Source organism: Chenopodium album, chromosome 13 (assembly GCF_948465745.1).
Source record: "Chenopodium album chromosome 13, dcCheAlbu1.1, whole genome shotgun sequence".
NCBI classification, from domain to species: domain Eukaryota; kingdom Viridiplantae; phylum Streptophyta; class Magnoliopsida; order Caryophyllales; family Amaranthaceae; genus Chenopodium; species Chenopodium album.
The window spans coordinates 34982671-35126849 of record NC_137846.1 but is presented as its reverse complement, the minus strand read 5'-3'; the positions used below and the strand labels follow the sequence as shown (position 1 = coordinate 35126849).

General features: G+C 37.3%; 4 protein-coding genes, 1 non-coding gene and 2 pseudogenes across 7 annotated transcripts; 4 read left to right on the top strand and 3 right to left on the bottom strand.

Moving 5' to 3' along the window:
* Positions 1 to 38110: 38110 nt before the first annotated feature.
* On the top strand, positions 38111 to 44553 carry LOC145574739 (pentatricopeptide repeat-containing protein At2g30780-like). Of its 2 annotated transcripts, XR_014098161.1 has the most exons (3): positions 38111 to 38582; positions 39327 to 41254; positions 41805 to 44550. XR_014098161.1 is itself a non-coding variant. In XM_081632592.1 (2 exons), the coding sequence occupies exons 1-2, from the start codon at positions 38154 to 38156 to the stop codon at positions 40431 to 40433; spliced, it is 1536 nt and encodes a 511-aa protein (XP_081488718.1). In that variant the 5' UTR covers positions 38111 to 38153; the 3' UTR covers positions 40434 to 44553. The 2 variants fall into 2 exon arrangements, 1 of the variants encoding a protein (XP_081488718.1); XM_081632592.1 differs by having other exon boundaries at positions 39327 to 44553.
* A 12073-nt stretch (positions 44554 to 56626) lies between these two features.
* Positions 56627 to 56698, bottom strand: TRNAN-GUU (transfer RNA asparagine (anticodon GUU)). Its single transcript has one exon. It is a non-coding gene; the product is annotated as a tRNA-Asn (tRNA).
* Positions 56699 to 57060: 362 nt separating this feature from the next.
* On the top strand, positions 57061 to 57915 carry LOC145575453 (putative mitochondrial protein AtMg00370). The gene is made up of 4 exons (XM_081633324.1): positions 57061 to 57408; positions 57534 to 57576; positions 57614 to 57673; positions 57710 to 57915. Exons 1-4 carry the CDS (start codon positions 57061 to 57063, stop codon positions 57913 to 57915), a joined length of 657 nt encoding a protein of 218 aa, XP_081489450.1.
* A 1422-nt stretch (positions 57916 to 59337) lies between these two features.
* LOC145574738 (protein TIC 214 pseudogene) lies at positions 59338 to 62663 on the top strand (annotated as a pseudogene).
* Positions 62664 to 69841: 7178 nt separating this feature from the next.
* On the top strand, positions 69842 to 75211 carry LOC145576591 (kinesin-like protein KIN-14Q). 2 transcript variants are annotated; one of them, XM_081634318.1, is made up of 16 exons: positions 69842 to 70067; positions 70267 to 70320; positions 70461 to 70541; positions 70627 to 70832; positions 70925 to 71135; positions 71214 to 71290; positions 71368 to 71467; positions 71569 to 71667; positions 71773 to 71949; positions 72059 to 72344; positions 73017 to 73178; positions 73268 to 73483; positions 73584 to 73621; positions 73786 to 73949; positions 74032 to 74157; positions 74290 to 75211. In XM_081634318.1, exons 1-16 carry the CDS (start codon positions 69986 to 69988, stop codon positions 75070 to 75072), a joined length of 2862 nt encoding a protein of 953 aa, XP_081490444.1. In that variant the 5' UTR covers positions 69842 to 69985; the 3' UTR covers positions 75073 to 75211. The 2 variants fall into 2 exon arrangements, with proteins under 2 accessions (XP_081490444.1, XP_081490443.1); XM_081634317.1 differs by having other exon boundaries at positions 70440 to 70541.
* Positions 75212 to 81486: 6275 nt separating this feature from the next.
* On the bottom strand, positions 81487 to 82605 carry LOC145575452 (uncharacterized). Its single transcript, XM_081633323.1, has one exon. The coding sequence runs from the start codon at positions 82603 to 82605 to the stop codon at positions 81487 to 81489; it is 1119 nt and encodes a 372-aa protein (XP_081489449.1).
* Positions 82606 to 89288: 6683 nt separating this feature from the next.
* Positions 89289 to 92735, bottom strand: LOC145576590 (putative glutathione S-transferase; annotated as a pseudogene).
* Between the last annotated feature and the right edge of the window lie 51444 nt (positions 92736 to 144179).

Genomic DNA, 144179 nt, shown 5'->3' with positions numbered 1-144179 from the left:
CCTCGCTAAACAAAAAGCTGCTAATAGTAACTCAAGTAGTGGCTGGAAAAATAAGAAGAACGACAATCCTTCTTCATCCAAATCTACCCTCTCAAATAATGTTAGCACCTTTAATCTAAATAAAGTTTTGGCAATGAACAAAAATCAAGGACAAAAGAAACCATTTAGGAAGAATTATACTCCTATCGGTATGAGTTATGACACCGCATTTGACCGCTTACACGCAAAAGGTCTCATAACTCCCATTGGACCATTTGGGGACCCACCTGTCGATAGAAGAACGGCTAGCTGGAACCCAAATGCACATTGCAAATATCACCAAGGTAGGGGTCATCCTACGGAAAATTGTTGGAGGCTAAAGGAAGCCATTCAAGACTTAATCGATAGTAATAAACTCCCATTGCCTCCTGCAAGCAAGAAACCAAGTATCAATACCGCACCGCTGTCGGATTCCTTGGCTATTTTCGACGAAGAAAATCAAGTGGACCCATCTAGCCTCATAGAACCTATCGAGACCATTGAAGAAGAAATCTTCGAAGATGCTCTCGAATTCCATGGCCAGGAACCTGCAACCAAGCAAGAAGTATTGGCGTTGACATCAATATTGACAGGATTGAAAAAATTGATCTCACAAACCTTTGAGGCTATAAGAGAGAAAAATGAGTTACTTAAAAGTAGACCTCCACCCAAACAAAAGAAACCTTTTTATCTCCAAGTAATTGACACTCCCAAAAAGAATAATAGAAAATATACTCCAATTGGGACGTCGTATGCAAACATGTTCAAAATGCTCTCCGAGAATGGTAAAATTCAACCTCTCGAACCGAGACCATTTGAATCACTAAAAAGAATGGACAAATACTATTGTTCATATCATCAATCAGGGGGACATACAATAGAGCACTGCTTCAAGTTCAAGGACTTGGTTCAACGTTTGATTAATGAAAAGAAATTAGTTCAACTTCCACAAGACGCCACGATTAACGGAGTATGGGGCAGTGTCCAAACGGTTCTCCAAAGTGAAGGCTTTGATCCCTCGGAATTTATCACCCCAATAGAAGATCAAGAGCATGGATGGCGCAAGACGGTAAAGATAACCACTACAAATGGAAAGAAGATTTCAGTAATACAGGACAAGGACCAATGTTCGAAGAATCGTCTGAGTCAGAGTCTGAGTTAGAGTCTTCCCCTATCGAGTCTTCTAAACCTTTAGTTGTAGCACCCTCGCCTTCTATTTCTACTCCTAAGATAGTTAGCAATCAAGTCCCAACGGACATTCCTTTATTTGATGTAATGATTTCTGAATTCAGTAATATGTCTTCTTCCTCGTATTCTTCTTGTTTTTCTTTATCTAAAGATGACGAGCATTGCTTAACTAATGATGAAAATGATAAAGAAATAATTAAAGCAATGGAAACACTTGAAAACAAGACACCAATAATTGAGGATACAGAAACGGTTGATATCTCAAAAGATCCAACCATTAAAAGAGAAGTTAAAATCGGACTAACACTAAGTAAAGAAGAAAGAACCGATTTAATTAATCTACTTAAAGAATTTATTGATGTATTCGCTTGGTCATACGAAGATATGCCAGGAATTAATAGAGAGATAGCTCAACACACAATACCATTAATCCCAAGAATGAAACCTGTAAAACAAAAGTTACGTCGAATGAAACCCGACGTAGCTCTTAAAATAAAAGAAGAAGTACAAAAACAAATAACTGCAGGTTTTATCAGGGTATCCAAATACCCCGAATGGTTCGCCAATGTTGTCCCGGTTCCGAAAAAAGATGGTAGAGTTCGAATGTGTGTCGACTATCGAGATCTAAATAAGGCAAGTCCAAAGGACGACTTCCCTTTACCACACATCGATATTTTGGTAGATAACACAGCAAATCATGCACTTCTCTCGTTTATGGATGGGTACGCAGGATACAATCAAATCCTCATGGCTGAAGAAGACATGGAAAAGACAACATTCATAACACCTTGGGGTACTTATTGCTACAAGGTAATGCCATTCGAGTTGAAAAACGCGGGTGCTACTTACCAACGAGCAGCAACTGCCCTACTCCATGATATGATGCATAAAGAAGTGGAAGTCTATGTGGATGACATGATTGTAAAATCAAAAGACCGCCAAGGACACCCAATAGCCTTAAAAAAAGTTCTTTGAAAGGCTAAGAAAATACAACATGAGATTAAACCCCTCCAAATGTGCTTTCGGAGTTACCTCAGGAAAACTCTTGGGATATGTCATAAGCTCTAGAGGAATAGAGATAGACCCCACCAAAATCAAAGCAATCATGTCCATGCCACCGCTCAAAACCGAAAAGCAAATTCGAGGATTCATTGGCTGATTGCAACACATAAGTAGGTTCATATCCAAGCTAACCACGATATGCGAACCAATATTCAAGAAGCTTAAGAAAAATGTACCAATTATATGGGACGATGAGTGTCAAAAAGCCTTTGAAAAGATCAAAGCCTATCTCTCGAATCCTCCTGTATTAGCTCCAGCACTCCCTGGAATACCCCTAAGATTATACTTAACCGTCACAAAGGAAACAATGGGAGCTATGCTTGCACAAGAGGTAGAAAATAAAGAAAATGCTATTTACTACCTAATTAAGAAAATGCTCGAGTATGAGACACGCTACACACCATTGGAAAAGCTGTGCCTCGCATTGGTGTGGGCCACAACTAAATTAAGACATTACATGCTCGTGCATACCGTTTACGTAGTCTCATGAATGGACCCCCTTAAATACCTATTCGAAAGATCTACACTTAACGGGCGTATCTCAAGGTGGATAGTGAATTTGGCCCAATTTGATATAAGGTTTATGCCTCAAAAGGCAATTAAAGGATCAGTGGTCTTGGATTTTCTAGCAGATTTCCCAATAGAAGATTCGACACCCTTAGAAGAGAATGAATTCCCAGATGAAAGTTTAATGATGACGGAGGACGATACATGGACTCTATATTTCGATGGAGCCTCAAATCAAAAGAGATGCGGCATAGGAGTCTTACTAGTATCACCTAAAGAAAAACATGTTCCTATATCCATTAAATTAGACTTCGACGTCACCAACAACGCAGCCGAATATGAAGCATGTGTGGTAGGCCTCGAAACCGCTTTAGCCTTAGGCGTAAAGAAACTCCGAATATTTGGAGATTCTTCCTTAATCATTAATCAAATCTCCAAAAGATGGAAGGTTAGGAGTGAAAGCTTAGCTCCCTACCAAACATATTTGGAAACTCTCACCGATCAGCTGGAAAAAGTGGAATACACTTACCTACCTAGAGAGGAAAATCAATTCGCTGATGCCTTAGCAAGACTAGCCTCAATGGTTAGAATTCCTAAGGAAATTGAGCAAATGCCTTTAACCATAGAAAAAAGGCATAAACCAGCATATATTCAAGCTATAGAAGATGATGAAGTGATTCAAGAAGAAGAACATGAAGAAGAACCATGGTTCATAGATATATTAAATTGCGTCACCAAAGGAGAATATCCTCCTCATGCTGACAAAAGAGCAAAAAGAGCACTAAGACTTTTAGCTTCCCAGTTTGTACTCATAGGAAATGAACTACACAAAAGGGTGCCTAAGGGTCGAGCTCTATTATGTGTAGGCAAAAAGGATGCTCAAAGAGCTATAAGAGTAGTCCACGAAGGTATATGTGGAACACATGTTAATGGCAAAATGCTAGTCCAAAAGATAATGCGAGAAGGATATTACTGGACTACCATGAATAAAGATTGTCATCAATATGTAAAAAGATGCCTAAAATGTCAAATTTACGCAAATTTACAACATATCCCACCATCTCTCCTCTACACCTACACTTCACCATGGCCTTTCTCTACATGGGGAATAGACATAATTGGAAAGATCAGACCTCCCGGAACAGGAGGTCACGAATACATCTTAGTTGCAATAGATTACTTCACAAAGTGGGTGGAAGCACAATCATATGCCAAACTCACTGCCAAACATGTAGCACTCTTTATCGAAAGAAACATAATTTGTCGATACGGAGTCCCACATGAAATAATAAGTGACAATGGAACTCACTTTCAAGCCGAATGTGAAGAATTGCTACAAAAGTATGGTATTCAACATCACCATTCTTCCCCTTATAGACCTCAAGCAAATGGAGCAGTTGAGGCCGCTAATAAAAATTTAAAAACAATCATTGAGAAAATGACTGAAAATTATAAGGATTGGCCTGACAAACTTCACTTCGCACTGTGGGGTTATCGCACGTCAATCCGAACATCAACAGGAAATGCGTCATTCAACTTAGTATATGGAATGGATGCCGTACAACCTCTGTCTGCAAAATTTCAAGACTGGCGCCAGAAGATAGCCTCTGTCGCCAGACGACAATTTTGTCGCCAGGCAACAGAGCCAAATTGACAGCGACAGCTAATTGGATAGCAGCGCCAGGTTTCTGCGAGTGTCTGGGCAAGTTTCGTATATTCTGGAAATTTATTCGACTTCTGTACTCGAATTAATTCTCCGAAAAATAAATATTGTAATTGTTTCTCATTGCTTTAATTAAAAGTTAATTAAAATAAAAGCTGAAAAAATTAACTAAAACAAATTAACTTTGTCTAATAAATCAAAAGTAAAGCAATGCTCTATTCTTTTTTCTCTTTCTCAATTCTCTTCCAATTTTTGTCTTCGTTCTCTTCCTCTCGATCCATAACCTTTGCTAGGAGACAACCATTAGAAGACCTACACTCTATTTTAGTATAGATAGTTTCCCCCTCCGCTAAAACCCCATGTTTCTTCTTTACCCAAACTTCCTTTTTCGTAGAATCAACCTTTCTTTTCCCTTTATCTTTCTTAGAACTTTTCTTTTTTGGCATAATAGGAGTTTTGAATTCACTCCTTTCCCCTAGGCGTTCCTTAGCAGGGACCTTTTTGTCACCTAGACGATCCTTCACATTGGTCTTCTCAATCTTGACTTGAGATTTCTGGAATCTTCCATCAAGCCATTGTTTCACTTTGCTTGACAGACAAGGTGGATCCTTATGGGTAATCACCTCCCACAAGGGCCTACCACTCCAATATCTGTCAAAACGCTCAATTTCTTGTGACACAGGAAATTCATAAGGACGACGGAGATCTCCTGTAGGAATGGTTTGTGCGAGACCATATTGTCTCATAACTCTACAAGGAAAATAAAAAGTTAATCTTGACAGGCTCGGGAGACGACAGTATGCTTGGTTACTACAACCAACCATCGCCTCAATCTTCCACCAAGGAACGATCCAGCTTATGGTAAAATCACCAGCAGCAAACACCTTGCTCCATTCACGGCGACCTATCTTCAAAAATCGTTTCTTTCGCCGGACTATGCAATTTAGGACATATGTGTGTATATCGTCAGGAGGATTAATAAGCTTTAACCTCTCCATAAGCCATATCTGTAAAATATGCATTTAATTAGTATTACAGTGTAAAAATATTTTTGGTTTTCTGTAAATTAAAAATAGTATTATTTTATACCTGTAATAAAATTGGAGAACCTCGAAAGGGTGCTCTTGGATTCTTCCTTAACGCATCCAACCATAGCATAGTCTCTCCAACAATTAGCGGCATTGGATTTCTCCTAGACTCAACTTGTTCTATAACAGATATAATCATTGATTGGCCTTCATTATCTTTACCACTAACTAAAAGTAATTGGTTAAACATGCAAAAAAGAAAAGCCCTTCTCTTATGGACACGAAAATCAGGATTAGGATTGTCATAAAAATAATGTGCAAATTCTGACAAATCAACTACATTCCCATGCACTATATGTTTTAAGGCTGTACCTCTTAGATCAAAAAAGCATTCAAAATCTTTATAATAATATTCACTAATTCTAGGCATTACCGCAAGATCTGTAGAATAATAACCTATAATGGCTCCAAATTCTTCCGGTAAAGGGCATATTTCATCATGGAAAAATCTAAAACAGTGAGTATCAATATCCCAATACTCTATAGCAGAATGAATAAAATCAATGTCAAGACTCACCCCCTTGATTCCAAACATACCCCCCATGTGAGAAGTATCTAATGCTTTTTTATCTTTAGCAGCTAAAAGACGACACCACTCATTCATGTACCCACAGAAAGTTCTTTTAGCTAAAGGCATGATTCCTAGTTAATTAGTTAATTAATAAACTGGTTAAATTATGCAGTAAACGGATGATTCGGGGGCTATTTATAAGTTTTTCTTCACAACAGACTTCAATTTCTGAAGGAAATAGGAAAGTGAGTCTGTCGCCAAGCGACAAAGGCTGTCGCGTGGCGACAGACCCTGTCACGCGGCAACAGGTTGAATTGTGTGGCGCTAGCATATTTCTTCGCAGCGACACCTATTACGCGTAGGAAACCGTGTTTTTACGTGCTTGATTTCGACTTTGACTTGACTTATTATTATTTTTCTATTCCTATTCATACACCCTTATTATTATCATTATTATTATTATTATTATTATTATTATTATAATATTAAGCTTAATTAATTTTAGGCTTATTTTTGATAATTATACCTTTTTTCCTTCTTTTTTCATTCCTTTTTTGGGGGAGAGAGTCGGTACCCTCCACTAATATTAAAAAATGACGGAAATTTTGCGCAAAAATTACACTTTCTCACACACTCACATGCACAATACACTTGTTATAAAATAATAAGTCGGGTAAATAAGATGTTAATAAATAATAAAGTGCATATATATACAAGTGTCTAGTACATAAGTCATATGAATAAAATAGACAAAGTCCTACAAAAGTCAAAAATAAATAAACACAGGTACAACTATGGTGCCGGAGGTCGCAAGTCGCGAGGGATGCCAAATGTATCGAAAAATGTCCTACTCCGTGGAGTATGTCCATCATCGTCCCCTGAACCACCAGGCGGCGCGAACTGCAACTCAGGGCCAGGCCACCTAACCTCACCCTGAAACCCGACAGAAAGAGGCTGGGGCTGCAAAGGCTTCTGCAACGACGAGCCAACCTCGTATGTCCCACCACCCATCCCACCTCAAACGGTCGGCCCGATCGGAACATCCTCAAGTGATGACGTCGTGTCCTCTACAGCGGCGGCCTCAGAACGACCACCTCGGCCACCGGAAGTAGTCCGACGACGCCTCGAATTGGACCTAGTAGTCTCTCTCCTAGGCTCGGGTCTCGACCGAGTGCGTGGAGAAGGAATAGGCTGCCCCTGAAAAAGTAAATCAAAGTTAGCAAATGCAAACGAAAAAATAAAGTCAAGAATGATAAAAGCAAAAAGTAATACCTGCTCAGCATCATTGCTACGACAAGTAGCGCGGTTCCGCAACCTCACAAGTTGGCTGCGAAAAGCGTCTATGCACCTAACCATAGCCGTCACCACCTCGCGAGAAAACTGTCAAAGTAACTAAGTCAGTAACAATTACGAAGCAAACATGAAGATAATATGTAAGAAATCACTTACTCGAGTCTGGTGAATTGGCGACAGATGCAAATGCTCGCGACAGGTGTCTCCGGCCAACGCTGGAGCGGCGACAGAATACTGAGCCCCTCCTTATGGTTTTGTGGGCCTATTTTAGTAATTTGGGTTCCTTGGTACGCCAGTTAGCCCCTTTAAGCAAAATTGACATGATTCAGTCAGCTTGATTGCAATGCATTAAGTGATCGACTTGATGAAAGATCGTCTCACTTAGCTTAAAGCGCCTAAGTATTGGCTCATAGCAAGGCACCGAAATAATGGTTCAATAGAGGCACCGAAATAATGGTTTACAAAGGCAAAAAGCACCGAAGTATTGGCACAAATATAAAATAACAATAATAACAGTATATTAAGGGTCAATAAGCAAAATGATTCTTTGGCAATGTCCCAACGTAGAGAGGAGTTGTCTCGTGGCGAAGCACGGCCGTGGCGAGGTAGTGTCACAAATCTTGGAGATGGCGAAGCAAGGTCACCTTCGACGGTCCCTCAAGGTAAAGAAGAGATTGTCTATAGTGGCGACGTACTGCCGTGGCGACATACTGCCACAACCTGGAAGATGACGACATACAGTTATTTTCGACGATATTCCCGAAATACTGTGGAGGATTGTCACCAAGAATATTGAAGGCGACGACATACGGTTATCTGCAATGATGGCGTTCACGAGGCACTGTGGAGGTTGTCACAAACAACAAATGAAGCAACAGCAAAACGGTTACTCCAGAGACGTGTGCTCGACGGTGCAAGATACGCGTTTCTTAACTCTTTTATCTGTTTAACTAATGATTGTTTTACAGGTATCGGCATTATAAGAATGATTTGGAATCGCAGAACGTTTTGAATCATTCTCCGTCCCTATCGATACTTTGACTCTCGTTTTTCGAAACATAAGTTTCTTCAAACTCACTCAAAGTGGGGGCTTCTGTAGACACCCATTTGTGTCTCCCCAAAACCAAACCCAGTGATGAATGCCTTTCACGTTGAACCATTATCGAATTAGGTGAAAGTGGTTGAAAGTCAAGTGTTGCGGTTTAGTTTTATTAAAATTCTCTTCTCTCTGTTTTTGAAAATAACTCTATTTATTTGAAAATAGCCAAAACAGTTTAGTTTGGTCCATAATTAAGGTCCAATAATAGTGTAGATGGATGGGGCTCGAAAAGACCTTTCCAACGATATATTATAAGCCCAATTCCGATGAATATTGAGGAAGTTATGGCCAAAATACTAAACTGGGCCTGGTTAATTATTTAAATACGACCCAATGATCTAGAGGAGGGCCCAATGTTAATTATTATTCCTAAAATTATTAGGATTAATTATAATTTTCTGGAAGTTTCTAGAAGATTCTTTTTGATTCTAATATTATTAGATTTAATAATTAATTATTTTAAATAGACTTTTATTTGGAGTAAAATATCGTTTTATTATCTTAAAAATACATATTTTATCTTCTGTACGGATTCCGTAGATCAAGTTGTTAAAGATCGGATTCCGCGTGAAGAAAACGCGCTAATACAGGTTGTCGCCAAACGACAAGTCTGTCGCCGCGCGACAGACCCTGTCGCCACGCGACAGAGTCGATTCCTGGCGACAGCGTGTAGTTTTATTCCTTATCAAATTATATGTTTTTCCGGACTATTTTCATTATAAATAGGGTCCGAATTCCTGTTTTCAAAATCAACAATTCTCTATCAATTCTCATTAACTCTTCCTTAATTCTTTCTATTCTCTCTCTAAGCAATATAGCTTTTTCTTTTCTCTCTCTCTCTTTCTAAACTAGCTTTTACAAACAATATTCCGCATTCACAAGATCTTGAAACACCTAGCCAAGTTCGAAGTTGCCTTCGCCCTAGACGTGCAAGGTTGATAATTTCTGAGGGTTTGGTCCAAAACTAGTCTAAACTTTATTTAATTTGATTTCTTTTTAATTCTTTAATTCTTTAATTATTGTTTATTTATTTTTATTGAAGTTTACTAACTTGTGTATTTTGTTATTAGAAAGAGGTACGAGGCTTCAAAGTAAGTAGATTAGCTTACTCTCTATTCTCTTTCAATGTAGATTGCATGCTTATTATTGTTTATAATTCCTAGTATCATGTTAGGATGTTTTTAATGCTTTCTAGTATCATGTTTAGGGTGCCTTTACTCTTTCTAATATCATGTTAGTACCATGTTAGGTTTAAAGCTTTGATCTTTATTGCTTAGTGACATGCTAGGGCTTGTTATTAATCTTGTTAGTATCATGCCTAGGATCTTGCTATTATATTTAAGCTTTATTATGCCTTATCATGCTATCGTTATTATTGTTTATTGCTTATTATTATGTTGCTTGATATATTTTTTATTGTTATTGCTTGATTACACCTTTTATGATCGCTAAAGGGAATTTGTACTTGAAATCACGCTTAATAAGATAATTATTAATTTGGTTTAGGCTAATGTGATTTTAATTCAAGTGATCGCCAATAATAGTATTATTTGTGCATTAATATTCAACTAACATAGATAAACAGGGTAGGTTCAATATAATATTTGTATGTTATTCGAAAAGCGCACATGAATACGAGCAGAACAAAGTAGAGGCCTATTTTATAGGGCGGGTCCTTTCTTTTGTAGATTGGATTCGTACCCTCATCCCCGGACCCTATTTGGTTCAAGACCTTATGGAGTAGTTGATGGTCCTTTTGGATTGTCTTTTGGGTTTACAAGTTCCTAAAACTTGTTGGCGACTCTTTTTTCTCTTTGTCTTTCCCTTTGGAACGCCACCGTACTTTAGTGTATGATCACAGTGGGGTTCAAGTTTGGGATCGTAATGCTTGAAATATTCCCTACAGGTACCTACCGGCTGGAAACCCCAGACGGCAGGCGGCTGCCTAGAACTTGGAATGTAAACAACTTGAAAAATTACTACTTCTGAGATTTGTAAGTTTTTGTAAATAAAAAGCCCATGAATGAAAAGTTGCTTTTTGTTTCCAATTGCTTTGTATATACATGCGCAACAATCTACTACCGACTGTGGAAATCACATATGGTCTATTGAATAAATAGCTAGGATAAATATCTACTCCAATATGAGTATGGCATCCGGCGACGCCCCTCCGGGTGTTATCGTCGCAGAGGGCATTTTATCATTTGCTCTACCAGCATATGCAAACGGCAAATATTGAACGACCTAATTGGTTAACTCATAATTGTCTGACCAAAATAGTCTAAAAGAATGATTAAGCTTAAAACCGGGTGTCAAGCAACATCAGCCGGTTAATTACTGAAGTTCTCTTTTGGACTATTCAATGAAGTTGTACAGGTCACCCCAATGAGGCAGACGAACCAGGTGCAATGGATTGCAGGCACCCTTGACGGCCTTTAAGCCGTCTGAGAACCATTAAAAAGGCGAACAATATGTTCCCTTTCCATTAACTGTCAGGCGGAAAGTTCCCGTCTGGCTCACAAAGAAATGATACGAATGCAACAAAATGGGAAAATAAGGCTTTGATCCAGCCTACTCCCCGGTTGGGTAAAACGGCTAATTATTGCTTCTGTGGACAGCTGTGTATATGGTTTGGGGCAATCACTACTATGATTGATTGACTTAGGAACATTCCATACTCTTTAAAGTATCAAACATTCCAAAGCTAATCAATCTAAGAAATACTGAAACCAATCACACAGCCGCCAGGGGCAAGAATAGCTGGTACACTACTTGAATTGCTGAATTGTCTCGTGCTCTAAAAAGTTAGGAAAAAATTTGCAGAATTCAGGCCGACTCAGTCGGCAAACTTCATTCAAGCCGGTAAAAACCGGATAGTAGTGTTAACCGGATAACATCCAGGACAGAAAATAAAAATTGTCACCCGACTCCTCAGTCGGTAAAAATATACAAATACTCGGCACGCAGGCCGGAAAAGCTAAAATTTGGCATACTGCCGCAGAAAATTCAAGGCTAGGCCGCCTGGTCCTCCTTATGTTGGGCCGCCTAGTTCTCCTCTTTGGGATTCTCCCCATCAAATTGGAGTTCAATGGCTTCTCCTTCTTTGGGGAGCTCCTTGGCAGGCTCCTCAAACTCTCTATTTGCCTAGGCCTCAAAGTACTCGGGCTCCGGCTCTCCTTTCTCTCTTAAATACACCACATTTTCAGCATATTGAAAAGCCAGAGCCCACATACCATAGTCCTTGTTGGGGTAGAGAGCATTCTAGGCGATCTTCATCCGGGCGTCGGAGTCCGTTTCATTTTCAGCAATCAGGTGGTCTTGCTCCGCCTCGATTGTTGCCTTAATATTCATTTGGACTCGCTCCGCATCCTTCTTCAGCTTCTCAACCTCCGCCTTGAGATTTACATTCTCCCGGGAGGCACCCTGCAAGGCCTTGAGGTCTTCCTCCGCCTTCTTGAGTTTGGTTTCAGCCATGTTAGCCTTCTCCTTGGCCTCATCCAGGGCTTTTTGAAGACCCCTGATCTGATCCGCCTGTTGCATCAATTCGGCTTTAGTTTCAAGTTCATTAATTGTACATTGATATTCTGTAACATCTTGAGAATCCCTAGCTGATCTAATGGCTCTCTTTACCTCCTCTCTCTTCCGAGCATATGGCCGTTTGAGTCCATCAATCTTGAGCATGGCCTACAGACACAAATGGTGTCAATCATGCGGGATATATTATACTTAGTTCTAGAAAAGGGGAATTAGGTATACCTCAGATAGGAGTGCAGTGATCCGTTCAACATTGAACGTCTCAATGCTCGGGATGGCATCCTTCTCCTTCTTAGGGACGGCCGCCAGCATGGACGGGGCATGCGCCTGGACGTCCGGCCATCGGGGGGATTGATCTGCACCATATGTCAAAAGGGGGTGAGTGAGCTATATAGACGGCACCAGCTTGATGCCGGCTGTCGGACGAAGAAGTCTGTTGAGAGTGAGATTTCACTTGCAACGGCCATCCCAGCTCAGGCGGAGATTCGAAGGGATTGTATTTACCTTCAGGAGCTTGTGGGATTGCACCACCCACGGGCGTAGAGAGGCTAGATGGGATCATATCAAATCCCACTCCAAAGCCTCCGATGGTAACATTTCTCCCCCCGATGCGGAGGCGGTTCCTTTCACAAGAGCCTTCCGGGCCTGTCTTACCTGAAGCCGCTTTGGCGGACTTCGCAGGCTTGGTTGGGGTGGAGGCGGTCTCATCCCGTCCCCGTTTGAATAGGTTCTTAGTAAAGGACCTAGGTGCCTCTCCACCCTGCAATTAAAGAAGTATTAAATATACAACCGGCGATGCCTGTTGGAAAAACAGTGCAAGGAGCTAGACGGTTCTTTACCTCAGCCTTAAGCTTGGCGGCCCTAGCCTCCGCCAGGTCTCTCCGGATTTGTGCAGAGGACCACTTGGGAGTCTTCTCGTCAGCTACCATGTTCAAAGCTTCTTCTGCAAAAATAATGAACACATGATTAGTGCAAGATCAGAATTGGCTAACAATAGTACAAGCGGAATTAAACCGGATGTATATCAAACATACGCTTTGGAAACATCGTGCTAAGCCCACAGGCGGATAAGAACGTCTCATCTCTAAACCATGCGCACATGGGAATCCAATTATTAGGGACCTTTATTACGTCCCCGGTTGAGAGTGTCTCCGGATGGAGCTCAAAAATTTTTGTTTCCATGATAGCGTCATAGTCATCCCCTAGGATCCGGGGAAGGGCACATTTGCGACCTAGTAGGTCGGGCTTTTTGTTATACCGGTGCAGCTCCTGGTTCACTTGATGGGTTGGGGCAGACAGCATGTAGAAACGGGTCTTCCAACCGTCATATTTGGACACCTTGTCCAATGTCATTTGATACTAAGGGAGGGTGGTCAAGGTGTACCACGCCCTCCAACCGCCTGGGTTACGACTGAGATAGTGCATGTGTGAAAAAGCCTCCCAGCTGGGATTCAAGTTTTGCATCTCACAAGCGGCAACATATCCCAGAATGTTAGCCTATGAATTTGGGGAAAGTTGTCAGACGCCCAGGCCATGACCCATGAGTATGGCTCTCACAGCATGGTGAAGTGGGAACCGGAGGCCTGCCAGGAATGCCGCCTCATAGCATCCAAAGTAGGCATTAGCATTCTCCTGGTCATCTTTCCAAGAGATGGTGCCTAGCTCAGGTGGCACCTGGATAGTATATCCATTCCCCAGGGGCCACTTCTTTACAAAGCTCTCAATGCTCTTTAGCATTGCCCGCCTGTCTTTGGCGGAGATATGGATCTAAAAGGGGTCATCCTTTGCTTCCCATTTTTTCCTCTCTTCGGCCTCACTATCCTCAAGCGAGGAAAGAGGGGCATCACTATCATCCTCAGGGCTAGACCCTGAGGCGGAGCTTTCACCCTCTCCCTTCGTCGGCTGACCCCGACGCAGACTCTTCCCCGTCTCTATCTTCGGGGCCAGCTTCATCAAGTTCCATCTAGGAGATGGCTCCCTCTCCGTCTCTACCCTCATCGTATAAGATTGTGTCACTTGGGGTTCTAGGAATCCCAGACGGGGAATATTCCCCTAAACCTTCATTGCTCTCTGACCCCTCAACCGGGGTTACCTCATCAGACGACACTTCCAAAGTACCGTCTCTTCGACGCCGTCTGGTGGCTGTCTGTTTAGTTCTAGCCATCGTGTCCTGCACAGACACATAGATGGTCGGTTGAGGAGTACAAAATTTCTCCGTACACCTAGAGCCGGCACTCCCAGTCCTAGACTCAGCCGTACCAGGAGACCGGCTGACTACTGACCTAGGCCGTGCCGTGTGTGTTGGTGATGAGTCCATTTATTGAATGAATTGAAGCAAATGTAAATGAGCTGAAGGGGGTAGAGACGGTACCTTACGTTTGTCTCTGAAAGGGGGGGAAACGGTGATGACTGACAGATGCTGCTGGAGTTGACTTTGCTTGCTTGGGGCACAGGCGGTTGTAAACCGGCTGAGGCAAGCGAAAAATGAGCAGAGCTTGTGTTCACACACGGACAGATGGCAGACTCTCTCTTTAGAATGGGTGATTTTCTCTCTCTAGAATGTTTTGAAAACGTCCAAAATGAGGGGGGGTAAATCGTGTATTTATAGAGGGGTAAAAAACAGGGGCATCCTGGTAATCCCCGGAATGTGAAAGGTTAAACTTTCACAATAAAAAAAATAAAAAAAAAAAACTTTATTACTATTTCCTATGGCTGAGTGACATGTGTCACAGAAATCGCGCCACGTCACATCTGTGAGGGGCAAATGTTTTGGGTAATTTTACCCATGCCACGTGGGCCAATCATGTCCTGACACGTGTCATACTCTGGTTGGTCCGAATTGGACCAATCTCCATTTGACACGTGTCCTTCCTAGAACTCGAGAGAAAAAAGGCGGCCTTCAAGGGCCCAAATCCCGAGAAAGCCGTAATACGGCACAACTCAGCAGAATTAGGTCAGAGTGACCTAATCAGGGGTATGTTTCCCAATGACCCTATAAATAGGGAGATTCCCCCATTTTCAGGGCATCTACAATTTATTACAGCATACCCTACATTCTCTTACATCAGAGAAACACCTGATCTCGGAATCCGAGAAGATTTCATTTTCCGCACCTTCTCCTACTCATATTCAAGTACTAACTTGACCATCGGAGGCGGAGCTCCCATCACCCGGAGTCTCCGTTGTTTTGCAGTTACAGGCCACGTGCAACAAGTCTTCGAGCCGTCACTCTCCTGAGGGACAAAAACACCCAAAACATATATATTAAACAATAATTCTTACATTAAAATATAATTTAAACAACAATTTAAATTATTTGGGTGAACCAATTCTCACCCCTAAATATTTTCTTACATCTATATATATTTTTCACCTCTACAGAATTGCTCATACCTAAGGAACTACACTAATTTTTCGCATTTAAGAAACCATATACAATGTTCACACCCAAAAAATCAATATTATTTAACTGATTTCTTACATTTAAATAAAAGATTACATATATCATACCATAAATGTTACATTAAAATAACTTAATGTAAAGTCAAAAATCTACTTTTTCTGTTACGAGAAAGTCAAATTACTTATCATAACATAATTCTTACATTTAATAATTTAAATTATTGTGGCCTATGAATAATGTATTGAAGCTCCATGAATTGAGTTGGTCTTACAACTAGAGATTAGACATGTGTAATTTAACGACATGCATGATCTCTCAAGGGACCATGTAATTTTCTACAGTGATGCTTCCTCGAAGATGGTTTCCTATTGACTACTTTAGTTCACAATTTCTATTATGTACTCGTTCTCCAGTGAACATGAATAAATAACTTGTTCCTCTTGGATGTAAAGGGAAGCAACAATTAAATGATGATTAAACGTAATGCTAATTTATTGTCTCCTAATGGAAAATCTTGAAAATTTCTACCATCGGAACCTTTATTATAACATCATGCACAAATGCAAAGACTTTAACACTACATCATGTAAACACTTTACCACTATCATCAGCCACAATTAGTTTCACATGAAAAGGACGTCTAGTTTTCATCTCACAGCTGTAGCAACAAGATTCACATTTCACATAACCACTTACAGTTGTCTTAACAAAATTATCAAAAGAACATGTGGAAATATACTCCATATTGACAGCGGAAAGAAAAATATGGTAAGATCAGAATTATGAACATCCTAACTTAGTATAAGATTTAGTTTGTGATTCACGAAAAATAAGGTATATTCTCATTCAGAAATTAATTAAACCTCATCACACAGTGAGATACCCTTGCCCCCTCTCCTTCTTATTGTTGTGGTTAAATCTTACCTGGGTTTATATTTTTTTACAACCTATTCTAATTCTATAAGATAGGTTGCAGCAAAAAAAAAAAAAAAAAAAAAAAAAAAAAAAAAAAAAAACTGAATTAAAGCTTTCAGATGTATTCTTCAAAGATTTATCACATTTAATAATGTACGTAGTGTAAAATAATTAAGAACATTTAATTAAGATACGTAATGTTCCTAGTTTAGGAACAACGTAAAGCACCATGAAATGAGTAAAGCATTTATCACAATTACAACACAAAAACTATGTATTATATGAAACAATGTAAACATGAACAACTTTATTAACGTCAATAAAAGCAAACACGCTAAAAAGACCAGTAAACAAACTAAGAATCTAGGACAATAAACACCTCAAGAAACAAACAAAAGCAAGATTACCAATATCACAAGCAAGCATTCTCACTATTCTCAAAAGACATCAAGCTTTGTTTAATCAAACTTATGCTTACATTGATGATATTGAAAAATAATCATTCTTTTCTTTCAAATTGCAGGATTTTTAACATCCATACCCGAAATGAAATTAATAGTCTTAATCATACAAAATAAACATATGTTATTTCAGCATAAATCAATCTGTTTAATCAACTCGTAGTCAAACTAAGAGGAATCCACCTAACCTTTCTTTAAGTTCCTTCATCATCTTTTTCTTGTACTCTTCTTGGCCCCTCATTAGAATATGATTCTTCTAAAAAAAGAAGAAAGAGGCAGGGATGTTAAGCTATGGATAAACTATCTATTCTTAGTATTTAAAAACACAAACTCGCATCGCCAAGTGTCACCTTCTCCCTATACTTATATTTTTTACCATTTATTTTAGTGTCATTATGAATTCATGCTTTTACAGAAACCATTCAGTGTCTTCATGTCTTTCACTCTTCTCCATATTAATTTGTCCCTCACCACCTTCCCTTTTAGTATACATACGACTCCCCAGGGGCGGAATCGGGGGGGGGCTAAGGTAGGCCATAGCCACCCCTTGATGTTTTCAGTAACAATACTCAGTGGATAAATAACTGGCCAAACTTGCAAATGAGGTTATTTCTTTGCATGCGTACATGACATTAGTTCAATCTTGTTGCATTTTTTTAAAAACTATTCCTTGTTGTATTTTGCTAGCTATTAGGCTTAACGAAGACTCCATTGCTCCATTTTTTGTTCTTTTAATTAATTGTTCTCCTAAATTTCACATTTATATTACATCTTAAGCTAAATGACTTATTAAATTATGGTGGTTGAACTTATATATTTTTTTCAAACCCTTCTTGTCAAACACTTCACTGTTTCTATTTTTTGTAGTTGGTCAAAATTTTATATATTCCCCGATTAGAAACTAAAAAAAAAAAAAAAAAAAAATTAAGAGATTTGTTAGAATAAAAAAAGATTTTATGTAGAGATTAAAATAAGTATAATTGATTTAGCCCCTCTGATGTATAATTTTTGGTTTCGCCACAATGACTCCCCTTTTAAGTACACAAATGAATTCCTATAATCTTCTCACCTTCCCTCTCCAACCTATAATTTCAATTTAATTGAATTTGTCATTCATTTAATTGTAGGCGTCGTTTGAAGCGTGCCTACGTTAAGAATGTTGTGAATATGTTTGGCACTCATAGGAAGTGAGAATTCACATATACGATTAGGGACAACAATTAGGGACAAGGAAAGTAGGGAGCCACTAACAAGTTTTTAAGGAACTTGTAAACCGTTCACGGATCATTAAAAGGAAACCACGATAAAGGGACAGCGATAGGCAACAACGATTGACCCGTGAAGGTTACACCCCATTCATAATCCATGTGATTACTCACTCCATATGGTTCGGAGCCACGAAAAGAGGATCGGGGATGATAGTACTAAGTGAGTCATTGAGTCACCTTCGCCCGTATTGGCCTCTACTCGATTCTCATTACAAAAAGTATTCCCTGCAATCTCAAAGGCATGGAAACAAAGATTCAATTTGCTCTAAACTATAATTATGCTAAATTAGTTGAATTTTAATGCAACATATAATTCTAAAATATTGGTGACCACTTGATTAAAAAACAAGATTAAAAAAGAACCTAAACCGGCTGTCCAAATTATCTTATTAGTCGTGATTTTCAATAACATATTCCCTTGAAACATGCAATATGGTGATCAATAATAACAATAAAATCAACATTAATATTGAAAGCAATTTAACAATAATATCGTTAGTCAAATCAAAGCATAATAATAACCCTAATCATGACACTAACAATAAAGAATAAAAATAAGGGTAATTAATTAAGAGAATTAATTACTCACGTTCCGCATTTCTTTGAATTGCTACATCATGAATAAATTGTTAGTAACTTCAATAAAAATATAAATCAAATTGAAATTAAATTAAATGAAAAGTAGAGTTGAGTTGGTCCAAACCATAATTCTACCTTTCATGCCTTGGTTTAAGTATAAAACTTTGGGCCAAGTATGGACTCCTTATATTGCTTAGGGAAAGTATTAATTATGAGAAAATAGGGTAGGCTAGTATTTAGGCTAGAGCATAAGAGAGAAAGAGAATGATTTTTGGTCCCCGAAACTGAGGAAATCAGTCTCGTATTTATAGAGAAAATATGAGGTGTAAGGTACGGAATCCTAGAATTGAAGCGCCGCAAAAATAAAACCCTAGAAAAATGTCGTGTCATGGTGCAAAATACCGTGACACGGTACAAAATTCCGCGACACGTCACAATTTGCCGCGGCCGGCAATTTTGCCGTAAAGTAGTAAATTCCAGTTTTTACGTGTTTTTAAAAGATGATAACTTTTCCGTAACTCATACTAAGGCATATAATATATTATTTTAAATCTTATCAAGTCTACTTTCTAACCCAATTCGAAGCAGGTCAAATCTTTTGTAGATTTTAAGATATGGTCGTTTTAGTGAAAGAGTGTCGGTTTTGGGCCGAGTTTAGTGTTTTGCTCATATCTTCTTCGTTTTAAATAAGAATTGAGATTATGATATACTGTTGGAAATCTTATTTAAAGGCCTATCCAACTAACTAATATTTGGATCAAAATTATAGGGCCGCAAATTAGCTCGGTTTTATAATGTGGACACGAAAAGTCGAAATAGGTTATGGTTTGGAGAAATGGTCTGGGCTAAGAATTGGGTTGGTTTATGAAATGTATTGGATGAAATACAGATTTAAGCACTCCAAAAATTAAATACTCAACCCAACCAATAATGGCGGTGAAAGGTTGTTCATCATCGGGTTTGGTTTTGGGAAGACATTTTTAGGTGTCTACATTAATATATCCCTCGATTATGACATATGTTACATTAACATTATTTATAATCTACACTCATAATCATTCATTGGGATTCTCCAAAGATATATTCTCATGCTCTACCCCTGGAGGTTGTTGAAGCCCTTCTCCAATATATATTCACAAGTTTGAATCAATTTAGGAGAGTTTCTTTTTTTCTTTTTGTCTAATGCAAAATTTGATAGGTTCTGATGGAGAGACCTAGATGACTGTATACTAATTAAAATTTAGGGTGATAGAGAGATGATGCATGCTAGGGAGCTATCGACAAGTGCTTCAATTATTTGGATAAAAGAAGATATATATATATAGTGGCGTATCAAGGAATTTGGAACAATGGGTTCGGAATTGTGTGAAAAAAATAACAAAATAAAAACAGATAACTCAAGTTCAGATCACAACGGGTATTTTGAAAATTAGTAATCAAATACATAAGTTCAAATTCGGATTACAAGTTTACAACAAACATTTAAAAAATTTAATCCAATAATATTCGAGTTCATTGTGTATACTAAAATAAATAAAACTTTTAATTGTGAAAATTCCACAATCTACATTAAGCAAGAAACAATGCAAAATCCACGAGTCCAACACACCATGAAGGCACAAACTCACAAAAGGCACAAATATCTAAATAGTAATAAAATAAATAACACTAATAAATTTTAGGATATCTTAGTTATTCAAATAAATACTTTATTTAAAATTAAATATATATATATATGGATCAAGAAAAAAAAGGTTCAACAGATCTTTCTTATAAACAGGTCATATAAATAAATTTACTAAAATCGTGCATCGCACAAGAACTAATCTAGTGCAAGTATATAATATTACAATTAACAAGAACACAACTATACAAGATTACAAGTCAAATACTCAACAATTCAACAAATCATGAATTCAAACATTTAATTACTTCAACAATTCAACAAAACAACAAAGGAAAGAATAAAGCCCCAAAAAAATAGAAAAAAAGAGGTAAGGGGGGAGTCGAACTCCTAATCAGTCGAACAGAGTGAGGCAGGGACCGCATCTTGTGGAGCAATAAGGCTGACAATAGACCTGGCAATCCTAACCCGACCCGAATAACCCGACCCGTAACCTGAAGTTGACCCGAAATCATTGACCCGAAAATGACCCAAACTCGAACTAACCCGACCTGACCTGAACCCGACCCGAAATGGAGTTGACCCGAGCATGACCCGATGACCCGAAGTGACCCGACTCGAATGACCTGACCCGAAATTGACCCGAAACCCGAACTTGACCCGACCCGAAATGACCCGAAATCCGAAGTGGCCCGACCCAATGTTAACCCGAATTGATTGATCCCAATCAACCCGACCCGAATTGACCCGAATAATAAGAGAATAGGATGAAATTGTTAATTGCTTGTTTTAAGGCTTCTTTATTTTCTAAGTAATAGGTACTCACGATTTTTTTTTTTTTAACGATTTTACTTTATTTTCCAACTATTTTTTTTAAGTGAATTTATATTGGTGACCCAACACAAACTTGACCCGAATAGACCCGACCCGAGTTGACTCGATCGAAATTGACCCGACTTGAAATTGGCCCGAAAATTGATCCTAAATATTGACCCGACCCGAAAAGACTCGACCCGAATTGACCCGACCCGAACTTAACCCGACCCGAACTTGACCTGACCCGAACTTGACCTGAAGTGCTGACCTAAATTTGACCCGAAACCCGAGGCGACCCGACTCGACCCGAACCCGACCCGAACATTTGTTGACCCGAACTTGACCCGACCTGAATTAACCCGACCCGAATGACCTGTTTGCCAGGTCTAGCTGACAACCATTGTCCACTGAGCTAGCTTGCATCATATTGTTTTCTCTTAAGCGCATTATTGTGTTTAACCCATTTAATTTTCATTTTTTTTTGTAATAAAAAACTATATTATTAGGATATACATGGTATGACTCTCTCCATTTCACAATGTTCTACCCATTTTATTTTGGCATGTTTGTGAATATCTGTTTTTTTTTTTTTTTCTATACTTTGTGTATAAAAACACAAACTATCATGTCATACATTACTTTTTTTTTTCAAACAACTAGGGTGACTAACGCGGACGATGCGTGCGCATAGCTAGCCATATCCGAGAATCTCCTTTGGTTTGGTTTTATGTCACAACTTTAGTTGTTGGGAACTTGGGAACATTAATGAGAGATAACGTGTAAACAGATTATTTTAGGGGTACAAATATCCGCACACAATTTTTAAGAGTTCAATGAAAGAGTCAACTAACACTAATGAGAGCAGATAATGACATTTAAAGGGTATAATTGTTCAAATATTGTTCATAAGAAGTATCTCAATTAACTTTTTAAAAGGCAGAGAAGAAAAGACCAAAAAAAAAAGTTATGCATGTGCTAAAATAAAAAGGAAAAGAATTCCACACATGTGATTTGCATGCATATATATATATATATATATATATATATATATATATATATATATATATATATATATATATATATATATATATATAAGAGAGAGAGAGAGAGAGAGAGAGAGAGTTACTTTGAACTAGGAACCAATCTCAGCCTTTAATCGCGCTATATCCGACGGCTCACATTTCACCCGCATTCATTAATGGCATTTTTGTAATTTCGCGAATTTTAAAACTTTTTTCCAATTTTTTAACTTTTAAGACAATCATTTATTTTATGACTGATTTCATTTACTTTTACTAACTTTTCATTTACTTTTTAGAAATAAAATTGGAAATCACTTTGTAAAGTTAAAATATTACGAAAATGCCATTAATGACACGGGAAGCATGTTGACCGTCCGATTAAGATGATCTAAGAGCCTAGATTAGTTCCTAGTTCTTATTATAGTCTTGGTTCTCATTATAACTTGGTTCTATATATATTATAAATTAACATTTTTAGGAATATATTTGGCATAACACTATTCATAAGAGCTTGGTTAAACTTTTAATAAGGTAGGGATATATTTGGCATAACACTATTCATAAGCGCTTTGTTAAAATTTTAATAAGGTAGGGATGCCATGTGTCACCTCATTTAACCTTAAAAAAAACCTCTTTTGGCCTAAACTCGGTTCATGTATGAAAGGTTTTAGTTAATTTGTCCAACTTCATATCCTCTACAAGTATATTCAATTTCCACTCCTTCTCCTTTATAAACTATTCATTTTCCAATAAAATAAATTATAAATTTAAAGATTATATTATGTACCTATAAACAACCCGTGCAGTATTGCATAGGCTAGAATGCTAGTTACTCTATAAAAGAATCAAATAGATAACATGCAAGTCTTTTTTATTAGATTTTATTAACATGCTTACTCACATGAGTCACATCCAACAATGCCTTTCTTCTTCGTATTATTCCAAGTCTGCATTGTAGGTCTAGCATCTTTGTTGTTAGAGCATTCACATCAGTGAGCAAAAAATGAGTTGCTCATTCTCTCTCTAGCCACTTTCTCTCTCTTCTAACTCATGAGCATTTTTGTGATCATATTTTATCCCACCAATGATCAAAAATAATTTCTTCCCCATTCTCTCTCTAGTACATCTTCTCTCTTACTTTTACTAATACCATCTTATAAAATTCTCTCTACTATATTATTTTTAATTTTTTTTTTTACTTGCCTTGTGGACCCCACATGATTACTATTCATCTTTAAAAATGCTCATCCTATGAGCAATTTTCATTTTGCTCATGAGCATTTTTGCTTTTGCTCATTGATGTAAGTCATTTTTGTTTTAATTTTACCCAAAGTTTTGCTCATGAGCATTTTTTTGCTCATTGTTGGGAATGCTCTTACAGCCTTTTCAACAGCAAGGACTATTTTGTGTTTCGTATCAAAAAAAAAAAAATTTAGGTGAGCTCTTAACTGTAGAAACCGATAAATACTTCCAAAGATGCCGGTCGTTCGTCATACCAACAATTGTCCAAAAACTCGAACTACAGTAAAATTTACAGTAATTCTGACAAATTCTAAACCCAAAAACAATGTAAGTATGAGATTAAATATAAATTAAATTTTTTTTATCTAAGGGCCTGTTCTCTTCAGCTTATTTTCAGTTCAGTTCAATTTAATTCTTAATTTCCTTCTCTCATAAAATACTCAGTTCAGTTCAGTTCAGTTCAACTTCAATAAGTTCAGTTCAATTCATTTTAGTTTAGTTCAGCTCAGTTCAGTTAATCAGAGCAGACCCTAATTGTCAATATGGTCAATTTAGGGTTCAATACAAGGCCGACTTTGTAATTCGAGATCATTGAGCTCAATTTGTGCATTGGTGAAAAGAAATAATTTGTATCCAAATAAAGTTTCTACAATAATTATTGGGTGACAGGAATTGAATGTACCTAATTAAAATTTTTAATAATATACTGAAAACTAAAACACACAAATACCCTAATAAAAATCATATTGCAGCTAGAAGAGAAATGACAAATGAGTTTGACCTTAAAATTGTAGGTAATCTATATAAGATGATCTCGCAGAAGAGGAAGAATTATATCATGGAATTAAGCTCAAAAAAGAAAAAAAAAAACACCTACAATCCAAAATTGTAATTGAAAAATATTTTACCTTTACACCCGTATCTGTGCAGAGTCTCGCAGTTTCATACCAGATTCTACACAAGCATATAAGAAGTAGACAATAACATTAAGGGAATTTAGAATATAAATCTTTTTTTTTTTTTTCCAAAATCATAAGCCCAATTCAATAAATTTAAATCAACTTATTAAAGACAACGAATGTAATCGTGCCGATGGTAATTAGATCGAAGTTAGAAATTAGCAACTTAAACGAGAAGACAGCGAGTAAATGTGTAAATAAATAGAGTTCAGATAAATTACTCGCATGAAATTCTCAAATTCGCGATCTAAATTCTTTAAAGCATAGATCTAATTATCCATTTTGAAGTAACTTTCAACCCCAAATTTCATAAATCTTTTATATAATTTAAGATCTGTTTTTCAACATTCAACCACTGCCAAACCCCAAACTCTTAAAATCTAAGCACTTTTTTTTTTTTTCCTTTTTATTAATTTTTTTTTCAAATAACTTATACCTCTCCAAAAAAAACAAAAAACAAACAAAAAAAAAAAAAAAAAAAAACGAAAAATTGCCCGGAATAATCCACCGTTGGGGCGTCTGCGAAAAATAATCCCACCTTTGGGATATTTTTAAATAATCCAACCTATGTATTCAATCCGCTCCAAATGGTCCTAAGTGACCTGTAACTGGTTGAATAGGTAATTTTTTTTATTAAATTTAATGTACACGTGTCACAATTTGATCTGTCCAAAATCAAAAAAAAAAATTTAAAAAAAAGTAAAATCAAATTAAGAAAAAACAACCACCACCTATGTTTCAGCCACAACCATCCTCACCCACCACCCAAACCCAGACCCCAAAACCACCACCCCACCCAGCCCCGAAACCACTGCCACCTAGAAACCACCGCGCCGACGACTAGGATCCCACTCCAACCAGCCCAACCCCAAAACCCAAAGGTGGGATTATACCCCCTTTGAAAAATCGAAACCTGATAGGAATGGTGTCCTTCAAACAAGTGTATTATTCCGATAGAGGGTTCGGAATTTAAAGAAAGCTAATTATTCAGTAAGGTCAAGTGATCGGAACGCTTAGTTGGAGGCCGCTTCCGATCAGTATTATTAATCCATAATTAATATTACAGCTTAATCTTGACTGAACCCTTCGCGTCACAACCAAGCAACTAACGATCTAACACGACGAATTAATTCGGAAGGAATTAAAGAGTCGCTCGAGTATTAAATATTTAGACGTCGGAAATCGAGCTAGGAGCGTCGAAATCGAACGTCGCAAGTCGAGTCGAATTAATAATAGACGAGACGGTAAAATCAATAATTTATCAATAATTTACCAAAATACCCCTAGCATCAGAATGCCCCGAACAAACTGAATGCTAGGGGCAAAAGGTGCTATAGCGCGCCACGCCCAGCAGCAAGAAGCAAGCAAGCTTGTTGGGCTGGCGCGCAAGCGTGTTAGCGACAACACCCAGCAGCCTGCATAAATGTGAGGCTTGTTGGGGCTCGCTACTGGGCCGCGCAACCAGCTGGCAGGCCCAGCTAAGGGGCCAGGCAGCCGGTTGGGCTGGCTTGGCACCCAAGGCTGGCAGCGCCAGCTGGCGTGGGCTGGTTGGCTTGTTTGCCATGTGGGAGCCGGTTTTGGGGAAGCTTGGGGAGGAAGGATTTTGGTCCCCTCCTTGTGGTCCTTTTGTAATTGCCACTTGTTTGTTAATTAGTTGTTTGCTATTTTCTTTTATTTTTGATTTAAAAATAAAAAGGGAAAATTGATTTTACCAACTCTCCCACATTGATGGGAGAGTGGAATTCTCTCGTGACATTCTCTATAAATACCCACCTTGAGATTTGGAGAAAGTCACTTGAGTAGGAACTCAATAAGGCATCTCCACTTGAGAGAAAACTTTTAAGTTCATATAATACTCGAGTAGTGTTTTGGTCCAACTTGGCTAAACTCCAAGTAAGAGACCGGTCAGGGTCGAGTTGCGGGTGGATATTGTTTTGGGTGTTTCTGTCCCTCGGGAGAGTTACAGCTCGAAGACTAGTCCGGGGCAGCTTATACCTGGAAAACAATGGAGACTCCGGGGGGTTGGAGCTCCGCCTCCGACAATCAAGTTAGAACGCGTTGGAGAAAGTCAGAAGTGCGGAAAGGTAAAAGTGATATCTTCTCGGATTCCAATATCAGGTGTTTTCTCTAATGTGAGAGAATGTAGGGTATGCTGTAATAAATTGTAGATATCCCCAAAATGGGGGGAATCTCCTTATTTATAGGGTCATCGGTAAATGTGCTCCTGATTAGGTCACTCTAACCTAATTTAGATGGGCTGCGCCGAATTGTGGCTTTCTCGGGATTTTGGCCCTAAAGGCCGCCTTTTCTCCCAAATTCTAGGAACGACACGTGTTAAATGGGGATTGGTCCAATTTGGACTAATCTTGGTCTGATACGTGTCACCACCTGGTTGGCCCACGTGGCTTGGGTAAAAATTACCCAAAACATTTGCCCCTCACAGATGTGACGTGGCACGCCACGTAGCATCTGTGACACGTGGCACTCAGCCACCATTTTTTTTACTGTGCAGTATTAACTTTTCACATTTCGGGGAAATTACAAAAATACCCCTGTATTTACTCCTCTATAAATACAGGTTTTACCTCCCTCTTTTTGGACGTTTTCAAAAATTTCTTAGAGAGAGAAAGTCAAAGAGTTCTAAAGAGAGAAGCTCTGACCACCGTCTATTTTAAAACACAAACTTCTTTTACCCTGCCTGCCCCAGCCGGTTTAGCAACCATTTGTGCTATAAACAAGCAAGATCACCTTCAACCAGCCTGTTGCAGCCGGTCAACGCTTGACCCCCTTCAGAGTCAGATTTAAAGGTATCGTCTCTACCCCCTTCAGCTTATCCTTACTTTTTCCGTTTGTATACTTTCATTCCATAAATGGATTCATCACCAACACACACGGCACAGCCTACGTTAGTAGTCAGCCGGTCTCCTAGTACGGCTGAGTCTAGGACTTGGGGTGCCGGCTCTAGGTGCATGGAGCAGTTTTATACATCCCCCCAACCGACCGTCTCTGTGTCTGTGTAGGACACAATGGCTAGAACCAAACAAACAGCCATCAGACGGCGAAAAAGAGATGGTACATTGAAAGTGTCGTCTGATGAAGTGACCCCGGTTGAGGGGGAAGAAATGCAAGTTGACTCGGGGGAGTATTCCCCGTCTGGGATCCCTAGGACCCCAAGTGACGGGATCTTGAATGAGATTGAGGGTAGAGACAGCGAGGAGGCCGTCTCCAATACTAGATTTGAAGAAATTGATCCCGAAGATGGAGGCGGGCAGAGAACCGCGTCTGCCTCGGGGTCAGACGGTGGGCAGAGGCTATTAGTCAAGCGGGGGATTCCCTTAGGAATTTAGTGAATATGGTGAAGAGGTCTCTTAGGAGAGAGACGGAAGGAACACCACCTTAGGGTCTAGCTCTAAGGATAGTAACGATTCCCCTCTATCCCCGCTTGAGGATAGTGAAGTTAAGGAGAGGAGAAAATGGAGCGAGAAGGCAGATCCCTTCAAAATCCACGTCTCTGCTAAAGAGAGAGAAAGTATGGAGAAGAGGCTTGAGGATTTTAAACTCAAACGGTCTCTTGAGGAGGGATACAAGATCCGAGTGCCGCCTGAGTTGGGCACCATTTCTTGGAAGGACGACCAAGAGAACGCCAACGCCTATTTCGGCTGCTATGAGGCGACATTTTTAGCTGGCCTCCGGTTCTCCCTCCACGATGCCATGAAAGCCATCTTGCGGGGTTATCACCTAGGCGCCTGGCAATTGACCCCAAACTCTTGGGTTAACATTCTGGGTTACGTTGTCGCCTACGAGATGCAGGGTTTGCATCTCGGCTGGGAGGCATTCGCACACATGCACTATCTTAGCCGCAGCCCAGGCGGCCGGAGGGCATGGTACACTTTGACCACTTTCCCCAAATATCAGATGACCTTGGACAAAGTGTCCAAGTATGACAACTGGAAACACCGGTTCTATCTGCTGTATGCCCTTACTCGGCGTGAAAATTGGGAATTTCACCGATATAATAAGAAGCCTGACCTTCTAGGTCAGAAGTGTGCCCTCCCCCGGATTCTAGAGGATGACTATGAGAAAATAATAGAATCAAAGTTCTTTGAACTTGAAACAGATACTCTCTTAACCGGGGAAGTAATAAAGGTTGCAAAGACTTGGATACCCATGAGTGCATGGTTGAGAGACGAGGCATTCTTGTCCGCCTGCGGGTTGAGCACGATGTTTTCAAAGCGTAGGTTTATTACTCATCTGGTTTTTTGCCGTCTGTATTATTGCACTGTCCATCTTGTTATTCTATTAAACTGATTGTTTCTTGATTTCTTGTAGAGGACGCTTTGGAAATGCTTTCAGAAGACAAGACCCCCAGACGGTCCTCCGCCCAAATTCGCAAGGATCTGGCGGAGGATAAAGCAGCCGAAATAAAGGCCAAGGTAAGAACCTGTCTGACACTCTGCTGCATTATATTTACTGTAGAGAAAATTTGCCGGTTGTATGATTGATAAGCAACTTCATTTGCAGGGTGGGGAGGTTCCCAAATCCTTCAACAAGCTGCTCAAACGGGGACGAGACAACAGCGCCTCCACCCTTGCTAAGTCTCAGAAGGCTTCGTCCGTCCAGACGGCTTCAGACGCTTTGTTTGGGAAAAATCGCCTACGCATCGGGGGGAAAAGCATCACATTGGGAGGCTTCGGCCTTGGCCTAGACTTGGCCAAAGGTGCTCTGACTCCGGCCGGCCTCACTGCGCTTGTAGGTGATGCTAACCTACAGGTTACCGAAAGTATAGATAAACCTTTCGAAACCCCGCCTGAGCTTGGCTGGCCTTTGCGAGTGAAATCTCACTCTCAACAGACCTCTTCGTCGGACAGCCGACAACAAGCTGGTGTCGCCTATATAGTTCACTCACTCACTATTACATATGGTGCAGATCAATCCCCCCGATGGCCGGACGTGCAGGCGCATGCCAAGGCTATGCTTTGGGCCTTCCCCAAAAGGGAGAAGGACGCCATCCCGGGCATAGAGACGTTCAACCTGGAATGCATCTTGGCCCTCCTATCTGAGGTATAACTTCTTTTTGCAAAATGGCAAGTACACTTTCGCCTGTATTTTTCACACCGTTTGTGTCTACAGGCTATGATGAGGGTTGATGGTCTCAAGCGGCCATACACTCGGAAGAGAGAGGAGGTAAAAAGAGCCAATAAATGGGGTTTCCAAGTCTAAGCAACCGCCTGACGTCTAGAGTTTCTAGGCGGTAGGTGCCATCTCTTACTTCCTCATAGATCTGGTAGCGGTCTTCCCAATTAGGAGTTAGCTTTCCATGCTCATTCGCGCTACTGGTTGCCTCCATTTTCCGTAACACAAAGTCCCCAACTTTCAGGGGTCGTTTGTGTACTCGTTTGTTATAGGCACGAGTCATTCTAAGACGGTAAATCTCACGACGCAAGGCAGCATTGCCCCTGCGTTTCGGGACCGAGTCCAATGCTAGCCGCATGGCCTCCCAGTTTGCATCTTCATCGTATAGCATGACTCGGAGAGTCGGCTCATAATACTCGATGGGAAAGACGGCTTCAGCACCATAAACCATGAGAAATGGGGTTTCACCGGTTGCCCTTTTTTCGGTTGTCCGGATGGCCCATAGGACATGAATTAATTGGCCCATAAACCACTGGCTCTTTCTTTTTGATGCCGTCTAAGATGAGTTTGTTGAAGGCTTCAACCTGGCCGTTTGCTTGGGGTCGGCCGACTGATGCAAAAAAAATGTGAGATCCCTTAATCTTCCAACCAAGTCTTGAGCTAAGGCGTTTCGAACTGAGGGCCATTAAACACCATAGACATAGGTACCCCAAACTGGGTGATGATGTTCTTCCAAATGAAAGAGATGACATCCTTTATCTTGATGCTCTTAACAGCCTCTGCCTCCACTCACTTTGTGAAGTAATCCACAGCCACCTGAATATATCGCTTTCCGCCTGGTGCAAGCGTGTAAGGACCTAGAATGTCCATGCCCCATTTAGCAAACGGGACTGGGCTGTGGATTACTATCAGGTCAGTTGCCGGCTGATGGATGAGCTTGCCAAATCTTTGGCACTTGTCACATTTTGTTACCATCTCCATGGCATATGAATCAAGGGTGGGCCAGAAGTAGCCTTGCCGCCTGGTCCTGACAGCCAGAGATCTGTCGCCTAGGTGAGAGGCGTAGTATCCCGCGTGCAGCTCTTCGAGAACTTCATTCCCCTTTTCCGGGGTAACACACTTCAATAGAGGTTTTAGGAAACTCGCCCTGAAGAGCTCTCTGTTTCTCATCACGAAGTTTGCTGCTCGTTTCTTTAGGACAACCGCTTCCTGTGGTGAGTCAGGTAGCGTGCCGTCTTGAAGATACGCCCGAATTCCATCCATCCAGGTAGAGCTTTGGTCAAGTACTCCAATGGGATATTCTTTAGTAATACTTCGTTTTTCATAACTTTCCAAAAGACTAACCGAGGCATATCACAGGAACCGGAGGATGCCAATTTCGATAGTGTATCCGCTTGATTATTTTCAGACCTAGGCACTTGACCCAGATGGATCTTCAAGTGTCCCAGCTTCATCTTTGACCGCCTGAAGGTATTTGATCATTGTCGGATGGGTGGCTTTATAGTCACCATGGTATTGGCTAACGACCAATTGAGAGTCAGAGCAGGCGTCAATTTTTGTTGCCCTTGCCGCCTTGCACATGCGTATGCCGGCTAGCAGGGCTTCATATTCTGCCTCATTGTTTGAGGCCTAGAACTTGAACCGTAGTGCATACTCATATTTGTCCCCTTTAGCAGACTGACAGATTATACCTGCACCACAGCCGTTCATAGTAGAGCTCCCATCTACATACACTTTCCAAACCTGATTAGGATTGTCCGAAGCAACCGGCCTTGTCATTTCCACAATGAAATCGGCAAACGCCTGACCCTTCACTGCCTTTCTTAGTTCAAAAGTGATTTCAAGACTTTGTATTTCAATAGCCCACTTGACCATTCTACCGGATGACTCCAAAGTTGTCATTGGGCACTTGAGAGGTTGGTTTGTGTAGACCACGACCGGATGTGCCAAGAAGTAAGGTTTCAACTTCTTAACAACCATGTAAAGGGCGAGGCCAAATTTTTCAACCATGGGGTACCGTACTTCAGCATTTCTGAGTACATGGCTAATGAAATAGACCGGGACCTGAATGCCGTCTCTCTCAGCAAGGAGAACGGCACTGAGGGCATGATCTAAGACGGCTAAGTACATGTAAAGCGTCTCCTTGGGCAGAGGGCTAACAAGCCTTGGCAAAGAGTGTAAATGTTCTTTCAATTTTTGAAAGGCCGCCTCAGCATCATCTCCCCATACAAATCTAGTCTTCTTCCTGATTGCTTGGAAGAAGTAAAGGCATTTGTCACCTGACCGGCTAAGGAATCTCCCCAACGTAGCCAGGCAACCGGTGAGCTTCTAAACTTCATTGATAGTGCGGGGTGACTTCATGTAAATTACCGCCTGTATCTTTTTGAGGTTAGCCTCTATCCACCTTTAATCAAACAGGAATCCGAGAAACTTCCCATACTCAACACCAAAAACACTTTTTAGGATTTAACATGACCTTATGTCGTTTGAGTGTGGTGAAGGTTTCTCGGAGATTAGCAAGGTGGTCCGTCTATAGCTTGGATTTGACTATCATGTCATCAATGTACACCTCTACATTCCTCCCAATCTAATTAATGAAGGTAGTATTAATCATCCGTTGGAAAGTAGCTGGCGCATTCTTTAAGCCAAACGGCATCATCGTATAACAGAATAACCCCTGATCAGTGACGAAGACCATCTTCTCTTGATCTTTTTTCCAGAGGGGTATCTGGTGGAAACCTGAGTAGGCATCCATAAAACTCATCAAGGTATGCCCGACTGTAGAGTCGACCAGGCTGTCGATCTTTGGAAGCGGGTAACTGTCCTTTGGACATGCCTTGTTTAAGTCAGTGTAATCTACACACATGCGCCAGGAACCATTCGGCTTCTTTACAAGCACAACATTCGCAACCCAATCAGGAAGTTACATGGCCAAATGAACCCAGCGTCTAACAGCTTTTTAACCTCGGCAGCTGCCGCCTGACTTCTCTCCTCGCTGTGATTTCTTTTCTTTTGCCGGATGGGCTTCTTTTTAGGATTCACGGCGAGTTTATGGACAGCAAGATCCAGGCTGATGTTTGGCATCCCTTCCACTTCAAAGGCAAAGACGTCTTTAAATTCTTTTAGCAGGAGATGCAAGTCTGCACCCAACCTTTCAAAGGCAGCCGTCTCCACCTTAACAGTTCGCTCTGGACGGCTGTCGTCTAGAGGAATATCAACATGATCACCACGGAGCTCATCTGACCGTTCCCCGGTCAGTGATTACTATTTCTTCTCTTTCTTCACCTCCATCGGTTGATCAGCTTTTCTTTTCTTTCCGGCTGCTGGTAGGGCTGGGTCAGGGTCCTTGACATCATCAAGGTCTATTGGCTCCTTCGGCTGACCAGCTGCAGCAGCCGTTAGCTTGACGTTTGAGAGGTAACACTCCCTTGCCGTCTTTTGATCCCCGTTCAGGGAGCCAATAGAGCCATCATCTTTTTCATATTTTAACAACATGAGAGCTGGGATGATGAGGACCTTGCACTCGTTAAGAGTGGGTCGGCCCAGAATGATGTTGTAGGCGGTCAGCTCTTCAACCACCAAAAACCGGACGATCATATGTCGCCCTTTGCCTTCTGCCTCAGCCAGATGGGTAGGTCAATTCATCCGACTGGGTGCACGACCCCTCCTCCAAAACCAACAAGGGGATGGGAGACGTCACTTAGATTGTCCAACTTGTAGTTCAGCTTGGACAGACACTTATAGCTAATGAGGTTAGAGGAGCTACCAGTGTCGATAAGTATCCGACCAACCAGCTGGTTGGCGACCTTACATTCAATGACGACCGGGTCGTCATACGGTCGGTGGACTTTGCCTCGATCCTTCTCAGTTATGAGGACATCTGGAAAAGTACTACTAATGGACGCCTGTCCATCATCAACTGAGTGGATCATCTTCTTCAGATGATCCTTGGTGCCCAAGATGGTCGGGCCACCACTGGCGAATCCGCCTGCTATGGTGTAGACCGGATCCTTATCGGTGTCCGAACTATTAGTAGGTTGGACAGTCTTAGACGACTGCCCCGAATTCGTCTTGACAGTCGCTTTGGACTTCAAGACATAGGACTTCAGCACCCCCTTGTTAGCTAGACGGTCCAATGTTCGCTTGAGACGATAGCAGTCGTTGGTGTCATGGCCGACTTCCTCATGGAAGTGACAATATTTATTTTTGTTCTTTGACTGGACAAAACTCTTCATTGGATTCGGCTTCTCAATGGTCAGCCGGTCCTTTATCTCCATGAGGATGGAGTGGCAGTCTTTATAAAACTCGTACCTCAGGACGTACGGTTTGAATTCTTTCTTATTTTTTTAGACGGCTGATCAGGCTCACCAACTGCCTAGACTTCTTTTCTCTTTTTGCTCTCTTCAGCTTTCTGAGCCAGCTGAGCTGAGCAGACCGACCCTCTTTTTGTTTGTCAGACTTCTTGGAGTCTGACTGATGGCTAGACGAGCAGAGGTCGATAGCTTGAATAAAGCTCTCCGCCTCTATCAACGCCTCCTGGAGGGTGAAGACCCTTTTTCGGACGAGGTCAAACTTAAAAAATTACCCATCCTTCAGACCCTTGAAGAAGTCTGTATAAGCTAGCCTCGTTAGACAGACCTTGAATCTGGATTCTCACCAGATTGAACCGTCTGACATAGGAGCGAAGTCCTTCTCTCTCTCCCTGCCTTATGGTGCTCAAGTCGAGACTTGTTTTCTTGGTATGGATGTTCATCGAGAAGTTAGAGGCAAAAAGGAAGGCAAGCCTCCTAAAGCTATCAATGCACCCGGCGGGCAGGTTGCCGAACCATTGCTGGGCTATGCCTTTCAAGGTAGCCGGGAAACATCGGCACCACATAGCATCCTCCCACCCCTGCATGTGCATAAGGTTGGAGTAGGCCATGAGGTGGTCCTCAGGGTTAGAGGTACCATCATAGGCACCAACCAAAACATTCTTAACCTTGACCGGCTGTGCCGCCTCGGTTATCTCCTTGGTGAACCCAGAGGTCTGTTCACCAAGTTTGAGCAGACGGAGCTGCCAATCCAAGGGTTGGACATTATATGTCGCCTGTCCTCCAAAGAGGGCTGGCTACATGAAATGAGGGGTGTACTGCTGTAGACACCCATTTGTGTCTCCCCAAAACCAAACCCAGTGATGAATACCTTTTGCGTCGAATCATAATCGAATGAGGTAAGAGTGCGAAAGGTCTAGTGTTGCAGTTAGTTTTTATTAAAATTCTTTCTTTCTGTTTTCGAAAACAACTCTATTTTATGAAAATAGCCAATCCAGTTTAGTTTGGTCCACGACAAGGGTCCAATAATAGTGTAGTTGGATGGGGTTTGCAAAGAGCTTTCCAACGATATATTATAAGCCCAATTCCGATGAATAATGAGGAAGTTATGGCCAAAATACTAAACTGGTCCAGGTTTGATCTTTACATGCGGCCCAATGATCTAGGGGAGGGCTCAATGTTAATTATTATTCCTAAAGTTATTAGAATTAATTATAGTCTTCTAGAATTCTCTAGAAGGTTCTCTTTAATCCTAATAGAATTAGAATTAATAATTATATTTTGATAAGTTTTATTTGGAATAAAATATTATTTTATGAAAAATACGATTTCAGTTTTCATACGGACTTTACAAATCGATTTTAATTCATAAGTGGACTCCGTGTTTGAAAGCGCGTAGGAATCTAGGCTGTCGTCAAACGACAGGCCTGTCGCCACGCGACAAGCCATGTCGCCTGGCGACAAGGTCGGTTTTGCGGCGACAGAGTGGAGTTTTATTCCTTATCAAATTCTACCTATTTCCGGACTGTTTTCTTATAAATAGGGTCCTGAACCTCCGTTTTTATTCATCTACAATTCACAATCATCATCTCTCTCTAAAGCTAGAAGCTTTTCTTCTCTCTCTATTCTTTTTTCTAAACCTTCCTTCTTACAAAATTCCGCATTCACGAGATCTAGACACACCTAGCCGAGTTCGAAGTTGCCTTCGCCCTAGACGTGAAAGGTTATAATTTCTAAGGGTTTGGTCCCAAATCTCTATTTCAATTATTTAATTTAATTGTTTGATTTTACATTTTCCTTGAAGTTACTAACGCGTGTATTTTGTTATTAGAAAGAGGTACGAGGCATCAAAGTATGTAATCTTATTGCTCTATTCTTGTAGAAAGCATGTTTATTATTTATTAATTCCTAGTATCATGTTAGGATGTTATTATTGCTTTCTAGTATCATGTTTAGGGTGCCTTTTACTCTTTCCTAATATCATGTTAGTATCATGTTAGGGCTAAAGCTTTGATTTTTATTGCTTAGTGACATGCTAGGGTTTGTTATTAATCTTGTTAGTATCATGCCTAGGATCTTGCTATTAATATTATGCTTTAACATGATTATGATAATTATAATTATTATGATTGTTATTATGATTGTAATTATCATGATGATTGTTATTACGTTGCTTGATGTTTATTCATTGTTATTGCTCGATCATGCCTTTTATGCATGTTTAAAGGGAATTTGTACTTGTAATCACGCTTAATAAGATAATTAATAATCTTGTTTAGGGCTAATATGATTATAATTCAAGTGATCACCAATAATAGTTTTATTTGTGCATTAAATTCAACCAACATAGATAAACAGGTTTAGGGTTAACCTATTGATTGCATGTTAGTCAGAAAGCGCACATGAATACGAGAAGAATGAAGTAGAGGCCTATTATTAGGGCAGGTTCAATCTCTTTTAGGTTGGATTTGTACCTTCATCCCCGAACCCTATTTGGTTCAAGACCTTTTGGAGTTGACGATCTCCTGGATCGTTAAGGGGTGTAATCTTCACCTTGTGAACAGTTTACAAGTTCCTAAAACTTGTTGGCGACTCTTTTGCTCTAGCTTCCTTCCCTTTGGATGCCACCATACTTAAGTGTATGATCACAGTGGGGTTCAAGCTTGGGGTAATGCTTGAAATATTCCCTACAACTGCCCATATGGTATTTGTGGCACATACGGGGCATTCCCAATCATCTGAGGGCCAATATGGACGGACTTGCCGCCTGTATAGCTCTCATGCAAGGAATGGGAATTCCTTGCAGATGTATTTTTGAAGCTGTCTGGAAAGCTTGAGTTAGAGGCTGACTTAGACAGCTGCTGGCTCCGGTTGTGCTCGATGATGTGTAGAGCATCGGAGAAGGTTTTCTTGCTGCCATCCGGCTGAACAGCTCAGATGACCTTTCTTAGTCCAGTCAATGGCAGGCGTAGCCTTCTCCTTTGGATGTGGAGTAGGCTGCCTGTCTCTGACTGACTTCCTTCTCTCAGCTTGAGGAGTCTTCTTGGTCGACTGACCCTTGTTAGAGCCAACCGTTCGGTTGTTGATCAGGTCATTGATTTCACCCTTTAAACTTGTCATGAATTTCATGAGTTCGTCTCGGGTTACTGGAGCCTGACCTCCTGCCGCCTTGCTGTTACCAGACGGTGGTCCAGCAGGCTTGTTGGTACCAGCTTCATTGTTAACTCGTTCCAACTTGTCTCTGGAACGGATGTGTTTAGCAATTAGTGACCCGTTAGTGGCCACATATGTTTCGACGTCCACATCGTGGTCGTCTTCATAGTCTGAAAAGACCTCCCCATCAACCGTAGGACGGTTGGGGTCTGGCGATGGTACAGACTCTTAAACCATCTTTGAGGTACTCTCCCCACAGACGACGCCAAATGTTTTGGGTGTTTCTGTCCCTCGGGAGAGTTACAGCTCGAATACTAGTCCGGGGCGACCTATACTTGCAAAACAACGGAGACTTCGGGTGGTTGGAGCTCCGCCTCCGACGATCAAGTTAGAACGCGTTGGAGAAAGTCAAAAGTGCGGAAAGGCAAAAGTGAGATCTTCTCGGATTCCGAGATCAGGTGTTTTCTCTGATGTGAGAGAATGTAGGGTATGCTGTAATAAATTGTAGATGTCCCCAAAATGGGGGGAATTTCCTATTTATAAGGTCATCGGTAAATGTGCCCTAATTAGGTCACTCTGACCTAATTCTGATGGGCTGCGCCGAATTATGGATTTCTCGGGATTTGGGCCCTGAAGGCCGCCTTTTCTCCCAAATTCTAGGAACGACACGTGTCAAACGGGGATTGGTCCAATTTGGACTAATCTTGGTCTAACACGTGTCACCACCTGGTTGGCCCAGGTGGCTTAGGTAAAAATTACCCAACAGATAACGTAGGAGGCCTCTGCGCTTGCAAGACTTGGCTTTGAAGTAAGAGCTCCGATTGAAAGCGAAGCACGCGGCAAGGGTAAGAACATCTTTTCTCTCTTTCGTGTTGTTTATGTCGTTTTAGTTATATTAATTGTGAGCGGGTCATGGGGTCGGGTTTTGTTCCGCGGTGAGTTTGACTCATCGAAACCCAACAAAACCCACCAAACCCTAGGAAACGGCGTGAATCGAGGTCGGGGGACGACGGCGCGATTGAAGTGAGGGACGGGGAAGGTCAGCATGGTCGGGAGTGTCTTTTTTGGGTATCTCCTGCACACTGATTGTAAAATTCTTAAGGTTCCTCGAAAATGGGTATCTCCTGAAGGCTCGTGCTCATGAGTGTCTTTTTTGGTCTTTTTAAATTTTTGCTTGTGCTTTTCTTTCTTTGCTCTCACTGTCAAAAAAAAAAAAAAAAAAAAAAAAAAAAAAAAAAAAAAAAAAAACCTTTCATATTCACTCTCCTCCCTTGGAAAAACACTGGTTACTATCTCTCCAAAGCAATGAGGCTTCAATGGCAGCTCCTCCTCCGCCATCACCGTCACAAAATCTTCCCCTCACCACCATCCACTTCTCCCTCACATTCTCTCTCCTCCCCACCTAATTCCACCTCATCAATTCACCATTCTTATTCCTCCTCTTCTTCTTCCTCATCTTCGTCTTTGACGCCATCTGCATCGACCGGAACCGGCGGCGTGCTTCAATCCTGGTTATTCACTTCATCCGATCGCCATATCTCGACTGCCAAAGCTAAATTAACCCATAAAGTTTCAATCTTGAGAGATGAGTTGGTTAAGGTTAAGGATGATTCTGAAGCTACTAATGAATTGCTCGAACAAATGGGTGTTTCTTTGTTTTCTTCTTACTATGATGGTTCTGCTTTGGTTGAGCTTTTGGGTCAACTTCGTGATTTTCCCTATTTAGCTCTTCAGGTGGGTCTTCTTTATTTGCTTTTAATTTTAATTAATTTCTAGGTTTTTCTATGTTAATTTGCTTGTTAATTGTTTGGTTTAATGTATATTTTTTGCTAGAGAATTAAATTTGTTTATGTTTGAGACCCTAGAATTGAATTTGTTTATGTTTACATGAACTTACTTTGTATTATAATTGACATGATGTATGTTTCTGATGGTGCATTATACCAGGAACTTATTAATTTTGTATAAATTTCCATGTTATGCTTAATTATGAGAATCTGGAGCTTTAAGAAAAAGAAATGATATATTCGAGGAAGATCTTGCTGTATTATTTGGTATGGTGTGGTTTTAGGATCCAAAATTAATAAAGAAAAGCTATGCTTCATTTAGAATCTAGTTGTACTTCCTCCGTCCTATATTGTAGCTCGTAGTGTTTCATGCATTATCGTGCAATACTTATGATATTAAAGTCTTTGGTCCTATAAGTACAAATTGTAGGATGTTGACTATTTAAAAGCATATCAATCAAAGCTTTAGTCCCATAAGTGGGATCGGTTACATGAACCAAAAGTGATTATTCTGTGTAGTCATCAACATGATTTTTAAACTTAAAATATTTAGAGAACAGAGGAAATTATTATTTGTAAAAGCTTTAGATTTAAAGCATATCAGGTGCACATTTGTGATAAAAGTTTGTTTCTTATGTTAAAGGATGTTGGCTTTGCTTAGTGGCTTGGTGGTTTCAATTTTTGATTATAGGTTTTAAATTGGAGGAGAAAACATGCTGGCTTAAGCTTTCCAGTAACTAGTGAAGAGTATGCCAAGGGTATTATGGTTGCTGGTAGAGCTAGGAATGTTGAACTTGCTGTGGAGCTATACAACGAATCTACAAACAACGGTGTTAAGACATCTACTATTTATAACGCATTGATGAGTGTTTATATGATCAATGGTTTGCCAGATAAATGTCAATCACTTTTTCGGGAGTTCAAGATGGAAGAATTGTGTAGTCCTACAATTGTTACATACAACATTCTTATTTCTGTTTTTGGTCGATTGATGTTGATAGATCATATGGAAGCCACACTTCAAGAAATATATGACTCAGACCTCTTCCCTACTGTGGGTACATATAATAATCTGATTGCTGGATATGTAACAGCTTGGATGTGGGATCAGATGGAGGACACCTATTGTATGATGAAAACTAGGAACATTAATCCAGATAATAACACGTACATGTTAATGCTAAGAGGCTATGCACATTCTGGCAATTTAGAGAAAATGGAAGAGATGTATGAACTGGGGGAACAACATGTGGTTAAGGATGATCTGTCTGTAATAAGAACCATGATATGCGCCTATTGTAAATGTCCTTCTGCTGATCGAGTTAGAAGAATTGATGAATTGATCAGGCTGATTCCCAAGGATGAATACAGACCATGGTTGAATGTTTTGCTTATTAATGTTTATGCTGAAGAAAGGCTGGTTGAGAAGATGGAGAATTTTATCAATGTTGCTTTTGATCAACACACTGCAGTCAATACCGTGCGTGTGATGCGTGCAATTATCACTGCTTATTATCATTCTAACGCTGTTGACAAGCTTACTAACTTTGTCAAGCGTTCAGAGTCTGCAGGATGGAGAATTTGTAGGTCCCTCTATCATTGCAAAATGGTAATGTTCGGATCACAAAACCGCCTGGAGGAAATGGAAAATGTACTCTCTGAAATGGAGAATATCAACATAGACCCAAGTAAGAAAACATGGGCTATTATGATCAAAGCTTATTCAAAATGGGATTCTAGATATAAGCTTGATCAAGTAAAAGGATTGATGTGCAAGTATGGATATGGTATTGCTTAAAATGACTGGTCTTCATGAGTGGCTATCATGTACCTTGCTTACTTGAGGAGGGGTCTAAGTTGTAAACTTAAATTGGGATTAATATGGCATTTTGAAACTTGAGCATTACCTTGCCATTGTATGCAACAAGCCAACACTTCTCCAAATGTACAACTTGAAGCTAGATTTTTATATTTGACAGCATGATATACTGTCATATGCGCTATTACTTGGTTTGTATGGGTTTTTTAAGTTTGCTTGCATTCACTAATCAGACATTAAAATTCTTTAAAACATATGTTTTTCATTAAAAGTTTGACTGTTGCTTTATTGGTTCAAACTATCTTATCTTGGTGACAATGATTTTTTGTACAGTTGAAGTGATAGCTATAGCAAGTTTTCCCAGTCATAAAACCAAGAAAGTTGTTATTAAAGACACTGATCCAAAGTTCTGTCAGAAGCCTGTTGAAGACTTAAAGAATTAGTCAATCAGTAAAATTGCTGAACATTTATTGTTCTAGTTACTTCTTTAGACAATCCACAATCTCAACAATAAATTTGTACTGACCATTTAAAAGCAATATTGAATCACCCTTATCTGTAGGTTTAATTTGCATCTACTACGGTATTAATATAACAGTTGCATGGGTTTACATTGGATTTAGTTTTCTGGGTTGTAAATATTTGATGGTTATGAGTTTTGTATTGGCTTGTGAGAATAGACAGGATGCGTTGACATCGGATGTGTTAGAGGTTCTCCAGGGGTCTGGATCAGGCTTTATTTGGGATACAGAAGGTCACATAGTCACAAATTATCTGATCTGTGGTGCTTCTGATCTCAGGTTTGTTGTTCAATTCTGTTGCGAAATGTTTCACATTATGTCACAGGCCTACTTACCTTTTTTGAATTCTTTTGTCTTCTATCATTTGAATGTACTATTTCATTTTCTAAAGTTGATGCTGCTATGAGTGCTACCTCTCCATCCCAGTAGCAATCCTGAATTTTCTATTTCTTTTTTACAAATATCAAATTTCTGATCCTGCATAATTATTGTGAGCGAGAGGGAGTATATTCTTTGGATGTACTATGTATATGTAGGTGTTACCCTTTTATATATCGAAGTGGAGAATATTGAAATCTTTATTAATATAGCGACGTTGAGAGAATGAGGGTTAAGCAACCCCCAATACCTCAGCCCACAGACACTCCCCGCAAACTAAAGTTGAGTGAAGGGTCACATGTCACATTCTCATTGGCTACTTTGTATGACAACATCCCTTCGATTGGTTCCCTCATTCCATACATTAATATTTTAGCTTGTTGTGCAATACTTTGAGTATCATTTTCTTGTGAGATACTGAGTATAATATTTTGACTTCAAATGCTGTTAGTGATTTACAGGGTCACTCTTGCTGACCAATCTACTTACGAGGCCAAAGTTGTTGGGTATGACCAAGACAAAGATGTTGCTGTTTTGCACATTGAAGTACCTAAAGGTAAATTGAGACCAGTACCTATTGGTGTCTCTGCAGATTTGCTTGTTGGTCAAAAAGTCTTTGCTATTGAGAACCCAGTAACTTTTGTTTTTCCTTCTTATAATACAGGGGAACTCAGTAAGTTATATGACCTATTATGCAGCAAAAAGCCAAAAATTGATGGTCTTTCCATTTTGGTTGTTAATATTTTTTTTCATGATTTCTTTGTGAGGGTTTTGATGACATGTACTCATCTCTTTTTTTGCTAGATAGTTTGGTTTCAAACTTCTTGCCATATATTGAATTGGTGATAGGCTTTTAAGTATTCTGCAATCTTGTACTTCCTCTGTTTTTTTTATGCTTGCAACACACCTTTTATCACGCTTTTTGAGGAGGTGATTAAACTAGGTAAATGAATGAATTAAGCTATGTAATTTAAACCGTAGTAACTTATACCTTTCTTCTTATAGGTGGTAAAATTTTGTGAATTAATTTATCCGTTTACCTTGTCTAATATCTCCCTTAAAATGCGTGCCAAAGGGGTGTGTTGCAAGTAAATAAAAACGGAGGAAGTATATTTTACCATGTTTTTGTGGAGTAATTCCCAGCTATACTGTAAATTATACTTCTACTAAAGTTGAGATGTCACTCATCAGATACTTCTATTAGTGACCAAACATAAATTTTAATGATGTTTATTATGTGAATGTCTTGTATAGGATTATTGTCTTCATGTGAAAAGAAAACCTCTAAGATGGGACAACACCTAGTAACATGTGTTTTGAAATACGTACTTTTTTCAAAGCCTATTTAAATTGAGACTATTGTTGTTATTTTGTAAGAAATAATTATATCCGTACTTTGGGCACTTCTAGTGTTTTAACCCTTATTTTCTTACACAAGAACTATGAAAGGTCCCAATACTATCTTCAACTTTGCTTTAGCATGGCATTTTGAAACTTAAGCATTACCTTGCCATTGTATGCAACAAGCCAACACTTCTCCAAATGTACAACTTAAAGCTAGATTTTATATTTGACAGCATGATATACTGTCATATGCGCTATTACTTGGTCTGTATGGGTTTTTTAAGTTTGCTTGCATCCACTAATCAGACATTAAAATTCTTTAAAACATGTTTTTCATTAAAAGTTTGACTGTTGCTTTATTGGTTCAAACTATCTTATCTTGGTGACAGTGATTTTTTGTACAGTTGAAAGTGATAGCTATATCAAGTTTTCCGTGTCATAAAACCAAGAAAGCTGTTATTAAAGACACTGATCCAAAATCCTGTCAGAAGCCCGTTGAAGACGTAAAGAATTAGTCAATCAGTGAAATTGCTGAACATTTATTGTTCTAGTTACTTCTTTAGACAGTCCACAATCTCAATAATAAATTTGTTCTGACCATTTAAAAGCAATATTGAATCACCCTTATCCGTAGGTTTAATTTGCATCTACTACGGTATTAATATAACAGTTGCATGGGTTTACATTGGATTTAGTTTTCTGGGTTGTAAATATTTGATGGTCATGAATTTTGTATTGGCTTGTGAGAATAGACAGGATGCGTTGACATCGGATGTGTTAGAGGTTCCCCAGGGGTCTGGATCAGGCTTTATTTGGGATACAGGTCACATAGTCATCAATTATCTGATTTGTGGTGCTTCTGATCTCAGGTTTGTTGTTCAATTTTGTTGTGCAATGTTTCACATTATGTCACAGGCCCGCTTACCTTTTTTGAATTCTTTTGTCTTCTATCATTTGAATGTACTATTTCATTTTCTAAAGTTGATGCTGCTATGAGTGCTACCTCTCCGTCCCAGTAGCAATCCTGAGTTTTCTATTTCTTTTTTACAAATATCAAATTTCTGATCCTGCATAATTATTGTGAGCGAGAGGGAGTATATTCTTTGGATGTACTATGTATATGTAGGTGTTACCCTTTTATATATCGAAGTGGAGAATATTGAAATCTTTATTAATATAGCGACGTTGAGAGAATGAGGGTTAAGCAACCCCCAATACCTCAGCCCACAGACACTCCCCGCAAACTAAAGTTGAGTGAAGGGTCACATGTCACATTCTCATTGGCTACTTTGTATGACAACCCCCCTTCGATTGGTTCCCTCATTCCATACATTAATATTTTAGCTTGTTGTGCAGTACTTTGAATATCATTTTCTTGTGAGATACTGAGTATAATATTTTGACTTCAAATGTTGTTAGTGATTTACAGGGTCACTCTTGCTGACCAATCTAATTACGAGGCCAAAGTTGTTTGGTATGACCAAGACAATGATGTTGCTGTTTTGCGCATTGAAGTACCTAAAGGTAAATTGAGACCAGTACCTATTGGTGTCTCTGCAGATTTGCTTGTTGGTCAAAAAGTCTTTGCTATTGGGAACCCAGTATGTTTTGTTTTTCCTTCGTATAATACGGGGGAGCTCTGTAAGTTATATGACCTATTATGCAGCAAAAGGCCAAAAATTGATGGTCTTGCCATTTTGGTGGTTAATATTTCTTTCATGATTTTTTTGAGAGGGTTTTTGATGACATGTACTCATCTCTTATTTTGCTAGATAGTTTGGTTTCAAACTTCTTGCCATATATTGAATTGGTGATAGGCTTTTAAGTATTCTGTAATCTTGTAGTTCCTCTGTTTTTTTATACTTACAACACACCTTTTATCAAGATTTTTGAGGAGGTGATTAAATTAGGTAAACGAATGAATTAAACTATGTAATTTAAACCGTAGTAACTTATCCCTTCCTTCTTATAAGTGGTAAAATTTTGTGAATTAATTTATCCGTTTACCTAGTCTAATTTCTCTCTTAGAGTGCGTGCCAAAGGGGTGTGTTGTAAGTAAATAAAAACAGAGGAAGTATGTTTTACCATGATTTTGTGGAGTAATGATTTTGTGGAAGTATAGTGTAAATTATACTTCTATTAAAGTTGAGATGTCACTCATCAGATACTTCTATTAGTGACCAAGCATAAATTTTAACGATGTTTATTACGTGAATGCTGTTTTGTATAGGATTATTGTCTTCATGTGAGAAGAAAACCTCTAAGATGGGACAACACCTAATGGCATGTGTTTTGAAATACGTACTTTTTTTTAAAGCCTATTCAAATTGAGACTATTGTTGTTATTTTGTAAGAAATAATTATATCCGTACTTCTAGTGTTTTAACCCTTATTTTCTTACACAATAACTATGAAAGGTCCCAATTCTATTTTCAACTTTGCTTTAGCATGCATATTAAAAAAAAAATGAAAAAAAGTAGCTATAATAGGGGTAGGGGTAGGGCAAAAGTGGTTAAATGTGAATGAAATTCTGAACGTAAACAAAGAGAGAACAAGGAGTAAGACTAGGAAATTAACACGACAATTGTAAATCTGATGTGAAATAACCCGAAAATAAGGGGGGAAAAACTCAATTCATATTTCTTAAGCTTAACGCCTTAACTACTCCCCAGAGACCTCTTAGGTTTCCAAAGGATTGTGGTGCAACTGTTGGACTCGAAATCTTCGTGAAAAGTGTGTATTTTTTCCCCTTTATTTATTTATTTAATTTATGAGTTACCCTTGTGGTTTTAAAAAATTGTCAAGCTAGCCTTACAGATACAATAATTCACCTAGTAACATTTGAGACTTGAATAAAATTTTGTGGTTTTAAAGGTATGGATAATCAGGTAGTATATTTGCCATTATTGAAAGCATATATTCCAAAACTCAAGAATCGTAGTGATGAAGTGATAGTGTAAAACTTATCAATTCTAGCTGCCAAAAAAGTGTGCTTCCATTGTATTTCCATTGTATTTCAACTGTTATCTTGATTGCAACCTCAGCTACTACTTAAGCTATCTGGCCAAGTAAAACTGCAATTCAGTGAACCTGGAATTATCTCTCTTTCTTAGCTAAAATCACAAGTTTATATGCTATCACTAAAAACCTGTAAGTTAAAGTATTTTGATGCCCTTTAATGATAGCATTTTGGAAGCTAAAAAAGCTACTTGTGTGACCACTTTCAATGTTTTAAATGTAGTGGGCTCAGAAGGGAAATCAGCTCTGCTGCAACAGGACGTCCGATTCATGATGTTATACAGACTGACGCTGCTATAAATCCTGGTAACAGTAGAGGTCCACTTCTAGATAGTTCTGGCAATCTCATCGGTATAAGTACTGCTATATACTCTCCTTCTGGTGCTTCTTCTGGTGTTGGTTTCAATCCCTGTTGATACTGTAGGTAATCAATTCTGCCTTTGTCATGATCCGAAGGGTTTTTATTGGGGGCGGGAGTCATTGCTTGAAATCTCATAACCTGTGTTAATATATTCTCTCAATTTATCTTTTCTCCCTTTATTTATTATTTACCTTTTCTCTCTAGGTGAGGTAGAAAAGGATGACATATATTTTGTTATTTAATTTTTAGGTTGGTGGCATCGTAGATCAGCTTGTGAAATATGGGAAACAAGACCGATCATGGGGATTAATTTGCCCCAGATCAATCAGTGGAGTGCTTGTGCTATATGCTCCATCCAAAGGTCCTGCTGGCAAAAGCGGTATACTTCTGATAATTGTTAATGTACACTGATAATACTGTTGTGCTTCAAGGATTCCACTTGAGCTGCTGAAAGACGATTGCATTTTATTGATGGAATTTGACTAAGGTTGTTCATACGTTACTACAAGGTCTTCTATCTACAAAAACTTGATGCCTATGGATGACTTAATACTAGGGGATATTATAACATCAGTGAATGGCAAGAAAGTTACTAATGGTAGCGATTTGGACAGAATTCTGGACAGCTGCAAAGTAGGGGATAAGGTATGCTTCTAATATGGTCGCCCTATATTGAATCGGTGAATCCTCGTCTATACTATTCTAGCAGGGACTTATCCTCGAACCAAAACCCAATGAGTCATAGTTAATCTTAGAATTTCCTTATATAATGTATGCCATGTAAATTTGGGAAATGGCTATTTGGTGGTAATCACCATGTATAATGTATGCCATGAAAATTGGGAACTGGCCGTTGGTGGTAATTGTCCCTTAATGATGCTTATTTGATTGATATGCAGGAGTGGAAAGCCAAGCAATTCTTGTACTAATATAAAATTTTAGTATTAAAAAAATAATAATAAAATAAAATAAAAATATTTGAACGATTTGCTAAATTGGTGCTAAAAAATAAAGAAATTACTAAAATAGTGTTCACTTTAAAATATTTCTCAAAGTAGTGTTCACTTAGGATTGGAAAACTCTAAACCTAATTTTTATCACTTCGTATTTAAAGTCTAAATAAAAAAATCATTGGAGTCTCAATACTATTCTCTAAGGGTTTTAATTAACCATTGTTCCAAACATTGATATTTCATGTTACATATTTTTTTGACAATTTATATCCATAACAAGTATGCTACAAACGGACTGCAGTAATCAATTTACTTATTTGAAGCAGGGGAAGCATGAAATGTCTAGCTTTGGTCATATCATTCCTTAAGCTAGTTGTTTTGTGCAGTTATGCTCCTTTATTGATTACTCGCAAGTCAGCAGATGCTAGAGAATTTTTAAATATTTATATTACTACATATTCATACTCCATAGTGCATATATCCATTTTTACTATTAATAAAATACAAAAGCATTAATGATGAGGCTCAATGCTAAATAAAGATATCGTAAGCATTATTTAAGATAAAAAATTTGATGTTTGACTTTATAAAGATATATCTTATATGCATAAATGAAAGTTTGACTTGAAGAAATCCTACATACTGTAATCTCTGATGTTCTCCTTGATTAAGATTTGAGTAAGTAATAGAAAAAAACCTCTTTGTGTAAAAATAATAATAATAATAATAATAATTTGATGATATACATGTTTATTAGGATTTTATTAGAAAAAAGTTAGGTTCGTAATTTCCGAATCTACATGGACACTAAATTGAGAAATATTTTTAGGTGAACACTATTCTAGTAATTTCTTTATTTTTCAACACCACATTGGCAAATCGTTCGTATTTATGTCCATATTTATTTTTTTCCCTTTAATTTAAAACAATTTTCATGTTATGAAATGAAGGGTAATTAAGTACTTTTAGGTTGACAGCACTACCTTCTCCCTTTCCTTATGTAATAGAAATAAATCAATCGAATGAAACAAGTAGGATGATAGATAAAGCAGGTGGTGGAACAACTTAAGTCTTTCACTAGAAATTTTACCTGTTTTTCAATTAAGAAATTAAAGAGATGTAAAATAGCAGAGGTCCATAACCTTGTCATTGCAGTAAGGAAGGGTAACTAGTTTGTATCTTCCCTGTTTTGCTTATTTGATTGTCAAAAAAAAAAAAAAAAAAAAAAATGTTGCAAAAATTAACGTGAGTATAAAGTACCATTAAATAAGGAAATTGTAACATTAAATGATGTAGTGGTATAAATATTTTTCTAATAGTATAATTAATATGTACATTGTACCTCAAATATTGTGTCACTGTGAGGTATAATACTTTGTAGTATTACTAAGATATTCTATACTCTAATGGTATAAGATAAAAGTTATAATAGTGCTAGACTATTACTTTCTCCGTTCTACTAATATTGCAACAATGATATTTTTGTACTATTCATCTCTCTTGTTTAACCATAAAATATGATTTATACGTTAAACAAAATATAGTCATGTGGGATCTTATTGGATTCATCTCATAAAATACTTTCACAATATCAACTTTTTATAGTTTTTACTCTTATGCAATTATAGATATTTAGCATATAAAATGTGCTTTGGGATGCGTAATGTCATCCTTGTAATATTAATAGAATGGAGTAAGTATTGGATTAGAAAATATAATTTCAGATCAAATCATCGTTCTATGTGCAGTTTTTTTTTCACTAAATATCTTTAATTTCGTAATGAAACAAATCATGAAAGTTATATACTCCCTTCATGTTTTAATAAGTGTTACACTTTAACTGACACATATGCAATTTAATTGACTTAAATAAAATAAGATGTTAGTGGGTAGTTGGGGTATTAAAAAATTATTATAAAAAAAAAAGATAGCAGGTTTAATTGATTATTGAAAAGTAATGAATGTGAGAGGAAAGACATAAGAATATCCTAATTCATGAACCAAAAAAAAATGTTCTTGTAAATATTTACATAAATATATTTTCACTCTCACATACATCAACCAAACAAATAATTTTCAACATCCTCCTCTTAACAATGAACCAAAAAAAAATGTTCAAGTTACTATTCACCTACCCCACCTCAATTTATCTTTTACTAAAAATTAAAATACGTACATAATTTACAATATAATAATCTCATATGACATGTAATTGATCATTATTACCGAAATTAGTTATAATTAGTATTAGATAATTACGATTATCGTTATTTTCCAGTAAAATTAGCTACAACTATCGTAATTAGCGTTGTTAATTGTTTACGATTAGCATAATTAATGTTATTAATTAATTCGTTAATATAAATTTGTTTATTAATTGCAAATTAAAAAAAAAAACCCACCTAACAGTAGTTTGTATTTATATAAAAAAGATTGATGATATGAATGTACTAGTGCATCACATGAAAATTAAACAAAATTTTATGCAGATTTGACAACTCAATGGATTCTGAAAAGTCATCACATGTAATAAATGAATTTTGAAAAATTATCAAATTGAGTCTGAAAAGTATTAATAAACTTTGAAAAAGTATACAAATAGAGTCATCAAATAAAGTGAATTATGAAAATTACTTACTATTGGATTTTGTCAAGTTAGTAGTATGGTAAGATTCTAAAAAGGACTTTACAAATCACAAGAACAATGTTTCACACATAAAATGACAAATATTTAAAATTTATTACATGGTTGCAATACTATTCATTACACAAACATTATCGATTAGAGCATTACACAAAATAAACTAAACATAACACAACTAAAACCCAACATGAAACTGCAAACATTGAATGAAAAAATACTTAAAACACGGTTCAACCCTAACACAATGCAACCTATTCCATAACATAACATAAATGCCCTAAATTTACTACTAAGGTTAAGGTATTCTTGGAGTTTGATGATCGTTTGATCTTCCCACAGTGCACGAACTTCTTTGGCAAGCAATTGTTGGAGCATGTCCCAATTCATTTCATATTGCTGCATCTATATGTTTCTCTCCTCCAGTTCGATTTGCTTTTGCTTTCTAGCTTCTTTCTTCTTCTCCAATTCCAGCCTCTCCAAATCTCTATCAACGTTCTTATCCCTCATCTCGCCGTACAGTTTTAAGTGTGCCTGAGTTGTTACTTCTTACCCTTCAACCTTGACTTAGCCTTCTTCGCCCATCAGGACGTGGTAAAAACTCATCAACAATAATGTCTCCACTTGTTGGTGTATTTGGTACGGTGTTGATCCACCATCTTCATCACTTGATCTCTTACCGCTGCTATCTCTCCTTTGGGTGTCAATCGTTGTGGGCTTCTTTGATGGACTACCATGTCCTAACAAATGAACTTTTTGCTCTAGAATAGAGTGATATATGTCCAACTTCTTAAGTTGGAGCCATTCTTTATAAAACTGGAATTTCCCAAAGGAGTTCTTATGGATCTAAGCATCCTTGCCTTGTCGACGCTACCACACCACTTGACAAACGCGGGAGCAATTCTTAACCACCGTACCTTTAGACTATTAACGGTTCTAATGGCGATTTCCTCTGAGTTTGCTTTTCTTGCTTCGTCGTAGGACGCTAGAAGGCCTAGAACCTTCTGCTAGAATACATTCGACTTCTGGTTTGTTCCGATAATTTGATAGTTGGTTGTGTTCATGTACGATGAGATTAAAAAGGTTGTCTATGCATCATCCCATATGTGGATGAGGTGCAGATTGGAAGGTCAGCTGTGTTAATAGTTCGGTAAAGTTAGCTCCTTTGGGTGCATGGAACATCCAATTCCTCCTCCTCCTCATCGTCTTCTTCCTCATCATCAACTGTATACTTTTCGTCTATGCTCTCGCCTCCTCTGGGTGTTGACGGACGAGAAATATTGAAACCAATCCCTATACCATATTCACCATAATTTTGTTGGTAAATTGATTCAGTTGAGAAGTTTAATTGACTTGGTTAAGCATATTTGAATCTTGGTGGGTAATTTTGATAATTCTCAAAATTCAGGCTGAAACTTTAGGGGATTACTTGTCAATAATTTTGTGGGTGACTAGAGGGAGTTTGAAGACAACTTTCTTGTGTACAGGATAATTGGGTGGATTTTGTTGTGGACTTTTTTTATTCTTGTGTGTGTGTTTTTGCGCTTTGTTTGAGGATTTGGATTATTAAAAGCATAATTAGGAATATATTTGGATCCATAATTTTTAATTTTTTGGCTAGATTGTGGAAGAAATTTAATTAAGACTCTAACTGTTTTTTTTTTCAAGAAAAATATGGTATCAAAAAGAGGTAATTTTTGAGGTTTTCGAAAGTATATCAACATGGGTGTCTATTTATAGAGAATTAAAAAATATGACCGTTGGTAATTTTTTTTATATAAATTTGTAACATTAATAACTTAATTGTTAATGATCCAAGGGCATGCATCATGACACTTAATTGGCGAGCTGATGCATGTTGCGTCAGCAAAAACCTTACCCCTCCCCCCTTTTTTTTGCAGACAAAAGTGCATGTTTGGCCTAGCTTCTACAAGTGCTTCTCAGCCAAAGGATCTAAAATTGGGCCAAAAAGGGGTTCAAAGACAACTAATTTCTATTTCTCTATAGCCCAAAACAGCTCTTAAAAAGCTTAGAAACAGAAGCTCCAAATCCAAGCTTCTGCTTTCAGTTTCTCGGGGAGCTGTTATACCCATTTAATGAAACTTTTATTGACGATAATGCCCTAAAAAAAACTTAAAAGGACCTTATATCCTCTCTAAAAATCAGGCCCTCTGGACTCTTTCTCTCTTCCCCCTCTCTTTCCTCCATCTTTTGTCTTCATAGATTTATCCACATGTACCTTCTCTATATCTGCAGCTAAAACCCCGAAGCATTACTGTTCTTCGACCAGAAATTGGTGGTAGGTGGCGAAATTGGAGATTGTGGTGGCGAAATTGGTGCACAAGCATAGGATTGGAGGGAGAGAGGAAGGATTGATGAATCAGATGAAACTCATTAAAGTTTAGATATCCTTAGGATGGATTTTTAACTTATGAGTTGAACTTTAACACGTGACAGACTTAAAACTACATTAGGGATCTCCATTAGTAATGGTGTCGTGGTGGAGGGAGGTATTAATGGCATAAAGTAGCATAGCACTAGCAGGGCTAACGTAGATAAATGTGAAAAAAAGGGTCTTTTATAATTTTTTTTAAAAAAAAGATTAACATGAGTACTTATTTCATTTACCAACTAAAATTAATCTTTAATTGTTATTAATTTTCATTTATTAGATAAATAATAATTTTTTTATTAAATAAACATTATTCTTCTTTTATAAAATAAACATTACTCTTCATTTGCTTGGCCATGCTATGACATTTTTCAGCAAGCGAAACAATGTAAAATTGTTTCTATTTCTCAAAAAGTCAAAAGCACTTCTAAAATTTTGTGGCAAAACAAGTATGTTTCCCACAAGTGTTTCTTTAGAAACAGTTTCTAGAAAACTACTTCTAAGAAACAAAAATTGTTTTATAGAAGCTTGGCCAAATACCACAAATAAATCTACAAAAGTGAGTTTTGCCAGACAAATAAATTTCACAAATGTTCATTACACTGTTCATCATTCCCTCATTTATTTTAAACATTATTTTATTCAAATAGTAACACAAATAATTTTAATTGTTCATTGTTAAAGTTGCTTTAATGAAAAAGAGTAGTATTGAGTTTTGGTGGGAACCATAAAAGCAGAAAGATATAATGATTTTTTTTTTTACTTTTACCACAAAAAAAAAAAATCAAGAAATTGTTTTTTACCACCAAACAAAATTCTAAAAATTATTTTATACCACCTACCGTTAAAAAAACCGTTAAATCTAACGGTTTAAATTTTTTTTTTGATTTTCGTGCGCAAAACATGTTATTCATAGGTTTTGAGGGGCATTTTGGCCCTATGAGCCCAATTTGAGGTTAGAATTGACAAAAAATGATCGAAAATGCCTTGTTTTGCGTGTTTCGCGCAAATTGAGGTATTTTTAAACACACAACACGAGGCATTTCCAATCATTTTTTGTAAATTCTGACCTCAAATTGGAGTAAAAGAGCCAAAATGCCCCCCAAATAAAGACCATGTGTTTGGCACGAAAATCAAAGAATTTTTTTAAAAAAATCCGTTAGATTTTTTACGGCAGGTGGTAAAAAACAATTTTAAATTTGTTATTTGGTAGTAAAATAAAACTTTTAAAAGTTTTGGTGGTAAAAAACAATTTCTTGATTTTTTTTTGTGGTAAAAGTAAAAAAATCCAAGATATAATATTGAAATGTAGTTTTTTGCCAAAAAAGGAAGAATAACACTTATTAAAACACGGCTGCATTTAGTAAGTTTAACACTTATTAAAACATGGAGACAGTATTGATAAAATACACCTTATTACAAATCTAACAAGACCCCACTTAATATATTTTTTCTTTATAGATTATCGTACACATAAGGTCAAAGTTTGGTCAAATTCGACAATTAGATCATGATCAGACCAGATCATATCAGATTAGATAAGCAAAAATAAGGTGAACTAAACAAGCCCTAAGACAACCTATACTCTAATGGTATAATATACATATATAATATTACACAAAATATACCACTATAACCATAAAAAGTACGTTTATAAATGTCAAATGACTATCTTACCCTTTTATGTGTTTTATGCAGCTATTCGCGAGTTACGGTAATAATTAGGGATTAAACTTTTTTTTCACCTTTTAGGACCTGAACTTTTTTCTTTCACCTTTTGGGACCTGTGGTTAATTATCAAGCAATTTAAGCCATCTAAAAAAGCTTACTAACCAACCTAAGCATTAAATAGAGTAAAAAAAAAAAGTTCAGTAATTCCAAATCAAAATAAGATTGTTAACAACAAACTTTTTAAAAAAAAAAAATCCCATAAAACCATAAAACTACAAAAAAATATTTCATATTACATTATTTTTACAAAAAACCATAAAACCATAAAACTACAAAAAAAAAAAAAAAAAAAAAAAAAAAAAAAAAATAGCATCATGATTTCCAATAAAATAGCAAACCGCTATCCAAAAATCCAAAACTAAATATTTCTATCAAATTGAAGAAAGCTAACACTATGGGAATTTCTTAAAGATTCGAAATCAAAGTAGTACTTGGGAAAATAGTTCTCAATTTGCCCCAATAATTCAATGCTTAGCCTTAAGTCTATATACTTGGAAAAAAAAATTCTCAATTTACTCCAATTCAACACAAAAAAAATTCAAAATTCTAAAAAACAAGAACAAACAAATAAATAAACACAATAACAACACTAAGCATCAATTTTATCATCATAATTCATAAATACTCATAATTTTTTTTTTCAAAAAAGCCCTAAACCCTAGCAAAAAATACAAAAATTAAAGTAAAAAATTTGAATAAGATTCATGGACAACATACTTCTGATAAAATGCTTGAAAATTAGCTAATAATCTTCACCAGAATCACCTTTAGAGTTTCAATTTTTCATTTTTTTTTTTTTTTTTTTTTGAAAGGGAGAACAAACAGAGGTAAGTTGATGATGAGGAGTGGGAGTTGAAATGACGTCTTAAATTTTTTTTTAGGCTAACGTGCATTATTTTATTTTATTTTTTTGAAAGGGAAAAAGCTTAACCATTAATAGCAAGATAATCCAGCAGTACATAGTGAGCAATATCATGAGGAATACAATTCTCCCAAACTTATTCTACTTTAAATGGAAGGTACTTAGCTAAATCATGAGCCACTACATTCCCTTCTCACTTCACGTGCATCCATAGGAGACTTGTGTAGGAAGAGCCTAGCCCAATAACATTTGTGAGGATGACATCAAGTTCTGTTAGACGAGTAGCACCCTTTGTCAATCGAATAATTGCAACTTGACAATCTGATTCAATGATGACACGATCACACCCGTACTTTCGCCCTAGCCTCAGAGCCATAACAATGGCTTTAGCTTTTTCTACTTCAACCTGCCACCACGCCTTCATCCTCCTTGAAGCTGTAAATACAATTTTCCCATCAAAATCCCGTGCCACCACTTCTAATCCCACCCATCCCTTATCATCTGTAACACCTTAGAAATGCTTTTCCTTTAAAATACCTATTTGTCTTTTTAAAATACGAAATAGGAAATTCTAATACATTACCACCAGGGTGAAAATGGCTAAGACAATTATCAAAGACACACAGCAAAAGACTCACTTTAAAAACTATTCAAAACAAGTCAACTTTAAAAGTCAAACCAAACAAAAGTAAAGTCAAACCAAAGTCAAACAAAGTCAACCTACAACTTGGAACCATTGAAGGCCCTTATCAAAACCCCCCAAAAAAAATATTAAAACCTTTATGTTAGTCTCACAAGAAAATATATAATAATCAAAGCGAATAAAACACATCATATTCTACTTATGGAAACTAAACAAGAATCGCTCTTCACTCATGCCAATCATGAATATGTTTCATCACCTGAAAAACTTCTCTTTACTTTGTTCCCACTACTCGCCATTAGAAATGGGTCATCGTAGGGCCAAGATAAAGACAAGGCCAAACAAACATACAAACATACAATCAGCAAAGCTGAGTACATAAGCGTAAATAGTACACACTAACATGCTTTTACCCTATCAACACACAATTTACCTTGTTGCACCTGTTTACAAGCATACAACATACAACATAGCCAACCAATAAAAAAATGGTTTGTTTATTCAATTTGATTACGCATCGAACGGGTTTCCCCCCTAGCTTGCCCCAATGAAGGGGTACTAACACGGTAGCTAACCGTGCCAGTATAAAAGAATCACTTGGAAGTGGCGGAATTCCTGCGCATAATAAAAAGGAAAATACAGTGTCCTTGATAGGCGGTTGCACACCTAACAAAAATAACCGAACTAACTCTACTATGTATTTGAGCAAGTAGGGGTCGAATCCCAAGAGACTAACTGATTCAAACTAATCAAGTTGACTTAAATTAAAGCTAAGCAAGTAACCAAACAAATATATGAAATTATACTAAACTAAATTCTAGCAAGGAAATAATCAAGAATTGAATAAACCAAGAATTAAAGACATCTAGGAATAAGTATCCCCACTAATATGAATCAATGCAATAGAACAATAATCCCTTTTCCTCAATTAAATCAATAAATATTCCACATGATGCTCCCTGTAATAATATTAAGAGTTTCTTTCGATTAGTAGCATAGCAAAAATGCGTTCCTCGTCATGTCATTAATATGTTTTATGTTTGCTCGCGGTAATTGTAGCCTCTCGGGAGAATCAATGACTGTATCTTTGATGCACTGCTAATACATCCGAGAATTCTTAGTTGGCTAGTTGTAAATAGCCCCGAACAAAAGATTATCCCGCACCTACACCGAGGTATTGACGGAGATTTTCAAATAGCGCAGAACAGAATGAGAATGTGATACGACGAGATAGAAAAAAAATAGGGAAGGGGTCACTCACTTACCTACTCTTAACGGTCAAAGCGAGCCCCCTCATTCTGAATTAAAGAATGAAGAATGAATCCAATCTCCCCAAGTAGGATTCGAACCTACGACCAATCAGTTAACAGCCGATCGCTCTACCACTGAGCTACTGAGGAACAATGGGAGACTCGATCTGATAGAGTTCAACTCCCGTTCTCAAACCATGACCAATATGAGCTCGAAGCTTCTTTCGTAACTCTCGGAACTTCTTCGTAGTGGCTCCCTTCCATGCCTCATTTAATAGGGAACCTCAAAGTGGCTCTATTTCATTATATTCCATCCATATCCCAATTCCATTCATTTAATATCCCTTTGGTGTCATCAACATAAGAGATGTGGGTTCTAGTCTATCTCTTTCCTATATATGGAAAGTTAAAAAATCATCATATAATAATCCAGAAATTGCAATACAAAAGAAAAAAGGAGGTTTGTGATGATTTTTCAATCTTTTCTACAAGGTAATCTAGTATCCTTATGCATGAAGATAATCAATTCGGTCGTTGTGGTCGGACTGTATTATGGATTTCTGACCACATTCTCCATATGGCCCTCTTATCTCTTCCTTCTCCGAACTCAGGTTATGGAAGAAGGAGAAGAAGGAATCGATAAGAAGGTATCAGCAACAACTGGTTTTATTTTGGGACAGCTCATGATGTTCATATGGATCTATTATACGCCCCTGCATCTAGCATTGGGTAGACCTCATACAATAACTGTCCTAGATCTACCCTATCTTTTGTTTCATTTCTACTGGAACAATCACAAACACTTTTTTGATTATGGATCGACCAGCAGAAATTCAATGCGTAATCTTAGCATTCAATGTGTATTCCTGAATAATCTCATTTTTCAATTATTCAACTATTTCATTTTACCAAGTTCAATGTTAGCCCGATTAGTCAACATTTATATGTTTCGATGCAACAACAAGATGCTATTTGTAACAAGTAGTTTTGTTGGTTGGTTAATTGGTCACATTTTATTCATGAAATGGGTTGGATTGTTATTAGTCTGGATACAGCAAAATAATTCTATTAGATCTATTAAGTACCTTGTGTCAGAGTTGAGAAATTATATGGCTCGAATCTATAGTATTCTCTTCTTTATTACCTGTGTCTACTATTTAGCCAGAATGCCGTCACCTATTTTTACTAAAAAACTGAACGAAACTCCAGAAACGAAAGAAAGTGAGGAAGAAACAGATGTAGAAATAGAAAAAACTTCCAAAACGAAGGAGACTAAACAGGAAGAAGAGAGATTCATCGAAGAAGATCCTTCTCCTTCATATTTTTTCGGAAGAAAAGAAGGAACCGGACAAAATCAAAATGGATGAAATGGGAAATTAAAGATCCGAGTGAATGGAAAGGACAAAACAAAGGATGAATTTCACTTGCACTTAAAAGAAGCATGCTATAAAAATATCCCAACTTCTTATTCTGGGAATCAAGATATTTCGAATTTCGAAATACTTAAAGAAGAAAATAAAAACCTATTCTGGTTTCAAAAACCCCTTCTTTTTCTTCTTTTCGACTATAAACGTTGGAATCGTCCAACGCGATGTATAAACAGCAATCGGTTTGAAAATGCGGTAAGAAATGAAATGTCACAATATTTTTATACATGTCAAAATGATGGAAAACAAAGAATTTCTTTTACATATCCACCTAGTTTATCCATTTTCTGAGAAATGATAAAAAGAAAGATTTCTTTGGCTACAACAGAAAAATCTTATATGATGATGAACTATACAATTATTGGATTTATACGAACGAACAAAAAAAAGAAAAACAGCTTAAGCAATGAATTTGCTAATAGAATTACAGTTCTAGACAAAGGACTTTTTGTATATAGATGTACTCGATAAAAAAACTAGATTATGCAATGATAAAACTAAAAATAAAATTGAATATTTGCAAAAAAAACCACGATCCTTTATTAAATGGGTCCTGTCGGGGTATAATAAAAAAAAGGCTTTCATCCATTATAACGAAAACAAAAGTAAAAAATTTAATAGATGCAATTTTTATAAATAAAAAATAAAAATTCATAGTATTCTACGTAATGATTCTAATTACCAAGAATTTGAACATAAAAAAGATCAAAACTCAATATCATCAAAAATTAGACATTTCGTTAGTCAATTTGACGGGGAAGCCACGTTCAATCAGAAGAGAGTGTCTTTACTTTCAGAACACGAACAAATTGTTTCCGAAGATCCAGAAAGATTTTTAAAATTTTTAGTTTATACAATCATAGCGGATTCCTTTCCCCAAACAATTCCAAAAGAATCGATTGGAATAAAAGAAATAAGTAAAGAGGTTTCTCGTTGGTCATACCAATTAGTCAACGATTTAGAACCAGAGGAAAGACCAGATGAAAAAGACGTGTCGATGCCAATCGATGATCAAATTCGCTCAAGAAATTGGAAAAGTGTAGTTATTTATACCGATAAGCAAGAGAATACCGACAATCCTGCCCCAAACACCGCGGATATATCCGAGCAAATAGGTGAAGTTTCTTTGATACGTTATTCACAACAATCTAATTTTCGTCGAGAAATAATCATAGATTCCATGCGTGTTCAAAGACGTAAAATAGTTATTTGGGAATTGTTTCAACCAAATATACATTCCCCGCTTTTTTTAGACAGAATAGATAAATCCTCTTTTTTTTCGGCTACTTTTTCCGGATTAATTAAAGGGATTTTAAAAAATTGTATGGGAAAAAAACCGAAAATTGGGGATTTCTAATTATAAAAACAAAGAATTGAAAGAGGAAAATAAAACTAAAAAATACAATAAAAACGACGAAAAAAACCAAGAAAACATACGAATAGAAATAGCCGAAGCCTGGGATACTATTCCATTTGCTCAAATAATAAGAGGTTTGATGCTAATAACTCAGTCAATTCTTAGAAAATATATTCTATTGCCTTTATTGATAATAGCAAAAAATTTCAGCCGTCTGTTATTATTCCAACGACCCGAGTAGTCGGATGATTTTAAAGAGTGGAATAGCGAAATGCATGTTAAATGCACCTATGACGGCGTTCAATTATCAGAAACTGAATTTCCTAAAAACTGGTTAACCGATGGTATTCAGATAAAGATATTATTTCCTTTCTATCTAAAACCTTGGCACAGATCTATAATACAACCGTATGATCAAGATCGAATAAAAAAAGCGAACAAAAACGAAATCGAATAGATAAATTTTGTTTTTTAACAGTTGTGGGCCTGGAAACTGACCTTCCTTTTGGTCCTCCTCGAAAGCGACCCTCTTTTTTCAACCTATTTTTAAACAACTCGACAAAAAATTCGAAAACATCTAAAAGGGCGCTTTCAAATTCGAAAAAGACTCAAAGAAAAAATTCTTTTTTTTTAAAGTTCGAAAATGAAACAAACAATTGGATTGTTGAAATATTTCTGTTTTTAAAAAAAATAACAAAAAAAATGTCAAACGTAAATCCAATTCGACTGTTTGAATTGAGAGAAGAATCGAGTAAAAGAAAAAATGAAAAAGATTCATTAATAAAAAATCATATGATTAATGAATCATCCATTCAAACCGGATTCCTAAATTGGACAAAAATCCTTCAGCAACAGAAAAAAAAATGGAAGATCTGACTAGTAGAACAAGAATAATAAAAAATCAAATAGAAAAAATAACAAACGACAATAAAAAAACTAAAAGTTAGTCCTACCAAAATACCATATGGTGCGAAAAAATGGGAATCGTCAAAAAATACGGGTCATATATTAAAAAGAAGAAATGTTTGATTAATCCGTAAATTCAATTATATTTTGAAATTTTTTAGGGAAAAGATATACGTAGATATATTTTTATATATCATTAATATTTCCAGAAATAATACAAAACTTTTTCTTGAATCAACAAAAAATGTAATTGAAAAATCCATTTCCAATAATGCAAAAAAATCATGAAAAGATTAATAATAAAAAAATTCAGTTTATTTGGACTATAAACAAAAGATTTTTCCATTTTTTTAGTACTAATAATAATATTAGTAATAAGAATTCGAAGATTCCTTCGGATTTTTCTGTGTTGTCACAGCTTGTGTATTTTACAAATTATCCCAAGCCAAAATTTGGAACTTATATGGATTAAAATCGGTCCTTCAGTATCGAGGAATCTCTTTATTTCTTAAAAATGAAATAAAAGATTTTTTTGGAACCCAAGGAATAGCTCATCCCGAGCTAAAGACTGGAAAACTTCAGAATTATGGGCTGAACCAATGGAAAAACTGGCTAAAATTGAAAAAAAATTTATCAATACGATTTATCTCAGGTAAAATGGTCACAATTAGTGCCACAAAAATGGCAAACTAGAATAACTGAACACTGTGAGGTTGAAAATAATAATTTCAAAAAAAGCAAAACGAATTCATATCAAAAAGAACAATTAATTAATTACACAAATAATTTGAAAAACCGTTTATTGTTATTGCCAGATCAAAAATCTAATTTTAAAAAGAATTATAGATATGATGTTTTATCATATAATTTTTTTTATTATGAAGATAAGAATGATTCATATAGATATATTTATGGAATACCATTTTAGGGAAATAAAAATCAAGAATTTTCTTATACTTCTAATTACAACAAAACTAAAGACAAATTTATTGACATGGCGTGGAATATCCCGATCACTAATTATTTTTTTTAGGAAGAAAAAATATTCTGGATATAGAAAAAACTATAGATAGAAAATATTTGGATTTGAAATTTCTCCATTTTTGTCTTAGAACAAAAGTCAACGTTAAGACCTGGGTCAATATCAGTACTAGCATGAATGAAAAAACGAAAACTGAATCTAAGAACTATCAAATTGTTGATAAAATTGATAAGAAAAGTCTTTTTTATCGCACAATTTATCAAGAAATCAACCAACCTGATAAAAAAAAAATTGATTGGATGGGAATGAATGAAGAAATACTGAGGTGTCCCATATCAAATTTGGAATTTTGGTTTTTCTCCGAATTTGTCTTATTTTATAATGCATATAAAATGAAACCGTGGGTTATACCAATTAACCTGCTTTTTTCAAATTATAATGTAAGCAAAAAGGTTAGTGAAGATAAAAGCATCGATAGACATAAAAAAAATCAATTCTTTTATACCATCAAATGAAAAAATATATTTTGAATTAGAGAATCAGAATGAAGATGAAAAGGAACTCCTAAGTCAAGAATATCTTGGATCCGATGTTCACGAAAACTATGAACCTGTTTTCTCAAATGCATAAATAGATATGATATTGAAGAAGATTATATAGGATCATATATGAAAAAGCTGAGAAAGAAAAAGCAACCCACGAGCGGTACAAAAGTAGAAATTGATTTATTCCTGAAAAGTTATTTGCTTTTTTAGTTGAAATGGGCAGATTCTTTAAATCAAAAGCTGATCAATAATATCAAAGTATATTGTCTTGTACTTCGATTGATAAATCCAATAGAAATTCTTTTATTCTCGATCGAAAGAAAAGAACTGAGTATGGATATAATGCTGGGTCGGAATGATTTAACTCGTTCAAATTTGCTAAAAAACGGGGTATTGATTATTGAACCAATTCGTCTGGCTATAAAACGCGATGGGCAATTTCTTCTGTATCAAACCATAGGGATTTCGTTAGTTCATAAGAGTAAACACTACAATAATAAAAACAATAATAAAAAACGATACAGTGAGAATGGTGATAAAAAAAAATTTAGGTAAAAGAGACAAAAACAATTTTGATTTGTTTCCTCCCGAAAATCTTTTATCGCCTAGGTGTCGTAGAGAGTTAAGAATTCGAATTTGTTTGAATTCAAGGAACAATAATGGTGTGAATATAAACCCAATAGGGAATCGAATAAAAAATTGTAGTCAATTTTTTGATGAAAACAAGGATCTTGATCGAAAAAAAAAATAGACTTAAAAAATTAAAATTCTTTTTTGGCCAAACTATCGATTAGAGGATTTAGCTTGTATGAATCGTTATTGGTTTGATACGACTAACGGAAGCCATTTTAGTATGTTAAGGATACATATGTATCCGCAATTTTAAATTGATTTATGATACATTTGATTTCCTATTATTTGGTAGATCAACTAATAGCTTCCCTAACATGCAATCATAACTATTTTCATGGAATCATACATATTAAAGACATTGAGAACGACATCCTATAAGTCCTAACAAGAACAATTAGGTATTTTCATGCATAAAAGCTCTCACTTTTAATTAGGGTTCTAAAATTAATTAAGAATGAATTCTAAATTAATTAAATGGGGAATTGGGAATCAATTAACACATCAATCCATATTAAGGTTTAACATAACCTAGATTATGAAACTACTCAAACATGATAAATAAATAAATAAATAGAATGAACAATAAGAGAAAAACATAATAACAATAATAATAAGAGAATAAAGGAGAGAAAATACTTGAAATTGAATTAATGGAAGCTTGAAAATAAATCTTCAATAAACAAAACTTGGAAGAACAAAAGGGAGAATAAAAATAACGTAGAAATAAAAATAATGTAATATGAAAAGCTCCCTTTTATATCTTCCTATTAACCTATTTATATCCTAGTATAAAACTAGAAAATTATATCTTATTAGGACTCTAAATGCTTAGCTAAAAGAATGACCACAAGCGGGTTGTGGCGGGGAAAAATTCGCCACAAGTAGGTTGTGAAGTAGGCTGCCACACGTCCCATTTCACACTAAACACATCCTCTAACAAATCAAACCACGATCAAGGCTATCATCTAGAAAACCAAGCCCTTTTCCTACAAAAACAAAAGAAAACATATCAAGGAGAACAATATCGAAATATAAAGAAAATAGCTCTAAAAGAGTAAGAGAATGAAGAAAACACAATAAAATATGATCAAATATAATATATAAATCGTGTATAATATCGTGTTATCAGTTCTGTACTCCCAGTAGAAGCTATGGTTAAATATAAAACCCCAGAACTCCCCCCATCTGTTCATACTCAAGGTATATACATTTGGCCAAAAGTTTTGGTGCGTAATCTTTTTCACTTAACGTTGTTTATATGTTTTTAGACTTGATGATGACTCTCAATCCACAACACAATCAATCATCATAAATCATTCAAGCAAACAAACATATCAATTTAATTCTTGAATAATTAGTGACCATATTTAATTTAATGTTGAACTCTTTTTAAACTATCTCGGCATTAAATAACACCTTAAACGCATAATGCACCACAAATCCTATCCCTCAGTGATTAAAACACCTTAAGTGCAAGTAGGAACCAATATATAATTTAATCATTACACTTAAATATGTCCTTTCCCATGCTTATAGCATCAGTAAAAATTATATGAACCATAATAAAATCCTCTTTCAATATTCCAAACTTAATTAAACATTTAGTTTAATTAAACATGCTCTCAATCATACCAATAATAAAAATGTGGTTCATAATCAACATGCCAACATAATTAATTTCAATCAACTATTCACCTCAATAATTCATACTTCACAAATAAATCACAAACATCAATCCAATCAACAATTTCAACCAATAACTATCATGATACTACCTTGGAATCAATTAAACAAAGTCTAGTATGCTTCTACATACTTAATTAATAACTGAGTACACGAACGTACCTTAAATACGATCTCCAAATTGCCGTGACTAAATGAAATTACTCACTTGGAAGTCTTCTACAACCCAAAATTACAAAGAGACATTAATACCCATTTACAATAAATTTTCAGCAATATATAAACTCTTTAAATCACTTTTAAACCCTCTAAAACATGTTGAAAATTAATTTAAATCACTTACTTTTATTCCCAATTAATGGGTAATTAAAAATCCTTTCAAGAAACATAATTCTAACCTTTATATAAAAATTCCAGCTTTAAAAAAACTTATAAAATTGTAGTAATTATGTTAAAAACACCTATTTCAATAATTTCAATCAACTAAAAAATCAATTTCCGTTAATATATACATTAATTTTGAAACCTAGGGTTTTCAATTTGGGGCTTTTTAATTCATAACTAAATCTGAAAATTATATACATAATAATCATAATCAAAACATCGTAAAATCATCACACAACCCAAAAACAATAATTAAATCAAGGCTAGATTAAATTAAAATAGAAAGTTAAGTTTTTTTTCAAAAAAACACATCCGCATGGACGGGAGGGGGCTGCTGCCGCCCTCCATGCCGGGGGGGGGTTGTTGTTGTCGTCTGCTGCTAGCGCGCGGTGGCCAACCGGTGGAAGTGGTGGTGGCAGCCGACCACCATGTCTGTGTGCGTGTGAAGTGAAGAGAGAGAGAGAGAGAGAGATAGTGTGTGTGTGTTTATTTTTGGGTATTCTCCACCTTGGGCACGGTTTAACTTGCTCATGTGATGGGTATTTATACCCTCTCTCAAAACCCTTATAGCTTAAATTCTCCTTCTATCCTTAATGTAATACCCCGTATTTTTATGTATTTTTTATAAAGTATTTAAGCATTAATAAAATGTATTGTTAAGGGCTCAAGTATTTTAATTAAATATTTTAAAGGGTTAAAGTATTTTAAGTATAAGGTTTTATAAAAGTAAAATATATTTTGGACCAAACATTTATTAATTATTGGGCAATGTAAATTATTCCTACATACTCTTATTGGAATAACCCATTCCAAAACCCATAACTTAAGCCCTATCCCATAACTTAAGCCCACATTTTTATAAGCCCAAATTTAACCCTACACTCCCTACTCTATAAATACACCATGAATCCCCAAAAATTTCCCACAAAAAGGTTAGTCTTATTTTCTTTCTCCTTTATTTTATTAATTTGTGGTTTTGATTTTATTGTTTGAAATTAATTTAATTAGTATCAAATTGTATTCTGATGATTAAACTTTATAATTTCAGATTTTATAAATGTCATAATTTTCAGATTTTGTAAATTTTATAACCTAGGGTTTTTAATTATTGAAAATCACGATTTCAGGGTTTTTACGAACAATTGATTTAGGGCTTTTATAGTAATGATGTTTTGAAATTTTGGTGATTATAACTAATGATTACTTTAACTTAATTCCAGATTATTTTGAACACGTAAATTCGTGTTTTAATTTTTAGATTTCCGTTCGTTAATATTAATCCCGTTTTAATCCCGATCAGGTTCTGAACTCATCCGATTTTGATAAAAAAAAGTAGTGTTTTCCATGTGTAAACAACGTTTTAAGAAAGACTCATTACCTTTGGTAGAGAGCACCACCCTCTCGTGGCCAAATTCAGCCTCTAAATATGATTTTCCGGCAGTTTTTGATTTTTAACGAAGTTTTTTTTATGCTTAAAATTTTATCCTTGAGTTTGATTAATAAAATTAATTATGTTTAAAGTTAATTAAGTATAAATATGTTTTTTATTGAAGTTTTAAGAGGTTTTTCATCATATTATATTGTTGGAAATTACGTGGGTTAGTAATATTAATTGTTGTTTTTTTTTAGGAAGTGATTATTTCCTAGGAGACTTTTAATTGAGTATTAAAGTGATGTGTTGATAAAGTTTTGAAGGGTTTTTTTTATTTAATCTAAAGTGCTGGAAATAGTTTCTAAGTACTACTTTTGATGTTTTATAAAGAGGGTTTAATCACCCATTAAAAAGGGAGATTATTAGGGGTTTTTAAATAATTTTCAGATTTTTATTAAACTTAAACTTGCTGTAATTTCATGTATAAGAGTATATTTTAAGGTTTTTATGAAGAAAATTTAAAGAACTATATATAAGCCTTTAATTTTAACTAAAGGGAAGGTTTTAAAGTGTTGTTTGATTTGAATTTTGAAGGTTTTAAAGTTAGTATTGCTATAAATTTGATTGATTGGGTATTGATTGAGATGTTATTGTTTGGTTTAGGAGAGGAGTTTATTGAAGGTGATTTCTTGATAGTAAAGTGGCATACCAATTCGTTTATTCAAGGTACGTACGAGTTACAAAACCTTGCCTTTAGAAGCATGTTTAGGGATGTATCGCGAACTTAGTATCATGTATAGAGAAGACTGGGATTGATTGTTTGGTTATACATTGTGATTTTCGTATGATGTGCACTATTTTACTTTGCAAATATTATTTATGCATTAACTTTTCAAGATGCGCTTAGAGGCAAAGGTATGTGAATATGTGGAATGATTTATTTATTACTCATTCATGATTATTGAAATAGAATGAGTAAAGGAAGAATTCAAGTCTTATGAGACGAGGTTAAGGTTTTGGGGGTGCCTTATGCACTCAAGGTGTTTATACACCGAGGTAGTTAAAGGAACCAATAATGAACATTGCTTGTCACTAATTAATCAAGAATTGAATTGGAAATTTGGTGTACTTGATTGAATGGATATTGGATTGTTTGTATTGTTATGCATATGAGTCATCACCAAGTCTAAACTTGTAAATCACGTAAAGTGCAAGATGGATGAGCAATAAAACTCCAGATTTGTGCACATCTAGAGTAATGACAAACAGGGGTTGGGGTACACGGGGTATTAGTCGTGCACTTTTCTCGAGGCCGTCTGATCTACGAGTCTCTTATTTCAAATAATTTTCAAAAACTAGGAGTTAGGTGAGATCTCATACTAACTACGATCACGGAGTCGCGCCCGTGGTCGTTGGATGTTTATTGATGTTTCCGAAAGGAGGCATGGGGTTTTTCTTTTATTGATGTTCCAAATGGAGCATGGGTTGGACAACCTTGTCTATTGCTTAATCCAATGAATAAAAATGATGAGTTAACTACTTTTAACTAATGGAGTCTTAGTAAATTGATAGTTGAGTCATGTGTTGAGTCATGTGTTGAGTCTACAAATTAATGATGTGTGTTGATTGATTATTAATAGCATGCTAGAGATTTCTTATTATGTTTCGCAGCTTGTATGTACTCAGCTTTGCTGATTGCGTACTTTTGTGTGTGTCTTTCTTTGGTCACGGCCTTCGCCTTTCAATGACCCTGTGACGATCCAATTTTTACACTTGTAATATTGGGGAGCAAATTAACCACAGGTTCTTACACATTCAGCATTCGCATCAAGGTTGTGGGATTTTGAGTGGAGTGTTGGTTACTTTTCACTATTTATTTTGCTATTTACTTTTGAATTCATTAAACTCAATTTCATTTTATACTATTTTAACTAAATTGGGTTTTGAATAAGGGCCTTAATAGTTCCAAGTTGTAAGATTTAATTTAGTTTTGGTTATTGGTTTTGAAACTTATTTATAACTGATTTAGTTTTCCGCTGCTAATTTCTGATATAGCCTTAACGTTTGAACACGTGGCGATAGCACGCTAGTAATTCTCTTGAATATTGTTCAGGTTATTCCCAGGTTTAAAGAGAGAATTATTGGGGTGTTACACTTAATGATTACTTCTCCAATTTCAACTAGTCTTTGACTTTCTTAAAATTCTATTGACCTTAAAACATCCTTTTACAAAAATAGTATGCCCCAAAGTTTCTAAATAATAATAAAAAATATTTCTAAATAATTAAATAAATAAAAATAGACCTTTAATTAAAAATAAACCTTTTAAATTAATAAAATACAATAAATTATTCACTCAAATTATTTAAATACTTCATAAAATAATGATATGATTTAAAATACATATAAAAATACGGGATATTACATCATCAGACAAAGATGCATCCATATTGATTTTGATTACATCTTTGGGTGGGGGATGCCAAATACTAGGGATAGCACAATGTGAGTTCAAAGATGATAAATAAATGGCTTTACGATACCTATCATACTCATCAACCCACCTGGAACATGTTCGAGCAGCATAGATGAAGGAGTTTCCTTCTGTTGGAAGACTTTCAAGTTGTGTTCCTGCCATATTCCCCAAAGCAGATATAGCCCACGAACTTTAGTTTCTGGGCTAATATTCTTCCAACTCTTGAGCAATTCAAAGGGATTTCTAGAAAAGTTCTAGTCATACATCACTGAACAATCAACATCATCCCACAAACCTCTAACTCTCACACACTCGAAAAAAGTGTGTCCCCAAGTCTCAGCAATGTTCTCACACCATGGGCAGCTATCATCCTTAGTCAAGTGACAGTATTTAAGCAAGCTTCGCACAGGGAGGGTTTGAGTACAGTGACGCCAAAGGAAATTTCTTGCCTTAGGACAAACATTGGCCTTCCATATGTCAACCCACGCATAATGAAAGTCATCAAGATCACAACCCTTTCCCGACATATATGCGGTTTTAACCGAATAATTACCATCTTTTGAGAAAGCCCAGGTTAGCTCATCTTTGGGGAACCGAGAGCTTAAAGGGATTGCCATAATACAATTCCTATCACGCTCATTGAAATGAGAATTCACCATCTCCCAATCCCACTCCATTTTCTCAAAATTAATTAGCTCATTGACCTTGTCAATTGGCTAACACACATTATTTTTTGAGGGAAAACTAACGAAAATTATCTTTTGCAAATAAATTTAGAACCTAAAACAATTGGTGGGCCCTATCGCTTAACCATAGTTAATTTATCCCCTCTGAAATCTATACTATATATTAAAAGGCGTTCCTAAGAACGTCGATGTGCCACGTAGTCCCTTTTTTGTTGCGCCACATCATCTTTTCAATATATTGTGATGCCACATCATCACTCAAACAACAACACATCACCCAAGCAACCAACATAATTGAATGTAAAAACATAAGGATAAGGAGGATCGAACCCTCAACCTCGTATAATAACAATAGCCATTTCACCATCTTAGCCAATTATCGAGTATGTAATTAATATGTAAAAATATATATATATAAGTGCAAACAACAAGGTTCAATTAAGAAAAAAAAATACTTAAAAAAAAACACTCAATTTTAGTTTGACCATGAACTACAATTTTAAAAAGACTTAAAAAAAAATTATCAATTGCACGTCTACAACAGTTTCAACCAGGGGCAACGCCCGGGCTACTCACTAGGTCTTTCTTAAAATCTGAAAGGTGAAAGAAAAAAGTTACTATTAAAAAGTGAAAATTAGAAAAGTTTAATCCTTAATTATTACCTTAACTCAGATATTCGCCAAAATGCACTCAAATCAACAAATGGTGCACAACTTTACTCCCCCAATAAAAAAATATATAAAAAAAAAAAAAAAAATCCCAATAAGGAATGCAATGCTCCATTCACTAAACTTGAAATTTAAACATCAACAACGGTCATATTTCAGTAGAACAACGAAATGCAATATTCGGCTTTATGTAATCATTAACAAAATTCACCCCTAAAACTTTCCCTCTCAATCAAATCAAATTAAATTTAAAGCATTTCTTCTTTATTCATCTTTTTCAGTTCAAAATAATCTAGCGCAAACTTCCATAGTTTCAACATGGAGGACCACAGTCAATGGCATGATCCACTTCTTCTTACTGATGTTTCTCGTCAACAACAAACCCTAATTTTTTCTCAGGGTAAGCAAATTTCTGATAATATTTTTTTCCAATTAAACCCTAATTTTGATAAATTTTCTCAATCCGGGTTTTCCGAATTTATTAGTTTGTCATAAACCCTAAAATGTGGGAATCAAGATGCGTTTAGAATTGTTTATTTCTGCCCGTTAAACCCTAATTTTGTTGAATTCTTAGTCTGGGTTTGTTTCAATTTTTGTAGACATTTCTTCGATTAATACAGATTCTAAATCAAAAGGGATGGAAAATTCAGAAGGTAATCACAGCATATTCTCAGATTATTAAGTAAATGTTACAGTATATCATGAACCCCATATGTTTGATGATTTGCCTGACTGAGATTTCAACTTGATTGAAATGATGATTCTGAATTAGGTGTAAAATTTGAAGTTCTAGGATCTACTGGGTTGCATCAAAGCTTGGAAATTATTAGTCCGCAGCGATTTACTGATCTGATTAAGGGTGATACAAACAATGGTACTGAAGGAATTTCCATTGTCTGTTTACAATGTACATGTGTATTGAGATTAGCCTCGGAATTTTGATTTGGTGATAAATGCAGGTAGGTCGATGTTGGGGTTTTCGTTAACGGCGCCTGATTTGGTTGTCTGTGCTGGTTCACCTGATATTCTGAAGCAGAGTTCTGCTGAGGAGAGGGCAGCTAACATTGTGCTGTCACTAGAGGAAGGCATAAATGGAGTTGAAGCAGAAGCGTCTCGGGGTAGCCATGAATCTTCGAAGTTTTCATCATTTTGGCACTCGGCTGAAGTAATTGTCTCACACTCATGGATTACTCTAGTAGCTAGATATGCCGCGACACTTGAGTGTTAATTTGTGGTTTGACAAATGGTTTTGCACAGGATATATATGGGTCTGAGTCAACTGGAGGTATCAAGAAGTTGCAAGGAGAATATGATAATCAGAAGAAGCAGTTAATTGAAGCAAGGAAAGCTATAGAAGAGCTGAAGAAAGAGAATGAGGTCAAGAACAATGAGTGCCAAAAGGCCTTAAAATCCCTGTGTGATCTCCAAAATGAGCTCATGCGCAAGTCAATGCACGTTGGCTCATTAGGTAATCGAGTGCTCTATGTGCGGTCTATTCTGCAAATGCACTTGGTTTGCACATTGATGAACTTTCATTATAATGCAGCATTTGCGGTCGAAGGACAAGTTAAAGAAAAGAGCAAATGGCTCTCCTCCTTGAGTGTCTTAAAGAGACATTTAAAGGTACTGACATCAATTTTATTGACCAAGTTTCATATATGGTCTGTTGAAATCTTAGAGTATATTTGTCTGAATTTCAGATTCTGAAATTGGACCAAATCAAACTATCAGAAGAAGCAAAGAAATACAAGGATTGCCTTGGAGATATGGATGACTTGAAATCTGTAATGCAAGCCACATGTAACAATACTAGTGCTCTATCTATTGACATTTTGTGCTGATGGTTTTGTAACAATAAGTACTGATGGTTTTGTACTTAATTTTTGGCTCTTTGTTGATAGTAACTCAGCAGGTTTCATATCATGATGAGCTGAAGATGAAAATCAGTGAAGGGGAAAAACAAAGAAAAGAACTTTATAACAAAGTTCTGGAGTTAAAAGGTCTGACATTGTGCTGAAATCTTGTAGTGCTACAAGACTAAGAAAACGTTATTGCTTAACATTAAGTTATTGAGAACTTAATCCTAGCCTGTGCTCTGCTTGCAGGCAATATACGTGTTTTCTGTCGCTGCAGGCCGATGAATCCAGAGGAAATATCCATGGGAGATAAGGCAGCCATTGATTTTGAATCTGCTAGCGATGGAGAACTCACAATTAAGTCAAATGGTCATCCACGTAAGACATTCAAGTTTGATGCTGTTTTTGGTCCGCAAGCAGGCCAAGGTAGTTTGATCTTTAATAATCACCTATTCTCTATATCAATCATTCAACTGTGATTGTTATTCATTGAATCTAATCCTCTACTATTTACCATCTATTATTCCTTTACCAGCTGATGTATTCGAGGATACTGCACCATTTGCAACCTCAGTTTTAGATGGATACAATGTCTGTATCTTTGCTTATGGGCAGACTGGGACAGGAAAAACATTCACAATGGAGGGCACAGAGGATGCTCGTGGTGTCAATTATAGGACGCTTGCTGAACTGTTTGAAATTATGAGTGAGAGACAGAAGCTATTTCAGTATGAAATATGTGTGAGTGTCTTGGAGGTATACAATGAGCAAATAAGAGATTTATTAGCCTCTGGAACTCAGCCTAGTGTAGCTTCAAAGAGGTAGGCTGTTTAATATTCAGAAACTTACAATAGATATAAGGTCAGAAGTGGTTGATCATGTGGGATTCATGGTCCATCAAATATCAGTATATAACTCGTAAATCACACGTGACTTAATTATTTATGTTTATAGTATGAGTGTACACTGTACAGTGCCTTCAACTAAAGCAATTTACCCTGAATGGCACCTCACTCGGATTTAACAACATATTTCTTGAGCCTCCAAGAGTGTGGCCCATAACTTTCTAAAGGTTACTCCATACTTCAAGCAATTTGTAGGAGCTAGTTCATCAACAAGATTCAATACTTTCCCTCTGATTTGATTGATTATAATGATTTGTGGTTAAAAAAAATATGAAGTATATAAAAACATTGTATGCTGCCTCCACTTTCTAGCATTCTGTAGTTAGTGGACTTCACCAGTAGTGTTATCGTGTTATCGCTACCAGATTAGCTGCTCTAGTTAATTTATATGGCTTGTACTTCCCTCCTTTTAATTTACATTGAGTTTGCTCAGCTAGAATTTTGACTTTTATTGCTTCGTCTGAATTATCATCAGGCATCACTATTGATAAAACTTTTTATGAGTGTTATTTACTGATTATCATGTTTGTGATAAAGGGGCTAATATCGTACTAAGAATGGATGTGTAATTGTATATTGATTTTATAGGCTTGAGATCAGGCAGGCCAGTGAAGGTGTCCTTCATGTTCCTGGATTGATTGAAGCACATGTAAGCAACATTAGAGAGGCTTGGGATGTTTTACAAACTGGAAGTAATGCCAGGGCAGTTGGCTCTACTAATGCAAATGAGCACAGTAGCCGGTCTCATTGGTTCGCTTCCAAGTGCATGCTATTTTACCCTCTTTCTTTCTAGCTTTTGACATTTTCAATGTACATTATGCTTTTAACATTTGTTACAGCATACACTGTGTAATGGTAAAGGGCCAAAATTTGCTGACTGGAGAATGCACTAGAAGCAAGTTGTGGTTGGTTGATCTAGCAGGCAGTGAACGGATAGCCAAAACTGAAGCTCAAGGTGAACGGCTGAAGGAAGCACAAAATATTAATAAATCTCTTTCGGCTCTTGGAGATGTAATATCTGCTTTGGCAAATAAGAGTCAACATGTACCATTCAGGTGCATTGTCAATCATTAATGTGAATGTTGTCCTTGCAGATTTTCTATATAAATCATAGTACCATTGTGGTCCTGTTTTAACATTCATATTACTCCGCAGGAACTCCAAGCTTACCCATCTACTTCAAGATTCTCTAGGTAACGTGAGATTTTGTATTTTGTGTGTATATATATATATATATACATATATATATTTTATTGTTTTTGTTTTTGACCATTAATGTATGAGCTATGGAGAAAACTGGAAACCCTCAACTTGAAATGGAGTTTGGTTCATGTTTTCCTTCAATTTTAATTTGTAGGTGGAGACTCCAAGGCGCTTATGTTTTTACAGATCAGTCCCAATGAAAATGACTTAAGTGAGACTATTTGCTCACTTAATTTTGCTAGCAGGGTAAAGGGAGTTGAGTTAGGTCCAGCAAAGAAGCAATTGGACAATATTGAATTTCTCAGATACAAGCAATTGGTAATAATGGTTCCACACTTCAGCTTTCTTTTTTAATTATTAATATCATCTTTTAATTAATCAACTTTTACTTTGCTTGTAGGCTGAGAAGACCAAGCAAGAGGCAAAATTGAAGGATTTGCAGATTAAGAAGATGGAGGAAACAATCCACAATCTGGAGTCGAAGATCAAAGACAAGGACCAGAAGAACAAGAACCTTCAAGAAAAGGTATTGTTCTTGTACAGGAGAAAGTAAATTCCATTGAACAGTAGCAGTAAATGTATCTTATTGGCTAATAGATCTTTTTGTGTATTTGAGAATTTTAAACTGTCACTAAGAGTAAGAGGTCTTATATTTCAGCTGAAGGAACTTGAGGCACAGCTTTTGGTAGAGAGAAAGTTGGCACGACAACATGTAGACACAAAAATCGCTGAGCAGCAACAACAACAAATGCGGCAGCAGTTTGAAGACCAAAATAGTGCACCGAATAGACCTCCTCTAGTAGCTAAAACACTGGGAACTCTGAAGAATGTCAATGAAAACACAAGTGATTCACCAAGTCTTCCTCGTTTATTTTCTGATCATAACAACCACAAAACGCCATCATCTTTTCTTCTGGTGGAGAGCTTTCTCCCGGAGAAAGAAAATAATCTTGAGACAGGTGAGCTATTCATGCAGCCGAAAAAAACAGGCAGAGCTTCTCTTTGCCCGACTGCACAGCGGATTCCTGTAGCATCAAATCCAAGAAGAAATTCTTTAATTCCGTTACCCAGCACACCAATGACACTCTACCATCCTTCAACGTTGCCATTTCCACCACCTCTAGAAGATGAGAAAGAAGAGAGAAATGAGGTAGATAAGTGTTCGTTAGAGCCTGCTATATGCAGCCCCGTAGCTTGTAAGAGTGGCGTAAAAATGTTGAATAGTGTACTGAGGCGAAGTCTTCAGAAAAAAGGGAAATCTCCCATGCAGCAACAGCTTAAGAAAGGAGGCGTAAATGTAGGACTTGAGAAGGTTAGAGTCTCAATTGGAAGTCGGGGAAGATTGGGACAGAGGGTGTTGTTGGGCAATGGTAGAAGAATGGCTACTAGGGAAGCTAAGAAGCAGAGTCAAAGGGAGAAGGAGAGGGGATGGAACTTTTGAATGGTTAAATCTTTGTTTATATAATTTCTTGCTTATGATGCTTTTCATCTTAATTGATTATGTACACTTGTAACAGATTTCTTTGTGTATATAAACATGATACTGATTTGAGTTAATTTCGTTCTAAGCTTTTCATCTCTGCTATTTCGCTAAAAAAATTTCAGATGTTTCTAATTTTGTCATGGGACTTTAAATCACACCTTAGGATCCTTTAACTATCATAATTCAAGCTGTAATGGCATATGATAGTAACATCACCTAGAATACTGCTTGTTTTTTTTTTTTTTTTTTTTTTTTTTTTTTTTTTTTTTGGGTTTCTTTTTCTTATTGGTGTTTACTTTGCATTATATACTACCGTCATTCATAGTACATACTGCTGAATAGATTATTTGCTGAATACAGATCTGGGCTGCCTCCCTTACGGACGGTTAAAAGTCGGTAAATAATGTTTTAAGGGTTATTTAACATTTGGGTTCCGTAACTGACTACTTATCAATTTAGGGGTTACCTGTGCAATTGTATCCAAAGTTACCAAAGAAATGGTATAGGGGTTACTATGTTTAGTTTTAGTACATAACTAAAAGTCTTTTATAAATTGGTAATTTTATAACCACAAAATAGATGTGTTGATATAACTTGGTAGAAATTACTACCTTGCTCATTGTTGGGAGGTAGCCAAGTATGTATTCCTCCATGTGTTTTTATTACTCTCAATTTTCATGTTCATGAGTGAGTCCAAAATCTTTTTAAAAATAACGAAACAAATCGTTATAAAGATTGATATTGTCTTGGTTTTGTTGTGAAATAAAGAGAATAAGGGAAGAATTGAGGAGAGAATAAATCTGTGTATTTCATTCCATATGATAAGGCATATATATATATACATACAATATATTTAGGGCTTGATAGGATAAGAATATAAACCCTATCTAGATTGTTCCGGAATGATACAAACGAGGATAATGGTCATCCACACGATATTTCATAACACTCCCCCTTGGATGTCCATTATCGAAGATTGTGCCTCGTTAAAACCTTATTAGGAAAAACCCTGTGGGGAAAAAAAAACCTAATGAAGGAAAAAGAGTACAACATTCTTCGTAATACGCTCAAAATGCTGCCTCGTTAAAAACCTTACCAGGAAAACCCAATATGGGACGAAAACCATGGTTAAGGGAAAAAGTGTGCAGTGCGTAATTTCTCCCCCTGATGAATACATAACTTGAGGTCTTCTAATGCAATTTATCCAATGTAGTTGAGAGTCTTCTCACATGATGCAGAATGGTATCATTCCTTGATTTTCGATCCTCCCAAATCTTTAAATCTTTACGCGAACAAGTGAGTCTTCATATCACCAAACCTATAACAATAATACATGTGTTTGTCCAAATTTCATTCGAAATCTCTGTTTAAAGTTGCCTTAACCATTATACTTATGCCTTCTTCTGGAGGCCGTGAATAATAGAAATTGATGATCATTATTATTTGATTAAACATTCCTTAATAATAATATGGAAACACATGATATTATTAATATTGATTTTTTCAATTTTGTATAATATAACACATGTAATTATATATATTGACCATGGTTCTTCTGGACCATGATAAAACAGTCTCACTCATAAAGTATCTTGTTGATTCTTTAGAATATTAATAATTGACACGATAGTTCTCTTTCATATACAAATAGTAATTCTCATTACTAATAACACTTTTATGCTCAAACTTCAGGTTGAGATGTCAATGATTCAGTCACATAGACTAAAAGTTTAATAATAATTACAATATTCAAAATATAAATTTTGTAGGGCTGGATATATAAATGCGTCGTTTATAAGTTCTTCGGGAACTCATCTTCTTACATGATTCATAACATGCAATTAAATCGGCGTCATCAATAATTTCATCACAATTATAAGCCCATTGGAATATAAATCTCTCTTTCTCATTTTTCATCAAATAAATATGTCTTACTATACTTTGAATGAACATTGACATACACCACAATTATTGTATAGAAAGTAATGCATGCAATATGAGATATAGAAAATATGATAACATATTAAACAAATAATGCAATAAGTAATGCATCTAACAACTTCGAACATATGCAATGAATAATCCAGTAACCTATTACTAACACATGCATATGAGCATACATAGGACTCGAAAATAATACAAGACACTGTACAGTGTGGATTTTAAAATCCATATTTCATTAGACTTCTGGTCCATGATAAACTTTATTTATTATCATTATGTCGACATTAAAATGGAAATATATTTCAGATCCCTTATTCACTAGTCCATTATATCATGCATATGCATAATTTATCGGTTCCATCATATACCGGTATCATCATATAATTCCTTAAGATACAACTTTTATTTGCATGCTATTTTGACAATGATATCTGAATACATTTTTCATTGGTACCATCATAATTTTTCTTACATCATAGGCCATCTATTATAATCATTCAGATATCTATACCACTTTTAGGGTATTTCATTCACTATGATATTTATATACTATTACACTATTAGTGTTAACTGCACCATCTTGCCAAATATCATATCTATTAAACATATCTTTATTTTGGAACCGATCATATACAACATACACTTCAGGTGTAGTGATTCAAGTACAATTGACAAGATTTTATCTCAATGTATGCACATAATTAATATGACCAAAATGTATCTTCAACGCTATGCAACATGAGTCATAAATGAATACAAATCAAATCATAAATGTGCAACATATCTTGATAGCATATGGACGAAAGTTGGCTAGAAAACATTTCAAATTACCATTATTTATATACGGATCATCAGTTTAATTAATTTTTGCCAACTTACTCCAATTCTCCCCCTAAATTGGTAAAATCTCTCATATATAGGGGCATCACAATTCTTCACCAACTTAGTATACACATTTGTAATAAAATTCATTTCATGGGAGGATCATAATCAACAAAATTTATCTCTCAGAAGAATCATATTAAACAAGCTTTTATCTCTTCTAGAGAGCAATTTTAAATCATTATACATTGCATAACGCATATGTATTTATTATTAAATCTTTCATAATTTGTTCTCTTCAGGAGATCAATAATTCAACATCAATGGGGAGACATATGTTGTGCAGTTGAATTTGCTTCTTTCTTAATTCTTATGTGCTGACATATAATAGCCCCAATCAAAAGAATTGTTATACAAGCATAAATCACTTGCTTGTAATTCTACTAGGTGGTGATTTTCTGGATCTTTAAAGACTTAAATAGTGTATTTGGTAAGCTTTTGGTCACCTGATAGTTGATAATAATATATAAGTTATTTTGGATGGTGAACTTCTGGTCACCCATTACTCTTTTAATAAAAAAAATCAAAATCTATTAACTCTTGAAATTTTCCTCAATACAAGTTATTATGAATCATAATCCATATATAGCTCAATCTCAAAGTTATGTCTTGCTATTCAATTCATTATATATCTAACATTAAGAGAGCGTCAGCACATTATCAAATGAAACTTCAGGTTTCCATAACGGGTAATTATTAAACCCGGATGGCCTAATTTAATTATCACATCCAATCACTTTTCTAACTTTGAGTTCTGGTCAGTTTTCCAACACTAGTGATCACTTTATTAAACTTAATTTATGCATGGCCATGAATATGATGTGATATTATAACACCAACATGTGTTTCTTTATACAATTGGCAAGACAATCAATTAATATTTTATCCAATAATTACTCATATTCTACTGGAGTTTAAACTATAAACTTGATACATATTTATTTTGTTGGATATTTTATACTCTTCTGGAGTCTTTTATATAATCATGGAACTTAAGAATTTTACTAAAAGTTATTTCTTCTAGAAATGTAATGTAGTTTATCACTTCCTCAAATTCGTCATTGTACATAGTGGCTCCTTTCCTTTTCGAAGATTCTTAATTATATATCTTTAGATTCTATTGATCTATCACACTTCAGGCACGCTATAGGTTCATCAACAATTTGTGTTGTCCATCTGGGACATCAATTTTAATTGGAGCAATAACAATTAGTATATGATCAATGACATTTATTTATATCCATCTTCAGGATGGTATCATTTCAAAATATTTAATTAACATGTGGCCACTTCTATTTAATAAATCGTTGATTTTTAAGTTAATGTATATATCAAACTTACCTTCAATATATTTTATTATTTATGTGCAAGGATTACATAAAATAATGGAATGAATACAATGTCCCCCTAATCCTTGCATATGGGGAATAAAATGAATCCAACATTAAATCTCATCCAAATTTTAAGGCATAAATTCTTTTATCAATGCATGTATCAAGCATAATTATAAAGTGAAACCGTAACTCTTGCCCAATTATATTAATCTCTTATAAATATGGGCATAATAAATTTTGTAAGTAAGTTGCTTATAATGTCATGATTAATTTCTTGAACTCATAACACTGTTTCTTGTTCCAATAGATGTTCTTATGGATTTTTTTTTCATGAATAATATAATTAATTAAATGAACATCATGCAAACATGCTTATTAGTTTTCTATCAATCATGCAATTTCTCATTCACTTCTGGGAATGAGCTAGTGAGTCTAGTTAGCTATCATTCATCAATTTGATCTCACATAGAGTTTGCTATTAAAAAATATTCAACCAAAAGAAAGCTACATCAACTCCTTAAAAACTTTATATATATATCTTAACATGATAGATAATCTAGTCAGTATATTTTAGAAACTATTAGTAATTTTTTTTTAGGTCATATACATGTTATTGTATTATTCTTGATGGTCTTTGACCATGCATTGCCTTCATAAATTTAGATAACTTCACGTCCATATATACAAGAATTTCATGTTAAAATAAATTCATCATTCCAATAATTCAATTTTACGTAAACATATAACATCAAATACTATTGAATTCAATCACACATCAAAATCATGACAATATATTTTATAATACTATATCAGTCAACTTAAATAATAATATTATCATGATACTCAGTTCAATTTAATTGTAATTATAATATATGTACATGAACAAAATCTAAAAAAATTCTCATACGAGAATAATGGAAAGATGTATAATACAATGATGTGATACCATGAAAGAGTTGGGGAATGATACTACTTTCAATAATCAACGAAAACTTATTTCTAATATAAGCGATGGCAAGTCTGACTAGATATACTGGATTAAAGCTAATAATACAAAAGATAGCTAGATATATACTATAATAAGATATGCCCCATAGATACTTATAGTTACAACGAATGGCTAGCAATAGGATTAGTATAGAGTTGAATAATTCATCTCTTATCGTCTAGAGTATGCATGCAATATATTATAGATATTGCAAATTACCACTTTACTAGCAGTACATTATATATCTTTACCCACTATGTTAAAAATCATGTAGTAGACGAGTAGTAGTCATTATTACTCATCAATTTATCATCACAATTATAATTCATTAATCAACTACTGATTATACAACATAATTTCCTATCAACAGATTAAAACATCCACGTGGTCAATTAATTTAATTATGACACCACATATAAAAAATATATGCTACAAAATAGTGCAAAGATTTTTAATCACAGTAGAATAAAAATATCACAAATCAGTCGCATATACTTATGATTCGTATCAAATAATCGGCATATATAATACCTTGAAAAAGTCGAATTATATCAAAATTTGGTCAATAAATAATTCACATTCGACAACACTTAAATGATTAGATGTAGTGATAAACCAATGTAAAATACAAGCTAGGAGTTTGGCACAAAATATACTAATGAAGTCCCTGAATATATGGGATAAATATTGATTATCCTAAAAGGCTAACTAACAACTAGTATTATGGTAAGTATACATTGACTAAAGATATATACAATAGATGTGATAATTATAGAATAATATATGGTACGTAAATATATCCTAAATTCCTAACAGTATCGTATGATTACATAATCACATCAACATGGCTAATTAACTAAAAGAAGAGCAAAATTTTTAGACCAAAAGTAGTCTGATATTTGCCTAACCCAGCTTCAATATGGCTTATTAACTAATAGCATATTTCTTAGGCCACAAAGCAATAATAAACATTGTTAACTCCATATTAATCTAAATAGTTTTAGATAATCGGAGACTTGAAAATTAAAATAAAAATAAAATCAATCATCCTACAATTATTCAACTTGATGGCAGATATATTAAACGTAACGAGACGCATCCTGCTCCCGAAAATCCATTATGATAGATGAGACGCATGTTAATCAAATAATTTGACCGTGGCTGATTTCTCTTTTTTTTTTTTTTTTTTTTTTTTTTTTTTTTTTGACAAAGGATACAAACAGATTACTTATTAATACTAAAGCTAATAAGGTTAACCGCCGCTTCTCCAGCTATAAGATGAGCTCTTTGAACGCGCTGACGATCCGCCCTGTGTACACTACAGAACTGAAAGGTTGAGCCAAGATGCTGAATCTTGCGGATAAGCCAAAGGTAAGCTATGTTACCCTGGCCATCACCCCGTAGGAGGGAAACAAGATTACATGAGTCAGTAAACACCGTGAGAGAATGAAACCCCTTATCAAAAGCCCACTGTAACCCATACAAGCATGATAGTGTCTCCGCGTGTAAAGCGGAAGAACATACCCCGAAGTTACTTCCACCAATGATCCGATCATCCAACGGGTCATCATTATCCAAGCACCACCCCATACCGGCATGTTGAGAGTCTTTGAACCAAGACCCATCTATTTGCATAGACTGTAAAGCACTCCCATGAGAATTTAGCCCAAGCCGAGCTACGAAGAACCCAGGCGGAAGAAGGGGACCACCATCACCCCCCACATCATTTGTGGAACTTGCAAAGGCATCTGACGCTACAAACATTGAGTGCGATTCCATGACGGCGGCGAACTGAGAGTCAAACGGCCGTAATGCAGACGAATCCCGAAAGACTTTAGCATTCCGACATAGCCACAAACTCCAAAGTGTACCAACAAAGGTAGCTAAGCGAGTACTAGAATGCCCATCCTGACTAATAAAAAGTCGGATATAATGTAGGATCCAATCTGAGAGAGAAAGGTCTCCATAAAATTCTGAGCGGATACCAAGGCAGCCGCCCCTCCAAACTAAGCGTGCTATAGTGCACATTCTGAAAAGATGTTGCAAGTCCTCTGGTTTTGAACGACAGAGGTCACAGAACACATCTTGAATCGGAACTCCTCTGTGAAGGAGCTGAGCCTTAACTGCAAGAGCCCGGTGTAGCAGTTTCCATAAAAAGAGCTTCCATTTAGGTTGTATCTGGAGAGACCACAAAACTTTCCAAAAGGAATCAGTACTAGAAGGTTCCGAAATAGGAGAAAGTTGCTGTTGCAGCATTGCATAACCTGTTTTCACTGAATATGTTCCAGATGGGGTGCTCGCCCAGAAGCGGAAGTCTTCCTGAGTCGTATCAGGTACCTCCATGGCGAGGATTGTAGAGGCAGCTGTTGGAACAAACCAGTCAACTACCTTAGTAGTATCCCACAGCCTTGTCTAAGGATGGATAAAAAAATTAACCATTTGCGCAGCAGAGCTTGACAAAGGAATTCCGGGTTTGAACTCCGGAACACCGCCATTGACCCACCTGGCCGAACCAGCCAGGGTGGAGAGGCCATTACCAATCTTCCAATTGCAGCCTTGTTGTAAAAGAGTCTCTGCCTTAAGTAACCCCCGTAAGGCATACGAATGACGACCAGAAAAGGTACGACGACTATGAGGGTTATTGGACAGGAAGGTAGTACGCGCACCGAAAACTTTGGAAACCAGCAGCTGTGGATTAGAAAAATTCTCCAAACCTGTTTCATAAGTAATGCCTTGTTTAAGGAGGACATACATCGAATGCCTAGGCCACCCAAGCCACGAGGAAGATGCATTGTGTCCTTATTAACCCAGTGCATACCCTTAGTTTCCGAATGAGCCCAGAAGAATCGCATAAGTAAGGAATCAATTTTCCCAGTAACTGAGATAGGTAACTCATAGCAAGAGAGAACGTGGGAGGCCATTGCTACAAGGATAGAGTTAATAAAAATTAACTTTTGCGGTTGTGACAACCGGAGAACATTTAAACAGTTAATCCTTCCAATGATTTTGTCGATAATGAACTGGAAGTGGTCCTTCTTTTTTCCCACAAAGTCAATAGGAGCCCCTAGATGATGATCAAGCACCTGCACAAGCTTCATTTGAAATATTGATTTGAGCTCTGCTTGAGTGGAGGAACTGACATTCGGGCTAAACTTAATCAAGGACTTTGACAGGTTTAGCTCTTCTCCTGAAATCTTTGTAAACCGTTGAATAATCTGCATGATATTAGTACAGGAAGTGGACGTTGCCCGGAAAAAGATGAGCGCGTCATCCGCAAAGAATAAATGCGAGATGGTAGGGCTCGATCTAGATAGCTTAATTCCTTGAAAAAGCTTCATATCTTGTCCTAGGTGCAACATACGAGAGAAAATATCCATGCAGAAAAGAAAAAGATAAGGAGAGATGGGATCACCCTGCCGAAGACCACATTGTGGTTTAAAAGGAACTGAGGTTGTACCATTGATCAAGGATTTGTAAGAAACCGTGGCGAGGCATTGTTGGGTCATCTGAAGCCAACGTGCCGGAAACCCATAGGCTTTTAAGACCTGCAAAAGAAAACTCCAGTGAATTCTATCATAAGCTTTGCTCATATCAATTTTGATTGAAGCAAGCCAATTAGTGCCAGATTTTGAACAATTGATTTTCTCCATTAATTCGTGGCTCAACAAAATATTATCTGTCATAACACGTCCTTGCACAAAGGCGTGTTGAGAATCTGAGATGAGAAGAGGAAGATACTGGCGTAGCCTGCCCACCAAGCACTTTGAAGCGCATTTGTACACTGTGTTGCAAAGGCTAATAGGTCGTAAATGTCCCATCTCTAATGGGGTGCCAATCTTAGGAATCATAACAAGGAGAGATTGATTCCACTCTTTCAACAAGTAACCTGACCGGAAGAAACTTTGTATGCCTGAAATAACCGAATCACCCACAACTTCCCAGTGAGTCTTAAAGAACTCAACTGTGATTCCGTCCGGCCCCGGAGACTTACAGTTCCCTAAAGAAAACATTGCAGTTCGGATCTCAGCAGCAGAGAAAGGCCGTTCCAAATTAGCGAGTTGAGAGGAATTAAAGCGAGGAAGGTCTAATTCACGTAAGACCACATCAATTTCAGGGTCATAGGGAGGCAAACTATCAGTCTTGAAGGTTTTCTTCAGAGACTGCACAACAACTCGCTGAACATCTGTTTGACCATGTTGGAGCACTCCCAAATCATCAAACAACGAGGTAATCTCATTTTTTTTCTGACGACTTTTAACCTTTGAGAACAGAAGTTTAGAAGGGCAATCGCCTTTCAGAATCCAGTTTTTCTTGCAACGCTGTCTCCAGTACTGTAGCTGCACTAAGATACTATCCTTTGACAAACCTATATTAGTCAGATAGAGCGAGGCATCAGTAACCGACTGAAGAGACTCTCCCTCGATGGCAAGGTCCGTGGAGAATTTTTTCCAGTCAATACCCCAGAATTTCTTATTATTGAGGCACCAATTCCTGACTAAAGATTTTACATGGTCCAGATTCTTTGAGAGAATGAACATAGGTGAGCCAGAGGAATTTCGTTGCCAAGTAGTGAGAACAAAGTCATGAATTTCCTGAAAGTTGAGACACCAATTGTCCAATTGATATGGACGGTTTGAGTTCCTCTGTAACTGGGAGTCATCAAAACAAATAGCAGCATGGTCAGAGATTAGAATCGGTTGATTGAATACACGGCTATCAGGATAATTATGAAACCAATCAGATGTCATGTAGGCCCGATCCAGGCGCTGAAAAATGAGTTGATCCGCATCCCTATTATTTGTCCACGTATAGGGGGGACCCTTGAAGGGAGTAGCAAGTAAACTAGACTGAATTCTAAAATCAATAAAGGACTCCCAACCCTTAATGACAGTCGACCCACCCAACCTATCATAATGATGCTCAATTTGATTAATATCTCCAATAATCAAGCAATTAGGAGCAATAACAAGTAAATCCAAAATCAAAGCCCAAACTTGGGGTCTATCTTCTAGAACAGGAGCACCATAAACAAACATCACACATTTACTATTTCCATTAGTAAGCTTTATATTAATGAGTACAACGTTTGAACAACAAAAAACGCAAGAAACTTCCTCCGAACCATACCCAAAAACCACTAAACCCCCGCAAGTACCTACGGAATCTACCCCAAAAACCGACGTAGGACTAGTAAAGCTAAGGAAGCTATTCACAACGGAAACTGAGACTTTAGCTTCACACAAAAACAAAAAGGAAGGAGCAAAAGAGTGCAACAACCACGACACATAAGGAAGCTTAGGCGAAGTCAGGTCGTTTAGTCCCCGGCAATTCCATGATGTTATCTTCATAAGACCTTGGGGAGCTGTGAAGGGCCAGCTACCTTACCAAAGTTGTCCAAGAAAGCAGAAGACAAGTGAGCAAAAGAAGCACTTGTTCCATCACAAAAAGGCTTTGATGCAACCCCATGAATAGAAATTTTTTGTGATTTGCAAGAAGAAGCAGAGGCAGCCTCTTCAACCTTCCTTTTACCACCTGACAAACCCATGAAATAGGTGGAAGAGCAGCCCAAAGAAGTATCATGCAACTGAGCTTCAGTAGCAGCAGCAAACCCCAAGTGGTCTGCTATAGAAGCATCCGAGAAAGACTTAGCAACAGCCTTCCTCGAGTCATTAGCAGGCAAGGTAAACCCTCCTTTAGCTTGCACATTAAGAGACTTTATTTTCTGACGTTTTTGATACCACGTCGAACCATGATAACCAAAAAAAGGTTCCTGGTCATACGATCGGCACCTATGAAAAGGACCTTGGGAACTCCTTTTGTGATGAGTAGCATCAGAGTTAGAATGTGTATGAGGCATATGAACTTGAGGTGGAGCATTTGCTGGGAGCTGAGCGTCAGAGTGGTCATTTAAATTAAGATGTTTGAGCAAATCTGGCACAGTCTCAATTACGGCAGAAGCAACAGCAGTAGAGCATCCAGCAGTAGAACTTATAGTAGCAGAATAAAGAGCACCCAAGTGCGTAGCAGCAAATTTACTAGAATAAGAACAAGCAGCAACAGAATTATTAATAGCAGAACAAGGTGCAACAGCAGCTGAAGTAACAGCAAGATCAAGAGCAGCAGAAGCAAAATTAGCAGCAGCATAGTTAACAGCAGAATAAGGAGCAGCAGAAGCAGAGATAACAGCAGCAGCAGAAGCAGAGTTAACAGCAGCAACAGAAGCAGAGTTAACAGCAGCAGCAGAAGCAAAGCTAACAACAGTAGCAGAAGTAGTGTTAGCAGCGGAATTATGTGCAGCAGCAGCAGAGCTTACAGCAGGAAAGGGAGCAGCAGAAGCTGAATTAACAGTAGAAAAAGGAGCAGCAGTAGAATAAGGAGCAGCAGCAGCAGAGTTAACAGCAGGATCAGCAGTAGCAGACATACCAAAGTCCTCCGAGTCAGAGCTATCCGTAAGAAAACTCTCCTCAAGGGATGCTGAAATTCGGAACCCCCCTGCATAACTAACATGTCTACGAGCTTGAGTGAAGGGAGTATACGGATCCCCTTGTGGAATAGCAGCCCGATTATCATGAATGAACCTAGTTGAACTCGGGTTATGGTATGATTCCGGGGTTGTAGGGTCTGTTTCAGAAGAAACTGAACTCTGAATCCCTTTTGAAGAAGCAGAATCATAAGCCGTAGTATCTGAAGTAGAGGAAGAAACCACAGGATTCGAGTGAGACAAGTACCCATTTTGATAAATTCCATTAATTGGAATAAACTCAGGATCAAAGTTATCATTATTATCCCCTGGAGGAGCAGCTTCGTGCGCATAACCATTTGGCAGGCCATTATTCCCTGCTCCCGAAGAATCTGAATCCGAGTTATCAGGTTCAGCACCATTATTCAAATCAGGAGAGTCATCACCATTGTGATCATCATCAGGAGGTTCCTGATCATCTTCATTATCATCATTACCATCATGATTATTTCCATTAGGATTATTATCATCATCGTTTTCCATATCATCATTATCATCCTCAGCAACTATATCATCAGAACCCGAAGAATCCTCATTATCCAAATCATCATCGTCATACTCGAAATCTTGTGCTAAGACAAGAAGATTAACTCTTGTGTTTCTATTGGTGAAAACATCCTGAGAACCTTCTACCATATTTGTATAAAATGGTCTAAGGTTTTGATTATATAGCACCGTTAACCCTTGAGCCTCGAAGGCTTCCAAACGAGAACTTATTCAAGCGTTTCAAAGCAACCTGGAATTAACGGTTTTGAAAGATCAACTAAGACCTGACCCCACAATTCTGGTTCAGCAGGGAGACCATCACCATCATATTCAAGCGTTTCAACTGAGCCTACAAGCTTAAGGGTTTCAACTGCCCACTCAGGGTCTAGGATCCCTAGAGGAAGCCCATACACTCGAATCCAAAGCCTAGTAATATCAAAATTAACATTGGTAGGGACGGTGTACCTATTACATCTACGAATATTGCAAATACGGCCATCCAAAACGAAAGAGTGTTGCTCAAGTAAAGCTTCTACGTCGGCCAAATTTGAGCATGCAAAAACATAATTACACCCAGTACGATGAATAACAATATTACCTCGTGAGAGCCACTGAGAATCGACCATCTGTTGAACGAGCGCACGACATGGAGGAGTGGGGCCAAAGAATCTTCCAATAACCGCTTTGTTCCAATCGATATTTGTAATATAATTCTCCAAAGGTTGATTTAAATAAACCCCGGATTGGTACAAGGTCCAGCGATTAACATGCGCCATAACGAACTCGACAACAAGGACAAGGTAATTTAGAAGAGAATAGATACAAAACAGGGTTAAGAGCAGAGAAGTAAAGAGCAATAAATTTTGTGAGTTACAGGAAGAGAACAGAAGGAAGAGGTATAGGAAAAGGTAAAAACCAAAATTAAAATCCCATAAAAAAATTGGGATTGACACTAAGCTTTCTCTAAGCCTTGCAAGGATCCACGTGGTGAAATTAGAATAACAAAGAACTAAGAAAAAACAAAGAGCAACCCACGTTTGAGAAGTGGGGCTCAAGAACAACTCCTTGGGCTAAAAGAAAACCTCCCAGAAGAGAAAATGAGTATTTTAAAACTCAAAAAAGGAGATTGGGTAGAAGAAAAAAAGGGGCCCTACGCCAAAAACAACAATACAGATGCAAAGCAATTATATAATTGAACGAACTTGAGGAATCACAAGAAAGCTAACCAAGAACAAGAGGCAAACCCTAGAAACCTAGGAACCGACTTTGGTAATTGTTGAGAGAAAAAGACCTGCTTGCTTGGAGAGTAAATTTGATAAGCAACGTGGTTGATTTCTCATGGGGTGTATTACATGATATTCCTATAATCTATCAATCCAAGAAGCAAAAAATATCTATGTAATATTCCTATCCTATATAAAGGCATAAAGTATGAAAGCATATATAACCAAATTAATAAAAACAATCATCATTAAAGGACAATTGAAAAAGCGAGATTTTTACTCCATATCAAAATAAGTCTTCATCAAAATTGTTAATTAGAATACATCCATCAAATATATACATGTCGATCTGTTAAAGTATGTAAAATTATTCAACTATTAGTTTGATAATAACAAAGTTTAGGCGTACCTTGGATTGTCGTTTTAAATGTTTTAAAATTGCTATTGAAATCCATCTAGAGTTATGGTGCGAATTGAACTATATCAACAATATGTGAATCTGCTCAATTGGCTAGAGTTCGGTGCTGATAACGTGTTGTGAAATAAAGAGAATAAGGGAAGAATTGAGGAGAGAATAAATCTGTGTATTTCATTCCATATGATAAGGCATATATATATACATACAATATATTTAGGGCTTGATAGGATAAGAATATAAACCCTATCTAGATTGTTCCGGAATGATACAAACGAGGATAATGGTCATCCACACGATATTTCATAACAAGTTTTTTTTTAAGGAAAAATTGTCTTGGATTTTATTAAACCTTACATTGCAATAAAAAAAAAGTAAAAAAAAAAAAAAAACCCACATGTCCAGATCCATGCACCCAACACGTTCATTATTAGCCATATAACGCACACTTGATTTTCTAGTCAATGCCATATGCCTTCTTTATCATCAAAGCAAACTCATACACCTTCTCCTCCGGGAGTGATTTCTTAACAGGTTCCCTTTCCATGCACCTCTTAGCCCATTCGATGATCTTTGGGCACGACTTTCCGATGCTGAAGTTACCTAATTTCTCGTACGTGTAAAACCAACTATAGAACGGAATTAGGGTAACATCAACGTAACCAAAAGTATCCCCACCAAAATAAGGCTTATCACCAAGTTGTTGCTCCAATAATTTGATGTGCTCAATGAACTCTTTCTTGGCTGCCTCTTGATCTGCACCCTTTGTGGTCCAAACTCTTTTTCCAGTCTCGTACATCTGTAAGTACACGTACACATGAGTGTTATGAAGTCATTAAATTAGAGCAACGATAATAATGAATTCATGATGGACATGTATAGAGACGACGTTAAAATATATTGTCCTCATTCTTTTATATTCTTCGTGTCCTTTTTGTTAAAATTATTTTAATTTGTTCTTTACACTTCTACTTCATTACATTTTTTTTATAGACGATTAAAAACTACTCGGAACATTTTCTCAACAAATAAAAAATGTCAAGTTCCAAGTTTCTATCTAGGACAATTCACTGTGACTCTAATAAGACAATTAACCTAAGTAACACGTTGTTCCTACTTCCAATATTGAGCTACACACTTCACAAAAATATCCTCACATGAAATAGACTTGTAAACAATCACCAGTCCATCCACATTGTTAATCTATCAAAAAATTAGGAAATTTTGAAATTTGTTACCTCGAAAATGACCTTAATTAAATTTTCGCACCCATTTAAAACTTTTTTTTTTATTTTGGTACCCATCTAATGTAAAAAATATAGGTTTTGGTACCTCCGTCTATTTTCTGTTAACTTTTCCATTAGTGGGGCCTAGCCATAGTCCTGCCACCACCCAACAACCCTTAGCCTCCCTCCCCCCCTCCCTGAGCGACTGTCAGCAACCCCGATAACCACCTTCCAGCCACCAAAACACCAAATATCAGGTGCGCAACCAACCACAGCAGCCTACCGCCGCGGCTAGGCCGAAGCCCAGCTACACCAGCCTGCCGCCGCGGCTAGGCACGCAACCCACAATCACCAAAGCCACCGAACACACTTCATCCGCCACTACCACCACTCGAAACTCCCTTATCCACCTCCAATTCGCCGCTCCATCACACCACCACCACCAAAATTACCCCCTGCAACACGCGCCATCAAAACCCACCTGAAACATCCCCGTAAAACCACCTGAAACAACCTAGAAAACCACCCGTTTTCTAGGTTGTTTAAAAACCCTAAAAGGCTTTTGTTTTTCGGGTTGTTTCAGGTGGGTATTAGGGTTTCGGGGGGCGGTGAAAAAGGGGGAGTGGTTGTTTCAGGGGGAGGGAGGAAGCTGGCGAACAGGGGAGGGGGTTTTTTTCAACGAACGGTGGTTGTTTTGGAGGGCAGCTATACGGCGGTGTGCGGTGGTTTAGCGACTGAGATCGGAGGAGGGAAAGGGAGGAGGTGGGCTCGCCAGCGCCGGGGGAATGTTCGGGCACCGGCAGCAGGGACAGGGAGGGGGAAGGGTGGCTGACGGGGAGGGGGGAGGGGTGGTAGTGGCTGGTTGGTTTTTTTTTTTTATTTTTTATTTTTTAAGTTTTTATTTTTTATTTTTTAAAGTTTTTATTTTTATTTTTTTTAAATAAATTAAAAAAGTTTTAAACGGGTGCGAAAATTCAATTAGGGTCATTTTCGAGGTACCAAAATTCAAGATTTCCAAAAAATTATCACCAAAATGTGATTGTTTCATCCTTTCTTTAATGAATTTAATAATTGAACCTTTACTAAACTCTTAAATAAACCTAGTTCACATTTAATTAATTTAAACAACTAATATTAGGATCACTATATTTTACTATCATCACATTTAATTGATGTAGAGAGTGAGGAATAGCTCAAGTAATTAGAGTTTCCCTTCCGATTTCAGAGATCATGGAATTGATTCTCATCATTCGCCCTTATAGCTCTTAATAGTTAAACAAATAAAGAATTCAACAAATAAATTCTTTATGTATCACGAATACTCTCCTCCATAGTAATTGATAAGAAACGGGGGTATATGATAAAACGGATTAATTGCATGCAAGATATATTTGTATTTGTAAGGAAATTTTGTCTAGAACTACCCTAAAGATAGGGTCATTTGTGAACAACTACCCATTTTTTTTTATTTGTTTAGAACTACCCACAAGTTACAAAACGTTTGGGTAGCACTACCCATTAACGTTTTCCGTCCAATTAAGACGTTATTGGGCCCTCTTTTTCATTTTTTCCACTTAATTAACTCCCCTAATTACCTTCTTTCTCCTCCCTAATTAACTTCCCCTCTATTCTCACTCAAAAATCCAAAAGAACATACTCAAGCAATTGAACACAAATTCTCAATTATTCAAGTAATGTTTCGCACTTTCCTTTTAATTCATTGTTTATTGTATTTGTTTAAAGGTTTTAATTGAACGCAATTAACATAATTAGGGTGTAAATTAGGGATTCGGATTAGGGTTTATGGGTTCAAATAAATTTGGGGGTTTTAATTTCTAGGGTTTAGGGGTTCAATTGAGTTCTAGGTTTCGGTTATTTTGACTTTGAGATCGAATTCAATTGCATTTTAATTACTAATTGGCCATTGTTATTGGTAAGATGTCTAATTGGCCATTGTAATTGATAGGATGTCTAAATTTGGGGGTTTTAATTTCTAGGGTTTAGGGGAAGTTAATTACGGAAGAGAGAGAAAGTAATTAGGGAAATTAATTAAGTGGGAAAAGTGAAAAAGTGGACCCCATTAACGTTTTCTTTTTACGGAAAACGCTAATGGATAGTGTTACCCAAACTTTTCTTAACTTCTGGGTAGTTCTTAACAAATAAAAAAAAACGGGTAGTTGTTCACAAATGACCCTATCTTTAGGGTAGTTCTAGACAAAATTTCCTATTTGTAATTCAAATAAAGCAACAAAGTAAAACACACGCATGAAATCTAGCAAAAAGAATTACCTTTTTGTCAACAAAATCAGCCTAAAAACGAGACACAGCTCTTTGATAAGGATCAGACGGCAACAAAGGGTTGTTCTGATTCCAAACCTCATCAATGTACTCAACAATAATAAGAGATTCACTAATCGGTTTGTTATTATGAACTAGAATCGGGATTTTCTTATGAATCAGGTTCATTTAAGTAGGAATTCACTCTTGTTTCTTAAATCTTCATCTCTATATTCATATTTCACTCCTTTTTCAGCTAATGCTACCCTCACTCTCATCCCAAATGGGCTTGGCCAGAAATCCACTAACACCAATTCATTTGTCATTTTATTTTTGAAGGAATTAAATACTTTTGAGATTTTTTTGTAAGAATTTTAGTATGTTGTAGTAATATTTAGGAATTTTGAATTTTGGTACCTCGAAAATGACCTTAATTGAATTTTCGCACCCGTTTAAAACTTTTTTTTTTATTATTATTTTGGTACCCATATGTAAAAAATAAAAAAAAGTTTTAAACGGGTGCGAAAATTCAATTAGGGTCATTTTCGAGGTACCAAAATTCAAAATTTCCAAATATTTATGGAAAGGGAAGGGTGTATATATAGGGGTTATGGAATGGCTAAGAAATAAATTGTTTGTAATTGATAGTTCTCGTGGTTTAGGAATTGCTGTTGGTGTGTGGTCATGGGTGACGACATAGTAGGTTGTTTGTAAGAATGTAAAATCCATGTGACAATTCTCGTTGCAGTCAATTTTTCCTTTTCTGATCTACTCAACAAAATTAACTTCGGATTCGTTTGGTAAAGCTATAATTTAATGTTTTTTGTATTCTCTTCGAATTTAAATAATTGAAACGTTTTGACTATTAGCACTATTTATCTAATTCACTTTGATTAATGCCTGTGATTTATACCTAATATTAAATATAGTCCTGTGGGTACTTTGTTAGAACCATCTCAATGAATAGTTTATTAATATTCAAATTATTGTTATTTTACGTATTGATAATTAAAGATATTATTAGTCAAAAGTTTACATTGGCATACCTTCACGAGGGAAACATTTCATTTATCTAAACACAGAAAGGATTATTTCAAAACGTATGATATACACCCTCCGTTTCGTAATAATCGCAAAATTTGACTTTTGCACTATTTACATGCTTACTTTGACCATACTTTTTACCAAAAAATGTATACAGTAATATAAAAAAAATTTGGATTAATCTTTACGTATATTTTCATTGTAGGGAAATTTGTAAAAAAAACTTTTAAAATCACCATTTTGCGAGGAAAAAATCTTTTAAAAGTTTTTTTTGTTAAAAAAAAACCCGAGTTTTAGCTTTTTGGCAAAAGATCCCGATTATAAAATTTTTTTGTTGAAGACAAACAATTGCCTCTAATTCACGTAGTTAACATCTAATATCTTCTAATAACTCTCTAATCCTCACTTAATCATTTGATAATTAAATTAATTGATAAATAAATAAATAAAATAAAACCCACTGCCCTAACCACCAACAGTCACAACACTCCATTTCCTCCTCCCATGGCAGCAGTCCCCACCACCGATTGAGCCGCCGCCTAGGTCCCTCACCACCAGCGACCCCCTGCCTTATCCCCTTACCCTCTCTTTTCTTCTTCATCTTCTTCATCAATTTCCTCCAAAAAAATCCCAATTTCATCTTTCTCTCTCCTCAATCTAGGTTATTAATGGCTTCTACCTCTCAATTTCCCTACATTATCTCACAAAACCCCTAATTTATCAATCCTAACTTCGAATTTCTCTCTCCTCCCTCCACCGCCATGTCCTCCATTGATGTGATACGGTATAGTCGCGAAGCTAGTGAATTTCCAATAGAGCGGGGCTACGTGGCGCCGCGAGGTTTCTCCAGCGAGCGAGTAATCGGAGTAGGGCAGTTTTACTGTGGGTGTTGACAACGAGAGTAGGCTAGCTAGCGGTAAGATGTGGCTACGGTGGTTATCGTGGGATGGGGGTAGAGATTCTGGTGGCTTAGCAAGAAGAGGGAGCTGCTACCATGGTGGGGTAGTGGGGGTTTTTATTTATTTATAAGTTAATCTAATTATCTAATGGTTTAGTGAGGATTAGAAGGTGATTAGAAGAAATTAGATGTTAATTAAGAAAATCAATGGCGCTAGGTTTCTTTAAACAAAAATTTTAAATTTCGGGGTTTTTTTAACGATAAAGCTTTTAAAAGGTTTTTTCTCGCAAAATGGTGCATTTGAAAGATTTTTTTTGACAAATTTTCCTTCATTATAATATATTTTTATATTTCTTAATAATATAATTACATATATTAATGATAAAAGTTCCGCATTGACATGTGTGTCAATCATAATGTTGCGATTATTATGAAATGAAGTGAGTGTATGTCATATAATCAATGGCGGATTTAGGGGGGTACGTAGAGGTACAACTGTACCCCCATTTTATCACACAAAAAAAAAAAAAACTAACAAAAAGGGATCTTGCTATAGTGATCAAAGTATTTTTGATCACCATAAGCAATTTCATGTGGCACTCTGTAGGCCACAAAAAATAATGTGGTCCTTCTATGTTTTTTTTTTTTTTGCCAAAATTCATTTAATTGATTTTGTAAATTGCTAAAAATCATTTATGAAAATTGAAAAATAATTTTAGAAATTAAAAAAAAAAATCCGAGCCACCTTCTCCACCAACCCCACCCTGGCGCGACCACTGCCACGACTCAGACTGCCGGCGACCACCTCAGACTGCCGGCGACCAAACCCTAACCCGCCGGCGACCAAACTCAAACCCAAACTCGCTGGCGACCAAACCCAAACCCAAATTAAACCCGCCAACGACGCCCCAACCCAAACCCTTTCTGACGCCCACAAAACCCCACGAAATCAGCCCCACCACTTCCGGTGACTCTTCCCTCTCCCTTTCACATGTCCGCGAAAACGCCGGCGATGCCCATAAAACCCAATCTCTAACCCATCGTCCAAATCCAATCGCTAACCCCCAAAACCCCACGAAATCAACCGAGAGAAGGGAGAATCGGAACGGTCGGAGTTTGGGGAGTAGTCTGGGCAGTTAAGGGGAGGGGAAGGGTTACATGTGTGGCGAAGGAGAGGGGGATAAGCTGGGCGGCGGTGTTGGTGCTGGTGGTTTGCTTTATTTTTTTTTTTTTTCCTTTTTTTCAAAATCATTTTTTTTTGAGGAATTTTAATTAAGTTAGTTATTCTTATTGTTATGGTTAAATTTTTTTTAAGAGAGTGGTTATTGTTATTATTATTATTATTATCTCAAAAACAAAAGTCATACAACCTACAATAAATTAGTGGGAAGTCGAGATACAATCTGGGCCTCCACTCCTCTAGCTATAGCAAAGCCTACCCTAGTGAAGATATGAGCTGTAGCATGAGCCCCAATGTCTTGCGTTGTCGAGAACCTTTGAATCCGCTTCAGCAACGCAACAACTTCCTTCTCCAATTCCCTAAGCAAAGAAAAGGAGAAGGGAATGAAACCATAGCCAATCGCCCGACAACGAGCTTCATACTTAACCCGCTTCCGATGAGCCGCATCAGCCACAACCCGTCCTGGAAAAAAGTCAGATAGCCCTATCTGTGTCAAAGGAGAAGACCCAGTGAAGTCGACAAATACATCACGACCACGATCCCATGAATAAAGTAACACATCGGCAGGTCTGAGGGCCCCGTCATTCCCTCCAGACAACCCTATGTCAACCTCCTTTCTTGCTGAAATCCCAGATTTATAGCAAATATCAACAATTGTATCTCGAACAACATTATGTCGATATTTAATACCTACAATACCAGCACACGACACCGCGTGGTCGCCGAAAATATCCCTAGTAAAAACCCGAGAGCAAGCAGAGCACGACATTAAGACAGAGAACAATGGAATACCCAGCCGGTAGAACAACACACATCGGTATGTCTTTGAGTTCATCAGTCTGATCCAACCCACAAGTAGGGACTGCCAGAAGCCAAGCAGAGGTGTGGTCTCCCTGCTGCGACTTCCACAATGCTGACTGACGAGGAGACAAAGAAAAGGCGGATTTCTGCAGAAGCGGTAACCTTTGTGAAATATCTGCCAATTTCTTCATGAGTTTAGGGGCAGCGACCTTACAAGGATTACCTAAAATGTCAGACTCCACCGTTCCATTAAACAGACTCAACGCATCCTCAAAAGCGTGACCAAGACTGACAATACCAGTACGACGCAGAAGCTTCGTCTGCAACCCAGCAGACTGCAACCGAGAAGTAAGAAAGGCATAATGACGAACATCACCTGCGGAATAAACTCCAAGTTCGCCAAACGCAAATGGTAAGGTGGCAAGCCGCCATTGCCAATTGCCAAACCCAGGCCCCGAAGCAGTAACGATACGCTCCAATGAAGATCGAAAAGCCTCGTAAAAAGTGCGCTGTGCCACCTCAAAAGTATGAGGAGGACAAGTATGCAAAGCAAAGTAGAGTTTAGAAACTCCAGTACATGCCCTAAGAAACAACAACTCACACTGGGGATCATCGAGCTTAGCAACCCTATCCATTAGAGAAATGGTCTTGGTCACCCTCTACATCACAAGGTCACCTCCAAAACTGGAATCGGAACTAGCGAGATCACCAAGCAACTTAACATCATGTGAAGGTCAAACAAAGTTAGGCGGAAAGACATCCACAATCCTGCTTCGAGGGTCCTCCGAAGGCCAGAAAACTTCAGTTTTTTCCACATTGAGATGTAACCCAAAATGAGGCCCTTCCTTCATGATCAACTCCAGAACCTTCCCCACCACTAAAGTGTCGCCTATAATAGTGCCGTCATCCAAATACCATGCCTGAAGACATAAGTCAAAACCATCCTTGATTTTACAAACCAAGGGCTGTAAAACCAAAGCAAAAAGTAGAGGACCAAGGGGATCACCCTGCTGCACTCCCTGACACGACCATAAGAATTGATCCCCATAATATAATCTGGCTGGATTAGAATAGCAGAATTCAACCCATCGCGAAATGCCCGGACAACGACGACGAACTTCACGCAACATGACCGTACGATCAACAAGATTGAAGGCATTTTGAAAACCCACCAACAACATAGAAAGACCCACATCAAAACCACGATCCTCAATCAACCGATTCATAGCATGAAGAACTGCCTCACCACCTGAAGAAACCCCAACGCAAAATTGAAGACCATCAAAGTAACTTCCTAAAGACTGGCCAACCATAACAACACCCACCTTTGAAACCAGACGTCGCAAAATAGTACCCACAACTATAGGACGAATACCACCACTGGGCTTAACAAGTGGTGTAAGAGGAGCACTAGTAATATACTCTCCTAGTTCCATAGAACACTTTCCAGCTAGAAAGAGATTAACCACCCCAGAAATAGAGTCAACTAACTCATCTGATACAGCCACAACAACACCACTCAAGCAATCTATTAGGTGATGAGCATGTAAACCATCCCTACCACATGATGTGCCACGTGAAAAACTCCTAATCCGATCCAAAACAACAGCAGAAGTAGTAATGAGATGTAGACCATCAACAGGTATATCAGGTAAAGATGGAGCTGGAGAAGTAGGGTGTTTAGACTGTAAATCCGCGAGAGTGGCGTCATTATAAGGAGCAACGCCTGAAGAAGAAAGAACCCGAACTGCAGCAGTGTAATGACCATCACAAATCTTCCTACGACACTGCTTGATATTATGCTCCTCCAAATCAAGGTCCTCATCACCAACCACTGATAAAGTAGGAGAATCCTCTTCCAAAATATCCCTCACAAGCTGCAAATTACTACCTGGTGCACTCCAAGAAAAAATAGCACGGGAAATACTCTCTTCTTGAAGCCGACATTTTACCGAAGACCTAGACTCGGAGCCGCTCCGTGGGCGAAAATTTTTAAGGGTGCAAAGAGGTAACACCGACAAACAGACCCAACTAGAAATGTCATCAGGCCTAGAGATCACCTTATCAAGGGCACCTTTCAGGACCCGAGAAACCCCAAACGACACTTGGGAGGTATAGACTTCACCGTACGAAACCCCTTGGAGAACAAACAATCAAGAAGAGCCACATCAAAACCATAATGTTGATCTAGCACCAAACAACCCACGCGTCCAAGGTGATCCGGAGAAGAGGGAGCTTGCGGCTTGGAGAAACCATGAAGCACAAAACAAACAATACCATCTCCTTCATCCGGGGGTGACACAAACTTAGTCGGACTATGACGACACTTAGTACGATGCGTATGCGCTTTGTAACAAACCCCACATAACCAAATCCCTACACGTGAAAAAGTTGAAGGAATTATGTCTTCGATAAGTGCAATTACTAGATGTATCAAGGATCACTATTATGGAGATAATAAGTTCGCTCTTTTGGGTCGTCATTATCTGTTGCTAGACTATGATCAATGATCTTTAGGCTAGTCAAATAGTCAAAAGCCCGCTAGAATGGATCCTATGAGGTCACACACAAGAGTATTGGGTCAAACAAGTTAGAGGCCCATTATTGGGTCTCATGAGTTTATGACATGCTACATTGATTGTTGGGCTAGAATAGTTAGAAGGGCTTAATATGTTTTGGGCTTGATGTGGATTTATTTAGAGATGTGATCTATAAATATAATCCATACCTAGGGTTGTATGACACACAATAATTAATAGTTAATTGTGAATCAAGCAACCAAGACCAAAACCCTAATTCTTTCTCTCTCTCCTCCCTGTCCGTACGACCCACCTCTTTGGGTGGCGCGTGTGGTGGTGTCGTGGGTGGTTTGTGGCATGCTCGTGACTCACATCTCCATCAAAGGTTGATTGAAGTGTTCGATCACAACTAACTAGCATTAGTGGAGGTTTGATCCATGCTCGTGGACCAAGTAGAGGAATCACGCTTGGGGTTCTTTATCTCCCTTTGTTCTTGCTCGATCACTTGTGGAATCACGCTTCAAAGGTATTAATTCTAATTCTTTATGTGTTATGTATGATCTTGGGATTAGGTGCTATATGAATATGATTCATGTTTTTCGCATTCGTACCTATAAACTCCTACAGTGGTATCAGTTAGCCTATGTAAGTACATATATTGAATATTAATTCTTTGATAATCCAGAACTTTAATTTAATTAGAAGGGAGAATAATTTAATTATGGGTCAATTATTATATTAAATGTGATTTAACAATATAGAATCATTAAAAGTTGTTTAAATTGCTCCGAATTAGCCTTAATTTGATTTGAATTTTGCCCTATATTGATCAAAAATTTCGACCCCCCTAACCCTTTTTTTCGAAAATTTCGAAATCATAAACCCTAATTTGTGAAATTTGTGTTTTGGTTTTGATTTGATTCGATAGTTATGTGTTTAAAGAATTTAATCTATTTGATTTCATGTTAAATTATGAATTTTTCATGATCAAATTATTTAATTTAAGAGTTAAATTAAATTGGGGATTAATTTCATGAAGAACCCTAATTTCAAGATTGAATATGATTTAATTTTGAAATTAATTGGACCACATTAAGATTAATTTAATTTCACAAAAATTGTTTTGTTTTTGTTTAAATTAAAAGCAAAAAAAGGGGTTTTTGGGTGCGGCAGCCGCGGCTGGGTGGCGCTGCCACGGTGACTGCCGCACCGGTGGTGGTCCGGGAGGGAGGGCGGGCTGGGCAGAAGCCGAACAGGAGCAGCACAGCAGTGCACCACCAACTGCGTGTGCTGCTGTTCCTGCGTCGTTGCTGTGCAGCGTACACCGTAAGGTGTACGACCACGGTGGCTGGCTTCGGCTGGCCACACCACGGTGGCTGGCGCAGCTATTTAAAAAAAAAAATTCAGATTTCGAAAAAAAATAGGAATAAGTTTTGATTTTGAAAAGATAATTAACAAAATTAAAGTTGTTATTTTTGTTAAGTTTGGATAATTATGGAGCAAAAGATTCTATTTGGATAATGATTGATTTAATGAGATTATCCCATAATTAATTTTGGATAATAATTAATTTAAAATATGTGATTGGCTAGCAATTAGGATAGAATGTCCTAAATTAGTTAGGATAATCATGGAAAATAAATATGATTTATCTTCCATAATTAAAATATGATTTGATTCTATCTCTTACCTAAAATAAAATATATGATATTTTATGATTGGTTAGAAATAATATATGATATTATCTAATTGCAGTAATTAATTAAAAAAAAATATGAGATATTTTGTGCCATGTTTCCTTAATTATGATAATTCGATGTTGTAGTTTAGGAAAGCATGATGAGTGATTTATTATGTGGCACTGTATAATATATGATATTATTTATTGCTATATATAGACTAGTATGGCCCATAGATTCTAAATATGATCTGCGCATCGTTTCGTATATTTGTAATCTAAATACGGTCTGTGTACCGTTAAGTATTTTTGTAATTTTATTTTATTTTATTTAAGTAGTAGATAGAATAGAATAATATTACAGGTTGCAGTTGATCCAAGAAGCCAATGGAGTGGAGGCCCAAAGGAATAAGATGGATGAGATCCATGAAGATTCAAGTGGGAGCATTTTTCTGCTTTATTAGTTTTCTTAGGATTAAGGGGCCATACTATATCATGTTTTACTTATGCATTAGTAGATTATGCATGTTAGATTTATTTTATGTTGATTGATGATGCGCTAGAGTTCACTAAATAATTACAACATAATAAATCTAGGTCCCGGTAATATTGAGATTGCTTTTCCAATTGAAAACTCGATGAAACCTTCGATATTTATGATGGGTCATGCCAAAGCTGGGTGTCATATTATATCTTGGGAAAGTTGGGGTAAATCAAGTTTTACATTTTTAATTGGTTATACTCAACAAGGTTACCTAAAGAGTTTAGAACCTTGAAGCAAGGGTAATAATTAAAATGTGATGAGTAATTATTCAACCAAGAATTACAAGAGTTGTAATCAGTAAAGAGTTTACTCACCTTGAAAACGTAATGGTTGATGGTAGGGCCAAAGTCCGGTCAATTATTACACAAATAAAGGGTCTTGGAATCATTTAATTCAATAGGTATCATTTTAATATTGAATAAATGCTTTAAAGTTACCAATTTAAGTCGTTTATGGTACTTTAAAATTATTAAACATAATTAATGAACTTTGCCTCGTTTTGTTTTTGTTTGTAGATGAATAACTATAATGACAACACTATTTTGCCAACGAAACTAAATTTAAGGCTGAATCTCAGAAACTTCAGGGAATGGGAGAACGAGTTGAGAAATGTTCTCATAAGCCATAAGCTTGAATCTCGTTTATACATACTTGTTGAGGGCAAGTATACTGAAGGTTATGATCTTGAAAGGCATGTGAAAATTGTTTCGGATGCAGAGAAAATCGGGAATCTCATTTTAGAATCTATTCCAAATTGTTGGAAAAGAAGGTTCAGGCAATATGAGTTAACCAACTTGTGTGAATGTCTTCGTGCCATCTGTCGAGGTGGCATTGGGGCATTAGGAAGTGGAGGAGGAAACTTCAACGACTACAATGTAAGAGAGGTCGTTAATTCGATCCCTCAGATTTACTATTCCTGGACTGACAACATAAGGTATGAGGCTTACAATGTTCATTGTAAGATAATGGCCTGGCTAAGAAACTCATGCCCGGTCAGTCAGTAAGGACCCATGTCAATGAACTGATTGATTTATTCAATCAGATGGACGTCCTTGGGAAACCGTTTGATGATGACTCCGCACATGACATAATCTTGTTCTCACTCCACGATGGTTTTGATATAGTTAGGCTCACTCATAATGATGAAGGCTCGAATGTGACATTAGTCAACCTTTTACTCAACCATGCTGAGGAGTACCTAAAAGGGAGACAAAGCGAATGCTTCTATTGTGGTGATTGGCTTCGCCATACACCAGGGTGTCCCCATTATACACCAGTGAAAACAGAAGGTAAGGAGTTACTTGATGTTTTTGTTGTAGAAATTAATCTTACCTCTTCTTCAACTTGGGTATTCGATACCAGTTGTGGTGCTCACATTGTTAATAACATGCAAGGCCTAGAAGGGAGTAGGGCATTAGCAAAAGGGGAAGTCACACTCCGAGTAGGAAATGGAGCAACAGTTGCTGCACTTGCTATTGGAGATTATCATTTGAGACTTTCGTCTGGTTTAATTTTGGTTCTTAATAAATGTTATTATGTTCCTACTATTACCAAAAACATTATTTCAGTTCCTGTTTTAGACACTGAAGGATTTTCTTTTGAAATAAGAGACAAATGTTGTTTTATTTCCAAAGAAAATATGTTATATGCTAAAGCGAAATTATTTAATGGCTTGTATGTTTTAGATTATACAACTCATATCTACAACATAGATCATAAAAAGCAAAGAACAGATGGATCAAACCCAACTTACCTATGGCATTGTAGGCTTGGACATATTAACCAAAAGCGCATCCAGAAATTACATAAGGATGGACTCCTTTCAACATTTGATTATGAATCATTTGAAAATTGTGAGTCATGCTTGCTTGGTAAAATGACTAAGTCACCCTTTACGGGTGTAGGCGAGAGAGCTAGTGACCTTTTGGGACTCATACATACGGATGTGTGTGGACCAATGAGTTCAAAAGCTAGGGGTCAATATAGATACTTCATTACTTTTACTGACGATTTAAGTAGATTTGGTTATGTTTACTTAATGAAGCAGAAGTTGGAAGCCTTTGAAAAGTTTAAGGAATTCCAGAATGAGGTACAAAACCAACTTGGGAAAACAATTAAAGCATTACGATCTGATCGTGGTGGTAAATATTTGACTCAAGAATTTGATGAACATCTGATAAATTGTGGAATTCTTTCACAGTTAACTCCTCTAGGGACACCACAGTTGAATGGTGTGTCAGAAAGGAGGAATAGGACCTTACTAGATATGGTTCGGTCCATGATGAGCTTTACTGATCTTCACATATCATTCTGGGGATATGCATTAGGAGCAGCTGCGAACATACTAAACAGAAGCCCATCCAAAGCAGTTGAGAAGACACCATATGAATTATGGACTGGAAAAGTTCCAAAGTTGTCTTATCTCAAGGTTTGAGGTTGTGAAGTCTATGTAAAACATTTACAAAGTGACAAACTCGGCCCTAAATTAGACAAATGTTTCTTCATGGGTTATCCCAAAGAAACAAAAGGGTATTACTTCTACAATCGCGACGATGACAAAGTGTTTGTTGCTCGCGATGGTGTCTTTCTAGAAAATGAAATCCTCTCTAGAAAGCCAAGTGGGAGTAAAGTAGTTCTCGAAGAAATTCAAGACGAGCAACAAATGGATATGGATAACACCACATCAGAGGCGAGGGCGCATAATCATGCGTCGGAGCAAGCTAATTCAACTAGCGAGACTCCTATCGTCCCACTTGAATTTAATTCTTGCGAAAATTTTCAAAGAGTTGAAGAGAACATTTCTATTGTTGCTCCTACCCCACGTAGGTCTACCAGAATCAGAAACAAACAGTTTGTTGAAGTTCTGTTAAGTGAGGATTCTGAAATCTTCTTATTGGAGAATGAGGAACCTACAACTTACGAGCAAGCTTTGATGAGCCCCAACTCAAAAGAATGGCTTTAGGCCATGAAATCCGAAATGGAATCGATGTCTGAAAATGCTATGTGGACCCTGGTGGACTTGCCTAATGGGGTAAAACCAATAGGTTGCAAGTGGGTTTACAAGATTAAAACAGACAAGGATGGAAATGCCTACATCTATAAAGCAAGATTGGTTGCGAAAGGGTACAGACAGATTCATGGTATTGACTATGATGAAACCTTTTCCCCAATAGCAATGCTTAAGTCCATTCGGATTCTTCTAGCGATTGCTGCATTTTTTGATTACGAAATTTGGCAGATGGATGTCAAAACCGCCTTCTTGAATGGGTTCTTGATGGAGGAAGTGTATATGACACAACATGAGGGTTTTAAAGATCCAGAAAATCCGAAATGGTATGCAAGCTTTAGAAATCCATTTATGGATTGAAGCAAGCATCAAGGAGTTGGAACCTTCGTTTTGATGAAGCAATAAAACAGTTTGGTTTTGTCAAAAGCGAAGAGGAACCTTGTGTATACAAGAAGTCTCGTGGGAGCAGCATAGTTTTCTTAGTCTTGTATGTAGATGAAATACTACTCATAGGAAACGACATACCAATGCTTGAGTCAGTCAAGGAGTGGTTGAAAAGTTGTTTCTCCATGAAAGACTTGGGTGACGCCGAGTACATCTTGGGAATCAAGATCCATCGAGACAGGTTTCGAAGGATGATTGGATTAAGTCAAGAGACTTATGTTGATAAGGTTCTTGACAGATTTTCGATGAAAGACTCTAAAAGAGGATTTCTCCCCATGTCTCATGGCATTACGCTCAGTAAATCTCAATTTCCGGTTACACCAGACGAGATGAGATGAGACGTATGGCCATTATACCTTATGTTTCGGCAGTAGGGTCGATAATGTATGCCATGATTTGTATAAGGCCGGATGTTTCATATGCTTTAAGCATGTGTAGCAGGTTTTAGGCAAATCCAGGTGAAGCGCACTGGACAGCTGCCAAGAACATCCTTAAGTACTTGAGAAGGACTAAAGGAATGTTTCTAGTATATGGCGGGGAAGATGAGTTAGTTGTCAAGGGTTATACGGATGCGAGTTTCCAAACAGACAGAGATGATTTTAAGTCCCAGTCTGGATACATCTTCTGTCTGAATAGAGGAGCAGTGAGCTGGAAGAGTTCAAAGCAAAGCACTGTCGCAGACTCTACTACAGAATCAGAATATTTAGCTGCTGTCGAAGCAGCTAAGGAAGCAGTTTGGATTAAGAAATTCCTTATTGAGATGGACATTGTACCAAGTGCTCAAAAAGGGATTGAGTTGTATTGTGACAACAATGGCACCATTGCTCAATCAAAGAAGCCTAGGTCACACTTCAAATCCAAACATGTTGAGAGGAAGTATCATCTCATTCGAGAAATCGTTGGCAGAGGAGATGTTAAGATGTGCAAAGTTCATACGGATGAGAATATCGCTGATCCCCTTACTAAACCCCTTCCATTGCCTAAGCATGAGAAACATGTTGATGCAACTAGATTGAGGCTAATGATGTAATTTAAGTTTTATTTGTTTTTAGAGAAAAACTTATTACATATGTAATACATTCATTGGCAGAATCATGTTTAATCAGAAGTTTATCATTTCTCTTATTTAATTGTGGTTTCAATATAAAATAAAATGTCCAAAATAATTATGGATTGATGGGCTCATCAGGTTAATTATTTAATGACCTGGTAAATGAAACCCCACAGGTGAACAAAATCCATATATTATTCCAGTTCCTAGTTCGAAATCATTAAACTGGACATAAATGATTTCAATTAATGGACTAGCATGTAAGATTGATTGGATAGCTCTGTTTCATGGGCTATAGGAGCGTAGTGAAGCTCGGTCAATCACATGGATATGCATGAATGACGCATGATCGAACTATAGACCTACTTTGAAGCTCAAGTATAGAGCTTCCGGATATATTAGTGGATTCCTTTGACATGAGTGGAACACTGATTTCGTTCAATAATTGATTTAACTGTGGTACACTCAAACGTCTTCCCGTAACTGGAGATTATAAAGAGTGTTTCCCGGTTACTTCATGAGTTGAGTGGGAGCTTTGGTTGCCGCAAGATTGGATTGAGTCTACCTATTTAATTAGGAATGTGTCTTGGCCCCTTGAAGAGGGAGAATTCAGAAAATGCATGGCCGTACTCAAATGGATTACATAGTAATCATTTGTTTTGTAATTCTAACTCAGTTTTCAAGAAAAGATGTGTAGATTAATATGATCACGACATGAGATGCAATCATATTATCAAATCGACACACATTGACTTAAGGAATTTGAATATTGCGCACTTGTCTCAGACACGTGAAAAAGTTGAAGGAATTATGTCTTCGATAAGTGCAATTACTAGATATATCAAGGCTCACTATTATGGAGATAATAAGTTCGTTCTTTTGGGTCGTTATTATCTGTTGCTAGACTATGATCAATGATCTTTGGGCTAGTCAAATAGTCCAAAGCCCTCTAGAATGGATCCTATGAGGTCACACACAAGAGTATTGGGTCAAACAAGTTAGAGGCCATTATTGGGTCTCATGAGTTTATGACATGTTATATTGATTGTTGGGCTAGAATAGTTAGAAGGGCTTAATATGTTTTGGGCTTGATGTGGATTTATTTAGAGATGTGATCTATAAATATAATCCATACCTAGGGTTGTATGACACACAACAATTAACAGTTAATTGTGAATCAAGCAACCAAGACCAAAACCCTAAGTCTCTCTCTCTCTCCTCCCTGTCCGTACGGCCCACCTCTTTGGGTTCGTAATAGCTTCTCTCTATAGAGGTACCTATACAATAAAATGTATAAAATTATTTAAATTAAATTGATATATAGGAATCCAAAAAACTTTGTTAACCAATTTTAGATGTTAATATCCGTCATTTTTCTATCTCATCTTCTTATTACTTCATTTCACTTCTAGTGATAGATTTGTTGCTTTATAGAAATTTATTAAGTATCATTAATGTTAGTGAGGACTTTAGTAAAAGTTTGACATATCTATACTATGTAAATTGAGAAATTTTGTCAAAAAGATAATTCAATTACGAAATGAAATATACTTTTCTTATTCATTTTTCTTAAAAAATAAGTCTTATAAAATACGTTATTTCTTCATTTTCATTTGTTTCATTTAATCAGTCTTAATCAATATTACATACTTCAAACAATATTATTTCATCTCATCTAATTAATTTCCCTTCATCTCATCTATTCAAGAGTACATATATATACAATGTCGTACTTACAGAAAATTATAAGTTCAAACATCACTTATAACTAAATGTTTATTCACCAAACATGTAATTTTGACATTAGTTTATAGTTTAATGTGACAAATACTTTAGCAAGAACCGCCTCAATAATAAGTTCAAAGCCAATAATAATTCTCCTCCTTTAGCCCATGGTTGGCAATATCAATTATTGTCCTTGCACAACACAGAAGATCTGGGTGAGAATGATCAAGATATATGGTAGACTTATTTCACTTCAAACTGTGTGCATCAGCACAAAGGATATGGATATGACATTCGGTGACCCCGGCTATAGTTGAAATCCAATGTCAGTGCTTTTTGATATCAGCACCTCCCCTACGCATTGCAATACTCAAAAGATCCTGCACTTTCTATGATAGTACAAAAGAATCAAATTGTACACAAGAAAAGATATACAACAAGCCTACACGATACATATACAACAAGAAAGCAGCAAAGTTTAAAGGGAAGGATAAGATAAAATTTAGAATAGAGAATAAGCACATTTTCAAGTACAATTTAAAAGCTTTTGTGAGTAACACTAAAAAGCCTTACATTAAATCTTAAAAATTATTTGTATCTTGTTGAACTTTGACACTCTGAATTTCTCATGGAGATCATATCATCATAGTATACCAATGAAACTTATATATCCAATATAATCCATCTCCATTTTCTACTTTCACGGTAAGGTAAGGTTGAAGGCAAAACAATTTCACCCAATATATATGGGTCAAAGTAAATTGAAAATTAAAAAGTTAACTAGTATGCACATAAACTTCCACTTGATGAGGTGTCATCGGAACAAGGATTACAAATTAGAAACAAAAATTAATTAGTCACACAATTAGAAACAAAATTAATTAGTCACACAATTAGAAACAAAATTCACTTAATTTTTAATTCGGTTAATTATATTAACATCGTCATCTCTTAGCAATAAATTAATAATTTACCGTATACAACCACCACAAAATTAACTGGTCAAACGACATGGCAGCAGCAGAGGGAAATAGCAAAGCAGCAGCAACAAAACAACATGTATTGGCAGAACAAAAAGAAATAGAAAATAAAATGCAGTTCAGAACACCTTACAATGTCTGAGAGCCTATCACCCTCAGCACCTCACCACCTCAGTTCATGCTTTTATATAAACTGCAAGTGCTAAACTAGATTCAAACCAATGCTCAACAAGCAAGATCCATTTTGCCGGGTCTAAGAACATTTCTGATATTGCTTGCAATTGCACATAGACTCCGACTTAGCATATGATAAAGCCAGCCCAAGCAAAAGCAAGCAGAAGTTGTATTAAGGCTAAGCTCAGCTAGGATGACAGCAGCAAGGTAGCTGCCAGCTGACAATTCCACTTCCACAGACTAGCTGCATAGTCAAATCTCTACTACATACTACCCCTTTATCAACCAGAAGCCAATCCTGCAACGCGGCATAAGAAAAGACACAAGCTAGCATCGTTCGTTCATCAAAAGGACCCAAAGGGTGCCAAAATAAGCCAAGATGCTCACACATTCGTTTATCATGGGCTATGAAATCATCCACCACTCCTAAATATCCATCACCAGTACACTCTTAATAAGCTGTAGTAAAAATTATCCCAAAAAAAAAAAAAAACAAAAATTGAAGTCCTATCTTTAATTTAATCTCAAGGACTCACACCTTAAGTGTTCGATCATCGAATTTCAGAAATATCTATATAACCACTCAAGGCAGGATGGTAAATGGCCTAAAATCCACTCAATGAAGTTATCAATCAGCTACTGGCAGCTGAAATAATTTTGGATAACTAGGTCAATCTTACACTCCTTCGAACTCATGCCATGAAAAAATATATAAGTTTATGACATGTCGAAAACATGAGTAAAACAAAACAAATCCATGGTTGGCAATGACTTAGCTTTCAAACAAGGATTCTTGAAAATGCCAAGTTAAGCTAAAATATATCAGTGCCACACAACTTTCACAAAAAGTTTAAGTCAACATCTTTTAATCACTTCTAGACAATGATATTTCCAATAAAATCACAATTGAAAGCTAAGAGAAAACAAAATACCCAAAAAGTTTAAGTCAACATCTTTACTTGTGCATATTTACACTAACCGTTTATTTGACTTGTTTAAGAGTTTAAATAAACTAATTAATGACTATATAGGACTTTGCTTCATTAATTAATTAATTAATTAATATGAATAATTAAAGTCTAATAAATTGACTAAACCGACTTAGTATGACGTTAGGCTTGTCCTTTCAAAGTAGAACACTGGAAACAGGCCCAGACCGACGTTTCAACAATGACGCGAAGGTTTGACCTGTGGCGCGACACGATAGTGTCCATCGCGACGCGATAACCTCATCGCGCCGCGATGACACTTGGCGTTTTGCGACAGTTCCTTCGCTTCGGCGACGGTCCAGTTTTCTGTTTTGGTCTTCACGCTGAGTCTAATTAACCAATTTATTAATGGCAGAAGCTGTATTTAGTCCTTGTTTGAGTCTAAGCACATTGTCCCATGGTCTTACACAAGTGTCAAAACATGTCACTTTCACTCACTTTCTTAAGCACACACTTTATAAATATATACACCATGACCATGTCTAAAGAGTCTTGTGTGCTCGTGTTTTCCGTCATTTTTGTAGGGGGGTAAGTCGGATATAAATCCTCCAAACATAACCATGTTTAACCATGTTGTTTGAACCCCATATACTTGATTCCCAAAAATATACACCCTATTTTTGCCTTTTGCCTTTAAAACCAATAAAGTCAAAGTCAATTTGAGTCAAGTCATTAAGTCAAATATGGTTTAATTTACAGCTCTTGGTCAAGAAAGGAAGGAAGACTAATTAAGGACAACGCTTTCGTCCAAGTTTTACTCTTTGATAAACTGATTCGACAAAAGAGAAAAGTTAAGAAGAAAATGGCAACTCAGGAAGAAGTCAATGAGCTTAGGCAAAACCTTGCTAGTTTAACTGAGATGATGAAGACTATTGCTCTTCAAGTCAATGACCTTGCGAAACAACAAAAGATGGAGCGAATGGAAGAAAGCTTGAGCAAGCACTCTAATGACTATAAGTTCCAGGGGATTAGCTCACAAGGGTCTCGGTGGATAAGGATTTTCTTCCACAGAAATTCAATGCCAATGACATCCCAAGATTCAAGCCAACTGATAATCCATATTTCCACTTAAGAGCTTTTGAAATAATAATGAACATTAAGGGGATTGATAGGAAGGCTTTCCATTCATTGTTTTCACTATCTTTAGAAACTGTTTATCAACAATGGTTCTTTTCCCTCAATAAAGAGAAAATCTCTTTTTGGGATTCAATAACAAACGCTTTCATGATAGATACAAATGCAACATTCAAGTTGAAACTGACCATAGGGAACTTGAGATGTAGAAACAAAAAGAGAATGAAGGATTCACTTCCTTCTTTAAAAAATGGAGGGAAACTTCTGCCAAAATGGTTGAGGTTCCCACTGAAAAGGAATCTGTAAGGATGTTCATCAAGAACCTCCAAGAAAAGTACTCTAAGCATCTCAAATACCAAAGCAAATTGAGTACTTTCAAGGCCGTCTATGACATAGGAATCAACATTGAGGACGACCTTGCAAACAAAAAGCTGCTAACACTTCCAATAGTGGCTGGAAAGGAAAGAAGAACGACAATCCTTCTTCTTCCAAAACTACCCACTCAAACAATGTTAGCACCTTTAATCTGAATGAGGTCCTAGCTATGAATAATCAAGGACAAAAGAAGCCATTTAGGAAAAACTTCACACCTATTGGCATGAGTTATGACACAGCATTTGACCGTCTTCATGCAAAAGGTCTCATAACACTTATTAGACCATTTGGAGATCCACCAGTTGAAAGGAGGACGGCTAATTAGAATCCCAATGTACATTGCAAATGCCATCAAGGTAGAGGTCACCCTATTGAAAACTGTTGGAAGTTAAAGGAAGCAATTCAGGATCTAATTGATAGCAATAAACTTCCATTGCCTTCTGCAAGCAAGAAGCCAAGTATCAATAATGCTCCACTTTAGGATTCCTTGGCCATTTTTGATGAGGAAGGTCACGCTGACCCATCACTCCTCATCAAACCAATTAAAGAAACTCATGCCAGTGAAGAAGAGGAGGACATTTTCTTCGATGCCATGAGTGATTTTCCTCCAAATAAAGAACCAGCTTCTAAGGAAGATACATGGGTGCTCATAAACATAATGAGGGCAGCGATGACCCAACTTCACTATGCCCTCCAAGAAGCAAAGGAGCTGGAGAAAAGACGCATGGCTGAAAAGATGACACCCACTAAGACTACCGAAAGAAAACCCTTTTCTCTCAAAGTAGTCGAAACACCCAAAAAGAGTAACAAGTCATATACACCTATTGGGACCTCTTATGCGAACATGTTTCAAAAGCTCTTCGAGAATGGGAAAATCAAACCTCTCGAGCCAAGACCATTTGAATCACTCAAAAGGACGGATAGATTCTACTGTCCCTATCATCAATCAGGAGGACATACCATAGAATATTGTTTTAAATTCAAGGACCAAGTCCAAGGATTAATTGACAGTAAGAAATTGGTTCAAATTCGACCAAACAAAGAGGTATTTTCAGAATTGGTTAATGGAGTGTGGGATAGTGATGATGAGGATGTTTACCTCAAAGATATAGAAGACACTCTACTTTCCTTAATATATCGATGACATTTGGGATGAAGAGGATTCTCCTATCGATGTCCTCACAAGATTAGGGAGAATGCAACCTCCTATCACAACGTAACCCATTCCTACTACTCAACAAGTTCCATACCAATCATAGAAGACAATGATGTTGTCAAACAACTTAAGAAGACTAAGGTCGAGATGAACGTATGGAAACTACTAGCCACATCCCGTGAGCATAGAGTCGCGGTAATGGATGCCTTGGCTAAGGTAGGAATAGACTCAGAAACCACTCTTGAGGGTGATAAACACAATAAAGCCTTAAGTCTCACAGTAGTCTGCAAGAGAATGAATGTCCCAATGACTCTTATAGATAATGGGTCAGCGATTAATGTTTGCCCACTTCGAACTATGAGGATGCTAGGAATAAGAGACGAAGACTTGTCTCCATCTAAGTAAGGCATAAGAGCTTATGACAACACTCGCTGCCAAGCTCTTGGAACCATAACAATAAATGTCACGGCAGGAGTCATTGAACATGCTACCACCTTTCAAGTGGTAGACATTAAAGCCTCCTTAAACTTATTATTGGGATGCCCTTGGCTTCATAACCTTAAGGCCGTCCTTTCGTCCCTTCATCAGCAAGTAAAGGCTATAGTTGGAGGAATTCTCGTCACAATCGATGCTTTCCCAATGAGAATCAAGGTAATTGACAAACCCCTTATAAATGTGGAGCATGACGAGAATGATGAAGATTTATGGGGCTTCAATGCTGAAGAAGTCTCTTTTATCGAGGAAGATGAAAAGACCCCTCTTCACTATGACCTCCATTCAAACATGATAGCCAATGGCGTTCTCCGAAAGCAAGAACAATTTCCTAGAATGACTTTAGGAAAGAAGAAGGGAGTAGCAACACAAATGGGATCGCGTGGCCTTCCTAAATTAGATACTTTTGGACTTGGTTTCGAACCGACTCCGAAAGACTATAAGCAAGCCCTGGAGAAAATTAATGCACAAAGGAATGCTCGTATCCAAAAGAAAGCAATCCCAATGGACCAATATCCTCTCACTCTAAATGGTCAATTCATAAGAGAGGGTGAGGACTATCCATGTTACGAATTTCCTAAGCCCTTTGTCAAAGATAGGGTAAGACAACCAGGATTCGAAATCTTCTTAGATTGTAATTTCTTAGATGAGATTCCAACCCCTATTCACAAAGAGAAAGCACCCCCCATGTTTTAACTTTAATGTCATGGGATTACTCTTTGGCTACGAGAAAAATGAGCCTAAGCGCATCGACGATAATTCTGCGCTTATCCAAACGGCCTTGCAAAGCGAAGAATTTAATCCCACAAAGCTCATTACTCCGGTAGAGGGATTAGTTCAAGGATGGCAAAAGACTGTGAAGGTGACTACACCAAGTGGAAGAAAGATCTCCATAACAACAGGACAAGGACCAATGTTCGATGAGTCTGTATCGTCTGAGTCTGAGTCTGAGTCCAATTCTGAATTCAAATCTTCTGTAGTCGATTCCTCTAAACCCTCTATAGTAGCATCTCCTTCTTTCCCTTCTACTTCAAAATCTACTCCTAGGATAGTTAGTAGTCAAGTCCCAACGGACATTTCTTTATTTGATGTAATGATTTCTGAATTCAATAACATGTCTTCATTCGCTTACTCCTCATGTCATTCCCTTACTCAAGATGATGAGCATTGTTTAACTAACAATAAAAGTGACAAAGAGATAATTAAGGCAATGGAAACACTTGAAAACAAAACACCCATAATTGAAGACACCGAAACGGTTGATATTTCAGAAGATCCAACCATTAAAAGAGAAGTTAAAATTGGTCTAACCCTTAGTAAAGAAGAAAGGACTGACCTAATTAATCCACTAAAAAAATTCATTGATGTATTTTCTTGGTCATATGAAGATATGCCAGGAATAAATAGAGAAATAGCTCAACACACAATACCATTAATTCCAGGAATGAAACCTGTAAAACAAAAGTTACATCGAATGAAACCCGATGTAGCTCTTAAAATAAAAGAAGAAGTTCAAAAACAAATAACTGCAGGTTTTATCAAGGTATCCAAATACCTCGAGTGGGTCGCAAATGTGGTGCCAGTTCCTAAGAAATATGGAAGGGTAATAATGTGTGTCGAGTACAGAGATTTAAATAAGGCAAGTCCAAAGGACGACTTCCCTTTACCACACATCGACATTTTAGTAGATAACACAGCAAATGACACACTTCTCTCGTTTATGGATGGGTACGCAGGGTACAACCAAATTCTCATGGCCGAAGAAGACATGGAAAAAACTACATTTATAACACCTTGGCGCACTCACTGTTACACAGTAATGCCATTCGGGTTGAAAAACGCGGGTGCCACTTACCAAAGAGCAGCGACTGCCTTACTCCATGATATGATGCATAAAGAAGTTGAAGTGTATGTGGATGATATGATTGTGAAATCAAAAGACTGTCCAGGACACTAAATAGCCTGAAGAAAATTCTTCGAAAGGCTAAGGAAATACAACATGAGGCTAAACCCAATCAAGTGTACTTTTGGAGTCACTTCAGGAAAACTCTAAGGTTATGTCATTAGCACTAGAGGAATAGAGATAGACCCAACTAAGATAAAAGAAATCATGTCAATGCCGCCGCCCAAAACGGAGAAGCAAATTTGAGGATTTATTGGCCGGTTGCAATACATAAGTAAGTTCATATCCAAGCTAACCACAATATGTGAACCAATATTCAAAAAGCTTAAAAATAACATGCCAGTAATATGGGACGAAGAGTGTCAAAAAGCCTTTGAAAAGATCAAAGCCTATCTCGCTAATCCTCCTGTATTAGCACCAGCGCTTCTAGGAATCCCTCTTCGATTGTACCTAATGGTCACTAAAGAGACAATGGGAGCTATACTTACACAAGAAGTAGAAGGTAAAGAGAGCGTCATCTACTACTTAACTAAAAATATGCTCGAATATGAAATACGCTACACAACACTTGAGAAATTGTGCCTCGCACTAGTGTGGGCCACAACCAAGATGAGACATTACATGCTCGTTCATACAATCTATGTAGTATCTCGAATGGACCCACTTAAGTATCTCTTCGAGAAATCTACACTTAACGGGCGAATATCAAGATGGATAGTAAACTTAGCACAATTCGATGTAAGATTTATGCCTCAAAAGGCTATTAAAGGATCAGTGGTCTCGGACTTCTTAGCAGATTTCATAAAAAAAATACGACACCAATACATGAGAATGATTTTCCAGACGAAGACTTGATGTTTACGGAAGATGATACTTAGACATTATACTTCGATGGAGCCTCAAACCAAAAAGGATGTGGTGTAGGAGTATTATTAGTATCACCTAAAGAAGAATACGTCCCAATCTCCATAAAGTTAGATTTCGACGTTACCAATAATGCTGCGGAATATGAAGCATGTGTGGTAGGCCTCGAAACAGCTTTGGCATTAGGAGTAAAGAAACTTCGAATATTCGGAGACTCTTCCTTAATCATCAATCAGATTTCCAAAATATGGAAAGTAAGGAGTGAAATCTTAGCTCCTTATCAAGCATACCTGGAAACTCTTACTGATCAACTCGAAAAGGTAGAATACACGTATCTACCCAGGGAAGAAAATCAATTTGCCGATGCCTTGGAAAGACTAGCCTCTATGGTTAGAATTCCTAAGGAAATTGAGCAAATGCCTTTAACAATAGAAAAAGGCATAAACCAGCTTATATCCAAGCCATAGAAGATGATGAAGTAGTTCAAGGAGAAGAAGAAGAGGAGGAAGAACCTTGGTATACTGACATCCTCAACTATGTTACCAAAGGAGAATACCCACTTCACGCTGACAAGAGAGCAAAATGAGCATTAAGACTTTTGGCTTCCCAATATGTACTCATAAATGACAAGCTACATAAAAGGGTACCTAAAGGTAGAGCTCTCCTATGTGTAGGTAAAAAGGAAGCTCAAAGAGCAATGAGATTAATCCACGAAGGAGTATGTGGAACTCACATGAATGGCAAAAAGCTAGCCCAAAAAGTAATGCGCCAAGGATACTATTGGACTATCATGAATAAGGATTGCCATCAATATGTAAAAAGATGCCCTGAATGCCAAACCTACAACACGTTCCTCTATCACTTCTTTACACCTATACATCACCGTGGCCATTCTCAACATGGGAAATAAACATTATTGGAAAACTCACTCCTCCTAGGACAGGACCTCCTGGGACAGGAAGCCATGAATACATCATAGTAGCAATTGATTACTTCACAAAATGGGTTGAAGCAGCATCATATGCAAAACTAACCGCAAAACATGTAGCACTCTTTATCGAAAGGAACATCATATGTTGACATGGAGTCCCACATGAAATGATAAGTGACAATGGAACTCACTTTCAAGCGGAATGTGAAGAATTGCTTCAAAAATATGGCATTCAACATCATCACTCTTCCCTATACATGCCTCAAGCAAATGGCGCGGTAGAGGCAGCCAATAAGAATTTAAAGACTATCATTGAAAAAATGACAAAAAATTACAAGGATTGGCCTGACAAACTCCATTTCGCTCTTTGGGGTTATCGCACGTCAATTCGTTCATCCACTGGAAATACGCTATTTTCCTTAGTCAATGGAACGGATGCCGTACAACCTGTAGAATTGGAAATACCTTCCCTACGCATCGCGTTGGAGAGTAAACTCGATGAGGTCGAATGGACTAGAACAAGATATGAAGAGCTAATTCTACTCGATGAAAAGCGATTAGAAGCTCTACATCATACTCAATGCTACCAAACTCGCATGGCTAGACACTTCAATAAAAAGGTCAAGACAAGAAACATCAAAATAGGAGACTTGGTGTTAAAAGCATTAAGGAAAAATGTTCTAGACCCAAGAGGCAAATTTAGGCCTAACTGGTCCGGACCATATATCGTCAAAACTATCCTATTAGGAGGTGCCACAAAAGTAACTGATATGGATGGTAATGAATTCTCAAATATGACGAATCTTGACCAACTTAAGAAATTCTACCCATGATGACTTGAGTAACATACTCAAAAGAGCTACGTTTGGCCTGATTCCTAAGGAAAGGATACGTAGGAGTAGGCGTCGTTCGAAGTGCGGTTACGTTAAGCATGTGGTGAATATGCTTGGCACTCAAGCTCTATTCAACATGCAATAGATGGAAGGGGGTAGGAAATATGAAGGTTGTGATATGGAGGAAGCATGTAGAGAATGGAAAGACGATGTAGATGGAGAGATATGAAAGAATTAGGAATAGAATGTACCCCCAACTCAAATAACGGAAAAACTGACTCATGCATGAACCTAAGACATGGTCATGGTGACATATACACAAAGTGTGTGCTAAGACTAGTGAGTGTAGGTGACATGTTTGACTCGTGTCATGACCATGTGACTAGACTATGTGACTAAACTTAATTAAGGACTAAACATGACTACGGTCATTAATAAACTAATTAAACCGATTAAGCAAACTGATTAATTAGACTCGTCGTGAAGACTCGAGCAAAAACATGGACTGTCGCTGGAGCAACAGGACTGTCGCCAGATGCTAAAGACCAGCGCCAGACGACAACATTGTCGCCTGGCGCTAATGACTAGTGCATGGCACTACAGTCCAGAATTTTGCGCCATTGCTAGAACATTGGTCTGGAACTGTTTCCAGTATTTTTACTCTAAAGGGGCAAACCTAAAGTCGTACTAAGTCAAGTTTGATCAATTTATTTAGACTTTAATCATCTATTAATTAATTAATTAAGTAATTTAGCAATGTCCTTTAGTCATTAATTAATTCATTTGAACTCATTCACAAGTCAAACAAACGGTTAGTGGAAACATATATAGGTTATGCAGAAACAAATAATGCACAAGTAGTCACAATATGATGCAATGAGTTTGCAACCTAACCATGGCTGTAGTTCTCTACAGTTCAGGATATGGGTTAGTCAAAGAGGGTCCATGGTTATGAGTTCGGATGCACCGTGCAGAAGCCTTACCTTTGGAAGGGTTGGCGCGAGTGGATGGGACCCCACGAGTTAAACTCGCTTCCACGGTTTGGTGAATTCAACAAACTCGGATGTACCCTTCGTTGCCAGGAGTGTTCGATTGGGTAGATGGAGCGTGAATCCCCAGAGGGTTATGGCCATATGTAGAACACATATGGGTTTCAGAAAAAAGGAAAAAACTCAATCAGGAATTAAAATCGAGCAAACAGTACTAGAAACTAGTCAAAACAAGAAGGTAGAATTCTGGCTCGGTATTGGAGGAATTCAGCGCGAGAAAATAGCGTCTGTCGCCAGACGCTGGAATTGTCGCCAGACGACAAGTACTGTCTCCAGGCAATAGAGCCATCGCTTGGCGATGGCGCTGTTTTCTCAGCGCTAATTCCTACATGCCTCGGCAGCTTTCTGTTCTTGAATTTTCCGGTTTTTCGCAACGTTATTTTGACTTTAGTTGTGAAAGATATTTCCCTAATTTCCTACATGTAAAAATCCTATGTTTTTTACGCATTTCGGATGGTCTTTCCAATGCGGACCTTTTTACGCATATGCCACAATGTTAATCAAAATTACGCACATGAAATACTTAGAACTTTTCGAGTCTCATCCACTCATTCTAAATTATTGCTAAAATACATTTTAGGAATTAAAATAGAAATCCTCCCCAGTGGAGTCGCCAAAAAACTGTAGGGAATATTTCAAGCATCCCACACTTGAGCCCCACTGTGATCATACACTTAAGCATGGTGGCGTCCAAAGGGAAGGAAGCTAGAGTAAAAGAGTCGCCAACAAGTTTTAGGAACTTGTAAACCGTTCACAGGGTGAAGGTTACACCCCTTAACGATCCAGGAGATCGTTAACTCCAATAGGTCTGGAACCATGACTGGAAGTTCGGGGATGAAGGTACAAATCCAACCTAAAAGAGATCGAACCTGCCTTGAAAATAGGCCTCTACTTTATTCTTCTCGTATTCATGTGCGCTTTCTGACTAACATGCAATCAATAGGTTTACCCTAAACCTGTTTAATCTATGTTGGTTGAATATTAATGCACAAACAAAACTATTATTGGCGATCACTTGAATTATAATCATATTAGCCTAAACAAGATTATTAATTATCTTATTAAGCGTGATTACAAGTACAAATTCCCTTTAAACATGCATAAAAGGCGTGATCAAGCAATAACGACAATATATATATATATATATATATATATATATCAAGCAACGATAATAACAATCATCATCATAATAATATTCTCAATCTCAAAGCAATAATAATATTAGCAAGATCCTAGGCATGATACTAACAAGTTTAATAACAAACCCTAGCATGTCACTAAACATTAAAAATCAAATCTTTAGCCCTAACATGATACTAACATGATATTAGAAAAGAAATAGGAAGCATCATAATAAAATATGCATGATATTAGAAATTTTAGTTAACCCTAATCATGATACTAGGAAGCAAAAAACATCCTAACATGATACTAGGAATTAACAAAATAATCTAAGCATTATTTCGATATCAATAAAGCCATAAAGCAATTAAATTACTTAATTCAATGCCTCGTACCTCTTTCTAATAACAAAATACACACGTTAGTAACTTCAAGGAAAATAATAAACAATTCAATTAAATAATTGAAATAGTAATTTGGGACCAAACCCTCAGTAATTATAAACCTTTCACGTCTAGGGCGAAGACAACTTCGAACTTGGCTAGGTGTGTCTAGAACTAATGAATGTGGAATTTTGTGAGAGGGAAGGTTTAGAAAAAGAATAGACAGAGCTTCTAGCTTTTAGAGAAAGAATAGAATTAGATGATTGTTGATGATTCAAAACGGGGAAGATACGACCCCTATATATAAGAAAACAGTCCGAAAACGATAGAAAATACTTCAAGTTCTATACGGAATAAAACTGGAATCTGTCGCCAGGCGACAGACATCAGCGCTAGGCGACAAGACCAGCGCCAGGCGACAGATGTTAGCGCCAGGCGACAGGCTTTGTCGTTTGATGCTAATTAAAAGATAAAACGCGCTTTTGTACGGAATCCACTTCTTGATATGATTAAGCAGCAAATTCCGTGTTTATCAAATTAAAATTAGGTTTATCATAAAACACTTATTTTATTCCAAATAAAACTCTTTAAAATATAATTATTAATCCTATTTCCATTAGAATTAAAAGGAACCTTCTAGATATTCTAGAAGATTAAAATCAATCCTAATAACTTTAGGAATAATAATTAATAGGCCCTCCTTTAGATCATTAGGCCACATTTAAAAGTCATTGGGCCTAATTTAATTTAATCCATAACTTCCTCATTATTCATCGGAATTGGGCTTATAATATATCGTTGGAAAGCTCTTTTCGAGCCTAAACCAACTACACTGGACCCTTACCATGGACCAAACCAAATTGAATTGGCTATTTTCATAAACAGAGTAAGAAAAGAAATATTTTCAAAAACAGAATGAGAGATATTTTAATAAAAACATCCACATCACTAGACTTTTCACACTTTCACTTCGTTCGATAATCAAATGACGTGAAAGGTATTCATCACTGGGTTTGGTTTTGGGGAAAAACATTTGGGTGTCTACAGGAACACACATAACCCTAATGAGACAAAACCCTAGAAAAGGTTGCCGTGACACGTCAGCAATATGCCGCGACACGACAAGAAATGCCGTGACACGGGAGAGTTTAGTGTGACGCGGGAAATATTTGACCTACAGAGGATCGAATAAAGTGCGTGAATTTAGACACACGGGAAAACACAAAAATTTCCCATGTCCCGGCATGAGCACTGTGACACGGTATAATATGCCATGACGGGGCAAGATTTCCCATGGCGCGGCACCTGTTACCGTGACACGGTGGAATTTATTTCCATTTTTACGTCCAGATTCATTAGCGCGTGAGAAAACGATGAAAAACATGGAAAAAGCACCGTGACACGTTGAAAATTACCGTGTCAAGGCACCAGACACCGTGCCACATCAGATTTTGCCGTGACACGGCGTTTTTAAACTGTGCGCGGTAATTCCAATTTTTTATGCGTTTTTAAAACCATGATAACTTTTGATCCGTAACTCGAAATAAGGCATATAATATATCATTGAAAATCTTATCAAGTCTAATTTCCAACCCAATTAGAATCAGGTCAAAATAATTTGTAGATTTTAATATATGGCTGTTTTAGTGAAAGGGTGTCGGTTTTGGGCTTAGTTTAGTATTTTGCTCATATCTTCTTCGTTTTAAATCGAAATTGGGCTTATGAGATATTTTTGGAAAGCTTATTTCAAGGCCTATCCAACGAAATAATAATTGGATCAAAATTTTAGGGTCAAAAAATTAGTTTCTCTCGATTTTGTGATGTGGACACGAAAAGAGGAAAACAGTTACGGTTTAGGGAAATGAGCTAGGAATTGAGTTGGTTTATGAAATGTATTGAATGGAAACATGGATTTAAGCACTCCAAAGATTAAATAATCAACGCGACCAATAATGGCGATGAATGGTTGTTCATCATCGGGTTTGGTTTTGGGGAGACATTTTTAGGTGTCTACAGATGCCCCCACTTTGACTAAGTTGCAGAAACGTCAGTTTTGAAAATGATAGTTAGAGTAGTCGATAGGGACGGAGAATGATTTAAGACGTTCTGCGATCCTAAATCACTCTGTATACGCCGATACTTGCAGAAAAATGTTAGTTCCACGGATAAAGAGTAAAGGGATAGAATGCTTATCTAACACCAATGTAATAGTGGCAAATATGTTCGATAGTATCTGACACTAGTGTATCGGTGACAAATGAGTTTGGTAGCTTTCTATGCTTGAAGAAATCTACCGAATGATATTTGTTGAGATACTTTCCATGCTAGAGGAAAGTCGACAGATGATTTTGGCAGGTTTCTATGCTTGAAGTAATCCACCGGATGACACTTTCCATGCTTGAGGAAAGTCAACAGATGATTTTGGCCGGTTTCTATGCTTGAAGAAATCCCCCGGATAATACTTTTCATGCTTGAGGAAAGTCGACAGATGATTCTGGCAGGTTTCTATGTTTGAAGAAATCCACCGGATAATACTTTCCATGCTTGAGGAAAGTCGACATATGATTTAGCAGGTTTCTATGCTTGAAGAAATCCACTGGATAATACTTTCCATACTTGAGGAAAGTTGATAGATAATATAATGGTTGACTTCTTCGCCTTGAGAGGTGGCAACGACCGACAATTTTCCATGCTTGAGGAAAAACTTGTCTGATGATGAGATTACAAGTCTCTGTGTATAGAGAACCTTGTGCCGTGAATCGTCTTCGCTTGAGAAATGATCACTAAAATGATAATGGTTCGCTTGTCCCCGAACGTGGGCTGTAGATGAGACCTGTAATATGAAATTTGCCAAGGGACTCGCATATACTGTGATTGACTTGACCAACTAACTTGACCAAGCTTGACTTGATGCGACATGACATGTGTATGACTTGTGATTGTGTGTGTATAAGTATGATTTGAGTGTATGAGCAGACACAAGCAATCGACAATGAAAAAAGCAAAAAATTTCCGTCATTTTTGTCATGAGTGGAGGGTACCGACTTTCTCCCGAAAAAGAAAGACGTGAAAAAAAGTTTTGTTTTTGACTTTCCCTTGATGAAAAAATTTTGAAAAAGTTTTTGAACTTCCTCAAAAGAAAAGACGTGAAAAAGGGAAGAAGTTTTGAACTTCCTTGTTGAGCAAGACGAAAAGAATTGTATGGATTGAATTGCTTGTCTTGAAAATAATGTATGCATGATGCATATCCTTAGGCTAGGAGGCTAAGGACAATTACATCATGTGACACGATAGATGAATGAACTTAGGTCATGGATCTAAGCATTATATATGGTGTAAAGAAACGATCTTGAACGTCACTTGGGTCTGGAAGCTAAGCACATATATAGATGAAGTGATTATTGCATAATGAATGTTGCTTAGGTCAAGGAGCTAAGCACGATATGCTTTGTATAATTACAAATCATTGATATATAAATGGCACTAAGCACATTATGCGATGCGTGAAACAATGAACATTGCTCAGGTGAGGAAGCTAAGCAAGTATACAACGTTTCTTCTAATGAATGTTGTCTTGAAAGATGATGAAGCATGCGCGGTAGGGAAACAAGATTTCATGATAAAGGGTTCCTAAGAGAAAGATGATATGGCTATGTATGCGTGAGTGATGTGTGTGAGAATGTTACTAAGGTGAGGTTGCAAAGGCTATGGTGATGGAAAGAGATGTGAGAAGAGTCGAAATGGTGATCCTTTAGGCTAGGTAGGCTAAATGATGTGGGTTCAAGCCCCTAAGTCTAGATCTAGATGGGTAGGGTCATAGGGATAAGCATTGGATATTCTTTGACTCGATCATGCATATGAATGTGGCCGCACCTCAATGTGAGGTTGCCTACGTATCCGTTAGGAATCAGGCCGAACGTAGCTCTAGCCGAACTTTGCACAAGTGTGTGTACACCTCAAAGAGGTCTTTCAAGGGTTGTAATGGTTAAGCTGATGGTTTAAGGAAGAAAGGGGTAAAAGGCTCAAGACCCGAGAGAAACCCCCAAGATATGCAATTGTGTATTTGAAAATTTGGACTTTGCAAGTTTTATTTTTCATATATTTTTCTTATTTGAATTCCTTTTTTTTTCATTCTTTTGAATCAATGTAGGCAATCTCATATCATGCGGTCCATCACTCACTTAGCATTCATGTTTCTCAGGCACGGTACCAAGCACTCAATGAGAGACATAATTTGAGACGTGTTCATATCGAAGACATTGGAACACTTGTCTTTAGACATTGTCTTTTTTGTTTTTTGTTTTTTGTTTTGTTTTATTTATTTATTTATTTATTTTTTATTTACTCATTCTTTTTTTTTATTTGAACTTGCTTTCTGACTGTTACATAGATTGCACACCTTCCCATCCCAGGGTTAAGTGAATGTGGGTTGAATAAATAAGGTCAATCGTTAGATGAGGCTCAAAGTGGTTGATGAAGAAATGGATATGTGATTAAATGGTTAATAGGGAATGACAGGGTTGCAAAGGTGCCTCAAGTCATTGGTGTACCTTGTGTTTAATTGATTTTTTTTTTATTTTTTATTTTTTGTGAAAATGATCGAGATGTAAAGAATACTGAATTTATTGATGAAAATGGTGAATTAGATAATTAACTAAATTATAGACTTGAATTGGGGAAAGGGAAACTAATAAAAAGAAGAAATCATGAAATCGCGCGCGAAGGGCTCGCCGTGCGCTTTGTCTTCATTATTGCTTGTCACTTATTACCACCTAGAGGGACGGGATGTTTGTTGGCATCTACTAAGTCTTGAATGGCGTCCTTCAAATTCCAGCATTGTCGGTGGAGTGACCCCTTCCTTGATGGTACTTGCAATGTACATTGGGATTCCATTTGGCGCTTCTTTCTTCAGGTTTTGGCTCTGGAAATGGCCCAATAGGTGCAATCAATCCTTGACCGTAGAGGCGATCAAAGGCTACATCATAAGTCATTCCTAAAGGAGCGTAAGTTCTCCTTTTCTTGGGCAATGGAGCATCAAGAGCTAACAATTCATTGAGATCAACTTGGCTTATATTGTTGGTATTAGTATTTTCGTGCTTAGAAGACGAAGAAGAAGGAAGGTCGTTCTTCTTGTTTTTCCAAGTATTATTATTGTTACTACCAGTAGTCTTTATTAGCTCATCCTCGATATTGATGTCGATGTCGTATACAGCTTCAAAAGTATTTAGTGGAAGAAATTTGAGATGTTCCTTATACTTGTGAGTTAGATTTTGGATGAATAGGCGAACCGTCTCTCTTTCTTTGGGAGGATCTACCAAGAGTGAAGCCGTTTCTCTCCACCTGTTCAGATAAGCGGTGAAGCCTTCATTCTCTTTTTGTTTGAGAATGGAGAGTTCACGTTCAGAAGTTTTGGTTTGAATATTACACTTGTAATGATTCATGAAACTGTCGGTGACATCTTGCCAAGTCCCAGTATGCTTGGCATCTAGGGAATAAAACCATTGTTGGCAAGCATGCTCTAAGGAAAAAGGGAACACCGTAGGGAAGAGTGTTACGTCCAATCCCTTGAGAGCCATGGTTGCAGAGAACACCTTCAAATGGAATATTGGATTGTCAGTAGGGTTGAACTTTGGAATATCATTAGTGGAGAACTTTTCAGGGAGCCTGTCTTTCATATCCACAGCAGCATGAGGCATAGGTGAAATCCTCATAAATCTTGCTCATCTGTTCTTTCAATTTGTCAAGGGTACTAATAGTGACCTTGTTTTGTTCCATGGTAATGACCCTAGTGGTAAGGTTTTGCATCATGGCAAATAGTGCCACGATGGATTTTTTGATTTTCTCAATATCTTCCTTAGTGGCCATTGGAACGAACTGAAAGTAGTTTAAAGGTGATAAATAATGTGGAGATGGCGAAGTTTTCTTTGAACGCCTCTTAGGTCTGAGAGATTGTTGCGGTAATGACTCGAACTGTATTAATATATCCCTGCTCCTTGACCAAATTGTAGGCGTCGTTCGAAGTGCGCCTACGTTAAGCATGTGGTGAATATGCTTGGCACTCATAGGAAGTGTGAGTTGACATATACGATTAGGGACACAATTAGGGACAAGGAAAGTAGGGAGCCGCCAATAAGTTTTTAAGGAACTTGTTAACCGTTCACGGATCATAAAAGGCAACCATGATTAAGGGACAACGATAGGGAACAATGATTGACCCGTGAAGGTTACACCCCATTCATAATCCATGAGATTACTAACTCCATATGGTTCGGAACCGCGAAAGGAGGATCGGGGATGATGGTACGAAGTGAGTCATGGAGTCACATTCACCCGTATTGGCCTATACTCGATTCTTATAGTGAAAAGTGTTTCCTACGATCTTAAAGGCATGCAAAAAAAGATTCTATTCGCTCCAAACTATTATTATGCTAAATTGGTTGAATATTAATGCAACACATAATTCTAAAATATTTGTGATCACTTGATTAAACAACAAGATTAAAAAGGAACCTAAATCGGTCGTCCAAATTATCTTATTAGGCGTGATTTTCAATTACGTATTCCCTTTAAACATGCAATATGGTGATCATAATAATAATAGAATAAACATTAATATTGGAAGCAATTTAACAATAAATTGTTATTCAAATCAAATATAAATTAACCTAATCATGATACTAGCAATATAGAATAAGTAATTAAAATAATTAATTACTCACATTACGCACGTTCCTTAAAATTGCTACATCATGAATAAATTGTTAGTAAATTCAATAAAATATAAAGCAAATGGAAATTAAATTAAATTAAATTAAATTAAAAGTAGAGTTGATTTGGCCCAAACCCTCAGTTAATTCCATCTTTCAGCCTTGGTTTAAGGACGAAACCTCGGGTTAAGTATGGACTCCTTGGAGTGCTTAGGGAAGGAATGATGTAAATAGGAATATAGGTTTAAGGTTTAGAATATGAGAGAGAGAAGAGAATGATTTTTGGTGTAGAAGAAAGGAAGATAGAATGATTTGGTGCCCTGAACTGTAGAAAGAAGGGGGTGTTTATAGAGAAAATGAGTAAAGGGAACACACGAAACCCTAAAAAGATAAAACCCTAGAAAAGGTTGCCGCGACACGTCAGCAATATGCCGCGACACGACAAGAAATGCCGCGACACGGGAGAATTTAGTGTGACGCGGGAAATATTTGACCTACAGAGGATAAAGCGTGTGAATTCTGACACACGGGAAAACACGGAAATTTCCCGTGTCACGGCATTAGCACCGTGACATGGTATAATATGCCGTGAAGGGGCAAGATTTCCCATGGCGCGACACCTGTTACTGTGACACAGTGGAATTTATTTCCATTTTTATGTCCAGATTCATTAGCACGTGAGATAACGCGGAAAAAACACGAAAAAAGCACCGTGACACGTTGAAAATTACCGTGTCACGGCACCAGGCACCATGCCACGTCAGATTTTGCCGTGACACGGCGTTTTTACACTATGCGCGGTAATTCCAGTTTTTTATGCGTTTTTAAAACCATGATAACTTTTGATCCGTAACTCGAAATAAGGCATATAATATATCATTGAAAATCTTATCAATTATACTTTCCAACCCAATTAGAATCAGGTCAAAATAGAGTATGTTTTTGATTCAAGCAAAAATAGCATTCTGAAGCAATCAAACAATTTCTTGCAATACTATGACAAATATTGTGACAAGTTAAGCATGAATAGCTAGCAAAAACACGAAGAACGAGTTACATTGTTCTCACGAACTCAAAGTGCCCAACAATGGAAAATCATTCATTTCTTCACCAAATTGAGTCAAACAAGTCTCAAAACACTCCTAAGGTGATATACAAGCATAAACAAGCAATTTCATGGCAAAAAATTTGATAAACAAAGCAAAATAAGCAAGATAATTTTTTGAAAATCCGCAAACGAACACATATGAAATTCTTCCAAATTAAGAGGAGTTTTAGCAAAACTTACATAGATTGGCAAACTAGAGATCGAGAGCTTTGATTTGCAACAAATTTGAGCGAATTTGGGTGAGAAACGAGCAAGAACAAACGATTTGATGTTTCGGACGATTTTTGATCGAAAATGAGCAGCAGCTGATATGAGGAAGAAGAAGGGGTTTTATTCCGGAAAACCCGACTCCATCGCATCGCAACGGAGCTGTTGCGTCGCGAAAAGCCTGGCGCGACATGATAACACGTGGCAGTGTGCGCTAGCTCTCTTTTCCTCAGCGATGCAACCCTTGGCCCCATAATTGGTTATGTGGACCTTATTCAGCAAATTGGGTTCCTTGGTACGCCGGTTAGGCCCTATAAGAAAATTGACATGATTGGTAGTCGGCTCGATTACAATCGCAGTAAGTGATTGGCCTAACGACGGTCATTTCACTTTACTTAAGCGCTTAAGTATTGGCTCATCACAAGCACCGAGGTATTAGTTCACAAGCAAGAACAAGCGCCAAAGTATCGGCTCATTAAAATATGCACCGAGGTACTGGCACAACAAGCAATCACAACAAAATATTAGCAAAACACTAGCAAACTGAGGATTAACAAGCGATGTTCTTCCATAATCTTCCCTAGGAAGATTGTCACAACAAAACTGAAGATCACTACAAGCAGCGGTCTTCGACGATGTCCCAAAGCATAGAGGAGATTGTCTATAGCGGCGAGATACTGCCGTGGCGAGGTACTGCCACAACACTGGAGATGGCGAAGCACAGTCACCTTCGACGATGTTCCCGAGGCACTATGGAGGATTGTCAAAAATAGATGAAGATAGCGAGGCACTATTACCTTCAGATGGCATTCACGAGGTACTGTGGAGGTCGTCACTAACAAATACAGCAACAAATTGGTTACTCTAGTGACGTGAGCTCGACGGTGCAAGATATGCGTTTCTTAACTCTCTTATCTATTTAACTAACGCGTCACTAACAAAAATGATTTAGGATCGCAGAACGTTTCGAATCATTCTCCGTCCATATCGCTACTTTGACTTTTATTTTCGAAACTTACGTTTCTCCAAACTCAGTTAAAGTGGGGGCTTCTGTAGACACCTGATTGTGTCTCCTCAAAAACCAAACCCAGTGATGAATATCTTTCACGTCATTGATTATCGAACAAGGTAAAATGTGAAAAGTCTTGTGATGCGGTCATTTTAATGAAAATAGTTCTTTCTGTTTTCGAAAATATTTCTTTTTATACTCTATTTTATGGAAAATGTCCATTCTAGTTTAGTTTGGTCCATTATAAGGGTCCAATAATAGTGTAGTTGGATTGGGCTCGAAATGATCTTTTCAACGATATCTTATAAGCCCAATTCCGATGAATAATGAGGAAGTTATGGCCAAAATACTAAATTGGGCTTGAAATGAGTTTTATATACGGCCCAATGATGAAGTGGAGGGCCCATTAATTATTGTTCCTAAAGTCATTAGGATTGATTTTAATCTTCTAGAATGATTTAGAAGGTTATTTTGAAGTTCTAGTGGGATTAGGACTAATAATTATATCTTTTAGAAAATAAAGAATTTTATTTGGAATAAAACAAGTGTTTTGAAAGATTAAATCTGATTTTAAAAAGATAAGTACGGATGTTAATTAGTCTAATTTAATTAGATTAAGGACTCCGTAATTTTGAATTAACGCGTTCACCATCGCGAAACGACAGCTCCATCGCCCCGCGGTCGACACTATCGCGCCGCGATGGAATCAGTTTTACTCCGAATCGAATTCGATTTTTTTCTAATTGTTTTGGGACTATTTTCTCTATAAATAGGGTCCTTATTCCTCGTTTTCAATGATCGAAAATCATCTAATTCTCTTCTCTCTCTTAAGCAATAGCTTATTCTTTCTTCCTCTTTCTAGCATAGCCTTTTTACAAACACAATACCGCATTCATGAGTTCTAGACACACCTAGCCAAGTTCGAAGTTGCCTTCGCCCTAGACATGAAAGGTTGATAATACCGCATTCATGAGTTCTAAACACAATACCGCATTTGTTTGTGCATTAATAATCAACTAATATAGATTAAGGGATTAATCTAATGATTGTATGTTAGTCAGAAAGCGCACATGAATATGAGAAGAATAAAGTAGAGGCCTATTTTTGGGGCAGGTTCAATCTCTTTTAGGTTGGATTTGTACCTTCATCCCCGAATATCCAGTCATGGTTTAGGACCACGATGGAGTTAGCGATCTGTAGGATCATGAAGGGGTGTAACCTTCACCCTGTGAACGGTTTACAAGTTCCTAAAACTTGTTGGCGACTCTTTTGCTCTAGCTTCCTTCCCTTTGGACGCCACCATGCTTAAGTGTATGATCATAGTGGGGCTCAAGTGTGGGATGTTTGAAATATTCCCTACACCAACCTTGGCAAGGAGATGACATCTATCAAGGCGAAACTTGAGACCTCCACTTCACACCAAGAGCATCCCTCCCAATATAAGGGGAGAGGTATGAATTCTAACCCTTCTCCTTCTACATATAATAATATGCCAAATGGGTGCTTATTTTGTGAAAATTGTGGGTCGTTTGACCATGACACCTCTTCTTGTAAATATAATTCCCAACCCTAACCCCAATATGAAGATGGGAATGAGAATGAAAATGAACATGTCAATGCTTTGTCTTATGATAATAGACCTAGGAATGACAATCAAAGATACTTACCACCTAATCGAAGAGAACAAGGGGGGAATTCCTATAACCAAAGAGGAAATGATTATGATTACCATGACCAAAACCAATGGGGGAATAAGAACCAAAGGGACCAAAATCATCAAGGTAACTACAACCAACAAGGTGGTTATGGTAACCATAACCATAATAACCAAGGAAACTATGGGAATCAAGGCCAATATCACCAAGGGGGGAACTCTAATAATAGGAATAATTGGAATAACAATAACAATAGAGGTTCTTCTAATCAAAATGCTTCCAATTCGAATGTGAGAGGTAATAGAGCTCCCCAAGATAACTACTATGCACAAGCACCACCTAGTAGGTCTAACTTAGAGGAAATGATGGAAAGCCAAACCAAAATGTTCAATACTTTCATGGCCTCTAGTGATAAGAAATTTAGTGAAGTAATGACCCATAATAAGATGCTTGAAACACAAATTTTTCAATTGGCCAATGCTTTAAATAAAGGGACTAGCATTTCCAAACTCCCATCCTAAGGACTAGATCCTAAGAGACCCATTAATTCTATATCAACTAGAAGAGGGAAGGTGTTAGAAGAAAGTGTCCCTAAAAGAAACAATGAGAAAGTGAACTTGAGTGATTTTGGGGAATAAGGAGAAAAAGATCGTGAGAAATAAAAAGAAAAAGAATGTGAAAAAGAAAAAGAGTGTGAAAAAGAGAGTGAAGAGAAAAGAGAAAAAGAGAGTGAAGAGAAAAGAGAAAAAGAGAGAGAGACAAAACAATTGCAAAAACTACCATATCCCCACAAATTTGTTAGAAACAAATTAGATGTGCAATTTGGAAAGTTTCTTGAAACATTGAAACAAATTCACCTTTCAATTCCTTTTACCGACGCTATCAAGCAAATGCTTAACTATGTTAGGTTTTAAAAGACATTTTGAGTGGAAGGAGAAAGTGTGAATTGGTGAAAACGATGAATTTCACCGAGAATTGTAGTGCAATCATCATGAATAAGATGCCACCAAAATTGAAAGACCCCGGTAACTTTTCTATCCCTTGTGCAATATATAAAATGCAAATTGATAATGCTTTATGTGACCTTGGGGATAATGTTAGCCTTATGCAATTTTCGGTATATCAAAGACTTGAATAGGGGAAATTCTACCCACCAACATTACCCTACAAATGGTCGATCGATCTATCAAATTTCTAAAGGGGAAGGTAGAGGATGTTCCTATAAGGGTTGGAAAGTTTGTAATCCCAGTGGATTTTGTTGTGTTAGAGATGGATGAAGATGTTAATATTCCAATTATTCTAGGAAGACCTTTTCTTGCTACTTCGAGTGCTTTAATAGATGTTAAAAGTGCTAAAATTACACTAAAAGTAGGAGATGAGGTGATAGAATTTGATTTGAATGAAAGCATGAAGTATCCAAGATCTAATCTTGATAATTGTATGATGATTGATACTATTGATTCTATTGTGACTTATATGCATGAGCACTTGCTCACTACTAATGATGCCCATGAGAATGTCCTATTGAACAAGGAAAAGATAGGTGAGCAAAGTAAAGAGATGGCTTCATATGAAGAGATGCTTGAAGGAAGTACAGAAGGAAGCATTGAGCAAGTATGCATGGGAATCATGAGTCATGATGCATTAGAGATAGCTACTGCAAGAGAAGGTAAGGGTGTTCTAATGGTAGAACTAAAACCTCTACCATCACACCTAAGGTATCTGTTTGTGGTCATAATTCAACTTTTCCGGTAATTGTGAATTCCTCTTTGAACGAGTGCCAAACTCAAATGTTATGTGGTGTTTTGAGAAACCACCAAGGTGCTTTAGGCTATACCATTGACAACCTCAAAGGTATTAGTCCCGCTTTATGTATGCACCACATAACACTTGAGGAGGGTGCTAAGCCTTCCATTGAGAGGCAAAGGAAACTTAATCCTCAAATGGGGAAGGTGGTGAAAAAAGAAATCACCAAACTCCTTGATGCCGGCATCATCTTCCCCATTTTGAGTTCTAGATGGGTTTCCCTCGTTCATGTGGTCTCTAAAAAGGGAAGAATGACCATAGTTGAAAATGGGAATGGTGATCTCATTTCAACTAGAACGGTGACCAGTTGGAGGATGTGCATAGACTATAGACGTCTAAATGCATCCACTAACAAGAATCATTTTCCCCTCCCTTTTATTAACCAAATGCTTGAGAGACTAACCAAACACAAGTATTATTGCTTTCTTGATGGTTATTTGGGTTTCTTTCAAATCCCCATAAACCTGGATGACCAAGAGAAGACAACTTTTATTTGTCCATATGGTACTTTTGCATATAGGAGGACGCCTTTTGGACTTTGCAATGCACTGAAAACCTTTCAAAGGTGCATAATGAGTATATTTTGAGATATGCTTGAAGCTGAGATGGAAGTGTTTGTGGATGATTTCTCGGTAGGAGGCCTCTCATTTGAAGATTGTTTGTCCAATTTGGGCAAATGCTTAGCAAGATGTGAGAAGGTCAACTTGGTCCTAAATTGGGAGAGATTCCACTTCATGATTGAAGAGGGAATCGTCCTTGGTCACAAAATTTCAAGCAAAGGGATTGAGGTTGATAAAGCAAAAGTTAAAGTGATTGAAAAATTGCCACCTTCGATCAATGTAAGAGGAGTAAGATCCTTTTTGGGGCATGCCGGGTTCTATAGGAGATTCATCAAGGATTTCTCACTCATTGCTAGACCCCTAAATGCTCTTCTTCAAAAGGATGCCACCTTTATTTTTGATGAAAAGTGTCTTCAAGCTTTTAACAAATTAAAGGAGGCTTTGATCTCTACTCCAATTGTGCAAGGGCCAAGATGGGATTTGCTGTTCGAACTTATGTGCGATGCTAGTGATGTTGCGATTGGAGGTATGTTGGAGAAAAGAATAGAGAAGAAGCTTCACGTGATCTATTACATGTCTAAGACCTTGAATGAAGCTCAACGGAACTACACCACAACAGAGAAAGAGTTTCTTGCCGTGGTACATGCTTTTGAGAAGTTTTAGAACCACCTCATTGGTTCCAAACTATTGTTTACACCGACCTTTCGGCTATTAGGTACCTTGTGGCAAAGAAAGAGTCCAAGCCTTGTCTTCTTCGCTGGGTCCTTTCTCTTCAACAATTTGATGTTGAAATTCGTGATAAGAAAGGGGCGGAGAATGTAGTTGCGGATCATTTTTCCCCTTTAGAGAATGTGCAAGCTAGTGATGATGAAATTCCCATATGTGATGAATTAAGGGATGATGTGCTCTATATTTTGATTGAAAAATAGCTTCCTTGGTTCGCAGACTTGGTGAACTACTTGGCATGTGGGGAATTTCCTCCCGATTTCTCCAAGAACCAAAGGAAGAAGCTGAAAAGGGAAGCAAGTCACTATTTGTGGGATAACCCCATTCTCTACAAAAGAGGAGTAGATGGTTTGCTCCAAAGGTGTGTTCCGGATGAGGAAGTGCAAAGTGTGCTCAAGATGTGCCATTCCGATCCTTGTGGAGGCCATATGGGAGCAAACAAAACAGCTTTGAAAGTCTTGTATAACAGTTTGTGGTGGCCTCATATCATTAAGGATGCTTGGGGGTTTGTGAAGACTTGTGACCGGTGTCAACGAACCGGCAACATATCTAAGCGACATGAGATGCCTCAACAACCGATACTTGAGCTAGAACTATTTGATGTGTGGGGCATTGATTTTATGGGACCATTCCCTTCTTCATACGGGAATAACTACATCCTTGTGGCGGTCGATTACGTTTGAAAATGGGTTGAGGCCATTGCCTCCTCAATAAATGACCACAAGGTAGTCATTAAATTGTTCAAAAAAGTCATATTTCCAAGATTTGGGATACCTAAAGCTGTGGTAAGTGACAACGGTTCACATTTCGTTCATAGTGCTTTTCAAAAGATGCTAAGAAAGCATGGAGTTCACCAAAGGTTCGGTCTTACCTACCATCCACAAACTAATGGACAAGCGGAAGTGTCCAACCGTCAAATCAAGTTAATCCTTGAGAAGACGGTTGCAAGGAATAGGAAATATTGGTCGGAAAAACTTGATGATGCTCTATGGGCATATAGAACGGCATATAAATCCCCAATACGCACAACTCCATATCGTCTAGTGTATGGAAAATTTTGTCATCTTCCAGTGGAGCTTGAACACCGATTTCAATGAGCCATTAAAAAGATTAACTTCGATTTTGCTAGTGCGGGAGAGCAAAGATGGCTTGATTTGCATGAGCTTGAAGAGCTAAGATTAAAGGCCTGCGAGTGGGCTAGCAACTACAAGAATCGCACAAAAGAATGCCACGTTTGCAATATTGAAAAGAAAACATTTCTTGTAGGCGATAAGGTACTTCTCTACAATTCTAGGATGAAGTTTTTCCCCGGACAAATTTTATCAAGGTGGAGTGGTCCTTTTGTTGTTAAGGAAGTGTTTTCTCATGGAGCCGTGGAAATCACGGATTTGGATGGAATGAGATCTTTTAAGGTCAATGGGCATCGCCTCAAGCTTTACTACGAGGGTGCTCATGTTGGTTTGGTTGAATCACTACAATGTAATCTTACCTCCTGAGTGTGGAGGTCGTCAAGCTATTGATGTTAAAGAAGCGCTTCCGGTAGGCAACCCGAGTAAAAATAAGAAACAAAGAAAAAAAAGAGAGAAAGTGAGAAATTAAAAAAAATTGAATGAGTGGAAAAATGGAGAAGAGTGTAGGTTTGATCTGATTTTTCTAACTTTGGGTTAAAGATGTCTCCTTGTGGTTTTTAATGTAGGAATTTGGAGCAAAAAGAGCCAAAGTAGCAAAAACAACAATGTTGTCATTAATCAGGAGCGGGCGCTCCATAGGAGCTGCACGCCGCTCCGTTCTGGGCTCCACAACCAGAACCCAAGAACCAAGGTCGGAGCGGGCGCTCTTGGAAACCTGCACGCCCGCTCCGTATTGACCACCAGAAAGAGGAACTATTTTTCAGGTTTAAAGCGGGCGCTCGTAGAGTACTGCACGCCCGCTCCAACCACGGTTAGCAAAAATCGGAAGGAATAAGGTTTGGAGCGGGTGCTCCAAGAGCAACTCACGCCCGCTCCAAATTGACTAAGTGGATCAGGAACTATTTTCAACTCAGGAGCGGGCGCTCCTACTGACGAGCACGCCCGCTCCAAATGAAGAAAAAAAAGGCAGGAACTTTTGAGAAGATTTTGAGCGGGAGCTCTAAAGCATCAGCACACCCGCTCCATTCTGGGTTGGCTAATCAATTTCAAATTTAGTGTTTGGAGCGGGCGCTCCTTACCGACTCAACGCCCGCTCCTATCAAAATGTCGTAGCTAAATTAATGTATGGAGCGGGCCCTTCAGGGCACATGCATGCCCGCTCCAAACTATGCATATAGGAGGCAGGAACTTCAAAATAGTTAAAAGCGGGGCGCTCCAACATAGATGTACGCCTGCTCCTTTCTAGATAGTGTTCAACAATACAGTCAGGAACGGGCGCTCCAACCTTATTGCACGCCCGCTCTTGACCAATGCCGTAGCCAAACTTTTTGTAGGAGCGGGCGCTCCTCTACAACTGCACGCCCGCTCCTAGATGGGAACGAAGAAGTAAAATGCTTCTTAAAGGCTAGAGCAGGCACTCCAACCTTACTGCACGCTCGCTCCAGCCTGTCCGGGTAAAAAAAAAACCAGATTCTTTTCCTCTTTTTATCCTCTTTCACTCATTTCCCACCACCCATTCAAACATTTACACTCTCTCTCCTCTTACCCATCTCCTTCTCTCTCTAAAAACCCTCTAATTCTCCAACTTTTCTCTTAAATGTCCACATCAAATCTCAATATTTTTCACCAAAAATTCACAAAATCCTTTTCTCCTCTAAATTATCTTTCCAACAGCACAAATTTACCCAATTTCAAGCACAAAAATTTTAAACCCTAGAGCACCACCATTGATAATTGAAGAAAAGCTTGGATTTTTCAAGAAATTGGAGCTAAGAAAGGAGGAATTGAGCAAAGCTTGGAGGTTTAAGAGTATTTTCATACTCTTGTTGGTATAAATTCCCTCACTTCTTCACTCTTGTTCTTAATTCTTGTGATTTTTCTTTAAACTTTACTTTTCTTGATTATTTTTGATAAATTGTGTAGTATGATTCATGACTTGTTGGGAATTTGAGAATTATTATGTTTGAATTAGTTTGAACTTGTGGTAAAATAATGATGATAATTGAAAATTGTGATTGATGTGGATTAGAGTTGTTGTGTGTGAATTAGAATTATTGTTGTTTGTGAATTGTGTGTTGGAAAAATCTTTGTTGGTTGTGTTGGAATATATATATTTGGAATTGCTTAAACAGGTACTTTGTTTTAATCGGGGGTTTGAAGTTAAGGAGGTTGTGTGTGGTGTGTTTTGGTGTTTGTGTTAGGTGTATTGAGTGACCCTTGTAAACCCATTCTCACATATGTCAAAATGGTTTTTCGATTATTTAGAGGTACCAGAGGAAAGAAGAGAAAGACTTCCGGCATCCAAATAACCGAAAACCGTTCCACCAAAAAACTAAAACCAAAACCAAAACCCAAGCCAAGCTTTCCAAATGAAAAATCCTTCCAACAAGATTCTATGACCAAGAAGCTTGCCAATTCTTAGGTATAGATGACGGAATTTGGCAAGTGGTCGAGAATTTCGGATGGTTAAACTTCCTAAAAAAGAGGGAGCTAACCTACGAATCGATCACTCTCGAGTTCCTTTCCACCCTTACCATGTGCCGAATCAATGGTGAGGGAGAGCCTCTAGAGTGCAAGATTAAGTTTAAAATGTTCAATCAAGAAAAAAACTTTAACCTTAACTCGCCTCAATGAGATTTTCGAGTGTCCCGTGTATAATCAAATCGACAACCTCGATAGTTTCTACCTCTCTAGTTACGAAAAGTATAATTAGTGGAACACTATTGCAGGGTACCCTAACTTCACAACCAGGTCTAGCCACGCTAGCCACGTTATCTACCCCGTACTCTGTATATTCATGAGAATTATGGGGTACTCTTGCTTCTCGAAGCAAGACCTCGGGAAGCTAACTAAAGAGGAGATAAAATGCCTCTTCATAGCTTCCCGATTTGAGGGGTATCTTGAGGGTAAAGTGAATATAGGGTACTTGTTTATCAATAGGTGCCTAGAAATAAAGAGGAGTACGGAGTTGAGAGGGGAGATAAAATGTGGAGGGATGATCACAATCATTGCCAAGGCTTTGTGCTTCACCAATTGGGTTGACCAATTGACCCCGGTGAACGGGTCCAATGTCCTTAACATTCTCGGACTTGCCTCAATGCACATGCTTGTGGAACTTCGGGGCAATGTGCCCACATACTCTTGGTTGGTCAGGGAAAGCACCGTTGCATTCTCCCTAATGCGGCGGTAATGAACACCATGGGGAACACTTGGCAAGTGCCAAGTGAGCCACTCCTTGGGAATGTTCCTAACCTTGACCAACCATCTCAACCCCGCCGCCATAGCATCTCCACCGTTCCTAGCTTTATGGGCGGCCCCTCTTCTTCTTCTTCCTCCTTCAACCTTGAATCGACCTTTCACCATCTCAATCTAACCAACCAAAGAATTCTTCAAGAAAATGAATACCAAAGCTATGTCTCCCAAATGTCCTATCAAAACCAAGTTGAGAGGGGAGACTTTCTCCCCTATGTCAACTATCCTCACCGCCCCGTCCAAGAGGGGCCGGTTGCGGGTTGGAACAACAACAAACCCACCTACTCTTAGTGGCAAGGACCTCGTAGCTCCATTTCGGAGTTACGATCCTTCCCTCCCTATGATTATACACAACCCGGGGGTTGTGATTTTAGGGGGGACCCTTCTTATTACCACGTCCCCGAAATATGTGGTAATATGACTCCCGAGGAGATCGATAACCACCCCGGTTATGATGGTGGTTGGGCCATTAGTAGTGCACCGAACATTGGTCACTACCGAAGTAGCCCCAACTATGATCTTCCTCCATACGTGGATCAACCCTCTTATTCTGGCGATGTTGACCCAAACTACAGTTACATGCCATCGCCGCCTAGAGGGGATGATTGGGAGTAGCCATTAGTCATTTGTTTATACCATTCCCTTCTCTTCCATCCTGTCATTTGTAACACCGAGGGCGATTTCGAGTTTTAGCTTGGGGGGAGACGTTTCTCATTTTGGGAACGGTAATCAAATGTCTAGCTTGGGGGAGGTCTTCAGGTCCTTGTGTATAGGGTAGTTTTCGGTTTTGATAGGATATGTGCTTTCATGTGATGCTTTTGTGCAATGTATGGAGAAGTTTGAGTTTGTATGTGGAATGTTTGGCATGAAAGGCTTAGCTTAGCCTTTGAGACTTGTGGGAGGATTCATGTTGTATTATGTTCTAGATTGCATGCCTATTTTAGGTTGGTTGTTGTTCTATTCACGATGATATGGAATGCTTAGGCTAGAATGATTGCATATTGATGTTTTTGTCTCACTTATCCATTTTATGTGTGCTTTGGAGCATCTTATTTCTATGATTAGCTTTGGTATATTTATTGGTTGGCTAGTGTGATGGTTAAATGCATGGTGTGATTGGCTTGCTTATGGTCTCTATGATGATGCTTTGATGATGTTGGTTTTTCCCTAACATCCAAATTTCTTCTTATCTTCTTACCCCTCTAATATCTAAATTCCCTAACATCCAAACCCCTAATATCCAAATTCTTTAATTAGTTTTCTTATCCCCCGTTTTTGGCTTTCTCATAAAAAAAAGGGAAAATTGAGCTCTGAAAAAAAAAACAAAAAAAAGGAGTTTATTTTGCCTTTGATCGGTTTGCGATGATGATATTAGATTATATGTGGTGGATTCTTGTTTTCTTTTTGTAATAAAATTTTGAGCATGGTTTAGATGCCCTTGGTTGAACATAGAATTGGCTAGTTTAGGCTAGTGTGAGAATAACCTTACCTAATGTACGAGACTTAAAGTCTAGGTTTGTGGTAAGATGGTGTCACCTATCTTAAGGAATTTGAACCCCGAAAGGTAGTATTTGATCCCACATTATCCCCAAAAGTGAGGTTTTAATATTTTTCAAGCCTACTACATTTTTTATGAGTGGCAAGGATCCTCTTTGATTTAGTACCTAGATCAAGAACTTGAGTCTCATCTCCCAAGATCGCGGCCTAAACTACTTTTAGTGTTGATGAAGGTTGGTATGTATTATTTATTCACAGAAAGTTAAGGCATTTCATTCTTGTTTCCTTAGATCAATCTTTAGTCTATTTGTAATAGTAGTTTGTGATGTAAATGTCCAAGTTAAAAAAAAAAAAAAAAAAAAAAAGAGAGAGAGAAATGATGAAAAAAAAAGAGAGAAATGATGAAAAAAAAAGAAAGAAAGAAAGAAAAGAAGTGATGAATAGCCACCACCCTAGAAATTAAACAAGTTTGGGGGTGCGTTTTTGTTTCGAGTTTATTCATAGTATGTAATTTGGGTCAAAGTTAGAAACCTCTTTAGGTTTGTTCTTAGTGTTATACATCTTAGCTTGACTTTAATCGCAAAACACTTCTAGTTTTCTCTATACCTTAACTTTGTGCCAAAATCCTTGAGTTTTGTAATATTAGTAGAGTAGTAAAAGCTATTGTCGGTGGAGGGACTTGATCCACAAGCATATGGAGAGGGTACTTTTTCAATGAGATGTTGAGTGTTTTAAAACTTGCTTTATCTATGTTTTTCTAGCACCTTTGAGGAGTCACGAGACACTACCATTAGGGGGGATTTGAACTTTGTGATGGGGATGCGATAAGATGTGTTGAATAGGCCTAAGTTGAGTATTTTCGGGAAGGTTAACTAGGCCTTGGCTAGTCATCACCGTGGTTGATCTTAGGCATATACCTCATGCTAGAGTTTTATTGCTTAAGGATTCTTGTATCTATGCATGTGCTTTTCTTTGAGCAAATTGATCTTTTGGTTTGTTTTTTGGCAATGTGAATTGGTTGAGGACAAGCATTTGGCTAGCTTGGGGGGATTTGATAAGTGGTTGATTTGACCACTTATTATGGTGATTTTAACCCGGTTTTGCTATCCTTTCCCCTCTTTCTAACTCGTTTTGTATATAAAAGTTGTGTCTCGGCCTTGCCCCCTCTTTGTTTGTGTTTGTCCATGTTTCGCAGGTATTATGACTCAATTTGACAAACATTCAAAGCGTGGAATAATGTTCAAGGCTTGAAAGCAGAGAAAGGAGAGCCCGCTCTTGGTGGAGCGGGCGTGCACCTCTCCAAGAGCGGGCGCTTCATCGAAATCACAACATTTTGCCCAAAATCCAATCCTGTGTAGAGCGGGCGCTCCTCCCCTTGAAGATTGAATCTGCTATATGCTGAAAAACAGGGGAGCGGGCCTGTAGAGCCTTTAGAGCGGGCGCTCCTCCCCGATTATTTAAAATTTGCCATCTTCTGAAGCCAGTAGGAGCGGGCGCACCTCATCATGGAGCGGGCGCTCCTCGCTAAAAATCCGTTTTATTTTGACGAATTAACCTATGTAATTCGGGGAGTATAAATACTTCCTCTTGAGTTCATTTAGAAGGCAGACATCAGTAGCATAGTTTTAGTAGTTCCTCTTAATATGAAACATTCCACTTTGGTAATCTAGTTTACTTTTCATCAATTCAATCATTGTAATAGTGAGTTTCAAGGATTATTCTCAAGATTTGGCACTTTGTATTCAACATTTGAAGCTTCAATAAGTAATTTCTTCCACCTTCATCTATTTAATTTCTGATTTTATTTTGTATTTGCATGTCACTTGAATCTCTTTAGTTCTTGATAATTTGTTGTTGGATGATAGTTTATTCATTAGTAAATCACTTCTCCCCAATTATTGAAGTGGTTAGAACCCTAACCCTTGTTTGCGTGTCACCTAAGATGAGTTGTGAGTAGTCTTCTTTGTTAGGGGTTGGGTGAAGCTCAACCTTTTGGTTAGTTATGTAAATTTGGGAGGAGTATTGATGTTTGAATTGCAATTAAATTGATTATATGAGATTGCTTGTTAGTTCTTCATGATAGGATTAGCTACCCTTGATTTAGGAGCTTGATAGCATGGCATGCCTAGTTTGACATGGGAATGTGAATTGAGTATGTCATTACTTATTGTAATTTGATTATGTATCTTCTATTGCTAAACTAATGAGGAATCTAAGTTTAGTAGTGTGAGTTGTTTCCTAATTGCATGAGGTTGATCTTACATTTAATCTTTGCTATCTCTTGTCTATTTTACTCCCTATTTGCCTAATTGCCATGGTTGAGTGAATCGCACTCCGTAGTGCCTTTAATCCATTAAATTAGAAATATAGTTTGTTTGTCTACTTGACGAATTCCAAATCACTAAAGACTTCGAATTAGCTTAAGTGTTAAGATCCTTAGAAACCATATCCCGTTCCTTGTGGACCGAACTCTTACTTATCATTGTGCTTGGTTTGTAGGATGTTTGTTTACAAATGTGTTTGATTGAGTGTGGAATGTGCGACCGTTCTAACGCCCCAAACTGCAGAAATGAGACTCGTATTTATAAAGGAAATGAGTAGGGGATCACACGGAACCCTAGTAAACATAAAACCCTAATTTTGGGCACCATGACACGGCATGTCCGCCTCGACACGATAATGAGTGCCGTGACACGATACAGATAACCGCGTCACGGTGCACTATTTTGCCCTAAATACGTTCAGATGGATAAAGCGCGTGGAATATTGTACACAGAGAGCACACATACAAATCCGTACCGTGACACGGCAAAGATTACCGCGACGCGGCAATGTTCACCGTGGCGCGGCACGTGGCGCCATGTCACGGTGTACAGTTTTTCCAGATTTGCGTCCAAATTTACTTTTAACCTAATTACGCTCGGTATTTTTAAGTGCCATTTCATAATTTCGAGCTATTTAGGTTTATTATTCATTAATCGGGCTTAATTAATAAATAATACGAAATGAATTGAAAAGGGTTCGGGCTAAAATACAAATTGGACTATGCTTTGACTAAACATTAGGACTGATCCGTTGACTATTTTGTGAGCCGAGTTTCATTGAACATGGACTTTAAGCACTCCCGGGATTAAATACTCAACTCGACCAATAATAGCGGTGAAAGGTTGTTCATCATCTGGTTTGGTTTTGGAGAGACATTTTTAGGTTTCTACAAAAGCCCGCACTTTTACTGAAATTGTAGAAACGTAAGTTTCGAAAACGATAGTCAAAGTAGTCGATAGGGACGGAGAATGATTTAAGACGTTCTTCGATCCTAAATCACTCTGTATACGCTGATACTTGCAGAAAAATGTTAGTTCCACATATAAAAGTGTATAGGGATAGAATGCATATCAGACACCAGTATATCGGTGGCAACCGAGTTTAGTAGTTTTCTATGCTTGAATAAATCCACCGGATGATGTTTGTTGAGATACTTTCAATGCTTGAGGAAAGTCGACAAATGATATAATTGCTGACATCTTCGCCTTGAGAGGTGGCAACGTCCGACAATTTTCCATGCTTGAGGAAAAACTTGTCTAATGATGACATTACAAGTCTCTGTGTATCGAGAACCTTACGCCGTGAATTGTCTTCGCCTGGGAGATGATCACTAAAAATGATGATGGTTCGATTGTCCCCGGACGTGGGCCGTAGATGGTTCGCTTGTCCCCGAACGTGGGCCGTAGATGATTAGCTTGTCCCCGATCGTGGGTCGTAGATGGTTCGCGTGTCCCAGAACGTAGGTTGTGAATGATTAGACCTTCAAGTCGAGTATTCAACCGTATTAGGTGCTTGAAATATGACTTTGATGCTTGGTAGGGGTAAAATGGTAATTTTGGTATCAGTTAGAATTTCCCGCGAGTTTTCGGTGAAGAAATAACTGATTGTCACTTCAGCAGTACTATTGAATTTCATAAATGTACCACTAGCACACAATTGGTACATTTTATTTAGCACAGGTTTCCACTACACATGTTATTTCACTATTGTACATGTAATGGTATACTTTGGTGGTAGTATTATACCATTTAATTTATAACGGTACTTACTTCCATCATCTTCTGAGAGTCATTATGTGGCCAAATTTCTTTGAAACCAATTTAGTGGCAATGATTTTTATTACCAAGGAGTTGTATCAAAATGGTCATACGGTAAAGCATTAGACTTGGTCACATATATTTTTAATTCGTAATCACATTCGTATGGATTATTGGTTTATTAAGTAAATAGCTTACTTTGTACTGGTAGATACATGTCCTATTATTGGTCTACTATTGTATTAGTAATCACTGAGTTTGTACTTGCTTCGTACATGTCATTGTTTATAATGATGTGTCATAATAACCTTCGGTGAACAGTGATTAAGGTATTTAAAACAAAATTAAATAGGCCTTCAAAGTATTGCACTTACCCTATTTCCAAACCTTTTGTTTGTATTGAAATTATGACGGCAGTTACTCAGTAGTAGTTTTTGCTGTTATTTATGCACCACTGTACTAATAGTAGTACATTATAATGAGCTCAGGGTACCATAAATATGTCCAAAGTCAAGGGCGTACAACTAAACTTGTTATTTTACCATTATGTATGTAATGGTATATTTCCCTCCAATTAGCTATACCAGTTTCTTAATAACGGTACTTAATTCCATAGTGTTGTCAATTATGTGGCCAAAATACTTTGATACCCATGGATAATTGTGTGATAATGACTGTTATTACCATGGAGTTGTATCACAATGACCATTCGGTGAACCATTCACGTCTTGTGTACATTTTTAATTATTAATCACATCCGTATGGATTATTGTCTTATTAAGAAAACAACTTACGTTGTACTAGTAGATACACGT

Excerpts from the sequence above, each read along its gene's own strand:
- LOC145574739 (XM_081632592.1), top strand. The coding sequence starts at position 38,154 with ATGAGGCTTCAATGGCAGCTCCTCCTCCGCCATCACCGTCACAAAATC. Across the intron at positions 38,583-39,326 it reads TTCCCTATTTAGCTCTTCAG|GTTTTAAATTGGAGGAGAAA; the intron begins GTGGGTCTTCTT and ends TTTTGATTATAG.
- LOC145575453 (XM_081633324.1), top strand. The coding sequence starts at position 57,061 with ATGAAGATAATCAATTCGGTCGTTGTGGTCGGACTGTATTATGGATTT. Across the intron at positions 57,409-57,533 it reads GTAATCTTAGCATTCAATGT|TTTTGTTGGTTGGTTAATTG; the intron begins GTATTCCTGAAT and ends TGTAACAAGTAG. Across the intron at positions 57,674-57,709 it reads TTATATGGCTCGAATCTATA|CCAGAATGCCGTCACCTATT; the intron begins GTATTCTCTTCT and ends TCTACTATTTAG.
- LOC145576591 (XM_081634317.1), top strand. The coding sequence starts at position 69,986 with ATGGAGGACCACAGTCAATGGCATGATCCACTTCTTCTTACTGATGTT. Across the intron at positions 70,542-70,626 it reads TAAGGGTGATACAAACAATG|GTAGGTCGATGTTGGGGTTT; the intron begins GTACTGAAGGAA and ends TGATAAATGCAG. Across the intron at positions 71,291-71,367 it reads TCTTAAAGAGACATTTAAAG|ATTCTGAAATTGGACCAAAT; the intron begins GTACTGACATCA and ends TCTGAATTTCAG.
- LOC145575452 (XM_081633323.1), bottom strand. The coding sequence starts at position 82,605 with ATGGAGGTACCTGATACGACTCAGGAAGACTTCCGCTTCTGGGCGAGC.